Below are 144,179 nucleotides of genomic sequence, written 5' to 3'. Positions count from 1 at the left end.
TGGGGAAACGATTGGGCTCTGTGCAAGGAGAAGGAGAGGCCCACAGGACAACACAGTGAAAGGCTGGCAGAGGGAGCCAGTGGAACCTCTTCCCTAAACAGTTGTGGCTTGGAGGACTGGAGGCCTGCAGTGAGTGCTCCAGTTGGCTAGGGCTCACACAAGGAGTGAAATGACACCAAGATCAATAAAGTCGGCCTGAGGGGGCCCAAATTATGGTAGTTTGAAGCTTTGTAACCTTAGTCCTTCAGAGTGATCCTGGAGCGTGTGAAGTTCTGTGGCCAGATGATTTCTTCCCCCCAGGGTGGGCCAAGGCCCAGCAGTCATGGCAGGATCAATCCATCAATCAGCAATCAGAGACTTATGGAGCGCAGCTGATCACCCATGGGGTCTTAAGGGACTGTTGCAGGCATGCTGCTCACTCGAAGAACCAGGTCTTGAGGTCTTTCCTGAACTGCTTCAATAAGGGGGCCTGTCTGAGGTTGAGAGGGAGCGTGTTCCATATCTGAGCTGCGATGTGAGAGAAGGATCTGCCCTCGGCTGTGCTCTTCCTGATTCTGGGGATGGTGGTGAGGGCAGGTAGGGAGGATTAGAGCTGTCTGGTAGGGATGTAGAAGGTCAGGCGGTGGTTGAGATAGGCAGGTTCTATGTCATGCAGTGCCTTCTAGGTGTGTGTCATTAGCTGGTAAGTGATGTGTTTGTTGACCGTGAGCCAGTGCATCTCTCTGAGGTGGAAGGAGATGTGGCTGTGGTGGGGGATGTCCAGGAGGAGTCTGGATGCTCTGTTCTGGTTTCTGTGAAGTCTTGTTTGAAGGTTCTTTGTCATGCTGGCATAGAGTGCATTGCCGTAGTCCAGTTTGCTTCTGACAAGTGCGATAGTGACCACACTTCTTTTCTCAGTGAGAATACATTTGGAAATCTTTTGAAGGAGGCGCAGAATGTGGAAGCATGACAATGAGAGGGTGATTATTTGAGGTCATAGAAAGCGTTGAGTCCAGGATGATGCCCAGATTGTGTGCATGGTCGGTGGGGGTGTTTCCTAGGGTGGTTGGCCACCAGGAGTCATTCAAGGTAGAGGGGGTGGAGCTGAGTATGAGGATCTCTGTCTTGTCCAAGCTGAGTTTGAGGCAGCTGGTTTCCATTCAGGTGGGGACTGTTCTCATTCCGTTGTTGAAATTTCTCTTGGCTGTTGATGGATCGTCGGTCAAGGAGAGGTTCAGTTGGGTATCATCGGCATATGAGACCATGTTTAGGCCATGTTGTCTGATGATTTTTGTGAGCAGGGCCATGTAGATGTTGAAGAGTGTTGGGCTTAGACACTGGGGTACTCCACAGCATGTTTCTTTGCGGGATGAGGTAAACAGCAGAAATATGACACTCCTGGTGCTTCCGGTGAGGAAGGATCACATCCATTCCAGAGTTTTACAGTACACTTCATTATGTCAGCTGAGAGTTTCTCTAGGAGCAGGTTGATCTCTGTGTGCTTCCAGTCACATGGGAAGGTTGCTGTCTCTGCCGAACAGTTGATAATCCAGGCAGAGTTCTTGGCAGAGTTCTGGTGCGATGGTGGCGCTGGCCAGGTTGAAGATGTGATGTGGGCACTGGTCCGAGGGTGCCCCTGAATGGATGGAGCTCATGAGTTTCCAGGTGTCTTCTGTTGAGATGGTGGCACAATGGTTAAGGGTTTGACACTACATGAGGTCCGTGGTGGTGCTTCTGGGAGGCAGGTGTGGGTTTTGGTTCCTGAATCCTTCGTATATGTCCTGGATTTTCCAGTGAAAGAAGGTGGTGAAGTCATCGCTGGGGTCTTGAGAGGGAGGAATGTCTAAAGTGTCTGTCCCAGAATTTGTGAACTCTTTGATGATGGTGAAGAGCTCCTTGCTGTTGTGTGCTTTGGTGCTGAGGTTTTCTTGAATGGAAGCTTTCTTGGAGAGTCTGCTGCACAAGTGGTGCATGGTGACTTAATTTATGTTGGCTGTGTTGTCTACAGTTGTTTTGCTGTTCCTCCTTTTCCATTCCAGTAGTCTACAGGTGCATTTTGACTCTTGAGGTTCTGTTGTGAACCACCTAGGTTTCTTGCAGTGTTAGTTTTGGTGGATTTTCCAAAGGGAACTGTGCTGTTGGGGCATTCTGTGATCCAGTGGTGCAGGTTGTATGCTGAGATGTCTGCTTTTGTGGCGTCCAATGGGGGAGAGTGGCTGAGTCTGTCAATGAGCCACGCTTTGGTGAATTTGCCCCAGTATCAGTTGGGGAGGGTTTGGGGGGCATAGTGGCGCATGGTGTTCTTTGTGAAGGCAAAATGGATCCACCAGTGGTCGATCCAATGGTGTTTCGAGGTGTGAGAGATGGTGATGTTGTTCCCTGCCAAGAAGATTGGGTCGAGGGTGTGACCTGCTGAGTGAATTGGGAGGTGACTAGTTGTTTGAGACCGAGGGTTGCAAGGTTTTCCAAGAGGGTTGTGGTATTTGGGTTATCATGGATATCAAGGTGGAAGTTGTAGTAGGTGGAGGCGAGCAAACGGGGGGCAATGAGGTCAGCCCTCCACTGGCCATGCGCTGTCAGGAGTGGACTCCCTGAGCTTCCCCGAGAGTGAAGGCAGGCATGCATGGTGCTCAGGTGGGACCAGACACCCCAGGACAAAAGCACACGGCACAAGGCCACTTAAAAAGAAAACTAAACAAGGTGGCCAAAGAATAGGCATCTCTTCCCAGCGCAGTGGGAGAACTGCTGCTAGAGTATTCATCAAAGATCGCAAGGGGCGCACCTTAATGCACTGCTGGGCCTGACTACTTTTCCTAATCAAAATCACTCATTATCGGCTCATAGGGATCTCAGGAGAATGAGGTCACCACCAAAGGGAAGCAGATGTACAGGGGGAGCTGCAGGAGTAGTGCATCCTGTCCCAACTGGAAGTCCCATGTCCCTTCCCTTGTGAATGTTCTATTGAAGCAATGACACTGACAAACAATCATTTCCAAACTAAGCATGTTTCATTGGCAAAGGTAGATGTGTTACTTCAAATTGATATTCCATCATGACATTTTAATGCAAGTGAGGATTTTGACATGTGATGGTTGACCTAGGCCTCCCAAGGAGCATATCCATCCACTTATGTATATTTGTAAATTTTTGCATAGTATAGAGTAGTGTGTGTTTAATAAATGTGCTTTTTCCTTTTCACAAGAAAAGGCACAGACTGGACAGTCATCCATTGAGTGTTAATATTGTGTACCTGTGAATAGCTAATACTAGCCCACACCACCTCTCTTTAGTAGGCCTTGGACTGTTCTGCGTTGCTCACTTGTGACAGTCAAGCGCTACAATGTTTAATTCCCAGTGGAAGACAAATGTGGACCTATTGCTTGTGCACGCCACACAACTAATGGCCCATTTTCTAACAAGAAGTAATAATTGCAAGATTGAAAGTAATAACAAGGTCAAATGGTGTGTGTGAAATGCTTATCGCAATTAGAGATCTGGATATAAGGACAGTCAGGATCAGAGGAAAGCTAAAGTGTGGATGGTGTAAAACAAGATCATAACAAAACCACCTTGAATACCGTTTCAAGCATTATTTCAGAGATGTTGACTAAATTTAATTGATATCACATAAAAGAAGACTGGAATCAGAGTCTCACTACTTCCCAAAGCAGTTTGTGTTTGCGGCTGTGAAAGGATCTTAATGGAACCAGTGTCTTGTAGTAGAAGTGTCAGATTAAAACTTTTGGCTTCCCACTTTCTGAATCTTGCTACTCAGATCATTTTCACGCCCATTATCACTTTCAAAGCCTTGTACATATGTACCTATATAGTGCATGAACTATTTTCTATCAGGTATTTTAGATCTTTGCATATTCTTATTTTTCCACTTTGCGCCTATTCTGTTTCATCATCTACATTTTACATTATGTAATTTTCTTCCTGGATTTACAGGGCTGAAACTCACTGAACTAGTAAATCCATAGGAGCCTTACTTAAGGACTACACCATACAAAGTTTTAAGAGAACAAGTAGTAAGCATGGTTTTCTTATTTTTTCAATGACAAAATTGCATTCAGTTTAGAGAAGAAAGGGCTGAGTTTGAGGACTTGATAGAGTTATGTGAGGTAATTAGCTACGCTCTGCTGGATCTGTTCCTACTTAACTGATAGAACACAAGCTGCCAGCCTTGTACTTTATGCCTCGAAAGCCTGCAAAATCATGAGAGGAGTTCTTTAATGTTCATCATTCAGCCCTACTCTCATTAACACATACATAATCCTTCTGACCAATGTCATCCGTGCACACAACATCAACATACTCTACTACACTGATGACACACAATTCATACTCTTGCTCTAGAACACAAACTCCAGCTTAAGATACAAGTTCACCACCTACATAACCAAGGTTGGAATCTGCCTCAAGCTCAGCACTGAACAAACAGAAGAAATTATCCTTGACAAGAACACCTCACCATGGGACTTCAACTCTTGGCTTGCATCTTGGGCTCCATCTACCAGAACTGCCACATTTCCCTTCACCAACCACCCAGACACTTCTTCAGTGTACAGGATGTCTACTCACACTCATGCTACGCATACACAGAACCAGACCAGAGACAATGGATGTTTTCTTACATAGCTCCTATAACATTGAAGGACCTTGCACTCCATATCATGGGCCTCATCCTCTTTTCTTGACTCAAACAAAATGCTGAAGACTTGACTTTTTAATTAATCAATCTACAATAGGAAGGGATAGTCACACACCCCTGCTCAATACCAGGATATTCTGGTGGGTGATAGTGCACGTCATGAATAGAAATAGCAAAGGTCATCCAAGGTTTACAAAAAGAGACAGAAGAAGCCAGGAGTGAAAATCAGTTGCTAAATCAGCAAGTATTATGAGTGACACATCAGAGAAATCAAAGATGTAGGAAGGGACCTTAACATCAGATCAAAATTCAGAAAATTAAATATGTATGTGGGCTATTTTTTATCATAAATCTCACATACTGGTTATGATACCCCCACAATTACCTCCTCCGGGACAGTATAGTGGCAAGAAGTTTCCTAAATCAATGTGGGTTACATTGTTTCATGTGTAAAAACAGTTAATTTCCCACACAAGAGTCAAATAATGTGTTCATATTATTCTATTTATCAGGTGATTTCGCAGCGTGGCCAATGACATAAAAATAGAATGAAATAGTCCATCAGTATATGGCCTTGAAGCATTTAAGAAAGAATTAAGGAGGATATTTAGAAAGAGGATAATGACCCAAGGGGCTTATCATGAATACTTTAATCAAGGTAAAAGAGATTTGCTACAATATGTGGCACAATTTCAGATATTGATTTGTTGAAACTATTTGGCCTGAAAAAAAACTACTATTTTGAGTAGAGGTTTGAATGATGAATTAAAAGACAACTTATCTCAGAATCCAGACCTTCGGAACATTGATTTAAATATAAGAATTGATAACAGGTTAACAGGCAGAAGATTTGGGAAAAAAATCATTTCTGAATGAAGAACAAAAGTAGTCAGGAAATGTTCTGAGACAGCTAGAACCATCCTTCACCGTCCTCAGCCCATGCACATTACATTTTTTCTTAACCAAAACACAAAAAGAAAAGAATGTAGCAATTGTTGTATTTATACTGTGAGTTTGAAACCTGTGAAAAGGCATCAGGAAAACAAGAATGCTCACTGGAAGTGAGGAGGGATCCATTGGGCAATGTTTTAATAGGCTCCTGTAAGAAAAAGAAATGAACACATTACAGTCAGGTACAGCATGTTTGTTTAAACATATCATTGCAGGAAAATGATACAATATTTTATATCTAACAGCAGTCGTTGATTCAGGACCTACTGGTAGTGTTATAGATTTGAAGTTGCTAAAAAATTGACATTATCAATTGTCAAGAAGAACGGTTCAAAACAAGTGAGAGCAGTACCACTGCTTCTTTACTACGTACAAGTCAGGATAATTGCAAGGAATACTTAGCCTTTGACCAAATTGATACTCAATTCCAGATCATCTTAGGAATGTCATTTTTATTTAAACATAAGCTAGTGAATAACTTAGAACAATGTATGATACAATTCTGGTCATCAAATTGTAGAAATGTATGTTATCAATATTTAAATTTGGAATCAGATAATATTAGTATTAATTTACATTTAGAAATGGCAGCCATGGTAAGTGTGAAAAGACTGAAGAAGAGACTGATTTACAGAAAAAAAAATCATAAAGAATATAATCATTTTAGGAAGTTTTTGATAAACAGTGAGCAGAACAGTTTCCTCCTCACAAAGAGTACAAATGTACAATTTACTTTGAACCCATCAATCAATCACTCAATCAAACAATCAATCAGTCAGTCAGGATATATAAAGAAAGGCTAATCACCCAATAGGGGATCCAGTCCCTTGCAGATCCAGGAGGCTCATTCAAACAGCCAGGTCCTGAGAGCCAGTCGGAATTCCAGAAAGGTGATGATCTAGAGGTGCGTGGGGAGGCTGTTCCAGGTTTTTGCTGCTATGTGAGAGAAGGAGAGTCCTCTAGATACAGGGGTAGGGGTAAGTGAAAGTGGGGCAGAGCGTAGGCTTCTTGATGGTTGGTGGAAGTTCAGGTGGTAGTTAATGTATGCAGGTCCATGGTTTTGTATAACCTTCTTCTGTATGGGGAGCCAGTGGAGTAGTGTGATGTGTGTTTGTCATGGAAGGCCGAGGATGAGTCAGACTATGGTGTTATGTATGGTCTGATGTCTCTGTAAGAGGTGTGTCATGATTCCTACATAGAGGACATTGCCGTAGTCCATTTGGCTGATGATGAGGGCCTGTGTCACCGTGTGTATCATGTATAGGAGTAGAAACTTGATGATATTACTTAGCATGCACAACATAGGAAGCAGACACAGGAGAAGGTGCTGATCTGTGATGTTATTGTGAGCTTGTTGTCAAAGATGATGTGGTCAGAGGGAGTGGGTGCAGGTCCTAGGCCTTATGGCCACCAGAAGTCATTCCATGTGTTGCTGCTGTTGCCAAAGGTCAGTACTTCTGTCTTGTCTGTTTTCAGCTGAAGGCAGTTGTTCTTCATCCAGTCAGCGACATTTGTCATGCATCTGTGGAAGTTGGTTGTTCTGTTGGAGGGGTATTCCGTGAGTGAGAAGATGAGTTGGATGTCATCTGTATAGGAAATTATGTTGAGACCATGGGATCTGACGATGTTGGGCAGAAGGGTCACATATGAGTTAAAGAGTGTGGGGCTGAAGGATGAGCCCTGGAGGACACTTCAGGAGGTCTCCTCAGGTTTGGAGATGAAAGGTGGGAAGTGGATACTCAGGGTTCTTCTGGTCAGGATGAAGGTGATTCATCTGAGTGTGTCCCCTTGGATGCAAATGTGGTGGAGTATTTTGATCAACAACAGTGTTGAAGGCTGCAGAAAGGTTGAAGAAGATCAATGCTACAGTTCGTCCGAGGAGGGTTCAGATGTTGTTGGTGGCTACAATCATGGCAGTTTTGGTTCTATGATTGATGCAGAAGTCGGCTTGGGAGGTGTTGAGTAACTGGTTCTGTTGCAGGCATATCATAAATTGCTTGTTGATGATCTTTTCAAGTACGTTGCAAGGAAATTGGCCCATACTTTTTGAGTTCGCTGGGGTTGGCGAAGGGTTTTTGAGTAGTAGTCTGACTTCAGTGTTTTTCCAAGTGGCTGGAATTAGTGATACAGGTGTTGAGCAGGGTGGGGAGTTCCTGGACTATCCTTTGCTTTGCAAGGTAGAGAATGTGGTGCAGGTACGGGTCTGTCGACGTTCTCGAGTGGATGGATTTCATGGTGGAGGTGATATCCTGAGTGGAGAGGATGTTCCAGGTGGTCAGTGCATGGTTTGCGTTGGTTACAGTGGTGGCGTATCTGTCGAGGAAGTATGTAGGTGTGGGTTGGGTTTTGAGGTTTCTATATATGGTTGCAATCTTGTCATGGAAGAAGTGGGCAAGGTTGTCACACAGCTCCTGTGAAGGTATGATGTTGTTATCATTGGCAGCCAGGTTGGAGAATTCCGTGACAATGTTGAAAAGTTCCTTGGTGTTTTTGGCTCTGGTTTCAATGCATGCAGCAAGGGCTACCTTCTTTGTTGCCCTCAACAGGTGGTGGTGGATGTTGAGGAAGGTCTTAAAGGCTGCTCTGTCATAGGTGTCCTTGCTGGTGCAATCTCCTCTTCAGTCTCATTTTGCTGTTCTGAGATCTTGGGTGTACCAGCTAGCACAATTGGTGATCCAGACCTTGAAGTTTTTCATGCCCTGTTCGAAGTTGGTGGTGGTAGCGGGGTTGGAGGAGTTGAGGGCCAGATGGTCTTTAAGGTTTTGTTCCATCCCTGGTGGGGGTCACAGGTCGTTTTGGGGGTGAAGGTGTGGGGCTGGAGATGCTGAAGTGGAAGATGGAGTGATCAATACATGTGAGTTCTGTGACGTGGCTGTATTTGACGTGGTTGCTGGAGGTGAACATGGGGCTCAGTGTGTGTCCTGCAGTGTGTATGTGAAGAGTTGTGGGCAATCTTGGTCAGTCCGAGGCTGCTCATACTGTTGAGGAGGTGTGCAGTGTTGTAGTTGAGGTCATTGATGTGGAATATTAGGTCGCCAAGGAAGTCATAATCCTTGGAGTCTAAGGCTAGGGGCAAAATGAATCTGTGATGGTGTTGTAGAAGGTGAAGCACTGGCCTGGGGTCAGTGTGTGAGGGTCCCTCTGATGGTTGTTTTGTCATCCATGTGGAGCTTATTGAGAAGTTTCATATGGGTGGTGGTTTTGGTTGTGATGGTGCACTATATGGTCTGTTTGTGAATGATGGCTGTTACGCCTCTTGGCTCGTTGTCAAGGTTCTGGTGAGTGATTTTATATCTGTTGAGGATCGCTGTGGCAATTTCTGGGGAAAATATGGCTTTTGTCCCCTGTTATTTCTATTTCTCTCTTCTTTGATTGACTTGTTGTGTAGCATGACCCATTCAGAAGGAACATTGCATCCCAAAATGCATTGGGTATCACCGTATGTTAGACCTGACACCCTTGGCGTGGTCTCCCCTGTCTTTTTTGCCTCTGCTTCCCTTGTTTTGACTGTGTCCTGGACTTTATTTCTGCTGTATTTGGTACTTTGGGCCCTTTACCCCTGCTGACCAATGCTAAAGTGCAAGTGCTCCCTGTGTAAATTGTGTGTCTAATTGACCTTTCCATGATTGCCATAATTGATTTATTAATAAGTCGCTTGTAAAGTGCACTAGAGGTGCCTAGGGCCTACCACATCTAGCTCACCTCAAACCTCAGTTTACTACCATGATCTCCCAAACAACCTCACTAAATTCTCACTCATTTATCTCATCTTTGACTCATCTAAAATCCCTCCTGCTACCATGATCTCTCTAGCCCCTTTCCACAGACTCTTCCCTCCTCCATCTCTCTTTTCCTCAGCCCAGGCCTCATCCTATTACTATAAATGCCCAATTAACACTCTCAGATTCTTCCCTTTCCTATCCCTCCATTTCTCTAGTCAATCCAACTAATAAACTCACATATCCTCTGCTCAAATTAACTCATTATAATACTAATACTGTACTCATATTTCCCTATACTAATCCACCACTAATTCCTCATGGGTTCTGAAGTAGTGTGCCACTCCCCGAAAAGCGATTCAACTCCTCATCAGGGGTAGTAAGTGCTCTATAAATAAAATTATAATTACAATTACAATTACTAGTGGGCCTGCAGCACGGGTTGTGCCACCCACTTGAGTAACCCTGTAAACATGGCTCAGACCTGCCACTCCAGTGTCTGTGTGTGCAGTTTTAAACTGTCAATTCGACCTGGCAAGTGTACCCACTTGCCAGGCCCAAACCTTTCCTTTTTATATATGTAAGGTACCTCTAAGGTAGTCTCTGGGTAGCCCCATGGGCAGAGTGCAGTGTACCTTAAAGGTGGGACATGTACTGATATGTTTTACGTGTCCTAACAATGAAATACTGCCAAATTGTGTTTTCACTGCTACAAGGCCTAGCTCTCATAGGTTAACATGGGGTTGCCTTCAAATATCTTTTAAGTGTAGTTTCCCTTTGGGAGCAGATGGAGATTTGGAGTTTGGGGGTCCCTGAACTCACAATTTAAATATACATCATTTGGTAAAGTTGGTTTTTAGAGTGTCAGTTTGAAAATGCCACTTTTAGAAAGTGGGCATTTTCTTGCTTAAACCATTCTGTGACTCTGCCTGCGTGTGTATTCCCTATCTGGGTCAGTCTGACAGTTGGGCTGTTTGTGAATCTCCACTAGACAGTGACACAAAGGGAACTGTGGTGTAGCCTGCATATTCTGATGGGCCATCCGGGCTAGAGTGGAGGGAAGAGTGATCACTTACACCTGATTGGGCTGTGCCTGCCCACACACAATGCAGTCTACAATCCCCTGGTATGGGACTGGAACGAGGCCTGGGCAAGGCAGGATCTTGTGAACAACAGAGACGTTCCTTTGAAGTTTGCCTACTTCAAAGACAGAAAGGGGTATAAGTAGTTGTCCCAAAACCCCAGATTTTCAGATTACATCTGGAACCAAGGGAAACCTCTGCCAAGGAGAATAGTTGAATAGCTGGAGGAGAAGTACTGCCCCTTTGCCTGTGACTGTGCTTTGCTGGGTTGGCCTGCAGTTGCTGCTTCTGCCTGAAAGAGGACAAATACGGGACTTTGTGGTATATTTCTGCTTGTGAAGAGACTCCAAAGGCTTGGATTGAGCTTGCCTCCTGTTTTGAAGACTCAGGGCCATCAAAGATCTCCTCTGCCAGCATCTGGACTCTTTGCTGAGACTCCTGCCCTGCTAAGTGGTACCCTGTTCAGTCCTTGGGCCCTTGAAAGGTGAAGTTGGTAGAAAAAGGCTGAAATCCATGCACAAGACGGCATGTAAGGAACATTTCGATGCACCACCTGCATCACAGTGATAAAAAAAAACGTAAACCCTTGCATTCCTTTTTTTTCATCACCATGAGGCTGGATTTCATACGCTTCGTTGCTGGGTGTCAAAATCATTGTGAATCTGCGCGGATCCGAGGTGCCCCATCAGGACATTGACGCATAGCTCATTTGCAGGAGAGAAAAACAATGCATCATCTACCTGACGGGAGAAGAAACAATGCACAGCCTCACTTGTGAGTACGGAATCGACGCATTGCTAACTTTACCAATGCAGACTTGCCTGTGTGGCTTTATTTTTGATGCAAACCAGGTACTTTGTGTAAAAACAAGGCTTCCATTGTTTTCTATTGAGTAAGACTGTTTTCATTTTAAAAATTCATATCCTGACTTTTGTTTGTTAGATTTATGTTGTTCTTGTTTGATTTAGATAAATATTGCATCTTATCCTAAATTATTTTGGTGTCCATTTTGTAGTGTTTTCACTGTTTTACTGTGTATGTCAGTAAATATATTTTACACATTGCCTTTGATATAAGCCTGGCTACTTGTGCCAAGCTACCAAGGCTGTGAGCAGGGGTTGTCTTAGGAGTGTAACTCCCTTACCCTGACTAGTGTAAGGGATACTGCTTGGACAGATTACAAACTGACTGCCAACCAAGGATCCCATTTCTAACACCGGACATCATGAATGCTGCCCTTTTGATGAAACTTTCAATTTTGGACACTCAAGCATTTGTCATGTTGTAATGTTGATGAAACAACTCCTGTATACATTTAAGTGTATTGTGTAAATTCCATAGACAATTTGGTGTTATGAATTGATTTTTCGGACAGCTTGCTGATGTCTTGTTTATACGTTTTGTTAAGATTGAGAATTTGTTTCATTTTTGCTGTGCCCCTTGGGTCCTAACCACATTATTGGTCCGGAACACAGTTTGGATGTGGGGTTGAGCAAGTTCTTGTTGAGGAAGATGATGTCGGGTGTGTGGGTGGCAATGAGGTCCCATAATTCAGTGGAATGTTTGCATAGTGAGCGTGTGTTGAGAAGGGTGTATGCGAGTTGGTGGTTTTGTTCAGGTGGTATCTGTGGTGTGTTTGTGGTGGGGCTGGTCGGTGGGCCGGTGGGCCGGTGTGCGTGTTGTGGCAGGTGTAGTGGCAGTGGGTTTAGGTGAAAGGTCCTTATGTGGAGCGTGGGTCAGCATGGTGGCAGTGTTTGTTACAGCTTCCAGGGTCTAGGGTGTGGAGCTTGGTGATGGGGTATCTTCAGGGGGGAGGGAGGGTCAGGTGTTGTGACACTATGTGGATACCAGGCACAGATGGGACCAGATGGGCTTGCCTTTGGCATGTCTTGGGTGCCCCAGTGGTGCACCGACTGCATGCATCCGCAGCGCGGTAATGCTGCAGCTTCCATTAAGTAGTCCTGGGCTAGGCTAGGCCTCTAATAGTGGGAAGGATGGTGAATGGGAAAACCTAGTTAGGAAAACCTCGGCTGCGGTGTCATTGGATCAGTCTGAAACAAGAAGGAACTGGAAGCCACAGGCAAGTGGCAGGCTAGGTTTCCAGGTGCCTAGGGCCAATATGCCTTGGAGCAGAAAATACACATTACCAGACGTACTGTACATTTGAAACAATTCATGGGTTGCAGAAAAAGTGAATGTTAAAAATTGGGTCTGTAGGTGACAGAAGTATGACCCCTGTCTAAGTAGCGATGACAATTCCCAGTCAGGGTAGGTCAGATACACACAATAAATTAACCTGTCCTCACCCTCTGGTAGCTTGGCACAGACCAGTCAGGCTTAATTTAAGAGGCAATGTGTAACTGTATGGGAGACATGGGCCTTGCAGTAGTGAAAAATGAATTGAATAGTTTTTCACTACCAGGGTATACAAAACTTAAAAGTATATGTCCAACTTTTTAAATACACCGAACCCTGCCCTTTGGGGCTAACCAAAGCCTACCTTAGGGGTGACTTATATGTGCTAAATGGAAAGTTTGGGCTTGATAAGTTGGTACAGTTGCTAGGTAGAAATTACATTTTAAACTGCCTAAGAAGGCTCTGCAGTGGCAGGCCTGAGACATGTTTCTAGGGCTAATGAGTGGGTGGCACAATCAGTGCTGCAGGCCACTAGTAGCATTTAATTTACAGGCCCTGTGCACCTATAGTGCTCTTTACTAGGATTTTACAAGTAAGTTAAATAAGTCTATTCTGGGGAAGCCATTGTTACCATGTTTAGAGTACTGAGCACTTGCATTATAACACTGGTTAGCAGTGGTAAAGTGTCCAGAGATCTAAGGCCAACATCAACAAGGTCAGAAAAGGAGGACGAGGAAATAAAAAAGGTTTGGGGGTAACCCTGCAGAAAGGGCCATTTCCAACTGTGATGTTTTTCCTTCTCAAGCACTCAGTGATCAACTTTTGAACTTTTTGAAAAAACAAATAGGAAAAAGTCACCTTTACATCATAAGTTGAGCATCCCCCTGTAAGAGACCAACTCGTTCCCTCCTCCTCAGGCAACACTTTTACTCACTTTATAGCTGTCATTCACAAGGAGGTGATCAAGCACATTAGAAGGTCTAGGTAAGGATCCGCGTGCAACCACATGTAGCACTGCAGGCATCTAGTAGCAAGGCAGTTCATCTTGCCTGTGAAATCATTAGGGAGAAACTAACAGTACTTAAGAATACCATGCTTAAGTTACTGACATACCTTCTGAATTGAAGACTGTGGTAATTATTCCATTACTGGGTAAGAAAGGAGCTGATTCTATAGTGCTCTGAACCTATGAAGCTATAGTATTCCTGTCCTTTGTCATTGAAGTTACAGAACGCCTGGTTGTTGGAAAATGGGTTATTGGTAAGGACAGGTAGGTACCTACACTTAGCAATAGGCTACTAACCTCCACTTAGGTCCAGTTAGGTCTCAGTATATTAAACCCAGCTCAACCCTTGGTAGCTTGGCAACGAGCGTCAAGGCTTAACTTAGGAGACAGAGGGGGTTATTCTAACTTTGGAGGAGTGTTAATCCGTCCCAAAAGTGACGGTAAAGTGACGGATATACCACCAGCCGTATTACGAGTTCCATAGGATATAATGGACTCGTAATACGGCTGGTGGTAAATCCGTCACTTTTCCGTCACTTTTGGGACGGATTAACACCTCCTCCAAAGTTAGAATAACCCCCAGAGTGTAAAGCATTCAAATACCACAAACCAGTATTTAAATAAAACACAGGAAACAGTTTAAAAATCCAAAACCAATTTATAAAAATAGATTATATTTTTATCTTTAAAATGACACCAAAACGAATAAAATCGGATAAGGGGAACCGGAGATATGAATTTGTAAAGATTTTTTTTTTTTTTTAGCACCTGGAAAAACAAAAAGCGCCAATCGGGTCATCTGGTTGCACCTCGACCGGGGCAAAGTCAAATTTTCAGGCCGACCGCAATGAAGCCCTGCTCGGCTACAGGCCGCGGGAGGCCTCGGTTAAAAGTTTACCTTCACATTTAGTCTCTTTTTCGAAGATTTTCTTCAGCGGGACGAACCTGCCAGTCCAATCTGACCTCCTGGAGCCCTTCTCCGAAGACGCGTTGCTGGAATCCTCGTTGGAGATTTTTACCTTCGGACTTAGTCGTTTTTTCGAGGTGAAAATCCTTCGACCGGGGTAAACCTGGATCTTGATCCGACGTCCATGGAGCCCTCCTCGGATACGCTGGCTAGGAGGTCCCGGTCAACTTTTTACCTTGGGACTTAGGGGGTCATTCTGACCATGGCGGTAATTACCGCCATGGCGGAGGTCGGCGGTAGCACCGCCAACAGGCTGGCGGTGCACCGCTGGGCATTCTGACCGTGGCGGTTCAGCCGCGGCCAGAAACGGAAAGTCGGCGGTGTACCGGCGACTTTCCGCTGCCCGTCTGAATTCTCCATGGCGGCGGAGCGCGCTCCGCCGCCATGGGGATTCTGACACCCCCTACCGCCATCCTGTTCATGGCGGCTCTCCCGCCATGAACAGGATGGCGGTAGGGGGTGCCGCGGGGCCCCTGGGGGCCCCTGCCGTGCCCATGCCAATGGCATGGGCACGGCAGGGGCCCCCGTAAGAGGGCCCCAAAAAGTATTTCAGTGTCTGCCCAGCCGACACTGAAATACGCGACGGGTGCAACTGCACCCGTCGCACCTTCCCACTCCGCCGGCTCAATTCTGAGCCGGCATCCTAGTGGGAAGGTTGATTTGCCCTGTGCTGGCGGGCGGTCTTTTGACGGCCGCCCGCCAGCACAGGGCAAATGTCAGAATCACCGCCGCGGTCTTTCGACCGCGGTGTGGTGTTCTGACGGCGGTACCTTGGCGGACGGCCACCGCCGTCCGCCAAGGTCAGAATGACCCCCTTAGTCTCTTTTTCGGAGATTTTCTTTACTGGGACAAACCAGCAAATCAGGCCGGGTCGCGGTTGAGGCAAGCCGGCTAGAGTTGCTGCGGCGGGTCGGTCCCTCTATGGAGCTTTTTTACAAAAGTTGTCCAAACTTCTCCAAACTTCTGGGGCTTCTCCCAGATGTCCTTTTAAGGTTCTTTTGAGGTCCACAGCTCACCCCAAGGGTCCAGAAGTTCTGAGATGGTCCTTGGGGGATGCAGACTACAACTCCCAGAATGCACCTGGCACAAACTCCTTTTTGGCCACTGGACAGTGGTCAGCTGGTCGCTTTCTTCAGGAGTTGGTGCAGGGGACTCTGGTTAGCAATTTTTCCCTCCTTGAACCAGTTGAAGCCAGGCAAAGTCCTTCTTGTGGTGAAGCCCAAGTGTGCAGCTGGTGCAGTCCTTCTGACTGCAGGTTCCAGGTGCAGGCCAGCGGTCAAGCAGGGCAGTCCTTCTTCTTCTGTTGTTCTTCCTTGTTGGATGTGGTAGGGAACTGAGGTGTGGGTGCAGGTCTGCCAGTTTTATCCTTGCTCCTGGGTGAAAAGCAAGGGGGTCCTGGCTCTCCAATCAGGTGCAGGGTACTTCCCCTTGTGATGACCACTTCCTGGGAAGTGTGGCAAAAATCAATCCCAGGAGGCAACATTCTCTAAAAATCCATCATGGCTGAATCTGATTTTTGGAGGTTACATCTGGCTGAGCCCACCCACTGGTGTGGCTAAAAATCATAAACACTCCCCTGTCCTTCCCTCTCCTAATCTAATCAAGGGGGCACCTAGTTATCTGGGGTTACAGGATGTGGGGGTGTTGCTGGTTGCTCCAAATGTCCTTCTCTGCCTTTGAAGACCAGTTTGGCAGCCCTCCACCTTCCTGCCTCACCATCTGCTGAGGGGAGATTCCTTCCCACAGGCACATTCCTTTGTGTGAAGCCAGGCCACTTCACACCTCATCAAGGCAGCTTGGCCAAGCTGCCAGAGGCTGGCCAATCAGAGCACAGCAGCAAAAACAATGCAGGGCTGAAATTGGCAACTTTTCAGGTAAAGTTTAAAACTCTTTTCCTGAACAAGTTATATTAAATCCAACAATTGGAAGTTGTGGGATTTACTACAATGAGGGAAAAACAAATTTGGCTGTTTTTACCTCACCAGGGCTTATAAAACTATTTTTATAAAGTCCCTGCTTATAGTTACATGGCACCCAGCCCTAGGGGCACATAGGGCACACCTTAGGGGTGACTTATATGTAAAAATAAGGTAGTTTAAGATTTTGGAATTACTTTTAATTCCAAAGTCGAATTTGCATATAACTTTAATTTAAAAGCAGCCAGCAAGGCAGGCCTGGCTTTAAAATGACACTGGGCACCTCAGCAGTGCACCTATGGGTACACTACCTATGCTATGGTCCCTAAACCTACATGCCCTACCATATACTAGGGACTTATAGGTAGGTTAACTTAGCCAATTATAATTAGCCTAATTTGCATATCCTGGTTAGCAGTACCCAGGGCACCGTCAGAGTCAGGAAAACACCAGCAAAAAGTGGAAAATGGCGGCAATCAGCCCTGTTTTCTCACCCTGGTCAACACTCAATTGTCTTGTTTCTTCTTGGAAAATACCAACTTATTCAACCCTGCACTTTCTGGCTTTACTCTAAAGCACTCCAATGACTCTCTCCGAGCTGTTGTCTTGGTTAATCGTGAACATATGGGTGAAAATACAGTGACTTGCCAACATAAGGCAAACACTCACTCCATCAGAAACAGTGAGAAACCTGTGAGCAATTTTCACTGTAAGCTCACACTAGTTACCAAAATCACCAAAATTACAACAGATTGGTTCTGGTATTAAAAACCCTAAAGAAAATTCTTCTTTCCCTGCCATCTATCTACAGAGCTAACTGCAGATTAATCTGCCATTTTTATGTTAAATCTTTGTGTATATATAATATTTACTAGTCAGACTAGGATATGGTTGTGGGACTAATTCTCAGACTTACTAGAATCAGTTAGCCAACATCGTGCCCAATTACACTGTTTGTCTGTAATTGGATGATTTTCAAATGTCTCTACATTAGCACACTGCACCAGCTGTGACTTTGACTCTAGTTATTTACTGAAAACAATTATAAACGTATACTCCTACTAGCCGATGAAGTTTTATAAGAGGAAATTACCAAAATGTAAAAGTCATGACCTGGAACAAAGTCTTTTCCACCCATACTGCTAGACTCTAAGAATCAATTACTGTTCTAGCTAAAAAGAGGAAGTGAATCATTTCAAACTTAGGGACTCCTTAAAAAACGTGGGTCTTTGGTGATTCTCAGTGTAAATCATTTTGTTGTGCGGGGATACTGAAATACCTGGGAACATGATTAGACATGATATCATGTTGCAGGGCTCACAGATGACCTCTCACAGGACATGAAAGTGGAAAGTGAACAGATGAAATGTAGAAGAGGGTAATGAACAGAGAAGATAGACAATTGAAGAGGGGATGAGAGGTGATGGGACAACGACAGGAAGGGGGGAGAGAAATTAGATAATGGGAACCGGACAGAGGGTTATTTCAGTCACAGGAGGAGGACTTCCCACGGTCAGTGGAGAAATGGAAACACAGTCACTGGTGCCAAAAAGTGTAGGGGACAGACAAAAGTTGCTAGGCTTCAGGAGATGAAAATCCAGACAGGAGACGAGGAAAGCAGTGCAGGAAGGAAGGACTGGAGTGCAACCACAGACCCGTGGAGGGGCTTGCCAGTGTGTTTTGGTGGCATCCACCTCCCCACCAGGAGAGGTCCACCACCCCTCTACCATGATCCAAGAGTGGCTCATGGTCAGACAAGTGGTTCATGAAGGGAGAAAATTTGCACTTTAGCAAGGAGCGGAGCACAAAGAATTTTTTTAAAAGTAGTGGGTAGTAACAATGAAGAACTGGGGGAGACAGTGTAACCATAAAACCCAGGCAATAAAGTATGACTTTGAAAAGCATCTATGCAGCAAATGGGTTTAAACCATTTAGTCTACCCTAAGTTTTCTCGTTTGACTCCACTTTTCTTACCTTTTTATTGTGAGTGAATCTCACTATTTGTGTATCATTCACTGTACCTTAACAGTAATTAGATTGAGTGTGTTTGCTTCCAGTGCCCAACTTATAGGATAATGCCACTGCTGCAAGCTAGGGTATGTGGCACTGGGCTGATTATATGTGAAAATGTGTGCACAGGCATGTAGTCACATGTGCAGGTTGTGTGTGTGAAATTACTGTCATGAGCAGGCTGGTATCTGTACACAGGTAATCTGTTTCAAAAGGCACTCTGCAGGATTGGTACTGACCTGTGGTAGGCCCTATATTATGAGTGGACCTTTATAGTCAAACTCCAGGCCTTTGCCTACCTACTGGGGCATGTCAATTACTCTGCTCCCAAGCATAGAGATGAAATGCCTCCCCACACAAAAGGGCATTTAACAGTGATTGACTCCGTTCCTGGCAAAGGAGGGTGTATGGGGGAAATCTGCATCTGATAATTAGCTTGCCACTCTGCTGCACCTGGACTGGGATAGCCCAGGCCCATTGGAACAAAGGAGGAAGTCCAGAACTCTGTAGCTTGCCTTTGACATTTTGGAGGGAACGGATCAGGCAGTGCTGTGAGCTGCGGCAGAGATAATATCCTCCAAGGTGCTGTGCAGGAGAGTAGGGCAGGTGGCATCACAGAATTGGCCTGGGTTGCCTGATCCTCAAAACTTTCCACTCCCACTTTAAAACCTCTGCACAAGGTGAGACAGATAAGAAGCCCTTGGATCTTGAAGGGGTAGATTGAGGCAGAAAGGACATAAAGAGAAACCCCCTGATGCCCTGTAAAGATGGACTAAGGACTTTGACTCATGCTGACCCTTAGGAATAGGATAGGTCTCTCCAGGGCTAGTGGCACATGTCACAGGACTAGTTGGGGAGAAGGACCTGCTGAGGGGGAAACCTGGATGGTTCTTTCATGATTACACAACAAAGTGGCATCAGGAACTTTAGAGGTATAGGAAATAACATGGTTAAATGATGTTTGCTGAATGCTTACGCAACTGGAGAGCTAGGTATAATGATCAGAGATAGAGGAAAGGGGCTGTTTGCAGGAGATTAGAATTAGAGTCTTGTTGCTTTCCAAAGCAGTATGTGGTTGGCAGTCATCGGCGGATCAATATATAGCCAGTATCTTGCAGTAGGAGCATTGCATTGGAACTTTGACTTCCTTTTTTTTTTGCTCAATCTTGACCATTCAGTTCATAATTACTATAGGTTATGATTTTCAAGGCATTGAATATTTGTATATTTTAGGGTGGTCTATTTTTATCCCATTTTCAGTTTTTTGGGCACATTTATATGGATCACAAAGGACAATAGTAATCATTGTTTTTTCCTAATTTCAGTGAGAGAACTGCATCTAAGTTTAGAGAAGAAAGGGGTGAGTTAGAGGACATTTTATTTAAGGTAATTAGGTATAAGGATTATACATTAATCTGATTGTATCAATAAAAAAAAATTAGAGATACAAAACTAGTGAGAATTATGTGGTCCAGTGCATCAATCTCCCTACATGATCCTATAACTGAAATAAAATGCACTGTTCCAATAGAATGAACTCTATTCCACCAATTAGGATAGGGGGGCTTTTCAGTCACCACATGCATTAGTCTTATAGGCACAGTAAGCCTCACTCACCACTGGGTGACATGCTTCATCATTAGACCATGCTCCTTGTCAGGCCGGCACTGCAATGCCTGATGTGCTCTACTACAGGGCTCTTTGACAGAAATCTTTTTTAAAAAGAATGCCAGTAGTGAGTGGATGTGAGAGGGGCTGGGAAAACTGCTAAAATTGGCCAAAGGTGCCCAAGCAAGCTATCTTTAATTCAACCTGGCACCCCTGACAAGGTTAAAAAACAAGAAATGGGGGAAGTACACAAAACAATGATCCGGGTCCCTACCAACAACTAAATTTATGTCTACTACACTAATTAGAAATTTCGATATTATGGAACTGTGTGTGGATATTTCCTACACTACAAAACTGCTAGCCACGGCCAACAAGTTTCTCGCCTAATACAGTCACGCGGTTCAGGTGGCGATTCTTCAGGACCTGTTGTTGTGCCTAACCCTCAATAAGAGAGTGCAAATCTCTACTACTATTTGCCTATGCTAGAAAGAACTGAAATCTTACATTGGAATCATAAACATCTGAATGTGGAGACCCTCCTAGGTGAGGTGCATGGGCTCCTTGGGGATTGCATTGATGCTGGTCACTCGTCTATCAAGACAATTTAACTGAAGAGTGACATGGTCAATCTGACCTACCCCGTAGGGAGCATGGACAATGGGGTTGGTCAGTCTGACCTACCCCGTAGGGAGCTTGGCCGATGGGGTAGGTCAGACTGACCATGGCCACTAACCTAATTGGTTGAATGGAGTTCATTCTATTTGAACAGTGCATATTATGCTGATGACATCAGGTTCTTTCCTTATCTGATATTGCTTTTACAGACTTCAAGGAGGAAGTGTGAAGAGCCTTGCATCAGTGTTTTCTCTCTCTTTCCCTTCCCCTATTCTTCTCTGTAGGGGCTACACTAGTTTCTGTTACAATTAGAAGTCATAGTTTCTCTGAGGAGGAGAATAGGATTAGTTTTGTGACACTCCTGCTGCTAGGTAAATCAAAATCTGCAAACTATGACAGGTTACCCTAAGACCTCTGTGGAAAAGACCTGTAAACCACTGTACACTTGTGCCCTCCAAAATGGCCAGGAGCCTGGGCAGCGCAGGCAGGAGGATGTTCTGTTGGCTGGTCACACAAGATGCCCCAAAAAGCAGGAGAGGAGCACCAGGAACCAGCAAATGAGAATGCTGGTGCAGGGAGCCAGAAAATATAGCTCCTCACATAAAGCACCAATTTAGAGTCCAGGGGGCACGACAAAAATACTCCTGGTGGCTATGCCTTGCCTCGAGATGAAAAAAAGTGGTCCAATGGGGCTAGAATTGTGACATTTTACAGATTTGCTTGTTCAAAATAAAAAATAAAAACAAAGAAAGAAAGCTTCAGTTCCTTCCTTTAACTGCCGGGTAGGCCAGGGCTCAAGGGTTGATGCACAAATTTGCTTTATTTTCTCCAAGGGGATGGAGCATGCAACAGGTCACCTCCCGTGACTCCGGATGCCCCCATTGGCCCCCATTTCTCCAGGGGCCACCACAGTGGATGTGGCATCAGCACCCTGAGGCGGAGGAGGGCTGGTGCACAAAAAAGACCTCAGCGTGAAGTCCCCCAGGACACACATAGAGACAGGAGAAAGGGAGCAAAGCCATGCTCCCACTGAAAGCTGTGCCACCTCTGCTCCTCATTCCTTTGACTAGGAGGAGCAGGGAATGAACAGAATAGCATCAACCTGCCCATGAGGACACAGGCAGGAAATTGCCGGCAGCTCCAACTCCGGCAATGGATGGTTCTGGCTGGGCAGTAAAGCAGCTCTGAAATGCGGCAGTGGGCTTCCCATGCTGCTATTAAAAAAATAGCTCACAAAGGAAACCAAGGCTATAGGTGCCCAGGATGGGACAATGGAAAATGCACCTGGTGTGAAGATGCTGAGTGAGCCGCTCATCTCTTAATCAAGGAATTGGGAAGAGCTCCCATAACACCTTGTGAGAGGACCTAACTTGCATATTTTTAGTGGCTGTGGTGTCCCAAGCAGAGGTAGGAATACTACCAATGTGGCTACAAATGTGTTTGGGGGGGGGCTGGGTGGAGTGCAACATCTCCGCAGGAGAGACCACCAAATATTAACTCTATCTCTCCTGCGGCCATGAGAACATGACCCCAGCAGAGGTCTAGCACTTATTTTAGTAATTATTTGTTCTTGGACTTGGGAGTGTGAGGATCCTTAATTTGTTGGTTTTAGGACTATATTTTATGGCCTGCAGACAGTGAAGAAAGGCTCGGACACTCCAGCTTCATTAACAATATTGGTAGTGGACAAAGAACATTTATCATTATAATAAACAGAAATATTGTGTTTAATCATTTTATAGGTGCTATAAGGCTTAAACATGATACGTAGTTGATTTTTATTAATGCAGTGACCTCTGTACAAGGCTGGTAGGCCTGCCTTGTTTGTAATGGGAGCCCCTTATATTGTGATGTTGCTTCTAGTATAGGTGGGGGTATTGAGATTATGGGATTCAGGAACCACTATGCGTGAAATGAGGTATGAATATGTCATCAAAGATATTTCCATCTGCCTGTTGTGTATGTTTGTAAGTTAATGTGCAGTATTAGTACAGTGTGTGTAATAAAATTACTTTTCTTTTATAAAAACAAAATTGAGTAGACAATAATTTATGGAGTGTTTTGCTGCTTGCCAATGAATTGGCATTACTAGCCCACCACCTGAGTATGCCTTGACTGCTCTGCTGCTATACTCTGGGAGAGTCAAATGCTACAGTAGTGTATTTGGTTCCCATCATTAAGACAATTGCGGGCCTATTACTTGAGAAAGACTCACATCCTTCACAACTAACAACCCAATTTATTAGAATTTAAAACATATACTGTTCCCAAAAAATAAGTGTGAAATGGAGAAGAAGATAGAATGGAGTGAAAGTTTTTGGGGTGACAAAGAAGCACAACTTGCTGATAATCTGATGTATTATTGGGGAACAACTAGAAGGGAGTAGCACATTAAAGAGCAACATAAATAGTGATGGCTAGAGCAGGAAAAATATGCAAGAAGATTGTTTGCCGTTTGTTATTTTTTGGAAGAAACACTCAGGCCAGTATGAAAATTTGGACTATCACTCAAGGACAAGTCCTAAATTATTATAAAGAAAAGGACAAACAGAATAGTGAGAACATGGAAAATAGACAATTTCTTTCTTTTCCTATCTTTGTTTCGCATTACAACTTACTCACTCATACTATGACAATTGTCCTTTAGCTCAGGTTCTGGGGCTCAGTCTTCTGCCCCTCATGGTGAGTCCTACTTCCCTTTGTTTTCTTCTTTCTGAGTTTGCCACACAAATGAGGATGCTCAGTGTGGTCACTGCTGGTATTTATTTTTTTATTTACTCATTCACGTAGTCATCAAAAAACCCTATCTTTGTTCGGTTTAGAGGGCTTTCATTTTCATAACTTAATGGGAATGTTAGACCATCCTCTAAGCACTTTCACACCAAGGCTGCACACATCAAAGGAAAATTACCTTGCAATATCAACAACCAGTCAGTTGAAGACACCAGTCTAGACAGGCTTTTATGTGCCTTAGGCAGACCCTTTTCAGATTGTGATCAGATAGTACCAAAAATAAATTATGATTTGGTTTAGTTCTGCATTAGCCAGGGCCTAGGAATATGGTGTGCATCTGAACATTAGAATCAATCCCAGATGGAAACGTGTCATGAAGACCATCAAGATATTCAAGAGCGTCTGGGAAAAAGACAAGAAATTAGTGTCCAAGGGTCTCCTCATAGAGGAAGCCCAGAAAGATGTCCAGATGACATTAGGGAAGGAACCACATGTCTTGGAGTCTCATGGGAAAAGAGATAATTTGCATGCACTGGGGGTTCAGGAATGAAAGAGGGCTAAGCCCTCTGAGGAAGCAGGATTTATGTTGTAGGTGAGTACAAACGTACAAAGGCAATCTCCAAGCAGAGCCCACCCAATGATAGGCAAGGCCTAAGGACACAAATGAGCCCTACTGGTCTAGGAAGCCTTATCATGGATGTTGCACAGAGGAGGTTGAGAAGTCCATACAAAGACTGCAGGTAGAAAACTAAAACCTTCACTGTAAAGTGTGTCAAACTTGAACTGGATGCAATGCATGCTTATTAACATTTCCTATTCATTTTTATATAGATGACAATAGCCATGCCTCATTAGTTCCCACCTCTATCTTGTCAATAATGTGCGCTTGCTCTATATAAAAAACGTTAATGCAATTTAGCAGGCCTGAGAGAAAATTACTGTTTTTCTTAAAATGCAACTTTAAAAAGTGGTCCAGAAATTAAAAAATAGTCATGTCTGAATATATTTTGTCTATTTAGCAGAATGATAAAAGTATCATACACATAGGCCCTCATTTTTTAACATTAGCTTTAAAAGCCACCTACCGCCCTGGCGACGGCTGCCAAAAAACTGTCACTGCGGCTACCATCCGTTCACCAAATTATGACCACAGCCGGATGTCCGCCACAAGAAGGGTGGAAATCCAGCTGTGGCTATACTGGCGGATGGTGGTAAGTTGGCGCTGCCACCACCAACAGTGCCATGCCATTAGACCACTGCCACCTTTATCATGACACATGGCCTGGTGGTGTTCTGCTGGCGGGCGCTGCAGGCGGTAGCAGCGCCTGTCCCGTTCCCTGCCAGAAGACGCCCTGGATGCAGGTAAGTTGGGCTTCTGAGAGGGAGGGGGATGGGGGTTGTATGTGGGATTGTTGGCATGTATGTGTGAGTGTGTGCGTGAATGTGTTTGTGACTGTGTGTGTAGTGTTGTGTGCGTTGGTGTATGCATGTGTGAGAATGCATGTACAAATGGAAGTGTGAATGCGTATCTGCATGTCAGTGTAAATGTGTGTACGGATGTGTGCGAGTGTCACAGGCTACTCGTCGTTTATGTCTCTGGCCAACTGGAACTGCAGAGTCGTCTTGATCCTTGTAGGTTCTGCCTTGACCAAGGTAAGGGCGGTAAGGGCGGCCCTTTCTGGTAGCCACGGTGCTGCTGACAAAGGAATGCCAAAAGGCAGTCCGTGCCCTCCAGTAGGAATCCCAGAGGAAAAAACCCAAAGGGAAAAACCTCTATACCAGGAACTCACTGGAACAAAAAAGAAGCAAAAGGTAAGTTTTCCACCAAGAAAACAATATTAGAAGAAACTGCAACAAGCAACGGAAAAAAAACTGGAGAAAAAAACAACAGGAGCAAAGATCACCACCAAAGAAAGTGTTGCAGCGCAAGGAGAACAAGAATCACACACCTTATATACCCTAAAACAGGAAATAACCAACAGGAAGAAGAAAGACACCATATTGGATTAGGACAGAAACATAGGAGAATATAGAGAAAGGTGCCATTTTGGAAAAGGGTCCTAAGGGTTGCAGGGAAAAAGAAAGGCATGCTGGGAACCGAAGAACATGGCTGCAAAATGTAAAAATAAGGAAAAGCAGAAACGAGAAAGGAGAGAAAAAGAAGAAAAGAAGAAAGGAACAGGCTGCTAGAGGTAAGTGAGGGGCTGGAGGGAGGGTGCCCATGTCTGATATCGAGGGCGCGCCATGCCTAAAACTCACCCAGGCCCCATGCCCACTCTGGGGCCTCATGCGAGGAAATACAGAACAGAAGGGGCACAACACACCCGGCCGCAAGGAACCGCGGCTGCGCCCCAAGCCGAAAACTCCGATCGCGCCACGGTCCATTAGGGTGTATGCCAGTATGAGGGAGTGTGTGTATGTGTGGTGCGTGTCTGCGAGTGTGTGTGAATGGGGGGTGGGGGATCGGAAGGGGGAGCGTGGATGCAAGGGGGGTGGGGGGCATCTGGGGAGTGTTAGTGGGGTGGGTGAGCCTCCTACCAGTGACAGGGAAAGAATTCCCTGTCACTGGTAGGGCTTACCGCCATGGTTTTTGTGGTGTTGCGAATGCCGCAAAAACCATGGCGGTAGACAGGCTCAAAATGCCACCGCTGGTACAATAGCGCCCACCGGGCTGGAGATTGTTATCTCCGGCCCGGTGGCTGTTACCACCATGGCGGTAGGAACAGTAAATTGGTAGGTTGGCTGCAGTCAACCCGCCAATGTCATAATGTGGTGGTTTGTACCGTCAGCCTGTTGGCGGTACTACCGTCACATTATCACCTACCGCTGGGGTCATAATGACCCCCATAATGTTTAAAGCCTCATGGTCAGATTACATTTATCACTGTTGAACGAGCATGTGGGGAAGCAAAGAAATGGTGTAGACCTGTGCTTCCCAAGCTTTTTAGAACCACAGCCCAATTTTTAGATTGACAAACTTTTGCAACCCAAATAGCTTTGATTGACATGAGGCAGGTGATTTTTTTTATGTAACTACAGCATATAGTCTAGCACACTATCAATTACAGAAAGCACATTTCCCATTTAAATGGTCTCTAAATTTGCACAGACACAGTTTTACTGATAAAACTACATCGCACACAAATGATATGTGGAAATCAGGTTTTGGTGCCTACTTGTCATTTGTACATCACCTAGCAAAGTGTCTTACTTTGTTTTGATCCTCTTAAAATCTTAGGCCCTCATTACGAACCTTGTCTGATCGCCAAGGCTGAACCGCCAGTCGGCCGCACCTGCCGACCGCATTTGGATATCCCGCTGGGCTGTAACATTGCAGCCGGCTCCTAATGGAGCCGGCTTCAATGTGACGGTGCAGTGGGTGCAGCAGCACCGGTCGTGCTTTTCACTGTCCAGATATCCAGTCCTCCTTAATAGAAGTGCATGGGCAGTGTAGGGGCCCCGCGACTCCCCTTACTGCCAGTCTTCCCATGGCGGTGTCTATCGCCATGGACAGGCTGGTGGGAAGGGGAGTCAAAATCCCCAGGGCAGCGCTGAAAACAGCGCTGCCCTGGCGGATTCTGACCGCGAGACAATCATGGCGGTAAACCGCCAGTCCCGACGGTTTGACCACGGCGCAACCGCCGCAGTGAAAATATGGTGATTTGTACCGCCAGCCTGTTGGTGGCACGATCGCTGTAGGAAGTTGGCTCTGTATGTGCTATTTCAAAGTAAGGAATAGCATGCACAGAGTCCAAGGGTTCCCCTTAGAGGTAAAATAGTGGTAAAAATAGATAATACTAATGCTCTATTTTGTGGTAGTGTGGTCGAGCAGTAGGCTTATCCAAGGAGTAGTGTTAAGCATTTGTTGTACATACACATAGACAATAAATGAGGTACACACACTCAGAGACAAATCCAGCCAATAGGTTTTTATATAGAAAAATATCTTTTCTTAGTTTATTTTAAGAACCACAGGTTCAAATTTAACATGTAATATCTTGTTCGAAAGGTATTGCAGGTAAGTACTTTAGGAACTTCAAATCATCAAAATTGCATGTATACTTTTCAAGTTATTGTCAAATAGCTGTTTCAAAAGTGGACACTTAGTGCAATTTTCACAGTTCCTGGGGGAGGTAAGTTTTTGTTAGTTTTACCAGGTAAGTAGGACACTTACAGGGTTCAGTTCTTGGTCCAAGGTAGCCCACCGTTGGGGGTTCAGAGCAACCCCAAAGTCACCACACCAGCAGCTCAGGGCCGGTCAGGTGCAGAGTTCAAAGTGGTGCCCAAAACACATAGGCTAGAATGGAGAGAAGGGGGTGCCCCGGTTCCGATCTGCTTGCAGGTAAGTACCCGCGTCTTCGGAGGGCAGACCAGAGGGGTTTTGTAGGGCACCGGGGGGGACACAAGTTGACACAGAAATTTCACCCTCAGCAGCGCGGGGGCGGCCGGGTGCAGTGTAGAAACAAGCGTCGGGTTTGTAATGGAAGTCAATGGGAGATCTAGGGATCTCTTCAGCGCTGCAGGCAGGCAAGGGGGGGATTCCTCGGGGAAACCTCCACTTGGGCGAGGGAGAGGGACTCCTGGGGGTCACTCCTCCAGTGAAAGTCCGGTCCTTCAGGTCCTGGGGGCTGCGGGTGCAGGGTCTCTCCCAGGCGTCGGGACTTTAGGTTCAAAGAGTCGCGGTCAGGGGAAGCCTCGGGATTCCCTCTGCAGGCGGCGCTGTGGGGGACAGGTTTTGGTACTCACAGTATCAGAGTAGTCCTGGGGTCCCTCCTGAGGTGTTGGATCGCCACCAGCCGAGTCGGGGTCGCCGGGTGCAGTGTGGCAAGTCTCACGCTTCTTGCGGGGAGCTTGCAGGGTTCTTTAAAGCTGCTGGAAACAAAGTTGCAGCTTTTCTTTGGAGCAGGTCCGCTGTCCTCGGGAGTTTCTTGTCTTTTCGAAGCAGGGGCAGTCCTCAGAGGATGTCGAGGTCGCTGGTCCCTTTGGAAGGCGTCGCTGGAGCAGGATCTTTGGAAGGCAGGAGACAGGCCGGTGAGTTTCTGGAGCCAAGGCAGTTGTCGTCTTCTGGTCTTCCGCTGCAGGGGTTTTCAGCTAGGCAGTCCTTCTTCTTGTAGTTGCAGGAATCTAATTTTCTAGGGTTCAGGGTAGCCCTTAAATACTAAATTTAAGGGCGTGTTTAGGTCTGGGGGGTTAGTAGCCAATGGCTACTAGCCCTGAGGGTGGGTACACCCTCTTTGTGCCTCCTCCCAAGGGGAGGGGGTCACAATCCTAACCCTATTGGGGGAATCCTCCATCTGCAAGATGGAGGATTTCTAAAAGTTAGAGTCACCTCAGCTCAGGACACCTTAGGGGCTGTCCTGACTGGCCAGTGACTCCTCCTTGTTATTCTCATTATTTTCTCCGGCCTTGCCGCCAAAAGTGGGGCCTGGCCGGAGGGGGCGGGCAACTCCACTAGCTGGAGTGTCCTGCTGGGTTGGCACAAAGGAGGTGAGCCTTTGAGGCTCACCGCCAGGTGTGACAATTCCTGCCTGGGAGAGGTGTTAGCATCTCCACCCAGTGCAGGCTTTGTTACTGGCCTCAGAGTGACAAAGGCACTCTCCCCATGGGGCCAGCAACATGTCTCGGTTTGTGGCAGGCTGCTAAAACTAGTCAGCCTACACAGATAGTCGGTTAAGTTTCAGGGGGCACCTCTAAGGTGCCCTCTGTGGTGTATTTTACAATAAAATGTACACTGGCATCAGTGTGCATTTATTGTGCTGAGAAGTTTGATACCAAACTTCCCAGTTTTCAGTGTAGCCATTATGGTGCTGTGGAGTTCGTGTTTGACATACTCCCAGACCATATACTCTTATGGCTACCCTGCACTTACAATGTCTAAGGTTTTATTTAGACACTGTAGGGGTACCATGCTCATGCACTGGTACCCTCACCTATGGTATAGTGCACCCTGCCTTAGGGCTGTAAGGCCTGCTAGAGGGGTGTCTTACCTATACTGCATAGGCAGTGAGAGGCTGGCATGGCACCCTGAGGGGAGTGCCATGTCGACTTACTCGTTTTGTCCTCACTAGCACACACAAGCTGGCAAGCAGTGTGTCTGTGCAGAGTGAGAGGTCTCCAGGGTGGCATAAGACATGCTGCAGCCCTTAGAGACCTTCCTTGGCATCAGGGCCCTTGGTACTAGAAGTACCAGTTACAAGGGACTTATCTGGATGCCAGGGTCTGCCAATTGTGGATACAAAAGTACAGGTTAGGGAAAGAACACTGGTGCTGGGGCCTGGTTAGCAGGCCTCAGCACACTTTCAATTGTAAACATAGCATCAGCAAAGGCAAAAAGTCAGGGGGCAACCATGCCAAGGAGGCATTTCCTTACACAACCCCCCCCCAAACGAAAGAGGATGAGACTAACCTTTCCCAAGAGAGTCTTCATTTTCTAAGTGGAAGAACCTGGAAAGGCCATCTGCATTGGCATGGGCAGTCCCAGGTCTGTGTTCCACTATAAAGTCCATTCCCTGTAGGGAGATGGACCACCTCAACAGTTTAGGATTTTCACCTTTCATTTGCATCAGCCATTTGAGAGGTCTGTGGTCAGTTTGAACTAGGAAGTGAGTCCCAAAGAGGTATGGTCTCAGCTTCTTCAGGGACCAAACCACAGCAAAGGCCTCCCTCTCAATGGCACTCCAACGCTGCTCCCTGGGGAGTAACCTCCTGCTAATGAAAGCAACAGGTTGGTCAAGGCCATCATCATTGGTTTGGGACAAAACTGCCCCTATCCCATGTTCAGAGGCATCAGTCTGCACAATGAACTGCTTAGAATAATCTGGAGCTTTGAGAACTGGTGCTGAGCACATTGCCTGTTTCAGGGTGTCAAAGGCCTGTTGGCATTCCACAGTCCAGTTCACTTTCTTGGGCATTTTCTTGGAGGTGAGTTCAGTGAGGGCTGTCACAATGGATCCATATCCCTTCACAAACCTCCTGTAATACCCAGTCAAGCCAAGGAATGCCCTGACTTGAGTCTGGGTTTTTGGAGCTACCCAGTCCAGAATAGTCTGGATCTTGGGTTGGAGTGGCTGAACTTGGCCTCCACCTACAAGGTGTCCCAAGTAAACCACAGTTCCCTGCCCTATCTGGCATTTGGATGCCTTGATAGAGAGGCCTGCAGATTGCAGAGCCTTCAAAACCTTCCTCAGGTGGACCAGGTGATCCTGCCAGATGGAGCTAAAGACAGCAATATCATCAAGATAAGCTGTGCTAAAGGACTCCAAGCCAGCAAGGACTTGATTCACCAACCTTTGGAAGGTGGCAGGGGCATTCTTTAAACCAAAGGGCATAACAGTAAACTGATAATGCCCATCAGGTGTGGAGAATGCTGTCTTTTCTTTTGCTCCAGGTGCCATTTTTATTTGCCAGTACCCTGCTGTCAAGTCAAAGGTACTTAGAAATTTGGCAGCACCTAATTTATCAATGAGCTCATCAGCTCTTGGAATTGGATGAGCATCTGTCTTGGTGACAGAATTGAGCCCTCTGTAGTCCACACAAAACCTCATCTCTTTCTTTCCATCTGTGGTGTGAGGTTTGGGGACTAAGACCACTGGGCTAGCCCAGGGGCTGTCAGAGCGCTCAATGACTCCCAATTCCAGCATCTTGTGGACTTCCACCTTGATGCTTTCCTTAACATGGTCAGACTGTCTAAAGATTTTGTTCTTGACAGGCATGCTGTCTCCTGTGTCCACCTCATGGGTACACAGGTGTGTCTGACCAGGGGTTAAGGAGAAGAGTTCAGGAAACTGTTGTAGGACTCTCCTACAATCAGCTTGCTGTTGGCCAGAGAGGGTGTCTGAGTAGATCACTCCATCTACTGTGCCATCTTTTGGGTCTGATGACAGAAGATCAGGGAGAGGTTCACTCTCTGCCTCCTGATCCTCATCTGTTACCATCAACAGATTGACATCAGCCCTGTCGTGGAAGAGCTTAAGGCGGTTTACATGGATCACCCTCTTGGGGCTCCTGCTTGTGCCCAGGTCCACCAAGTAGGTGACCTGACTCTTCCTCTCTAGTACTGGGTAAGGGCCACTCCATTTGTCCTGGAGTGCCCTGGGAGCCACAGGCTCCAGAACCCAGACTTTCTGCCCTGGTTGGAACTCAACCAGTGCAGCCTTTTGGTCATACCAAAACTTCTGGAGCTGTTGGCTGGCCTCAAGGTTTTTGGTTGCCTTTTCCATGTACTCTGCCATTCTAGAGCGAAGGCCAAGTACATAGTCCACTATGTCCTGTTTAGGCTCATGGAGAGGTCTCTCCCAGCCTTCTTTAACAAGGGCAAGTGGTCCCCTTACAGGATGACCAAACAGAAGTTCAAAGGGTGAGAACCCTACTCCCTTCTGTGGTACCTCCCTGTAAGCGAAAAGCAGACATGGCAGGAGGACATCCCATCTCCTTTTGAGTTTTTCTGGGAGCCCCATGATCATGCCTTTTAATGTCTTGTTGAATCTCTCAACCAAGCCATTAGTTTGTGGATGGTATGGTGTAGTGAATTTATAAGTCACTCCACACTCATTCCACATGTGCTTTAGGTATGCTGACATGAAGTTGGTACCTCTGTCAGACACCACCTCCTTAGGGAAACCCACTCTGGTAAAGATACCAATGAGGGCCTTGGCTACTGCAGGGGCAGTAGTCGACCTAAGGGGAATAGCTTCAGGATACCTGGTAGCATGATCCACTACTACCAGGATATACATATTTCCTGAGGCTGTGGGAGGTTCCAGTGGACCAACTATGTCCACACCCACTCTTTCAAAGGGCACCCCCACCACTGGAAGTGGAATGAGGGGGGCCTTTGGATGCCCACCTGTCTTACCACTGGCTTGACAGGTGGGGCAGGAGAGGCAAAACTCCTTAACCATGTTGGACATATTGGGCCAGTAGAAGTGGTTGACTAACCTCTCCCACGTCTTGGTTTGTCCCAAATGTCCAGCAAGGGGAATGTCATGGGCCAATGTTAGGATGAACTCTCTGAACAGCTGAGGCACTACCACTCTCCTAGTGGCACCAGGTTTGGGGTCTCTGGCCTCAGTGTACAGGAGCCCATCTTCCCAATAGACCCTATGTGTTCCATTTTTCTTGCCTTTGGACTCTTCAGCAGCTTGCTGCCTAAGGCCTTCAAGAGAGGGACAGGTTTCTTGTCCCTTACACAGCTCTTCCCTTGAGGGTCCCCCTGGGCCTAAGAGCTCAACCTGGTAAGGTTCAAGCTCCAAAGGCTCAGTTCCCTCAGAGGGCAGAACATCTTCCTGAGAAGAGAGGTTCCCTTTCTTTTGCTGTGTTGCAGTTGGTTTCCCAACTGACTTTCCTTTCCTCTTGGTAGGCTGGGCCATTCTTCCAGACTCCAGCTCTACTTGTTCACCCTGTGCCTTGCATTGTGCTCTTGTTTTCACACACACCAGTTCAGGGATACCCAGCATTGCTGCATGGGTTTTTAGTTCTACCTCAGCCCATGCTGAGGACTCCAGGTCATTTCCAAGCAGACAGTCCACTGGGATATTTGAGGAGACCACCACCTGTTTCAGGCCATTGACCCCTCCCCATTCTAAAGTAACCATTGCCATGGGATGTACTTTTCTCTGATTGTCAGCGTTGGTGACTGTGTAAGTTTTTCCAGTCAGGTATTGGCCAGGGGAAACCAGTTTCTCTGTCACCATGGTGACACTGGCACCTGTATCCCTCAGGCCCTCTATTCTAGTCCCATTAATTAAGAGTTGCTGTCTGTATTTTTGCATGTTAGGCGGCCAGACAGCTAGTGTGGCTAAATCCACCCCACCCTCAGAAACTAGAGTAGCTTCAGTGTGGACCCTGATTTGCTCTGGGCACACTGTTGATCCCACTTGGAGACTAGCCATACCAGTGTTACCTGGATGGGAGTTTGGAGTGGAACCTTTCTTGGGACAGGCCTTGTCTCCAGTTTGGTGTCCATGCTGTTTACAGCTATGACACCAGGCCTTTTTGGGATCAAAGTTTTTACCCTTGTACCCATTGTTTTGTGAAGAGGCTCTGGGCCCACCCTCCTGTGCAGGTTTTTGGGGGCCTGTAGAAGACTCTTTACTATTTTTAGTTTTGGTTGTCTCATCACCCTTCTGCTGGGGAGTCTTTGTGACCCCTTTCTTTTGGTCACCCCCTGTTGAAGTCTTGGACACCCTTGTCTTGACCCAATGGTCCGCCTTCTTTCCCAATTCTTGGGGAGAAATTGGTCCTAGGTCTACCAGATGCTGATGCAGTTTATCATTGAAACAATTACTTAACAGGTGTTCTTTCACAAATAAATTGTACAGCCCATCATAATTACTTACACCACTGCCTTGAATCCAACCATCTAGTGTTTTCACTGAGTAGTCAACAAAGTCAACCCAGGTCTGGCTCGAGGATTTTTGAGCCCCCCTGAACCTAATCCTGTACTCCTCAGTGGAGAATCCAAAGCCCTCAATCAGGGTACCCTTCATGAGGTCATAAGATTCTGCATCTTGTCCAGAGAGTGTGAGGAGTCTATCCCTACACTTTCCTGTGAACATTTCCCAAAGGAGAGCACCCCAGTGAGATCTGTTCACTTTTCTGGTTACACAAGCCCTCTCAAAAGCTGTGAACCATTTGGTGATGTCATCACCATCTTCATATTTAGTTACAATCCCTTTGGGGATTTTCAACATGTCAGGAGAATCTCTGACCCTATTTATGTTGCTGCCACCATTGATGGGTCCTAGGCCCATCTCTTGTCTTTCCCTCTCTATGGCTAGGATCTGTCTTTCCAAAGCCAATCTTTTGGCCATCCTGGCTAACTGGATGTCCTCTTCACTGGGGCTATCCTCAGTGATTTCAGAGGTGTTGGTCTCTCCTGTGAGGGAACCAGCATCTCTGACTATTATTTTAGGAGTCAGGGTTTGAGGGACCCTGTTCTCCCTAGATAGGACTGGTAGGGGGGAATTGTCCTCCAAGTCACTATCCTCTTCCTCTGAGTTGCCACCCTCAGAGGGGTTGGCCTTTTCAAACTCTGCCAAAAGCTCCTGGAGCTGTATTTTGGTAGGTTTGGGGCCCATTGTTATTTTCTTTAGTTTACAGAGTGACCTTAGCTCTCTCATCTGTAGATGGAGGTAAGGTGTGGTGTCGAGTTCCACCACATTCACATCTGTGCTAGACATTTTGCTTCTAAAAGTTGGGATACTTTTTAAGAATCTACAACTAGTTCTAGGTTCTAATTCAAACTTTTACAAACTTTTAAACTCTAAAAGAAATGCTAAACAGGATCTAACACAAGGCCCTAGCAGGTCTTTTAAGAATTTAGAAAACTTTTCAAATTGCAAAAATCAATTTCTAATGACAATTTTGGAATTTGTCGTGTGATCAGGTATTGGCTGAGTAGTCCAGCAAATGCAAAGTCTTGTACCCCACCGCTGATCCACCAATGTAGGAAGTTGGCTCTGTATGTGCTATTTCAAAGTAAGGAATAGCATGCACAGAGTCCAAGGGTTCCCCTTAGAGGTAAAATAGTGGTAAAAATAGATAATACTAATGCTCTATTTTGTGGTAGTGTGGTCGAGCAGTAGGCTTATCCAAGGAGTAGTGTTAAGCATTTGTTGTACATACACATAGACAATAAATGAGGTACACACACTCAGAGACAAATCCAGCCAATAGGTTTTTATATAGAAAAATATCTTTTCTTAGTTTATTTTAAGAACCACAGGTTCAAATTTAACATGTAATATCTTGTTCGAAAGGTATTGCAGGTAAGTACTTTAGGAACTTCAAATCATCAAAATTGCATGTATACTTTTCAAGTTATTGTCAAATAGCTGTTTCAAAAGTGGACACTTAGTGCAATTTTCACAGTTCCTGGGGGAGGTAAGTTTTTGTTAGTTTTACCAGGTAAGTAGGACACTTACAGGGTTCAGTTCTTGGTCCAAGGTAGCCCACCGTTGGGGGTTCAGAGCAACCCCAAAGTCACCACACCAGCAGCTCAGGGCCGGTCAGGTGCAGAGTTCAAAGTGGTGCCCAAAACACATAGGCTAGAATGGAGAGAAGGGGGTGCCCCGGTTCCGATCTGCTTGCAGGTAAGTACCCGCGTCTTCGGAGGGCAGACCAGAGGGGTTTTGTAGGGCACCGGGGGGGACACAAGTTGACACAGAAATTTCACCCTCAGCAGCGCGGGGGCGGCCGGGTGCAGTGTAGAAACAAGCGTCGGGTTTGTAATGGAAGTCAATGGGAGATCTAGGGATCTCTTCAGCGCTGCAGGCAGGCAAGGGGGGGATTCCTCGGGGAAACCTCCACTTGGGCGAGGGAGAGGGACTCCTGGGGGTCACTCCTCCAGTGAAAGTCCGGTCCTTCAGGTCCTGGGGGCTGCGGGTGCAGGGTCTCTCCCAGGCGTCGGGACTTTAGGTTCAAAGAGTCGCGGTCAGGGGAAGCCTCGGGATTCCCTCTGCAGGCGGCGCTGTGGGGGACAGGTTTTGGTACTCACAGTATCAGAGTAGTCCTGGGGTCCCTCCTGAGGTGTTGGATCGCCACCAGCCGAGTCGGGGTCGCCGGGTGCAGTGTGGCAAGTCTCACGCTTCTTGCGGGGAGCTTGCAGGGTTCTTTAAAGCTGCTGGAAACAAAGTTGCAGCTTTTCTTTGGAGCAGGTCCGCTGTCCTCGGGAGTTTCTTGTCTTTTCGAAGCAGGGGCAGTCCTCAGAGGATGTCGAGGTCGCTGGTCCCTTTGGAAGGCGTCGCTGGAGCAGGATCTTTGGAAGGCAGGAGACAGGCCGGTGAGTTTCTGGAGCCAAGGCAGTTGTCGTCTTCTGGTCTTCCGCTGCAGGGGTTTTCAGCTAGGCAGTCCTTCTTCTTGTAGTTGCAGGAATCTAATTTTCTAGGGTTCAGGGTAGCCCTTAAATACTAAATTTAAGGGCGTGTTTAGGTCTGGGGGGTTAGTAGCCAATGGCTACTAGCCCTGAGGGTGGGTACACCCTCTTTGTGCCTCCTCCCAAGGGGAGGGGGTCACAATCCTAACCCTATTGGGGGAATCCTCCATCTGCAAGATGGAGGATTTCTAAAAGTTAGAGTCACCTCAGCTCAGGACACCTTAGGGGCTGTCCTGACTGGCCAGTGACTCCTCCTTGTTATTCTCATTATTTTCTCCGGCCTTGCCGCCAAAAGTGGGGCCTGGCCGGAGGGGGCGGGCAACTCCACTAGCTGGAGTGTCCTGCTGGGTTGGCACAAAGGAGGTGAGCCTTTGAGGCTCACCGCCAGGTGTGACAATTCCTGCCTGGGAGAGGTGTTAGCATCTCCACCCAGTGCAGGCTTTGTTACTGGCCTCAGAGTGACAAAGGCACTCTCCCCATGGGGCCAGCAACATGTCTCGGTTTGTGGCAGGCTGCTAAAACTAGTCAGCCTACACAGATAGTCGGTTAAGTTTCAGGGGGCACCTCTAAGGTGCCCTCTGTGGTGTATTTTACAATAAAATGTACACTGGCATCAGTGTGCATTTATTGTGCTGAGAAGTTTGATACCAAACTTCCCAGTTTTCAGTGTAGCCATTATGGTGCTGTGGAGTTCGTGTTTGACATACTCCCAGACCATATACTCTTATGGCTACCCTGCACTTACAATGTCTAAGGTTTTATTTAGACACTGTAGGGGTACCATGCTCATGCACTGGTACCCTCACCTATGGTATAGTGCACCCTGCCTTAGGGCTGTAAGGCCTGCTAGAGGGGTGTCTTACCTATACTGCATAGGCAGTGAGAGGCTGGCATGGCACCCTGAGGGGAGTGCCATGTCGACTTACTCGTTTTGTCCTCACTAGCACACACAAGCTGGCAAGCAGTGTGTCTGTGCAGAGTGAGAGGTCTCCAGGGTGGCATAAGACATGCTGCAGCCCTTAGAGACCTTCCTTGGCATCAGGGCCCTTGGTACTAGAAGTACCAGTTACAAGGGACTTATCTGGATGCCAGGGTCTGCCAATTGTGGATACAAAAGTACAGGTTAGGGAAAGAACACTGGTGCTGGGGCCTGGTTAGCAGGCCTCAGCACACTTTCAATTGTAAACATAGCATCAGCAAAGGCAAAAAGTCAGGGGGCAACCATGCCAAGGAGGCATTTCCTTACAATCGCCACTTCAACCCTGGCGGTTGTAATGAGGCCCTCAGTCCCACGTCATATTTGTGCTTGATTTTTGCTTTCCTAATTGCAAAATGTGATGTGTACACATCATTTGCAGGCATTTGCATTTTGTTTTGTTTTAACACTGACAGAAGCTTCCCTTTCACACTCTCTGGACCTCAGAAAGATTGTCACAATCCTCTTTACTTTTATTTCATTGACTACAAAGTGAGAGACGATTGTACACACCATCCCCATGTTAAAAAAATAAGCAGCAATTTGTCAGAATACACAGACCTGATATTTCACTTCTGTCTTTGAAGTACAGCAAATGTGACAAGATTAATGCATAAGTTAAAGGCATCTTTTTTATTTTTGGGACTTTAGCAACCCATCAAAATCAGCTCATAACTCATCAGTGGTTATCAACCCAGAGTTTGAGAAATGCTGGTGTAGACTCTGGTGTGGTCACCTATAGGATAGCAAACGTCCATATGTAGACAACACACAAACAATTTACTAAAATAGCACTGATCACATCCATTACTGATGATGGTATTGAAGTGCCACTGCTGGAACACGAACACAGAAAAAGATCCACATGCAAAATCATAAATAAAGTTGTTTATTATAAAAGGTAAACATGACAAGGGTGTATGAGAAGAATGATACACCTAAAAAATTAACAGCTAATTACAAGGGGAGTAGAGCAGATAACAATATATTACTGCTTCAATGCCAGGAAAACTATAATTGAGGAAAACAAAAGACCCAATAATCTAAAAAATAAAGATGTAATCATGGTTGTTTGGTGTCTAGTGAACTGGCTAATGTAACAGGGATTGATATGCTAACCTGCCTCAATATGTCACTGAGTGTGTTCCCCAGATCACGGTGTCAGAGAGAACTTTACTCTGCCATCCTGACAGACTAACTACCCCTCTGGTAAAGTCTAATTCAGGCCCTTAGTCTTGAAAAAGGAAGATACTTGGTTGATTTAGCAGCCTAAATGGTGCTTTATTTTCAATTGTCTGACTAATTTTTCAATCATGCCACAAAGATTTTATTACAAGGGAAATTAATGAGGTATACCACATTGTTAATGTTGGGATTGGCATGATGTGAGTGTTTCTGAGGGCTTCTCAGAGAAAGACCTAAGGCCTTATTTAGAGTTTAAAGGACAGGTACTCTGTTACAAATGTGACGGATATCCAGTCCTCCTTAATACAAGTGCATTATTATATAATGCACATGTAATGAGGGGGACAGGATATCTTTAACGTTTGTGAAGGAGTACCCATTCAACAAACTCTAAATCAGGTCCCTGGTCACTTTCTGTAACTGGTGATAAAACATACTTTTTACTGCTCAGACAATGGATTTCTTTAAAAGGAGCAGGGTGGGGGAGATACCCCCAAAATTAGCTTTTTTTGAATTCCTTTGTTGTGGTGGACAAATTTGGCATGTATGATGTAAGCCCACAAACTCAAGGCAAAGAGGACCTATAATTCATTGTGTGATTCTGGGAAAATCACTTAGGGACGGATTTTGATCTTTCAGCTAACGGGTCCTCCACCACTTTTTGATAGAAAACTCATCTGCCTGCCAGGTGGTCTACTCGCTCAATTTAGATGTTGGTGATCCCATAGACGAAAGTCCAGCCGACTCCACCCAGAATTCCGATCCCTGTCAATAACATCATTGGAAATAGTGGCTAGTGGCAGGACTTCAGCCACCCCATCCACTGTACAGATTTGGAGGTGCCTTACCACCAAGCCACCTGTTGCGGTCCGACCTTCATATTGAGTTGGCAGATTGGGGGAAATGAGGTGAAATCTTACCTTTTTTCCCAATTCCACTTCCGGTTTTGACCGTACAAAAGTGAACAAGACCTTCCGTCCCTGTGGCTACCTGACCACTAAGAGAACCCAACCCCCCATTGCTGAACTTAGAGGTAGGGAACATGTGTCCATTGTGTGGTCACTGCACATGTACTCAGGACTACAGCAGTCCTGTACATGTCACAGCAGCTTTTAAAAATTAATGTGACATGTTTATATTGGAGAAACAGATAGGGACACACTAGTACAAGACACATATCGCACACATACACAACTGTCATTCTGGTGTCAGTATTCATTGCCAGATGAATGCTGGCACCATAATGACATAACAATCATATTTGTCATATATGTCACTCTGTGCACATTGCAAGGGAACCTGAACTTACAATGATATGCTACCAGCTGTGCATGTGAGTCAGTACGTGTATGTATCTGTGAGATTGGATTGGCTGGTCGAGGTAGATGGAGCTGGAGTGGGTGGTGTGTTTGTCTCTCTGTGTGCCACTTGCATATGAGTCTGATGTTGTGTATTTTGTATTGCTTTGTGTAACATTCAGGTGAGTATTATTGTTGTATGACTGTTGTTGTTGTGATGTGTGTAGTTGTACCTTTGTGTGAGTGTGTTTGTGTAGATGAGTGTGTAGTTCTGTTTGTTGTTGTGGCGTGTCTGGGTGCTATTTCAGTAGTGTGTATATGTTGTGTTATGGATGCATGTCACTGTGAGTTTTCAGCATGTGCATAGTTTGTGGTGTTGGAATGGCAATGGATAAGTTTGTGTGTGTGGTGTATTGTGTTGTATGTTGTGCAGGTGGACACATGCAGCTAAGGTACAGTGTGTGTGGGTGACTTACCTCTATTCCATTGCCACTGTCATTGTACGATGTACATTGGATCCAGGGACAGGCTCCCTCCATCACCAACCCACCGCCAATATGCCACCTGCAGGACTGTAACATCTGTAACATCGAACTGACGGTGTTCTCGGGTCTGCAGCAACAGTAGTTTGGCGGAAATATCAACAAGATCTAAATCAGGCCCTTAATCTGCCTGTGCCTAAATATGTGTAAAATGTATTTGTGGAATCCAAACTTGCGCTCTGCTGCTTCACAGTTATGTTTGTGGTATATAGGTATACAGATATACATATATATATACTAATACATACCTGCATGCAGATATACATCCATCCAAAGGACATCCTAATGGAATCACATCACCATTGACACTGATGACAACCCTCAGGCTTATGTAGGAAAGGCTGCGTTTCACTAGCTGTTACTGATGTAATGACAATAAGGTCCAACTCCATTTGAACAGACCAAGACTCCATTTCTCTTTCATTTTTGCAGAATTATCAACTTTTCTGCTTTGACACAGGAGTCATCTTTCCTTAGCTTTCCAAGAACCATTGAAAGTGTCAAGTCACTCAGACAATGACATTGCTAAGACACTTGATGCAACATCAGTCTGCAACAAGCGCCTTGTTAACTCAATTTCAATGTCAGACAAGAACAAAACCCAAGATGCTGTTGTTTGAATTATCGTGTTTTTACCCTCTTTGTTTATAGGAATGCATCTTAAACTACCATCTTGATGCACATTGACTGTGCTAGACATTTCCAAAGTGATGTAGGAATTTCCCATCATAAATAAGATATGCTATAAAAGGCCTGACGCTTGACCACTTTACAGGAGACTTCACCACAGATTATCGCTCATGATACTGCCAGAGACTGAAAGGTCATGGTGAAACTAAGTCTGCGAGGAGAGAAGCTGATAAGGCGTGTGTGTACCCTTCGCAAGGAACACTGCTTCTTTGAATTTTGACAAATACAGGGCATTGCTTTTAACAGGTTTGCTGTGCTCAGAATCTCCCTAAGAAAATCTAAATGCAAGTTATGCTACTCAATGCTCTCTTTCAGTAGTGCATTGAAGTAGGTCTTAGGGCATTAACTTTATTAAATTACATTTTAGCCATGGTGGAAATGTTCATTTTATTCTTGTTGTTCGTAATATGCATTGGTGCTGTTTTGATGACATTCTGTGAGGTTGTTTTAGATGCGCTAAGCAACAGGGTGAACCTGTGCAATTGGTCATGGCAGCACTGGGTGATAGCCAAGAGTAAAGCTGTTAAATTTCCATTTTGACTTACGCTTGATGACATTCAGCCACGTGGAAAGGGATTGGGGGCAGGGCCTTGCCAAAGGCTGCCACAGCTCTGGCTCCCCAAGTCCTTGGGTTTAGGGACTGATCCATATTGTATAGAAATAACACATTTCCCCATGATACAATGCTTTAATTGATCTTAGCCACTGCTAAATACTCTGAACCACAGACAAACAATCATGTTTTGCTAACTGTTCTGCTATAGACATATATGGATATCAGTTTTGGACCAAAAGTGGGATCCCTATCTGATCTGCCAGCCAGCATGTACTCAGTATGGGAACAAAACTAACCCTAGAGATGTTTTACCATTGTAGTGTTATCAATGTGATGAACAATAACTTTTATGGCACAGAGAGTGACAGGATCCATGTCTCACATTTTTTCTAGCCCAGTTCTACTGCCTAACTTTGTGCCATTTAAGCAGCTGAGGGCTTTTTCATGAATTGTAAATCCAAGGTTTGATCTTTATTGCCATCAAGAATCTGTAGGTAACATTTCGGTTCTTCTGGATCTACAAATCCCTTCTGAATTCTCTGGTCATATGATGGAATCTTGTTTTTTTTTAAGTTGTTTATATTTTTGGGCATGATCTGCCCCTCACCCCGCCATCATTCCCACCCCAGGGGTCCTTACATCAAGGCACACTCAAGTAGTCCTTGTGTATCCCATTCATTTCTTCACAACAGTGAACTTTGGCTAGGTTCTTAAATGCCTCTGACAACAGTGGCAGTGAAATATGTTTTTGTTCAGGGCTGTCAGTGTTGCATGGTCCACTAACCTTACAGAAGGTGAGAGAAGAGAAAACTTCTTTTGACCACTTAAAATTGATGCATTTTAAATTGCTTAGCCTGGGAATGTCTGTAGATATGGACCAATGGAATACTAACATATCAACCATCCCAATATATAGACCATAACTATCATTTTTGATCAATTCACACCAAAATAATGACATAGGGCCTTATTACGACATTTGTGGTCTGAGGGCCGCCAGTGCGGAGATTGTGGCCGGACTGATGCTCCCCAGGCAATCCGACATCCACATTACGGCCCTGGTGGTGGACTGACGGTGTCCTGATTCATGCTCGTTCCCATTGGTGGCTGCCAAAAAAATAGTACTTGATAATGCAGGGTATTTATGGGGATGGGCAGTACTCCTTGTTTGTCCTTCGTCATTATTCACAGATTTAAAGTGAGTGGTCACTGGAAACAGTCCTCACTTTTAATTTTATTTTTGTTTCATCAACGGCCACATAATATTTGCCAGTAAGAGATTTGTTCTGCTCTTTTGCAGTAATTGTAGGTTTCAATACTCAATGCGCCTTAGGACAGCATTTAGAATCGGCTGTTTACAGGTACTGCTTATTATTCATCTGGTTTGGAGTTTCACAAGTGCATGCCTCAGTTTAGCACGAGGTGTCATGCAAAAATAAAAATACAAATTACTTTTTAACAGTAGACCTAGAGACACCAATACAATTGGGGTACTATAAACACCATTCTTTAGTAAGCAGGTTTGGCCCATGGATATAAGTAGTGTGGGTCACAAGGGTGATGTGGTGAGTTTTCACCACTAGAGCACACAGTTGAGCTCTTTTGCAATAATGTTTATTTTAATACATTTTCAGTCAGTCTCCTTGTTTTTAATTTCTCATAGAGGTGACGCTGCCCTTTGATAGTCCTGATGAGGCCCTGATTGAAAAGGCCGAAACGCATTTACAGACACATTGGCGAGATTGCGTTCCTGAAATTGGAACCAGGTTGACAAAAAAAATCACTCAATATGCACTACAAAATACCTTAAGAAGACAGAGAGGTATTTGTCAGTTGTTTGTGTAAGAACCTCCAATCATTGCAATAGAGTGGATTACAATTAGAATAATGAAATTGCAACCACCATTCTGAATACTAAGAAAGGTTATTGGGCATAATCCTCTATTTTCAATATGGTCAGCTACAAGACTTTGAAAAAAACAGATGTTGACCAGAGTTAAATGCAAATGTATATTTAAGTTCATGAGTTGGATTTGATGTGTGTAATGTTTTTTTGTTGTGAGAAATTGTCGTACTTTGCTGATATTCACCAATGAGTTGTTGTCTACCTTACATATAATTAATTATAATACATTTTTGGAAAATAATGGTTCCATAAAGACAGTATTGATCACTGTGTTTGAAATCTTGTTGTAATTGATCCCTACCTTCAGACCATTGTTTTTGTAACTTTGCTGGAGGGGGGGCGCACAGTGCCCAAGAGACCCCAACAAGGGGACTCTTTGCCAGAAATCTGTTTCCTTTGTCTAAACAGCCTAGAAAAAGCAGTTGAGTAAAGGATAAGAAATAAAATGGTAGATTGGGAATACGTGAAGTTAAAATTGGCTATGAGTAATAAAGAAGAAATTCCTTATTTGTGCTGAGAACTCATGCCAACATTTAAAAAAAATGTAGAACCAAGAAGGGCATAAATTTATCCCTAGTTTGAGGAAGGTCAACATGTTTGTTGCTTTAATATGCTCATGGGGAGTCAATTATCAATGTTCTATTCTACCTAGTTGGCACGGCTGTTCCTACAACAAAAAAGTACATGTGTAACATAATGTTTAGTGGAAGAGAATCTCACATTACAGATTTGCTCTATATAGTACTAGAGATTTACTCTGTATGACCTGTAAAGAAAAAATAAACAGTGGACAAAAACATAAACATATGATTGAGATATACATGCAGTAAGGCAGATTTGTGAAATCTCAGTCATGTGGGAAAGTGAGAGCAGCTCACAGTAAACGAAAAGTGGTCTTGCAATGGTGGTGATATTGACCTTACCCATTATCACAGGTGAACAGTCCCCCTAGAATGCCAGTGATTAGCTTCTGGAGCTCTTAACTGAGAAAGGCACATATTCTGATCAAAGCACACAGTCTCAGCATCATAAACTAGTTGCACAAAACAATAATATCCTACTTACTCATCTTCTTCAGAAAGAGTGATGTAGAACCTACCCTCTCGCAGTTATTCTGAATCTGGTTGCAGTTACCCATGTGGGGTGTGGCAGCCAAACTTTAATAGACGTCATCATGCAATAGCTGACACTCCCTGTGCATGGCACACTTTGTACTGGAAAACAGGAAGAGCCTGCGCCATGTGGCCAAGTGGATAGTACAGGCTTGAATGTCGCCACAATTATACTAAGAAAACTGTTGTAATGCCCAGACAGGGTTTGAACTATTTTTAGTTTAAAAATGAAGTTGGTGCTCCAAAAGAGGGGTGTTTATACAAATATGCTGATTTTTTTAAAGAAAAAATAATATATCAAATAGACAAGATATACTGATCCTGTGAGCAATAAGAAAGTTGTCGCTCTAAACTGTCAGTAGATGGTATTCTAGGGGAATTTTGTATTCCTTTCTAAAAACAGGAACTCAAAGTGCCACATCAAAACACTCAGGTTGTTAACTTTATTGTGCTTGTATCCCAATGATGTGTCAGCTGTCTAATATCGTTAAGACCAGAGGTCTCAAGGACGTAAAAGAGCCCACTGGTATATTACGTGAAAATACTTGCAAAAGAATTATAACAGGTGATATGGACTGTGTATATTATTTGGCTCATAGAGCCAAATAATCATATCATGATTACCTACCTAAATGTGTTTTCTCTATGATCCTCTGCTTAACAAAGGGTCATCTAAGGTATTACATCATTAAGCATGCACATTTCTTTTCGGGGTTTAAAAATCCATTGTTGTTCTGTGTTGAAGAGTTTCTTTTGTATGTCTGGACCATTGCTTAATTTCTTCAGGATGATACGCTCAAAATCACTTGGAGTATGATTTTTCAAAATGTAATGATTTTCAATTTTGTTGATGTCTGTCTGCATCTGATTGTCCTGTGGTGTTCATTTATCTTGTCCATCATTCCAAAGGAGGTCCAAACCTATGGCTATGGTGGACTTTGAGTAGGGAGCGTTTACTGGGCTGAAGAAGGTGGCTGTTTCCTGCTATCCCAGTGGAGTGTCTGTGGGGAAATAACATGGACACTTCTGCCTGGGCAAGTGTGGAAAGGGAACCAGCAATGCTGGGCTTCTGTGACTGTGTATGTGTGACAACTAGGGCATAAGCAGCCTTATAAGGAATTCAAGGGTCTATGAAGTCTAGAAGACTGACCCAAGTCCCTAGCAACAAGCGAAAGGGCAGGAAGTCTGGTCTGTCAGCTTCCCAGAGACCTCAGGCCTGAAGGGAGCCTACCCCGGAGGGGAAAGGCCTAGTGCCTAAAGAGGAGACTTTCCCTTTGAGAGACCTGCCTGAGTTGGCAGAACTTCAGGAGACAGGAGATCTCTCCAGAGATCACTTCTGCCAGGGACAAAGTAACTGTCTGACTATTAAAGGCCTCAGGCAATTGGCTGAAAGGTAAGAAAAGAGGGTTGACAGGGGTACCCATAAGAAATACTGTAAGGAGGATGTTCTGTATAAGGAGGCAAGGGACCTCAAACCAGGGGCAACTGGGCGAGTTCCTCAACAATACAGGGAATACCCCTTCAACCTAGCCCATTACATGCCTCTAGCTGGCCATCTGGGTAGATCAAAACCTGTGAGACGTGTGTCAGTCACTTTTATTGGCTACAGATGTTAAAGAAAATGAAGGAGTTCTTTCACTCCTGTGTTGCCTGTCAGAACAGTGGCAAGACAGGGGGTGAGCGAAAGGCTTCCCTAGCACCACTACTTGTGCGGGGACAACATTTCCCCTTGTGAGGGGAATAGACATTGTTGGCCATCAGACAAATTCAAGGAACAATTGTATCCCATTGATAGTGGACCAGAATGGCAGAATACATGAAAATGGCAACCAGGAATTTGGAGGGCAGCCAGGAGCTTGTTAAACACTGGTATGGCCAGAAATCCTCCTTAGTAGACCACCAACCAGGAAAGTTGGTGTGGGTTTTGGAACGTTTAGCTCCCATGGCCGTCCATGACAAGTGGACTAGGCCCTATCCTATTTTGGAAAAGAAAGGAGAAGCCACCTATCTTGTGGACCTAGGTACCCCTAGGACACCTCATAAGGTAATCCATATCAACTGGCTAAAACCACACTGTGACAGAGCAGACATTACCCTGCTCATTGTAACTTACTGTTAGGCAATGTCAAAGATTGGTCAGTGGATGGAGTATTCTTCTCCTTTACTTTGACAAAACAACAGCAAAGGGACTGTTACAATTTATTGAAACAGTTTGCTGGTATGTTTTCCTTGACCACAAGTCTGAAAGCTTGGTGTGTCCATGATGTGGACACAGGTAACAAGTTACCTGTCAAGAATAATATTTACAGGCTACAACGCCAGATAAAAGCTAGTGTCAAAGATGGGGTTATCAAGATGCCTGAGTTTGGGGGGATTGAGTCAGTCCAGTGGTGTTGTACCTAAGTCAAAGCCAAAAGATGGGGAACTTGAGATGAGATTCCTAGTGGACTACAGTGGCCTAAATGTAGCCACTGAGGCTGATGCTCACCTTATACCTAAAGGTAAAATAAGCAGGGGCTGCCAAGTACATAAGTATATTTGACGTGACTTCAGGGTACTAGCAGATAGCCCTCACTTAATAAACTAAGGAGTGGCATGCACTTTCCACTACTGTAGACTACATAAAATTTAAAGTGATGCCCTTTGGGTTGGAGATTCATTTTAAAGTGATGACCTTAGAGTTGGAGAAATCACCTCACATCGTTCAGAGATTGGTAAATAGAATACTTTCAACCTAGAAAATTTCAGAGTAGCCTATCTTGATAATTTTGCTGTATTCAGATCCACCTGGAGGATCATCAAGTCCACCTTAAAGAGGTGCTTCAGGTTCTGCAAAAGGCAGACTTGCCTATCAAGGTAAGCAAGTGCCAAACAGAGCAAGAGTCAGTGATATATGTGGCCCACCAAGTGAGTGGAGGCCATGTACAACCTCACCACACCATCTTGGCTCTGGAGACTCCTAAGACTCTGCCCCAGGTCATAGCTTGTCTTAGCTAACAGGAAATTACAGAATGTTTGTGAAGGGACATGCTACCATTGTGATACCAGTAACAGAACTAATTTCAAAGAAACAGTCCAAAAAAGCTATCTGGGCTTTGACACCCTAAAGGAGGCATTATGCTCAGCTCCTGTCCTAAAGGCATCTGATTTCAGTAAAGAGTTTATTTTCTATAAAGATGGTTCTGAACATGGACAGTTGTTTATTGTCAGTAAAGATGTTTCTGAACAGTGATGATAAATGATGGAGGCTGGGATCAATCAGATGCCTTCTTCAGTGGGCAGCTACTCCCAAGAGGTAGTGTTGCAGTAAAATTGAGAGAGAAGCCTTTGTTGTGGTTTGGTCCTTTAAGAAGCTGAGACCCTACTTATTTGATACTCACTTCAGAGTTTAAACTGACCACAGACCTCACAGGTGGTGTATGCAGATGAAAGGAGAGAACCCCAAACTGTTGAGGTGGCCCATTTACCAACAGGGTATAGACTTTACAGTTAAACACAACTGGAAGTGACCATGCCAATGCACATGGCCTTTCTTCCCTAACATTTCAAGAATTATCAGTGAATTGCTTATTACCTCTTGTCTGGAGGGAGGTCATGCAAGGAAATGCCTCTTTGTGCATGATCACCCCTAGTTTTTCGACCAACACTGCAAATTTTTCGACTCTGAATGTGCACAGAGGTCTGATAAAGAGAACTAAGTGTCAGTGCTCTGACTCTTTAAAGGTGTACATCTGATTGGTTCACCCACAATCAGCATAAGTTAATTTACATATAATTCCCTGATATATATAATCACGGGTACGCAGGGCCTGTAAGGGAAAGTGTTTCTTGTGGACTGCAGCACTTATTAAGCTTCCAGGAATGTGACAAAGCAAAGTGTGACTCCCAGTCTGCCATTGTTGGCTGGGAAAGCAGCTTTAAATGTAAACTCAACTCTCCCTTAAAATAAATGGCAAAGCCCAAATCTTCATTTTGAATATTTGTAAGTCATCCCTAGGGCAGGACTACTGAGACCAAAGCCAGAGTGCCTTATATTAAAAGTTGAACATGTGGGCCCATATTTATACTTTTGGTGCAAAACTGCGCTATTACAGTTTTGCATCACAAAATTTGCCACTGGCTTGCGTCATTCTAAAGCTTCTGTCAGGCACCAAATTTCTGGAATGGCGCACGCTGGGCTTAGCTTTGGCTAGCATCAAATATAAAAACGCTAGCTGGGTGGGGGTGGCGGTAGGGGCGAAGGGGGTTTTGTGTCACAAAATGCTGCTAGGCAGGATAAAGGCAAAAAAGAATGCAGCTAACCTGCCTTGCGTCATTTCCAGATGCACAACCATCCAAATTCATGACTCCTGTCTTAGATAGGAGTCATGCCGGTCAACCAAATGGCCAGCACAGGGGACCAGTGTTCAGTGCCATGCTGGGGGTCCCATGTTAGGGCCCCCAATGACACTTTTAAAACAAATTCCATAATACTTACCCATACTTACCCTACCTACCTAGGATGGGTCACCTGTCCTCTGGTATCCCTCTGGTGTGGATGGGGGTGTTCCTGGGGCTTGGAGTGGGCACCTGCGGGCCCATTCCTTGGTCTTTGACCATGGAAATGGGTCCACAGCTCCCGTACCTCCTGGTCTGACCCAGGCCTTAAATAATGGAGGTAAGCCAGGTTTGCACCATTATTTGGGTCCGCCTCCCACCCATGCGTCATTTTAGCACGGGGAATAAATATGGCCCTCCGGGGACAAGGTCATTTTTTGGATGGGAACGCCTACCTTGCATCTCATTGATGCAAGGTGGGTTGGCGCATGATAATGGCGATAACTCCAATATTTTGACACTAGACATGTTTAGCATCAAAATATAAATATGGAGTTAAGATTGCGCCGTATTTGCATCATAAAAATAATGCAAATTTGGCACAAGTAAAGTGTAAATATGCCCCGTAGCTCTTAACATACAAGTCCTGAGAGAAAAAAACATGCATTGTCATTTTTACCACAGAAAGGCTAGTAGCCCCATTGGCGAGTAGAGTTACATGCTGACAACTCAATGGGACTACTAAATAGGATGCTTCAAGGTATCAAAAGGATTGTTCTGTTAAACCAGACTTGATGCTCATGTCAAATTTAGTGTTATTTTTGCTGCCCCAAGTTTTCCAGTGATGAGTTACAGTTGCTGCCCACCAGACAGCCTTCAGCCCCACTGAGGGGAGGTATGCATTACTCTCAGGAAGGAACATTAAAGGACTGGCATTGGGAGGGGTGTGACTTTCCCCTTTCAGGAATGCCAAAAGATGAGCTTCAAAGAGGGAGCCACCTTTACAGGGCAAAGGGCGGACACACACAAGAGGGGCTACTCTTTTGTTCTTGCAGGCAGGTTGGCATCAAGGACAGAAAGTGTATGTAGCTCCCAAGCAGCCACATATCTGAGTTGGGCTAAGGAGCCCCACACACCAATAGAAAGGTTCTGCCATGCTGGGAGTGGGTAGAATGTGTATTGCACGATAGCTAGATGCCACACTTCACAAGAAGGCATCACTAGATGGGAAAGGACCTGGTAGCCCATTAGTTAGTTGGTTTCCACCACAAACGTCCTCCCCCCAAGGGCACTAACTGGTCACAAAAAGTGCCCCTCTGGTGCCTGGACCTCAGCTCATGGTAGTTCTGCAGGGTAGATCAAAGAAGGACTGCCCCACCATTCCTTGAGCCAAGCAAAGAGAGGTTGCACCAAGAATGGACTGCTCTTGCTTCTTCTTGGGCCAGCAGGGGAAGGACTGTTCCTGTAGTGCCCTGCTCATGAGAAAGTTGTCCCAAAGCCTCAGACAGAAGATGTAACTCCAAGAGTCTTATTTCTTTCCTATTCGGCTGTTTTGGCACTTCTCAATGCTTTACAAAAGTTACTTTTAATAAAGCTTGACTGATCAGAGCCACAGCTACCCAGGGTTATGCTAAGGTTTTTCAAACAAACCTGACTGGACCCAATAAATGTGGTGAGTTTATCACACTGTGAGGTCTCAGAAGCAGGCCATATAATAAATTGTTTTCCTCACACATCACACATGAATGGGTTCAGAATCTCAGTAAAGTATATGTCGGCAGTTTAGCAGACCATATATTTCCCCCTAACATATGGTCAATGAAGGATCTGTCACAGAGGATACACCCACTGTCTGACTACACACCCTCTGCATTTCAGATTGCAAAAATATCAACTTTCTGCTTCTTGGACCTGACCCTTTGTGTATGGCCATTCCCAAACCTTTTGCCTTCCTGCTCCTATTTTTCTGACCCTCTTTTGTTGGTTTTTGGACTCTGGGCACTTCATCACTGCTGATCAGTGTTAAAGTGCACGTGCTCTCTCCTTTAAACTTGGTATGAGTGGCTTACACCTGATTGGCACATTTAATTTACCTTTAAGTCTCTTATACAGTGGTAGCCCATATACCCAGGTCTTGTAAAATAAATGCCCTAGGTAGCCCTATGGGAAGGTAATTGTGTAGGGAAAAGGTAGGACATGTCCCTTCGTGTGTGACATGTCCTGGTAGAGACAAACAACCTATTTGGTTTTTCACTGCTGTGAGTGCTGCCTCTCTCATAGGTGTGCATTAGGAATTTCCTTATAAATGTCTGAATGGTAATTTCTGATCTATAAGGAGTAGCATGGGCATGTTTAGTATGTTTTGAATGGTAATGAGAAATTTTGCTTATTGGTGTAGGAGGATTTTTTATTACTGTTATAGACATGCCAGTTGTAGAATGTGGGCATTTCACTGTGCTTTGTAGCCTGACTTCCTTCCACATTGGGGTATAGTGACAGTTGGGCTTTGTACATACTTTTTAGACACCTATCACACAGGGAGAATAGAGGTGTAACAAGATTACATCTGCATACTGAATAATGTTCCTGGGCTGTGTTTTCGGGAGGTGAGGCACACATTTGTGTAGGCTGTGTTCTGCCATCACACAAAGGGCTTGTCTACCCCCTACTGATGTCAGGTGCCAGGTCTAGGATTCAAAGGGGGTGTTGTGCACTTCTGAATGTCTTTTGAAGTGCCCCCTTAGATCAAAAACTTTTTGAGTATTAGTACAGGTGTTGTACCCCATGTTTATAGACACTGCGTGTCACCCCCTGCCAGATGCTTCTGGCTCTACATGTTGCACCAGAGGACCGCTATGCTACCACAGGAAACCACCACTTGAACTTGCTTTGCTGTGCTGACATGCTTGGCTGCCAGTAAGACTGCCACTTTGCTGAGGGTACCAGTGCCTGATCTGCCTGCTGGAGCTTGGCTTTTGGTGCCCCCAGTGTTTTCCAGGGGCTCATGGGACTTCCCCCGTTCCTGTGAGGGGTGTTTTGGGTGTTTGCCAGGACCCTCTCCCCATTTCCAGTGTGTGTGTGTGTGAGGTCGGTGCTGCTCAGCCCTGCCAGAAGCGCAAGGTGAGCACCTCTATTCATCCCTGTGTCTGCCTGCACCTGTTGGCCCTGAAATTGAGGGTGCAGTGTGGTTCTCCACAATCCAGGAGGGCCGGGGAGAAAGAGAAGTCTGGCAGGGACCACCAACAATGTACAACAATGCGCAGCTGAACTGTGCTTCCCCTAGTGCCCAAGGGCACTAACAGGCACTCACTCCTGTAGTGGGAGTCTGGAGTGAGGCTGCTCCCGTGCATCTGTGTGGAGCTCACACCTCTGGGCCCATGATCAAAGAAGACACTTGGCTGACCTTCAGATGGTGGAGGCTGAGCTGCACGCCACCATCTCCCAGGATTGAGGAGCCCCAATGGTGACTAGGAGAGAGGGGGTTCTTCCCAACAGGTACCGCTAAGCTCCCCGTAAAGAGCCCTGAGGTTCACATCCATGCCGCGGCCCATTGTTTTGTGTATTTGCATACGCGGGGGACCAAGAGAGATTGCCCTACCATTGTAGGTGCCGTGTGTGTCTCCCTCCCTTCCCTTGAGGCCTGCCTCGTTGCATGGGCATTCCCTACACTGATAGCAGAACGTGGTGGCGACCCTCGATTGTGGTCCTGGATCCTCCTAGAATTATTTGAAATATAGTCACAAACAGTTAGGAGCACACCTGCCTAACATCCCAGCAAATGATCAGCCCCATTGCATCATGATAAATATAGTTTCCTCAAAAAACGAACTCCGTTAATTTTAAATATTTCACCTCTAAATAGGTGCAGCCTTTGCTGTGCATCTCTGGACACATATATGTGTTTCTGGGTTAATCCCTTCTTCAGCAGAGAACAAATAAAGAACATTTGCGGGGTGCTGGAAATGCTGCCATTAATCATCCGGTTTCAATACCTCTTCACTGGCATGCCGGTGCCTGCTCCAGAGCTCGTCAGCCCAGTGGCTCAAGGGAGCCTTTTTAAAGTCACAAACAGTTAGGAGCACACCTGCCTAACATCCCAGCAAATGATCAGCCCCATTGCATCATGATAAATGTAGTTTCCTCAAAAAACGAACTCCGTTAATTTTAAATATTTCACCTCTAAATAGGTGCAGCCTTTGCTGTGCATCTCTGGACACATATATGTGTTTCTGGGTTAATCCCTTCTTCAGCAGAGAACAAATAAAGAACATTTGCGGGGTGGTGGAAATGCTGCCATTAATCATCCGGTTTCAATACCTCTTCACTGGCATGCCGGTGCCTGCTCCAGAGCTCGTCAGCCCAGTGGCTCAAGGGAGCCTTTTTAAAGTCACAAACAGTTAGTTAGTTCCAGCACCCCGCAAATGTTCTTTATTTGTTCTCTGCTGAAGAAGGGATTAAGTAGGTTTGGGTTTTAGATAGAAATCAATGGAGGGACCATGGGGGTCACTCAGGCGATGCAGGCAGGGCACAGGGGGGATTCTCAGACCAGCCACTGACTGGGCAATGATGAGGGCCGTCTGCTGGTCACTCCTGCACCGGTAGTCAGTTTCTCTCAGGCCTGGGGGCTGCGGATGTAGTGCTTCTTCCAGATGTCGGGTTCTTTGTTACTGGGAAGTGGCGATCAGGGAGAGCCTTTAGATTCTCTGTGCAAGCGTCTCTGTGGGTGTGCAGGGAGGTCGTCTCAGGGTGTCCACATCGTGGGAGTCGCCTGGGGTTACTCACTGCAGTGTTGGTTCTTCTGGACATGGGCCGGGGGCGATGGGTGCAGAGTGTTGGGGACTCACACTTCCGGAGTGAGGCTGGAGTCCCTTTAAAGATGGTTTCTTCTTTGTAGATTAGACAGAGAAACTATCCATGGGAGTTTCTTGGTCCTTTGGGTTGCAGGGCAGTCCTCTGAGTCTGCAGAGGTCACTGGTCCCGCTGGATGCGTTGCTGTTGCAGGTTCTTTGAGTCTGGCGCCAGGCCGGTAGGGCTGGGGCCAAGTCAGTTCTGGTCTCTGTCGTTTCTGCAGGGCTTTCAGGTCAGCAGTCCTTCTTCTTGTTTCAGGTCATCAGGAATCTGGTTTCCTCGGTTCAGGGTCACCCCTAAATACTCAATGTAGGGGTGTGTTTAGGGCTGGAAGGCAGTAGCCAATGGGTACTGTCCCTTAGAGTGGCTACACCCTCCTTTTGCCTCCTCCCTGTGGGGAGGGGTGCACAACCTTAATCCTATTGGGGGGAATCCTCCAAAGCAAGGTGGAGGATTTCGCAAGGCATGGGGTCACCTCAGCTCAGGACACCTTAGGGGCTGTCCTGGCTGGAGGGTGACTCCCCCTTGTTTTTCTCAGTATCTCCTACTGACTTGCTGCTAAAAGTGGGGACTGTGTCCAGGGGGGCGGGCTTCCCCACTAGCTGGAGTGCCCTGGGGTGCTGTAACACCAGGCTTGAGCCTTTGAGGCTCACCGCCAGGTGTTACAGTTCCTGCAGGGGGAGGTGTGAAGCACCTCCACCCAGTACAGGCTTTTTTCCTGGCTGCAGAGTGCATAAAGGCACTCCCTCCATGTGGGTAGAAACCCATCTTGATGTGGCAGGCTGGCAGAAACTGGTCAGCCTAGCACTAGTAGTTGGGCTGGTATACAGGGGGCATCTCTAAGATGCCCTCTATGTGCATTTCTCAATAAATCTACACTGGCATCAGTGTGGATTTATTGTCCTGAAAAGTTTGATACCAACCGTCCCAGTATTCAGTGTAGCCATTATGGAACTGTGGAGTTCGTGTTTGACAAACTCCCAGACCATATACTCTTTATGGCTACCCTGCACTTACAATGTCTAGGAATTGACTTAGACACTGTAGGGGCATAGTACTCATGCAGCTATGCCCTCACCTGTGGTATAGTGCACCCTGCCTTAGGGATGTAAGGCCTGCCAGAGGGGTGACTTACCTATGCCACAAGCAGTGGGTTGTAGGCATGGCACCCTGAGGGAAGTGCCATGTCGACTTAGGTGGTCATTACAACCCTGGTGGACGGTGTTAAAGCGGCGGTAAGACCGCCAACAGGCCGGCGGTAAAAGAATAGCAGTTACGACTGTGGCGGAAACCGCCAACAAAGACAGCTACTTTAACACTCCGACCGCCACGGCGGTAAAAACAAACAGCGCAGCGGTCACCGCCAACAGACAGGCGGGAGACAATGTACCGCCCACACTATTATGACAGGCCAATCCGCCACCGTTTCCGGGGCGGATTCACCGCGGATAAAAACACTGCAGAAACAGGAATTTAGAAGGCAAAACGCTCACCTCTACACACTCCACGAGGAACGAGGACACCATGGAACCGGAACTCCAAATCCTACCTACGATAGTCTTCCTGCTCCTCTACCAGGAGCACGAACGCGGGCGGCGAAGACTACGGTGAGTACTGCAACTACGACACAGGGGAGGGGGGAGGCAAAAAACAGGGACACACACACGCAACACCCCCACCCTCACCCACTACAACACACACACTAATGCATATCAATACATCACAGTTACACTCCTCAAAACACCCCAGGAAGAATGCAAAGACCAAAGAAAATGAGTGTATTACAAACAAGTAGGCAGAAATATATATATATATATATATATATATATATATATATATATATATACACCATGTACAAAATATATACCAGGCATAGTAGTCCCGGTACTGCACAAAGAAAGTCGGTGGAACACTGGGACCACACGGTATTGGCGAGGCCCACACAAGATCCCCGATCATGACGGAGAGAACACTGCAGGGGCATCATACAGCAACAAAACAGGCACCTCAGGGGGAGGGAAAGGGGGGCACCTCAGCCGCTTGAGTGCATGACGCCAAATCCAAGAGGGGGCCACATGCCCACTGTTCCGTCCTGGGGAGTGCAAAACCACAGTCTCTCAAGTCTCAGAAGTGGGTGGGTTGCCCACTGTTCAGTCCTGGGGAGTGCAAAGCCACAGTCTCTCAAGTCTCTACAGTGGGTAGTTAGCCCACTGTTCAATCCTGGGGAGTGCAAAGCCACAGTCTCTCAAGTCTCTACAGTGGGTGGCTTGACCACTGTTCAATCCTGGGGAGTGCAAAGCCACAGTCTCTCAAGTCTCGACAGTGGGTGGTTTGCCCACTGTTCAATCCTGGGGAGTGCAAAGCCACAGTCTCTCAAGTCTCTACAGTGGGTGGTTTGCCCACTGTTCAATCCTGGGGAGTGCAAAGCCACAGTCTCTCAAGTGGGTAACAGTCTCCACTGGTTCTGGAGGGGCATGGTGCCCAGAGTGCTTCATCCTGTGAAGGACAGAGGTAGTGGATGGATGTCTCCACTGGTTCTGGAGGGGGACTGGTGCCCAGAGTGCTTTATCCTGTGAAGGTCAGAGGTAGTGGATGGATCTCTCCACTGGTTCTGGAGGGGGACTGGTGCCCAGAGTGCTTTATCCTGTGAAGGACAGAGGTAGTGGATGGATCTCTCCACTGGTTCTGGAGGGGGACTGGTGCCCAGAGTGCATCACTCACCCCGTGACAGACCCAGTTGCGTCAGTGCCCCTGCCGCTCATGGGCTAGCAGTGCTTGAGTTGGCGGTGCCCTGTTCAGCGGTGCTTGAGTTGGCAGTGCCTTGTTCAGTGGGGCTTGAGTTGGCGGTGCCCTGATCAGCGGTGCTTGAGTTGCCAGTACCCTGTTCAGCGGTGCTTGAGTTGGCGGTGTCCTGTTCAGCGGGGCTTGAGTTGGGGGTGCCCTGTTCAGCGGAGCTTGAGTTGGCAGCGCCCTGTTCAGCGGGGCTTGAGTTGCCGGTGCCCTGTTCAGAGGGGCTTGAGTTGGCGGTGCCCTGTTCAGCGGTGCTGGGCTTGAATTGGCGGTGCCCTGTTCAGCAGTGCTTGAGTTGGCGGTGCCCTGTTCAGCGGGGCTTGAATTGGCGGTGCCCTGTTCAGCGTGGCTTGAATTGGCGGTGCCCTGTTCAGCGGTGCTTGAGTTGACGGTGCCCTGTTCAGCGGGACTTGAGATGGCGGTGCCCTGTTCAGCGGTGCTTGAGTTGGCGGTGCCCTGTTCAGCGGGGCTTGTGCTGGTGGTCCTTCATGGCCCAGCGGGGCTTTTGCTGGCAGTCATTCATGGCCCAGCGGGGCTGGTGCTGCCTGTCCTTCATGGCTGCGGGGCTGGTGCTGCCGGTCCTTCATGGCCCAGCGGGGCTTTTGCTGGCGGTCCTTCATGGCCCAGCGGGGCTGGTGCTGGCGGTAGCCTCCTGGGCAGCTGGGCTGGGGCTGGCGGTGGCCTCCTGGGCAGCTGGGCTGGGGCTGGCAGTGGCATCCTGGGCAGCTGGGCTAGTGCTGGCGATGGCCTCCTGGGCAGCTGGGCTGGGGCTGGGGCTGGCGGTGGACACCTGGGCAGCTGGACTGGGGCTGGCGGTGGCCTCCTTGGCAGCTGGGCTGGGGCTGGCCTCCTGGGCAGCTGTGCTGGGACTGGCGGTGGCCTCCTGGGCAGCTGGGCTGGTGCTGGCAGTAGCCTCCTGGCCAGCGGGGATGATGGCGGTCTTCTCCGCTGTGCAGCTTTTCCCAGACTTGCCGGGTTTCTTGTGGCCCTTCCCCACCTTGGAAGGTATCACAGCTGACTCCACACTCCCACCGGGACCCCTGGGAGCGGCTTTGGTGGCTGGAGTCTTCCCCCTCTCCCTCCGGGCACTGGCCAACTTCTGATGCTTCACAGGTGGGGGACTGTCTGTGCTGTGGCTCCGTGCCACTCTGACTGTCCTGGTGGCCGGTGCACTCCACATACCGGTGACTACAGGCACCACTGGTGTCGGAGATGTTTTGGCTGAGGTGCTACTTCGGGACCTATGAGATGGTCGGGGTGGGGGAGGTGTGGGAAAAAGGTCAAGGGTGGACAGGAAACGTTTTTTGGACACACTGGGATGGGTAGCTGGAGGGGGTTTGGGAGTGGAGGAAGAGGTGGTGGTAGTAGGAGGTGTTCGTTTGGTGACTTTGGGTGAAGGTGTATGCGGTGGAGGCTGTCGTGAGGTGGATGGCTGTTGGGTGGGGGTGTGCTTGCGTTTGTGTATCTTGAGAAGGGGCGTCACAGACACACTGGGAGAGGACACAGGGGACGTGTGAATGGTAGTGATGGGTGGTGACTGAACGTGAGCGGGGTGTGCTGGTGGGTGTGCTGGTGAGGGACGTAGTGGCTGTAGAGGTAGTGCATGCAGGTGTGAATGTAGACGAGACTGGGAGGGAGGAGGGAGATGACGAGTAGGGGGACACAGTGGAGTCGGTGGATGTTGGTGTGTCTGCATGTGTGTGTTGCTTGCATGAGTGCCTGTGGGATGTGTGGTGCTTATGTTTGCCTGAGTTCCCCTTGTGTGTTGACGTGTGTGCAGGCTGGTCTGATGGTGTGCTTGGGATAGGCAGAAGTACAGGGGATTGGGTCTGGGTGGAGGAAGTTGGAGGGGGGAGGCTATAGACCGGGACAATGGCAGCCATCAGTGCTGAGGCCAGAGTTTGAAAAGCTCGGTGAAGAGCCGCCTGACCAGAATGAATGCCCTCCAGGAATGCATTAGTTTGTTGCAAATGCCTTTCTACACCCTGGATGGCATTCAAAATGGTAGACTGCCCAACAGTGAGGGACCTGAGGAGGTCAATGGCCTCCTCACTGAGGGCAGCAGGGGTGACTGGGGCAGAGCCTGAGGTGCCTGAGGCGAAGGTGATGCCCACCCTCCCTGGTGAGTGGGCACGGGGCGAAGGCTGAGGGGCTGCTGGGAGGGTGGTGCTGGTAGTGGGGGTGGCGGCTGTACCTGTAGATGAGGGGGCACAGATGTTGACGCCACCACAAGGGAGCTCCCATCAGAGGACGAGTCTGTGTCGCTGGTGTCAGCTCCTGTCCCCGCCATGGAGTTCCCCTCGCCTTCCGTCCCACTGGTGAATTCCGAGTCCGTAGTCTCGCCCTCCAGGGCCATGTGGGATGCAGCTCCCTCGTGCTCCGGTGCCACTGCTCCTCCACCTGATGATGCTAATGCACACAAGAACAGGGAGACCACAAAAAGGGGAGGGGGACAACAGAAGAAAGACATGTTGAGTGCATGGAATACCGATACCGTTGGCGGACACGACAGGCACAGAAGCCCCCTGCACGACGCCGCGCTCTTGGGCTCAATTCCTGGGAAATAGCGTACAAGGCTATGGACGACATCTGCACACATAGATGACACAGGGGCATGAATAGCTGTACTTGGCACTCTACAGAGGTGGGCTAGGGTACCACATGGCCTGCCTTATGGAGGGGCCTTGTCTACGGAACTCGCCCTGGCCTAGGGAAACCCACGGCCCTCCTCTCCCACCCAGACAACTCCACTGCACACAAAGTCAGCAGAATGAGAGTGTACTCACCCCCTTGTATCTGCTGTGATGCCCTCAAGCGCCCATCCAACTCCGGGTAGGCCACCGCCATGATCCTGAACATCAGGGGGGGTCATTGTGTGACGGGCACCCCTCCCACGTTGGGAGGTCATCCCCAGCTGAGCCTCCGCCGTCTTCTTGCTCCAGCGGCAAATGTCCTCCCATCTTTTACGGCAGTGGGTGCTCTGTCTGTGGTAGACCACCAGGGTCCGGAAGTCCTTGGCGATGGCACGCCAAATATCTTTTGTCTGATGGGCGCTGACCTACATGAAATGTACAGGGGAAGGAGAGAAGTCATTACCAACTGCACCGTCAAAGTGATTGGCCCCCATCCCTACCCTTGCCATGTGGCACATGCATTCACCGTCTTTCATGCACGCAGCACTCTGCCCCCTTCTTTCTTACATCCAGCCCTCTCCACACAGGCATGGCCCATACAACATGCTCCCTGTGTACTTACCTGTTTGTCTGGAGGACCGTAGGGTAGCGTGTACTGAGGGAGGACCCCATCCACGAGCTTCTCCAACTCCTCCGATGTGAAGGCAGGGGACCTTTCCTCAGACGCATGAGCCATTGTCTCTTCCAGACCGAGGTCACAGCAGCACTTGCAGTGTAGGTCCTCTCCTGTCGAAGGTCAGGTATCGAGTGATTGAACAGATAGAAAATGGTGGTCACGTCCGCGGCGGTGCGTACCGTCACCGCCGGCTTACATCGTCATTGGCTCCTGGGACCTATAGGGTCCAATGTTAACCAATACAGCATTGTGCCGCGGTCTTCTGGATCAAAATAGTGTATTAGCAATTACAGTGACAAAATGTTTTTTAAATAGTAATGTCAACATACCTATGTCACACAGCTCTAGTCCATGAGGAATCTAAGCAGATGTCACACAGTGGGACCCACATCTGTGAAATCGTAAGGGAAAGTGACAACTCAGTGACCATACACTGGGTGAAAACGAAAGACAGGAGAGAGGTAGTAGTGGCAAAGTACATGTAGTAGGCAGGTTTGTCTTCCTACCTGTGTCTCACTGGAAATATTGCAGGATCACTGAGTCCCTGTTCTGCATGTCTTCTTCCTCTGCCTCATCACTGTCCACAGGCTCCACAGCTGCAACAACACTGCCATCTGGACCATCCTCCTGCAGAAAAGGCACCTGGCATCACAAAGCCAAGTTGTGAAGCATACAGCAGGCCACAATGATCTGGCACACCTTCTTTGGTGAGTAGAATAGGGATCCACCTGTCATATGGAGGCACCTGAACCTGGCCTTCAGGAGGCCGAAGGTCCGCTCCATCACCCTCCTAGTTCGCCCATGGGCCTCATTGTAGCGTACCTCTGCCCTTGTCCTGGGATTCCTCACTGGGGTCAGTAGCCATGACAGGTTGGGGTAACCAGAGTCACCTGCAAATGGCGAGGGGCAACTGTTAGACATGCACTAACCTGGAGGGATAACCCCAGACCCAGACAACCATTCCCACTGACTAGCTTCCAGGTGCTCACCTAATAGCCATACACAGTGCCTCTGGAGTTGACCCATCACATAAGGGATGCTGCTATTCCGCAGGATGCAGGCGTCATGCAGAGAGCCAGGGAACATGGCATTCACATGGGAGATGTACTGGTCTGCCAAACATACCATCTGTAAATTCATAGAATTATAACTCTTCCGGTTTCTGTAAACTAGCTCCATCTTCCTAGCTATGGAGGTGTGCTGCACCTGTGCTCCGAATAGCTGTGGCTCTACCCGGACGATTTCCTCCACCATGACCCTGAGCTCCTCCTCCGAGAACCTGGGGTGTCTTTGCCGTGCAATGGGGTGGTGTAGGTGATGTGTGGGGTGGAGTGTGTGGTGATAAGTGGGGTGATATGTAGTAGTGTTTTGTGTGAGGTGCGTGGAAGTTGGGTGGGTGATGGTGTTGTGTGCCTGTGTATGCTGTTGTTCTTACTGGTGGTCTCTCTCTGACCTTCTTTCTGTATTTTTTGTTGTAGGGGTTTGTGGGTGATGTGGGTGTGTGTTTTATATTGTATTGGGTGTGTGGGAGTGGTGTGTGTATGTGTATCAGGTGTGTGTATTTTGAATTGTCCAATGTGGCTGTGTTTTGTAAATATGTGTGTATTTTGAGCGTGGCGGTGTCTACCGCCAATCGAATACCGCGGTTGAAAGACCGCCACGTGGATTCGTGGGTCATGATAGTGTGGGCGTATTTCTGTTTGCGTGACGGTGAAGGTTTTGTTTTCGCCAGTTTATCACTGACCTTTGGTGTGGCGGACTTGTGTGGGTGTCTGACTTTTGGCGGATTCCGAGATGTGGGTCATAATAGCTGTGGCGGAATTCCGCGGCCGCGGCGGTGTGTTGGCGGTCTTCTGCACGGCGGTAAGCACCTTTTACCGCCAATGTTGTAATGACCGCCTTAGTCTTTTTCTCCCCACCAGCACACACAAGCTGTGAGGCAGTGTGCATGTGCTGAATGAGGGGTCCCCAGGGTGGCATAATACATGCTGCAGCCCTTAGAGACCTTCCCTGGCTACAAGGCCCGTAGTAACGGGGTACCATTAACAAGGGACCTGTCTGTGTGCCAGGGCTGTGCCAATTGTAGAGACAAAGGTACCGTTTTAGGGAAAGCACCTGTGCTGGGGCCTGGTTAGCAGGGTCCCAGCACACTTTCAAACATAACTAGCATCAACAAAAGGCAAAACATTAGGGGGTAACCAAGCCAACAGTGGCATTTTCCTACAATGTTGCTTCTAATAAACCAGCCCAAGCACTACAGTCATACCTTGGGATAATAGGGGGCATATTTAATAGCCCCTACATAACCTTAGCGCAGCCATAGCATCATAGCATAATTTTTTTCTTGCTAAGGTGGTGCTAAAGTAGCTTTTTCCCTGTGCCATATTTACAAAGTGGCACAATACTTGCATTGCGCCACTTTATAAACTCTTGCGCCACTTTATGCATGCGCCAAGCATAATGTATGCAAGGGAGGCATTCTGGCGCTAGGAGGCCTGCAAAAATGGCGCAGTGAAACTTAGACGTTTTCACTGTGCCCTTTTCGGCATATTTGTTACTGTCTGCTCAGAGCAGGTGCTAAAACAACACACCCATAGAAACATATGGGCCTCCTTGCACTTTGCTACACTAGCAACAACATTTTCAATGCTAGTGTAGCAAAGCGCCACAATAGCGTCAAAAATGTTGACGCTATTATACTAACTACCACCATGACTCACCCTTTGATAGATACTACGCACTCATGATGTCACTAGGTGCTGGCAGGGGGGGTAGAAAAAGTGGCACATCATAGCTGATGCGCCACTTTTTCTTAAATATGGGCCTAAGGGTTTAAGTCATGTTCTGTGCTGCGGTAGCATGGTGGAGTTTAATGTTTTTCACTCTAGAGAAGATTCTTTCAAATGGATTTTAAAGAACGAATTGACTGTTGATGGAAATAACTTAAGTCTTTTTAAGTCAACTTCATTGGAGCACTAGCCACTTTGGAAATTCCATTTGAATATATAATGACCTTGCAATATAATTACTTGAATCTTGCTTTGAAAAGATCATTTCTCAAGAATAGTTTTGTTGATATTGGTAAAAACAATGTACACCATGATATGTATTCTCATGACAACAAACTTGCATCACAGTTGTTGATTGGACCCGATGTGACCTTCTCATCAACCCAGAGTCAGAAATATGTGCTCAGACAAGCCCTGGTACCTAGGCCTTTAGCAACTGATTGTCAGTGCTGTGACAGATCAAGGTGGAGTGACACGTAGCCTGTAGATAAATGTATGAACAGCAAAAACCCAGATCGATCCCCCTGATAGGCAGCAACATCACAATAGTTACAGGAGATTGGCCCCCAATTACACACATTTGGCTAGAGTGGTGCACGTTCCTAAAAACACCATAAAAGTTTCATGCCACATGAATTTAGGACCACTTAGCCAATCAGAACAGAACACACACAACATACAGTGATCACGCACTGCTCATGCCGGACATCTGGGCATGTTTCCTACTGGCTCACAATATGTGCATGCAAGTTTGAGATCCACCTGTCCACTTTATTAGATGGCCAGATTCATGACTCCATGACTAGGCCCGGATTCCTTTCTCCAAAGAATGCATAGAATTGTTTTATGACCTTTCAAGAATTGTATATAATGTTGCTCACTCTGTAACTTTGGGAGACAGTCATCAGACACCGATTCTGTGCTTCTATCCTGGCAGCTGCATTTAATTAAACCAGCTGTTCCTGTTTTGCTAAACACCGCTTGTCTTTCATTTTTTTAGGGTAAATCCACATTCGACCAACAGTCTTAAAATGGACAAGATATATTGCATCCGTCTTAAAAGGTGTAGCATCATTTTAACTACACTCCTGTCAAGAATGGCACAATTATTATACTTATTGTTATCTTCTGAAAATTGTATTAAAAGAATTATGTTTTAACTGAGAGAAGAGAGACTGCAGCAGCTTTCCTAGAGGTCCATGTATGTGTACGCTCTGCAGTACTGGAATACAGGAGTTAAATCATATTCTTTTTATATACACATATGTTGGGCAGCTCTGTGCTAAATATTTAGGCTCCTGCTTTCGGCTCTTTAACTCCTTCGCTGCCAGGCCTTTTCCCTCTCTTGTGCCAAGCTTTTTTTTTTGCTATTTGGGGTAGTTCGCCCTTAGTCTCTCAAAGTTTTGTCCCCATAAGCTATCCATGCTAAATTTGTATCCTTTTTTTCCAACATTCTGGGGATTCTAAAGGTACCCAGAATTTGTGGGGTCTGCTGGAGGAGACCAAGAAATTAGACAAAATACAGCTAAAATTAGATTTTGGGTGGGGAAAATGGGAAAAAAGTGCTGCAGAAAAACATGTGTTTTTTCCCCTGCAAATGGCATCAACAAAAGGTTTACAGCACTAAAATCACCATCTTCCCAGCTTTCAGGAACAGGCAGACTTGAGCTGAAAACCACATTTTTCAACACATTTTATGCATTTTACTGAGACATAATCCATTTTTACTATTTGTTGTGCTTTCGGCCTCCTTCCAGTTAGTGAGAGAAATTGATATGAAACCAATGGTGGATCCTGGACAGCTAAACATTTCGGAAAAGTAGACAAAATTCTAATTTCAGCAAGAGATCATCTGTGTAGATTCTTCAAATTTTTTCCATGTAAAGTAACAGTTGAAATAAAAAATATTGAAATGGAGTTGAAAAAGACAGCCATTTCTATCCATGTTTTCTTCTATAACTTTTCCAGCTCTGACAGATTTTTAAAAGAAATATCCCGTTACATCTGCTGGACCCTTCTAGTTGCGAAGACATATAGGGCTTGTAGGTTCATCAAGAGACCAAGATATCCAAAGCTAATAAATGAGATGCACCTTGCAATGGGTTTTCATCCAAAACATAACATGGACACGTCATTTTTCTAATGAAAACAGACATGTTTTTTGCAAAGTGCCTTGCTGTGGAGTTTGGCCTCTAGCTCAGTCAGCACTTAGGGAAACCTACAAAACTCACACATTTTTCAAAAGTAGACACCTGGGGGAATCCAGAATGAGGTGACATGTGGGGCTCCACCAGGTTCTGTCATCCATAATCCTTTGCAGACCTCAAAGTTTCTCTAAAAAAACACTTTTTCCTCATATTTCAATGATGCAAAGTTCTGGAATCGGAGGGGAGCCACAGACTTCCTTCCATCCAGCATCCCCCAATTCTCCTGGTAAAAATGGTACCTCACTTGTGTGAGTAGGCTGAGTGCCCGCAACAGGAAATGCCCCAAAATAGATCATAGACACATCAAAAAGATCTATTGCTAAAGTACATGTTTTTGCAAGGGAGCACCTACGTTTTTGGAACCGGGCTCGGTGGTCATCTAGGGAAACCTACCAAACCCAGACACTTTTGAAAACTAGACACCCAGTGAAGTCTATGGAGTTGTGGTTTGTGTGGATCCCCCAATTTTTTCTTACTCGGAATCCCCTGCTAACCTCTAATTTAGCTAAAAACTGACATTTTCCATACATTTCTGTGAAAGATCAACACGCCGGCACAAATTTACAACCACCCATCATTGCAGAAAATATAGCCGTTGCCATCAAAGGACTAGTAGACCAATATGAAGACAATGACAGCTTCCTCATCAGCCCCATCAAAAGAGTTAAACCTATGAACTTCTTCAACTCTTCCTGATTTGTGGGATTCCACAGGGTAGCTCTAGAGTGTGGCCTAACTCTGGCACTGTTCCCTCAAATACGGTTCAGCATACAAATTAGTCTGTTGAACAATCTCTTCCAAAAATACATTGGGCCTGATTCTAACTTTGGAGGACGGTGTTAAACCGTCCCAAAAGTGGCGGATATACCACCTACCGTATTACGAGTTCCATAGAATATAATGGACTCGTAATACGGTAGGTGGTATATCCGCCACTTTTGGGACGGTTTAACACCGTCCTCCAAAGTTAGAATCAGGCCCTTTGTCCTTAAACAACTGAAAGAAATTGATACACAAAAATTTTTCTGTAATCACTACACCCTGAGAGACCAATAAAGGCAGGCAATGCTGGCTGCTCCATGCTTGGGGCAACCCAGAGTTCAGGTCTTCCAATGGGAAGCCTTTCAGCCCCAGGCTGCTGCACTATTGGCACATCAGTGTCCTCTTCTAAAACAGGCACTTCATCTGCACTGAGAGTGGCTTCCTCATCAGATGATTTCTCTCGGACCGAAAATTCACCCCGGATGTTATAGTTGTTCTGTTGTTGTCTTCTAAGGGTACTAAGAGCCTGGTTTAGGTTTTGGCAGATGGTATACTCCGTCACAACTGTGACGGATATCCCATGTGCCATATTATGATCCTCAAAGTATATAATGGGATCGTAGTATGATGGATGGGATAGCTGTTATGTTTGTGATGGAGTATTCCCCTCCACTAACACCTAAATCAGGGCCTAAATCACTAAAGTCTTTGACTGACCAATGTAAAGGACACTTTATCCACATACTGAGCTAAAATTGTGCAGATTAGGGGGGTGATTCTGATATTGGCGGGCGGCGGGAGCCGCCCGCCAAGCGGGAACCGCCAGAAGACCGTACCGCGGTCGAAAGACCACAGCGGTCATTCTGGGTTTCCCACTGGGCTGGCGGGCGACCGCCAAAAGGCCGCCTGCCAGCCCAGTGGGAAACAGCCTTCCCACGAGGACGCCGGCTCAGAATTGAGCCGGCGGAGTGGGAAGGTTTGACGGGTGCAGTGGCACCCGTCGCGTATTTCAGTGTTTGCATAGCAGACACTGAAATACTTTGTGGGGCCCTCTTACGGGGGCCCCTGCAGTGCCCATGCCATGGGCACTGCAGGGGCCCCCAGGGGCCCCGCGGCACCCCCTACCGCCATCCTGTTCCTGGCGGGTCTCAGATGGCGGTAGGGGGTGTCAGAATCCCCACCAAGCCGCCATGGAGGATTCTCAAGGGCAGCGGAAAGTCAGCGGTACACCGCCGACTTTCCGTTTCTGGCCGCGGCTGAACCGCTGCGGTCAGAATGCCCAGCGGTGCACCACCAGCCTGTTGGCGGTGCTACCGCGGTCATTCGCCCTGGCGGTTTTTACCGCCAGGGTTAGAATGACCCCCTAGGTCTTTTGCCTGAAAGAAGAGTTATTTTTCTTTTGAAGACATTGAAACGTGCTTTTTGTGAGACCCAAATAGTGACTTCTCTTCTCACTTACACTCCATAATGGATATAAGGTGGAATTTGCACTATGAAAAACAAGTGAATTAGTATTATTAACAAACTTGACCCAAAGGTATACTTTGCATACATTTCAAAATTTTCACTCAAAACAGAAGAGAGGCACAGGTCACTATCTATCTATCTATCTATCTATCTATCTATCTATCTATCTATCTATCTATCTATCTATCTATCTATCTATCTATCTATCTATTTATCTATGGTTTTGGACAGTGGACTCTGAGCTGCACCAAAGTTCCTTGTAATAACCGTCTGTAGGTCTCTAGGTACTTTGACTCCTGAGGTAATGAACTGGACCCAATGTCCATTTCTGTGGACTCTCTTTTTGGCAGGGTATGGTAGTTCAGTCAGTAAGAATAGTAAGGATTTTGCCCAGTTTATTTTTAAGCCCAAACTGTTGCTAAAGTGAACGATTTCCTGTAGAACTGGAGAAAGGTTTGTAGCTGGTTCTCTGACTTACAAAAGTAGATTATTCACATGCACAGATATAATCAACCAGTTTCTTGGAAACCTTAAATCTCTATGGCCATGTCTCTCTCTCACCACACACACAGCAAGGGCTCTGCCAACAAGGTATGTACTAGCGGGGAGACTGGGCATTCCTGCCGGTACCTCTTCTATTCACCATGGGCTGAGACTCCTGATTGTTTATGCAAATATAAAAGTTTAGTTAATCAAAGACATTTTTCACTGACTCCTTGGCCCATATTGATGCTTTTTAGCGCTGCATTTGCATAATTTTTTGACACAGAAGCAGTACAAACTTACAAAATACAATTATATTTTGTACGTTTTCACTGCTTTTGCATCAAAAAATGGCGTAAATGCAGTGCTGAAAAAGTACAAATATGGGCCCTAGTTTGCAAACATAAATTCCCAATCAAGCAAATCAAAGTCCTTTTCAGCATCTAGAAGGGGAGAAACAACCTGGACATCAAGCTGCGCAACTGCACCAAAAAAATCCTGAGATAAATCCCAATTGTTCAGGTAGTACTAGGAATGGCAGGAACACACTGAGGGCCTCATTATGACCCTGGCGGGCGGCGGAGGCCGCCCGCCAGGATCCCGCCCTCCAAATTACCGCGCCGCGGTAAAAAGACCGCGGCGGGTATTACGAGTTTTCCCCTGGGCTGGCGGGCGGTTCCAGTAAAACCGCCCGCCAGCCCAGGGGAAAACGACCTTCCCACGAGGATGCCGGCTCGTAATCGAGCCGGCGGAGTGGGAAGGTGCGACGGGTGCAGTGGCACCCGTCGCGTATTTCAGTGTCTGCAAGGCAGACACTGAAATACTTTTCGGGGCCCTCTTACGGGGGCCCCTGCCGTGCCCATGCCATTGGCATGGGCACGGCAGGGGCCCCCAGGGGCCCCGCGACCCCCCCTACCGCCATCCTGTTCATGGCGGCTTTCCCGCCATGAACTGGATGGCGGTAGGGGGGGTCAGAATCCTCATGGCTGCGGAGCGCGCTCCGCAGCCATGGAGGATTCCAAAGAGCAGCGGAAAGTCAGCGGGAGACCGCTGACTTTCCGCTTCTGACCGCGGCTGAACCGCCGCGGTCAGAATGCTCATTGGAGCACCGCCAGCCTGTTGGCGGTGCTCCCGTGGTCGGTGGCCCTGGCGGCCACCGGCCGCCAGGGTCAGAATGACCCTCTGAGTCAGTTAGCTAATATTTTGACTAAGTGCACAGTGTTGTTTAATGGCACCATAAAAGAGATTTTTGTGTAATGTCTAGCCTATCGGACCACAAAGTGAGAAAGTGGTTTTGATGTCGACCACGAGTGATATTGGCACTATCTTGTTAGATTCAGTTAAAGGTTTCAGTAATGTAAATCAGAGCTCAACCCCTGGTAGCTATGGCACAGAGCAGACAGGGTTTGCTTCGAGAAAATGTGTAAATCATTTAGGAATACCGGAACAGTTAAAATATCAAAAACACACCACTCCAGTTTATTAATATAGAGGAAAATGTAATCAACAAAATTACATTAAGTTCCAATAGGGGATCTGGAGATATGAATTTTTTAATATTGCTGAAAAACACATGGCGCCAACGGTAGTCAATGGTCGTGGTAGACTGGCACCGAGGTGCAATTTCAGACCTACTGCAATGCAGTGCGGACAAGATACAACAACCAACTTCCACCTGATTAGACGTTTTACCTTGGGACTTAGGGCCTGATTTAGATCCTGGTGGAGAAAATAAACTGTCACAAATGTGATGGATATCCCATCCACCCTTGTATGATCCTCATAGGCTATATCGGGATAGTAATATGGTGGATGGGATATCCGTCAAATTTGTGACAGAGTAACCCCCTCCACCAAGATCTAAATTAGGACCATAGTCTTTTTTTCTGGAAGTCTATCTATAGGACAAAGCAAGGCAGTGCCCAATATGTCGGTCTGATAGGTCACTGTGTGCATGTTTTTTGTTTAGCTGTGTGCCAGTTTTATGGTCTTCTGGGACGGTTTTTAATGTTGAGGTCCATGATATTAAAACAGGCATTGCTACAGCAAGTGCAAATACATATAGGGGGTTATTCCAACTTTGGAGGAGGTGTTAATCTGTCCCAAAAGTGACGGTAAAGTGACGGATATACCACCAGCCGTATTACGACTTTCATAGGATATAATGGACTCGTAATACGGCTGGTGGTAAATCCGTCACTTTTCCGTCACTTTTGGGACGGATTAACACCTCCTCCAAAGTTGGAATAACCCCCATAGTCTTTGTAACGGTGCAAGACACTTAAAAGGTGTATCATTACAAGCTCACAACCCCACCAGTGTGCAAACATGGACCACTTTTTAGCTATCTAATTCACTAATGGGAGCCACATTTGTTTTAGTGCCTATTTTCTGTCACGGTCTGACCCTGGGCAGGGCAGCAGGGGGAGATTCCAATTGATCTGTTGGTTTTGGCAGGAAAAGCTCTGAGCGAGAGAAATTCAAAAGTCCTCTCGCCAATTGAATAATTCTGGCACCTTCATCCAATCAAAGTTTTTAACTTCAGACTTAGGGTCTGATTTAAATTTTGGAGGAGGGGCTACTCCAACAAAAGTTTCATAGGCTATAATAGAATTGTAATATGATGTACAGGATATCTGTTATGTTTGTGATGTAGTAACCCCACTGCTAAACTCTAAATCAGGCCCTTATTTTTTTTTTGGGGGCTCCGAATCCTTAGCTGTGGGTGAGAAAAATCTGATTTCATATTTTCTAATATCTGACGTTGCGTGCCCTAGTCAAATAGCCTGGTGTGGTTTGTCCTATTTCTCCCAATTTCTGGAAGTCTGAAATCTTTCTAAGTCTCAGGTTTATAGAGGAGTGGTAGGAGAAGTCCAGTTAGGCACAGCCAAGGGTCCAGGACTTCAAGAACAACACTTGGGGGGGTCAAGCCTCTCTTTAGCTGAGGCCACCAGAGGGTCCTGGTACTGCTCAGCTGGGAATTTTCAGAGGCAGGCCTCTTGCAGCTTTTGATAGCTCTGTAGTAAATCACTAGGCCTTTGAGTCTACTTCTTCATGGGTACAAGTGGAGGCAATCCAGTTCACCAGGGCTCCTGTCAGGCAATAGACAGCAGGTCCGGTCCTCTTCTGTCCAAGAAGTGTTCTGAGGACGGTGCGTGGGAATGACACATTTATGCCTGGCACTAGTAAATGGGTGGAGGTGAGTCTGCCACACTCTAAAGAATTAGGTTAACAGTCCTAGGGGTAACTACATTATAAGCAGTTCCTGACTTCCTTATTGCAAACAATCCCACAGTGACCCTCACTCTCAAAATGTGAGGTGGGGAAACCCTTCGCATCATATGCACAGCCTATGCACTCACCTAGAGGCGTGGCCAGAGTACTGAGCAGTGCACTCTTTGGTCACTGAAAACTATTCCCCTCACCCTATTTTAGTGCCTATCATACTGGAAGAAAAAAGGCTGGAAAGCATTTTTTTAGGTGTCACCTAACATTTGCTTGTGACAGGGAAGGCACATTTGAAATAAATTATTTACTGGGTATACCCCAGTTGGTCTTGCTGAAGAGAAAACCCCCTCCCAACACAAGCAAGCCATTGTCTTAGCTCTGAGAGCATTTTTCACACTTCACGAGAGCCAAGTAATCAAGGGGATTACTATTGGAGAGCAATTGCAAATTAGCATCCAGGAGCTTCAGGTGGGGAAAAGATAACTTTTATTTAATATTTTAATAATTATTAAGTGCATGTTATATTCATATTTCCTGTTGGTCTCTATCCACATATAGCAGAATTAACATGTAATCCTACTTCCCATTGTTTTTCTTTGGGCCAACCAACCTTGCTACAGTGCAAGTAGCTTTTGGATGCTAGTCATTGCAAGGGCATGTTACCTTTAAATTTCTACATTCCCAACTTTTAAATACCATGCACCTTGTCTTGTGGGCTGTAAGGCCTACATATGGGCGACATTCATATTTAAATGGAAGGTTTTCTCCTGCCATAAAGAGGATAGTTTGACAGGTCGAACTTCAAATGTAAAACTGAGGCAGTGAGGCCACAATGGTGAGCCTGAATCTATGTTTTCCTTTGTCACATTAATGCATGGCTCAATAAGTTATTCAGTTCACAGGTAATCTTTACTTTTTCATACCATGGATGTATTTCCATACATATACTATGGCCTTATAGAAAAGCTAATAAATAGGCCAATCCGAGATTAGCCAGTTTCTATCTGTTTCAGGGGCACAGCACACACAGGCCAGTGGGAAGCAGTGTAATGTCTAAAAGCAAGCAATAAAATTCAGCAATGCACTACAATCTTGTCTAACAAAATCTAGAGTGGCCAAAATATCAGATTGTAACAATTTTGAGGACTTTTTAACGTATTCTCAAATTGACACCATTTGCAGTACTTAGCATGAAGCAAAAGTTAAGGCTATCGAGAGAAGCTGTTATTTAAAAGCAAGTAAAAGCCAGATGATCTCGCCTTCGAGAACTAGTGGCTCTGCCAATGTCTTTTGTTTGGCAAAAATGGAGATGCTGTACAACATGACAAAAAAACTAAAATAGTGCGGGATGAGACATTTTGTAGGCGCAGCTGCATCATTTCGTAGGTACTGTCTACATGCCTCATAACGGATGACCATGATGCTTGATTTTTATTTACCGATTCGAGATGGATAGCTAAACAAAAAAAATATAAAAGTAAAGTACCACAACAGCACTTTCATTTCTAAATCAGAAGAGCTTGGACCTGCCTTAGGTCTAGAGCTCGCCCCCAATGTCCGCAGCACCAACCTGCTGTCTCCTGCCCCTGACCCCCGCCCACGCTGCTGCTAGCGTGTTCGAGGCCCTCCTCCACCCGCAGGCATCCTCCTGCGCCTCATCCCTGGTGCCTAGTGGACTCTAGTAAGCTTCACTTGACCCGTGTGCCGCTTTTCGCCGTCCTGTAAGTGTTTTTCAAATTTTCTGCGCCTTGCCTCCTTGCGCTTCTGCCCCTGTTGTGACCCTTCTGATTGTGCCGCTTTTCGCTGTCCTGTAAGTGCATTTCTATTTTTTTCAAGCGCCTTGCCTCCTTGCGCTTCTGCCCCCGTTGTGCCCCTCTGATTGCTGTACCCCGATTGTAACTTGTGCCATAATTGTATTTTGTGCCTGTTTTTACTGTTTTGTGCCTTGCTTTTTTCCCTGGTTTTCGCCCCTTGGGAGCTCCCCCTGGCTGATCTCCCCTTGCCGCTGCCTCCCTGCGCCCCGCCCCCCTCGCACCCCCATTCGCCGCTCCCTCCCGAATCCCACCTCCCAGCTGCTCCTCCCTCCCCCCTCCCTTCTTAATGGCTGGCGCTGCGCGTCGCGAGTGAGCGACCTCTGACCTGCCTTAGGTCTAGAGCTCGCCCCCCACGTCCGCAGCACCAACCTGCTGTCTCCTGCCCCTGACCCCCGCCCACGCTGCTGCTAGCGTGTTCGAGGCCCTCCTTCACCCGCAGGCATCCTCCTGCTCCTCATCCCTGGTGCCTAGTGGGCTCTAGTAAGCTTCACTTGACCCGTGTGCCGCTTTTCGCCGTCCTGTAAGTGTTTTTCAAATTTTCAGCGCCTTGCCTCCTTGCGCTTCTGCCCCCGTTGTGACCCTTCTGATTGTGCCGCTTTTCGCCGTCCTGTAAGTGCATTTCTATTTTTTTCAAGCCCCTTGCCTCCTTGCGCTTCTGCCCCCGTTGTGCCCCTCTGATTGCTGTACCCCGATTTTAACTTGTGCCATAATTGTATTTTGTGCCCGTTTTTACTGTTTTGTGCCTTGCTTTTTTCCCTGGTTTTCGCCCCTTGGGCGCCCCCCTCACGCCCCCATTTGCCGCTCCCTCCGCCTCCCAGCTGCTCCTCCCTCCCCCCTCCCTTCTTAATGGCTGGCGCTGCGCGTCGCGAGTGAGCGACCTCTGACCTGCCTTAGGTCTAGAGCTCGCCCCCCACGTCCGCAGCACCAACCTGCTGTCTCCTGCCCCTGACCCCCGCCCATGCTGCTGCTAGCGTGTTCGAGGCCCTCCTCCACACGCAGGCATCCTCCTGCGCCTCATCCCTGGTGCCTAGTGGGCTCTAGTAAGCTTCACTTGACCCGTGTGCCGCTTTTCGCCGTCCTGTAAGTGTTTTTCAAATTTTCAGCGCCTTGCCTCCTTGCGCTTCTGCCCCCGTTGTGCCCCTTCTGATTGTGCCGCTTTTCGCCGTCCTGTAAGTGCATTTCTATTTTTTTCAAGCGCCTTGCCTCCTTGCGCTTCTGCCCCCGTTGTGCCCCTCTGATTGCTGTACCCCGATTGTAACTTGTGCCATAATTGTATTTTGTGCCTGTTTTTACTGTTTTGTGCTTTGCTTTTTTCCCTGGTTTTCGCCCCTTGGGCGCTCCCCCTTGCCGATCTCCCCTTGCCACTGCCTCCCTGCGGCCCCGCCCCCCTCGCACCCCCATTCGCCGCTCCCTCCCACCTCCCGCCTCCCAGCTGCTCCTCCCTCCCCCCTCCCTTCTTAATGGGTGGCGCTGCGCATCCGCGCAGCGGGCGCACCGCTGGCGCGCCAGAGGCAAGCCCGTCCGCGCCTGGACCGCGCCCAGCGCCACCCCCAGCCTTCGCTACTCGGCCAGCGAACTCCACGCCCTCAACCCTGGCTCCTCCATAAAATGCTTCCAGGCCACCCCGAAGCACACCAAAGGACCTTTTTCCTGCCGCACCTGCAACTTCACCTGCAACAGAACAACGAAGCCAGCAACAACCAACACAAACCACCTGCACTGCATCCTCCTCAACACACGCTCCACACAAAAGCACGCCATTGAGCTCTGGGACCTGCTCGACACCGCCGCCCCAGACGTAGCCTTCCTAACCGAAAGCTGGTGGAACGACTCCTCGGCCCCAGACATCGCCATCGCCATCCCTGACGGCTACAAGATCACCAGAACAGATCACACCAACGGAATCGGAGGAGGAATAGCCATCGCCCACAAATCTACCCTCAAGATCCACACCCACACGGACGACACCCTCAAGTCAGCCGAACACCTCCACTTTCAGATTCACACGGACCCCAACACTACCCTCAGAGTAACCCTCATATACCGTCCTCCAGGACCAAGAGCCCCCTTCAGCGACACCATCTCCGACCTCGCAAGCACCCACGCCCTCGCCTCTTCAGACTACATCCTCCTGGGAGACCTTAACTTCCACCTGGAGAACAACAATGACGCCAACACCGCATCACTGACCACCAACCTCTCCAACCTCGGACTCCGTCAACTGGTCAACACACCCACCCACATCGCCGGCCACACCCTTGGCCCACTCTTCACTGCAAGCAACCACATCTCATTCAGCCACACCTCCGAACTCCACTGGACCGACCACCACTGCGTCCACTTCACGTTCAAGAAAAACACCAAACACCACTGCACCCCTCTACCGCCTCACCGCCGCTGGGGAAAAGTCACCGAAGATCAACTAGCCAGCACCCTCGCCAAAAACCCACCACCCGACCCCACCGACCCGGACTCCGCCGCTATCAACCTCCAACAATGGATCCTCAACTGCGCCAACATCCTAGCACCACTCAAGAGACCCACCGTCAACCAAAAAAAGAAAAAAACAGCCTAGTTCACAGATGAACTGACCACCTCCAAACGCACCTGTCAGAAACTCAAGAAGAAATGGATCCTCGAGCGCACACCCGACAACCTTGCTACCCTCAAGGAAGCCAACCGCGAACACCACCAACTGATCCGACTCGCCAAACGCTCCCACTTCACAGAACGCCTTAACAACAACGCTCACGACTGCAGGGAACTCTTCTGCATCGTGAAGGAACTCTCCAACCCCAACGCCAACGTCAACGACGTCCCTCCATCCCAGAAACTCTGCGACGACCTCTCCACCTTCTTCTACCAGAAAATCGCAGCCATCCATGAAAGCTTCAACACCACACCTCCGCCAGACCCCACCCCCAACAACTCCTCCCACGCCGACCGCATCACCACCTGGACCCAAGTAGACGACGTCAAAACCCTAAAGACCATGAACTCCATCCACTCAGGATCTCCCTCTGACCCCTGCCCACATCACGTTTTCAACAAAGCCGACGTCACCATCGCCCCCAAACTCCGCAAGATCATCAACCTTTCCTTCAACACCGCTACCTTCCCGGACAGCTGGAAGCACGCAGAAATCCAACCCCTCCTCAAGAAACCTAAGGCTGACCTCAACGACCTCAAAAACTTCCGACCGATCTCTCTCCTCCCTTTCCCAGCGAAAGTCATCGAGAAGATCGTCAACGCACAGCTCTCCCACTACCTCGAAGACAACTCCATCCTAGACCCTTCCCAATCCGGTTTCAGACGCAACCACAGCACAGAGACTGCACTCCTCGCCGCCACAGATGACATCAGACAACAAATGGACAACGGCGAAACCTCAGCCCTCATCCTCCTAGACCTCTCCGCTGCCTTCGACACGGTTTGCCACCGCACCCTACTAAATCGCCTCCACGAAGCCGGTATCCAAGACAAAGCCCTCAACTGGATCTCCTCTTTTCTCTCCGGCAGAACCCAGAGAGTCCGACTCTCACCCTTCCGCTCCGAAGCCACCAACCTCATCTGCGGCGTCCCCCAAGGCTCCTCACTAAGCCCAACGCTGTTCAACGTCTACATGGCCCCCCTCGCACAACTGGCCCGCCAGCACAACCTCAGCATCCTCTCCTACGCCGACGACACCCAACTCATCCTCTCCCTGACCAAAGATCCTCTCACCGCCAAAGCCAACCTCCACGAGGGACTGAAATCCATTGACGAATGGATGAGCAACAGCCGCCTGAAACTTAACTCCGACAAGACGGAAGTCCTCATTCTTGGTCGCACCCCCTCGGCCTGGAACGACTCTTGGTGGCCCACCGCCCTGGGCCCCCCACCCACCCCAGCCAGCCACGCACGAAACCTCGGCTTCATCCTCGACTCTGCTCTCACCATGTCCAAACAGGTCAACGCTGTCTCCTCTTCCAGTTTTAACACCCTCTGCATGCTCCGCAGGATCTTCAAGTGGATTCCAACAGGAACCAGAAAGATGGTGACCCAAGCCCTCGTCAGTAGCAGACTCGACTACGGCAACGCACTCTACACAGGCATCCCAACAAAAGACATTAAACAACTCCAACGCATCCAGAACGCATCCGCCCGCCTGATCCTCGACATACCCCGCCGATGTTACATCTCCCACCACCTGAAGGACCTCCACTGGCTCCCCGTGGACAAAAGGATCACCTTTAAACTCCTCACCCACACACACAAGGCACTACATCACACCGGACCCACCTACCTGAACACCAGACTCAACTTCTACGTTCCCTCACGCCAACTACACTCTGCCAACCTTGCCCTCGCCATCATTCCCCGAATCCAGCGAAAGACCTCTGGCGGCAGATCCTTCTCCCACCTCGCCGCCAAGACCTGGAACTCACTCCCGACCTCACTACGCCAGACAGAGGGCCTCCTCACCTTCAGGAGACTCCTCAAGACATGGCTCTTCGAACGATAGCAGCGACCCCCTCCTCCCCCCCCGCAAGCGCCTCAAACCCTAACGGGTACATAGCGCGCTTTATAAATTTAATGATTGATTGATTGATTTGACCAATTGGTGACATGAGCGTCTAAAAAGAAAATTCAGGCCCTGGTGAGTTTTAGGGGCCAACGGAGGAGCAGGTGGGGGGTTAGCGGATGGGGGAGAGTAAGAGAAAAGCTACAAAAAAATTCAGACCCTGATAAGTTTGAGGGGGCAACGGAGACGAAGGGAAGGTTCAGTTGGGGAGGGAAAAGAGGCGTTTGATGGATGGGAAAAACAAAAACAAAAGCGCTGATGGAGACGCACACGTGGGAGAGAACAACATGGATCAAATAGAGAAGCTCATGGGCGAGAGAGAGCGATAATGAGAATAGGAAAAAAGTCCCTCAGTCCTGAATGTTTGCAGATTTTGTTCTGCGCCAGAAAACACTTTCCCCTTGACGAGACTATTTTAAACTGCATTCTTTCTTATATTGGACAAACGAATCTATTTATAATTACGCATTATACATCAGTAATTTTCCTTAAAGAATAGCAGCATAGCTAATATACATTTATTACCTCTAAACAACTATTTTAGCAGAATGGAGTGTAGCTGTTGACCTGTTTAAATAAAACACGTGACCTTAAAACTGTAACCGATGCCGCTTTTCCATCTTGCTGAAGTAGAGGATGTTGTAGAAGCACAGGAAAAAAAAACCTGATGAAACAGTAAATTATTGTTTTGCTGATTCAACACAGCTTGACAGTAATGGTTAAATTCTGAACCAGGACATCAATAACATTGAGTTGCAGGCTGAGCTGTAGCCTTAGATTTCACCATCACTGGTTTAGATGCAATTTTTTAACAGAGGATAAAGTGCCTGTACTCAGCAGGAACTATAATGCAGAGCGGTTTTCAACTGCCCATTACAATTCCCTCAAACATCTAATGTGCTTTAAGACAGGCTAAATGACAATAGAGTCGTCAATGACTAATGCTGCAGAAAGTGTTACTTTGTTTAAGGGGCCCTTTTTGCGTTATCTTGTTCTTTTTCATTTTACTTAAAATTTTGGGTGGCAAAATGTTGATTATGTTCCCTGTTTATTTAATTTGCATTTGTGATCCTATAATGGATTCTTTCTTGCATGTGTAATTTAAACTCACATCATTTCATTAATTATATTAGTTCCAGCTTCTGATCAATGATGTCACTATCCCTGGGTTGCAAGATGATGCAATACCCGAGGGAGAAAATGACAATCTAGAAGGAAAGCAATTCAAGTCAAAGGAAGAGTTAAATATTAAATAGGCTAAATAATAGATGAGAGAAGAAAGCACACTGAAATTGAAAGAAATCAAAACATTTATGGTAACAATTTTGGAAAAAGCGTATTACATCATACAGTTACTGGATTAAAAGATAGAGACGTTCGCTGTACCCTTCAAAATATTTATGTGTATATTCTATTCGTTTTTCCGAGTATTATGCACACTCATTCTCCAAGAGTCTCTTTGAATTTCCACGGTAGCTCGGTTCCTATTTTCTTTAACACAGAAGAACTCATGCACACTGTGTCGGGTCCCTTCGTCTGCTGTTTGTTTGTCTGATATCTACTTGCAGTTGTTTGTACATTTACCTTGTAACTGCTGGATTACAATTTTTTTTTAAATTAAACAATTGTTAATTCTACAATTGTATTAATTCAATGATGTTAAAAGGCGTTAGGGTTAGGGTAAAGGGCTATGGGTAAACTCCATAACTCCTTATCGCCTACAGATAGCCCTACTCTTACCTTATCTTTAATCATTTGTCCTTAATTAATTATCATTACTCTAACCACTCTATCCTTAATCCCTTACCCATTATTCCTTTGCCCCTCAACCTCGCCCTTACCATGATCCTATTTCCCATATTATCTTATTACTTCTACATACCCTTAAACCCTCACTCCCCTTATGTTATTCTTCCTCCACACTTATGCCCTAACCACTATAGCACTTTACAACTACCTTAGACCCTTATTCCTAATACCTTTCCTTTAACATCTTGCTCATTTAGCTCTTACTTCCTAACCCTATTCTAAAAATGCTATCCACATATGACAGATATATTTTATAATTGTATGATTTACAATGAAATGACAACTATGAAATGGTCTTCATTGAAATTGTGGTCCACAAAGAAATGGCATGACGGTCAAATGGATAACAACAAATGGTGTTTTCCCCCATAACCATATAACTCATCTCTCTCTGCACACAGCTAAACTCCATGAATTACTGTTTACTTCTATTTGGCTACCATCGCTAAGACCTAATAGGGCAGTAGACTGACAGTTAAAGGTGTTCTAACAGCAATTGCCCTTGAGGCTCCAAGGAGTGAAGCCCTGCAGTGTGTCAGGATGGGAGCACCACATATCTGTAGCAGTACATCCATTCCATCAAACTCTAAGGGGCATATTTATACTCCGTTTGCGCCAAATTTGCGTCGTTTTTTTGACGCAAATTCGACGCAAAACTAACTCCATATTTATACTTTGGCGTTAGACGCGTCTAGCGCCAAAGTTCATGGAGTTAGCGTCATTTTTTTGCGTGAACACCTTCCTTGCGTTAATGATATGCAAGGTAGGCGTTCCCGTCTTAAAAAATGACTCCGATGCTATTGCGTCGGATTTATACTCCCGGGCAAAAATGACGCCCGGGAGTGGGCGGGACTAAAAAACCCGCATTTGCGCCGGATTTTAGCACCTGGGTCAGGGCAGGCGTTAAGGGACCTGTGGGCTCAGAATGAGCCCAGAGGTGCCCTCCCAAGCCCCCAGGGACACCCCCTGCCACCCTTGCCCACCCCAGGAGGACACCCAAGGCTGGAGGGACCCATCCCAGGGAAGAAAAGGTAAGTTGTGGTAAGTTTTTTAAAATTTTTATTTTTGTGGCATAGGGGGTCCTGATTTGTGCCCCCCTACATGCCACTATGCCCAATGACCATGCCCAGGGGACAGAAGTCCCCTGGGCATGGCCATTGGGCAAGGGGGCATGACTCCTGTCTTTGCTAAGACAGGAGTCATGTTAATGGCGTCTGGGCGCCCAAAAAAAATGGCGCAAATCGAGTTAAGACGATTTTTTGGCCTCAGCCTGACTTGCCCCATTTTTGGACGCCCAAACGCCATTTTTCCCTACGCCGGCGCTGCCTGGTGTACGTGTTTTTTTTTCACGCACACCAGGCAGCGCCGGTTGACTAACGCCGGCTAACGCCATTCAATAAATACGGCGCCCGCATGGCGCTTCAGAATGGCGTTAGCCAGCTCTAATTTTTTTGGCGCAAAACTGCGTTAGCGCAGTTTTGCGTCAAAAAGTATAAATATGGCCCTAAATGTGCAACTTACACTTTTGGGCTATGAACTTTCAAAGAACAATGTGAACAAAATACAATAAAATAGACCTTTGTTTTTTTCATTAAGGATTTTCCTGACAGCATGGTCGAAACAAGTTCACATTAGATGTTCTTGACTTATTTTCTGCATCTTCCGGGTTGTTTTCAAACACACATTGAACTCGTCCTGATTTACACTGAAATCCCAAATGTTTGTAGAAATAGAAGTTTCTGCTCCTTTCGGCAATCCAACGCACTGCGATGATTCCCCAAGCAGCAGTGTAACTGCATACCATTGTTCTCATGATGTGGTTCGCCAGAGAAAATATTGAAATTCGACTTGCAAAATAGCTTGGAAACCATAGGTTATCTGATGAAACAGTTCAGTAAAACTCAATTTCTTAGGTGAAAATTCAGAATACTGCAGTTATTTTGCACCCCTTGAATACTGCAGACTAGGGAGTTTCGGGTGCAAACGTAGCACTTTGGAAGATTTGCAGACATCAGAATAATGTCTATAGTAGGTCAGGATAGTAAAATCTGCTCAGCTTGTGGAGTTTTCAGAATTCAGGCACTCCGCACTGCGAGGAGTAACAAGGTGTTTCCAAATTCTGCCATCCAGCGTAAAGTGGAATTCTTTTTCCATTGGTTTGCATAAATTTTGTCTTTGGTGCTCACAAAGCACCACAATAGTCTCAGGCTGCATGTGAGTCCATGAGAGATTTTGCGCCAGCTTGTGCAGATTCCGGCTGTGACGGTGCCATTACAGTGCCACTCGTAAGTGCAGATGACAGCGGGTACACCTCCTAGAACAGATTCTCTACTCAAGAAGCAGCTATATCTACTTGAAAGACGTTTCTGAATGTATTTTCTACTACCACAGACCATGCAAGCTGTTTTTTAAAAACTTTTTTTCAACAAAAAGGAAGTAGCCCAGAGACTCTAACTTCTTGTTTCTGTCCAGCACGCTCCTCCCAAGGACTTGTGCATCTCCTGGTCACTTTTCACTTGTATCTCAAGGTGGAAGGATCACTTTCTTAGTCTGCTGGCAATATACCTTTAGATTTAAAGACTTTAGGCCTTATTACAAAGCTGGCAGCCTTAAGACTGCCAGTTTTGCTGTGGCTGTCGGACCGCTGCAACTGTGGTGGTCCAACTGCCACATTACAACCCTGGCAGGCGGCCCTGCCAGGAGACCGCTGTTCCCACCAGGAACATTGTTCCTGGTGGGGTGACAGTAGTCCAAGATGTAACCAGCCAAAGTGGTGGTGAACACAGAGCCGCCCAGCTGATTACAAACCTTCTTTCCACCAGCCTTTTCATAGTGTGGACCCCTCCATGAAAAGGCTGGTGGAAAGCCAGTGCTTGGGCCCCCCAGCCCAGCACTGTAAAATGCGCGCTGTATGCTTTGCAGACAATGCGCATTCCGAGGGTGCTGCAGTGCTAGGATATTGGCCTTAGGAGCCAGAGGCAACATCCTTGCACTGTTCCCACTGGTCAGCCCAGCGGAACCGCATATTACAATGTTTCCGCCGGTCAGCCCAGCGCAATTGGTTGGACAAGCTTTGCAGCAAAGAGCTGTTCACCCTATCCACCTGACGACAGACATGTGGACCATTTATCAGATTACTGATTACATATGTATCACTGCACACTGGATCTCCTTTGCGGGGTTAGGGCAACAACTATCTACAGTTCTTAGTCATGAAGAACATTTAAATTTTAAGAGCGTTTTGCAGCGTGTAACAGTAGCCATGTTTGCCATGGAGAAATCACATACAGCTGCAAACAACTTGGAAAGATTTAACAACGAGGTGTCTGAATGTCTTGACCCAGCGGTCTCAGAATTGGATTTGTTACCATAGTCAATGGCAGCAATACAGTCAAGGCCAGTTTCTCAACAAAGAAGACATAGGGGGTCATTCCGACCGCCGGGAATGCGGGAGCACCGCCAACAGGCTGGCGGTGCCCCGCAGGGCATTCTGACCGCGGCGGTTTGGCCACGGTCAGAACAGGAAAACCGGCGGTCTCCCGCCGGTTTTCCGATGCCCTCAGGAATCCTCCATGGCGGCGCAGCTTGCTGCGCTGCCATGGGGATTCGGACACCCCATACCGCCATCCTGTTCCTGGCGGTTCGCCCGCCAGGAACAGGATGGCGGTATGGGGTGTCGTGGGGCCCCTGGGGGCCCCTGCAGTGCCCATGCCAGTGGCATGGGCACTGCAGGGGCCCCCGTAAGAGGGCCCCACAAAGAATTTCAGTGTCTGCTCAGCAGACACTGAAATTCGCGATGGGTGCAACTGCACCCGTCGCACCTTCCCACTCCGCCGGCTCCATTCGGAGCCGGCTTCCTCGTGGGAAGGGGTTTCCCGCTGGGCTGGCGGGCGGCCTTCTGGCGGTCGCCCGCCAGCCCAGCGGGAAATCCAGAATGGCCTCCGCGGTCTTTCGACCGCGGAGCGGCCATATGGCGGTTCCCTCCAGGCGGGCGGCTCCCGCCGCCCGCCGGGGTCTGAATGACCCCCATAGTGAGCAACATACTGACCACCTGCAGAAAAAGCTGCACTAATTTCAACCATTCTTTTAAGACTGGAATAAGTAGTGGATTTGTAATTTTGCTAATAGCGTACCAGTTAAAGCCCTCATACAGGAGGTGCCAACACATTGGAAACTCAAGCTATTACATGTTGCAATGTCTGTTTGAGCAGTACAGACAGATTAATGACCATGGCCCTGATTTAGATTTTGGCAGTAATTGTCCCACTGTTGTTTTTTTTCATGGAAAACCCGTCTGCTTGCTAGGTGGTCCACCCGCCCAACTTAGATGTTGGCTTGACCATGGGTTTAAAAGTGCTGAGTCCCGTCAAATCCACCAAGAATCTTGAGCTGCCTTGACACGGGTATTGGGAATTGGGGCTAATGGCAGGAGGTTAGCCACCTTTACCACTAAGCAGATTTGAATGTGCCTTACCGCAAAGCTGACTGTGGCTGTCGAACCTCCACACATGAGTTGGTGGTTTGAAAGGAAAGGGGCACAAAACTTACCTTTTTCTGTTTCCATTTCTGTTTTGGACTGGACCCAAGTGTACATCAGCTGCCTTTGCTGCTGCCACTGGACTACAGAGGACACACAATCCCGCTGTCACCGAACTAGAAGGTATGTACGTTGTGCGCACAGCTCATGAGCTCTGGACCACTGCAAACATATACAAACCACAGGTATTCTCTCAAAATACAAACGACATGCATCTGTGGGGAACAACTTTGTGTCAGTGATTGATGGGTGATAGAGCTTTGCCCTCCACTGCATGATCCAGAGTATATGAGGATGTCATAGAGTGGGTGTTAAAAGCAGGAGTGTATTGCCTTTTTTAACTCCAGTCTGCGCTCACAGAGTACTTCAGTCTCGTGACAAAGGTCAAAAAGGCATGATCGGAGCTCTCCGGTGTCATTAGAGTGAGGGAAATGGTCCTGCAGTGGGCTTGGGTGTGGCTCCTAGGACATGGAAATGAGGTGCCAACATTGAACAGAGCTAGGTTCTAGTCTCTCCTGCAGGATAAAGATTGATAAACTCCAGAACTTACTGAGCCATCCATTAGTGTGATAAAGAAAAACATGGAGTCAGAACTACTATTTTGGCCTGTCGTCTGCAGTATAAAAGCTACAGTATGATCTGTTAAAAAAATAACCCTGTGTGACAGGTAAATGCCTTTGGTTTAAAGATTAAGGGGGTGATTCTGACCCCGGCGGCCAGGGTCGGCGGGAGCACCGCCGACAGGCCGGCGGTGCCCCGCAGGGCATTCTGACCGCGGCGGTAAAGCCGCGGTCAGACCGGCAACACTGGCGGTCTCCCGCCAGTGTACCGCCGCCCGTTTGAATCCTCCAAGGCGGCGCAGCTAGCTGCGCCGCCGAGGGGATTCCGACCCCCCCTACCGCCATCCAGTTCCCGGCGGTCCACCCGCCGGGAACCGGATGGCGGTAGGGGGGGTCGCGGGGCCCCTGGGGGCCCCTGCAGTGCCCATGCCACTGGCATGGGCACTGCAGGGGCCCCCGTAAGAGGGCCCCTACAAGTATTTCACTGTCTGCTTGGCAGACAGTGAAATACGCGACGGGTGCAACAGCACCTGTCGCACCTTCCCACTCCGCCGGCTCGATTACGAGCCGGCATCCTTGTGGGAAGGGAGTTTTTCCCTGGGCTGGCGGGCGGTCTTTTGGCGACCGCCCGCCAGCCCAGGGAAAAACTTAGAATACCCTCCGCGGTCTTTCGACCGCGGAGCGGTATTTCGGAGGGGGAAGTCTGGCGGGCGGCCTCCGCCGCCCGCCAGACTTAGAATGACCCCCATAGTCACCCTTATAGAGACTTATGGTCCCACAAGGTAGGCTGCACTATATTTAAAAGTGGGACATGTAGAAAATTATTACAGTGTCCCTGCAATGACAAGACCCTCAAAGCTGTTTTCAAAATGGCAGGCCTAACTGTCCTATGTAAAAGTACTAATACTGTAGCTTGGACATGAGGCCAGCTAGAAAAATAATTAAACAGAGTCAGTGGCGAAGTTGGATTGTGAATAAATATTAAGAAAAAGTAACTTTCAGAAAGTTACCTTTTCCATGGCTGACGTTGCTGGAACCTAATTTGTATTAACTCTCCTGCTTGTCCCAGCTTGTGCTCAGGCTAGGAAAAGGTGAGAAAGTAGTATGAAATGCTTTATAGGCGTATAAAATAGGCTGACCTAAATGTACATAGATGATTCCTCTGAACTCCACAGAATATGCAGAGTGGGAGGGGCATCCTGTGACAACAGTATCTAATCCTGCTTGACAGCTCAGTTCAGCCACATCTAAAACTTGTGGTGCACTTGAAATGGAGAGAACAGGATGCTAAGACAATTCTTGTGTATTCTTTGAGCACGGATTATTCCCACTATTCTGCAACTTACAATACATGTGCCATGATAGATTGTTTGCTGATAGAGAGGAGACTAGTAGGGACATTGGAATAGGTGAACCAAGTTCCCTCCCTCATATACTCTTAGATAATTTTTAGTGGGATATCCTAAATTTGCCTGTTCTAGAGGAGAGGAAGTAAGGGGGGAGATGGAGACTAAGGCGGTCATTCCAACCCTGGCGGTCCGAGACCGCCAGGGTTGGGGACCGCGGGAGCACCGCCAACAGGCTGGCGGTGCTCCCAAGGGCATTCTGACCGCATCGGTATGGCCGCGGTCAGAAACGGAAAACCGTCGGTCTCCCGCCGGTTTTCCGCTGCCCTGTGGAATCCTCCATGGCGGCGCAACTTGCTGCGCCGCCATGGGGATTCCGACCCCCTCACCGCCATCCTGTTCCTGGCGGTTGTGACCGCCAGGAACAGGATGGCGGTGAGGGGTGTCGTGGGGCCCCTGGGATGGGCACTGCAGGGGCCCCCGTAAGAGGGCCCCTAAAAGATTTTCAGTGTCTGCCATGCAGACACTGAAAATCGCGACGGGTGCTACTGCACCCGTCGCACCCTTCCCACTCCGCCGGCTCCATTCGGAGACGGCTTCCTCGTGGGAAGGGGTTTCCCGCTGGGCTGGCGGGCGGCCTTCTGGCGGTCGCCCGCCACCCCAGCGGGAAACACAGAATAACCGCGGCGGTCTTCTGACCGCGTACCGGTATTCTGTTGGGGGAACTTTGGTGGGCGGCCTCCGCCGCCCGCCAAAGTTAGAATCACCCCCTAAATGATGACTTGTTGAGCGACCCAGTATATGTTGACTTACCAAGGCAGCAAATTAAGGAATATTGGTACAAGACACGTGTGTTTTGTGTGGATGGGTCTGCCATTGTGTTGTTTGTGATTGTGTATGTGTGTAGTATAAATGGTGTGTGTATGCTGTGTCATGGATGTATGGTAATGTGTGTTTTCTGGGTGTAAATGTTGTGTTGTGGTGGAATGGCAATGGATAATAGTGTGTATGTTTTGTTGTGTGTTGTGCATGTTGACACATACGGCAAAGATACAGTGTGTGTGTGTGTGTCACTTACCTCTATGCAATACCCAATGCCTAATGGCTCCCGCTATGGCCCCCACCATCAGAATTCCACCACCAGTGCACTGCCTGTTGGACTTTAACATCTAAATAAGGTCAACTGGAACCGACCAGCCTGTTGGCTATGTAGAGCACTCTGTTGTGGCGGTCTACTGGATCAGCTGCAATACATCTAAATAAGTTTGGACAAAGCACATATGTTTGACATTGTTTTGGAGTCTACTGCTGCAGCGGATTGGCAGTAATACAGTCAAGATCTAATTCAGCCCCTATGTCATTCAAAGAGTAGAGGGTACAATTGGGAAAGCTATGACCCTGGATGTGGACAAATAGGGTCTAATCAAATGCCTGACACAGATGCTTCACCTTTTTGAGGTTTTCAGATGGGAAGTTAGCAAGGACAGTACAATGAGCCAAGCTATTCCATTGTTGCATTTGCTACAGTACCAGCCAAAGAAGATGTCTGAAAGGTTTGCAGCTACAGGTGTGAACGAAAATACAGAAAAGCATGCTCTGGTTGAGAGCGTAATCCTTCACTTGGCTTATATTGCAAGGCTACAAAATGACATTATGTTGTCCAAAGAGTACATCTGTACCACACTACTTGATCCACGCCACAAAAAATTCTGGACACTTTCATTAATTTTTCTACATGGGATGTTTCAAAATATAAGAGGTGTATTGTTATGCAATCTGGAGACCTGGAAGGAGAATGACTGGAAATTATATTCTCACTCAGAAGCTCTAAGTGCCACCTTCAACTTCCATACAAGGCAGATTAGTCCCACAGCAGCCAACACCAGCAAAAAGAACAGCCTCAACAACCAGAACAGAAGAATTGGCCCCAAACCCCACATTGGCTTGGTTTCAAGTAGTCAAGTCCAGTGCAAAGGCAAAAGAGGTCGCCCAAGTGGTAGCACTAGTGACTAATTAGAGGATGTTCCAGGAGTATCTGAATGACCCAAAAGAGGTCTAGGTAGATCAGAACCCATTGGTGTATTAGTATGGGAAGATGCGCCAATGGCCAGAGCTCAGCAAGCTGGCAATAAAGTATCTGACCTGTCTTGTAGCCAGTGTGTCTGCTGAGCATGCATTCAGTGCAGCTGGCACAGTTGTCACAGTGAGAAGGACCAGTCTGTTGCCTCAAAACATAGAGAGATTGACTGTGATCAAAAGGAACCAACATTTTATACAACATGATTACACCATTCCTGAAACAGCACAGGAGGAGGACGATATGTCCGTGTTAAAAATGGGGTCTCTGGTTGGCAGTCAGTTTGTCTAAGCGGGGACCCTCAGTCTAGTCAGGGCAATGGAGAAACAAACTTAGATAACCCCTTCTCTCCCCCTTGGTAGCTTGGCACAAGCAGTCAGGCTCATCCCAAATGCAATATGTAAAGTATTTGCACCAACACACACAGTATTACAGTGAAAACACTACAAAATGGACACCACACCTCTTTTGAAAAATAGGCAATACTTATCTAAAGCACACAAGACCAAAATGACAAACATCCAACATACACACGGAAAGTTATGAATTTTTAAAATATTAGATTCTTACTCTATAGAAAACAATGGAATGTTTGTTGTTATACAAAGTACCTGGTTTGCATAAAAAATAAAGCTGCCCAGACGAGCATGCATGGAAAAAGTCTGCAAACTGTTGTTTTCTCACTCGCAAGTGAGGCCTTGTGTCATTTTCCAGATGGAGCACCTCGGGTCCGAGCAGGTTTACGTTGATTTTGATGCCCAACGATGATGCGTGATGGAAAGCTGCGCTGCCTGGGGTTTGCGTCATTCACAGCAGCCTCAAGCGGGTGTTGTGTTGTTTCTGCAGGCAGGTCGCTTCCCGCTCCGCCATCCGTGCCACCTCCACTTCTTTTTTCCACCTTCCCCCCCCTCTGCATCCCCTACGGCCCCTCCCGCCTCCCCCTCCCGCCTCCTGATCACCAATCCAGTTAGCCTCTTTTCCCGCCGCTGCGTCCCTTGCGGCCCCTCCCGCCTCCCCCTCCTCCTCACCATTCTAGTAAGCCTCTTTTCCCGTCCCCTGCGGCCCCTCCCACCTCCCCCCTCCTCCTCACCATTCCAGTTAGCCTCTTTTCCCCGCCACTGCGTCCCCTGCGGCCCCTCCCGCCTCCTCCCTCCTGATCACCGTTCCAGTTAGCCTCTTTTCCCCGCCGCTGTGTCCCCTGCGGCCCCTCACACCTCCCCCCTCCTCCTCACCGTTCCAGTTAGCCTCTTCTCCCGCCGCTGCATCCCCTGCAGCCCCTCCGACCTCCCCCCTCCTGACCACTGTTCTAGTTAGCCTCTTCTCCCCGTCGCTGCATCCCCTGCGGCCCCTCCTGCCTCCCCCCTCCTCCTCACCGTTCCAGTTAGCCTCTTCTCCCGCCGCTGCATCCCCTGCGGCCCCACCCCCCCAGCCCTCTCATTCGTCAAGCCCTCCCTCCTCCCAGCTGCCACTCCCACCCTCCCCTCCTTTTATGGCAGCTGGATTGGTATCCCCAGCCCGTTGGCTGTTACTGCTGTGGCAGTCATGTGGTACATTGCCGGTTTGGCTTCATCCAAACCACCACTGTCATATTATGGTGGAAAGTACTTGCCGCCATATTACTGACAACTGCCAGGGTCATAATGAGGGACATAGTAAGGGAATATATGTGCAAGGAATATAATAATGGGTTTAATAATATGAGAAGAAAAGTAGTATTGTATGAACACAGACTTGCAATATTTGATGTTAATTAATAAGTGTACTTTTCTAACATTCATTTATCTTTCCTCAATTTTTCAATAGTGAAATGCTTACTGTTTAATAGATTAGATAACATTTGCTCATTGTGATATAAAAAAGAAAGCAGGGATTCATAAGTATCTAATATAACAACTTATCTAGGAGCTATGCAATGACGAATGAACATGTTGAGCATAGAATAATATACACATATATATGTATATACACACATATATATAAACACATGCACACATACACACACATATATATATATAATTATTTATATATATATATATATATATATTTATATATATATATAAAACCATAAGTAAATATACATTTGGTGTACAGTCTTAAAGAGTATGTGTAGAATTTATTATCATGAGATAGTAACCATACATATTTCTTAAAGAACTATACATATCTAGAATATACACATAGTCAGATTATAATTATGTATCAACACAGGCATATGCAGTCCATTGCTCTTTTAATATGGTGGTTATGAAGGAAAGATCTAACTCTCGAGTAGTCTTCTGAAGGCAAGATAATTATCCGTGGATCTTATATTTGGGGGTAATGAATTCCAAATTTTGGCTGCTTGAACAGAGAAAGATGTACCACCTATTGTCTTTTTCTTGTATAGTGGTGTTTTAAGGCGGGGTGCCAATCTTGAGCAGAGGTTTCTTTGTTTAATGTATTTGGTTATTGTGTTTCTGATGAAAAGCAGTCCTGTTCCATGTATAGCTTTGTGGCTGATACAAAGAAGCTTTAAGGAGGATCATCTGGCAATGGGTAGCCAGTGTAGTGCTCTCAAGGCAGGGGGGTCATGGGCGTGTGGCTTTACATGTAATAGTAGCCTGGCATCTGAGTTCATACGTTGTAGTTTTTTTCATTATAGATAGAAATGATCCATGGTAGAAGCCATTGGCATAATCCAGTTTGGATAGTACAAGAGAGATAGTAGCCTGCACCTTGTGTGGATTCTTAGGTGGGGAAAATGTGTTGCAGAGTCAGAGTGCAAGGAGATGAAGCTTGATCTTGCTAATTTGGGCATTCATTGTTATTTGGAGTCCATGGTAATTCCAAGGATTTTAACTTCCTTGGATATTTGAGGAGGTGGTCCCAGATCGTAAGGCAAGGCATTCAGTGGGTCATCATTTTTCCATTCACCACATGAGTATTTCTGTTTTGGAAGCATTCAGTTTGAGATGGCTCCAAGTCATCCACTGATGAACAGCTCTGAGGTAGCTGAGAGTTTTCAATGCCTTTGGGGCATTCCAATGCAAGTAGTGTTTGTGTGTCATCTGCATAGTTGCAGCATGTGAGTTGAAAATTGTTGATCAATACAGCATGTAGATGTTGAAAAGAATAGGTGAGATGGTCGATCCTTGCGGGACCCCTGCTTTTGTGAGATAGGGTTTGGTGCGAGAAGAGCAGTCCCTTCTATGCCAGCTTTGTGGAGTCTTTGAATTGGGGTGTCATAGTCAACAGTATCAAAGGCAGCTGAGAGGTCCACAAGAAGTAGTGCAGCAACTCCATTGTGGTTGACTGTGTTTTTAAGATCATCCTAGATTGCTATGACTTCTGATTCAGTGCCTCTTCCTGGACAGAATCCAGTTTGGTAGTCTGAAAGTATGGAATTGTCTTCAGTGAATTGAGTCATTTAGGCAAATGCTGCTCTTTCTATCAGTTTGCTGGGGAAAGGTCAATTTGTGATTGGTCTGTAGTTGTTGGGGTCCTGTGGGTCTAGTTTTCTTTTCTTCAATAACGGACGTATGCCCTTTTCAGGTCTTCAGTAAAGGGTTCTGTAGAGTTATGATGATTCTTCTTACAGGCGAGGCAGCAGAAGTAGATGAAAGAATGTTCTTGAAGATTTGTGGTGGACAAGGTTCAGAAGGGCAATCAGAAGGCCTGCTTCTTTTGACCAAATTCACAAATTCATCTTGAGATATTTGTTTGAAGGACTGCAGAGGCTGGGTAGGTTTACTCTTAGAGGGGGTTTTAGGAAACAGGCTGGTGCTGCTGGTTTTCATCTGTTCTAAACAGGAGTCTAATGTGTCTGCCTTGGTTGTGCAATGAGTTGTCAATTTGTTTGTGAGATCTTGAGTAGTGGGTTGATTTCCTTCCATGCATTTAGGTTTTCAAAATTAATTGATAATTTTATCAAATTCATTTGTTGCAGATTTAGCATTTAGAATTCTGTTTGAGTAGTACCTTTTTTTAGTTTTTTTGATTGATGATTTGTACATTCTGTTAAGTTTGTGTAGCTGAAGTTTGTCTTGAATACTGTTTGTTTTGAGCCAGGTCCATTGCAGCCTTCAGATTTGTTTCTTTATCATTTTAAGTTCTGTGTTTCTCCAAAGTGTTGGTTTTCTTATGTCCTGTTTAGTTTTTCTGAGTGGTATTAGGATATCGAAAACTACCTGTAGGCACTCATAAAGTTTTAGAACAGAATTATTTGGGTCTAGTTCTGTGTTGGCTGTTAGTTGTGTTTCTAAGTCTTCAAAGGTGAGTTTGCTCTATGTTAGATAGATGTATGTATGTAAGGTGTTATGGGGTGTGTTGATTTGTGGTGTTTTATGTTGCAAAGTTATAAAATGCTGGTCTGAACATATGATTGGTGTGATGCTTTGAACAATAACTAGTTCAGGTGTTGCAAAAATGGCATCTAGGATGTATCCAGCGATGCGCGTGTGATTGTGTACAATCTGATATAGGTTAAATATGACTAGGCCAGTGGTGATAGCTTTTGGATAGGGCATATTGGGTTTGTCAAACTTAATGTTTAGGTCCCCAAGAATGCATAGTTTTGAGTATAATGTCATAAGGTTTGAGTCTGTATCTAGAAAATTGTCTGGGAATGTTGAATTGTTAAATGAAGGTCTATAAAGGAGGGAAAAGTTACAGAAGGAAGTTGGTTTAGGGTTGCATCTGATGAGGAGGGTCTAACAACCCTGTATGACAATGTTGTCTGTCTTGCTGAGATTTATTGCTTGCTTAAATATAATAGCTAGTCCACCTTCTCTCCTGGCTATAGGGTTTTGTGTGATGATTTGATACCCTGGAGGAATGGCTTCAAGCAACACTGGGGCCATGTCATCTCCCATCCATGATTCTGTTATGAATAGTAAGTCAGGTTGTGTGTCAGTGAGTAGGTCCTATATGTGGTGCCTGTTTTAGAGTTATCGAGCATTTATGAGCGAGCAGTTTAGAAAATGTGTGTTTGTGGTGGTATTATTTTGTTTTGGAGAAGGATGCCCAGTATATTTTGAGCTTGAAGCATATGTGTTGTTAGTTGTGATAACTGTGTGAGGGTCACAATAGTCCTGTTTTTCAATGATGTGTTCCTCTTCCAGCAGGCTTAGGAGGCATTTTGTTGGGTCTGTGTGTGTTGGTCGTGGACTTGGTGGGTGAGAGTGACATGATGAGTGTAGTTTTTTTTTGTAGAGTATCCCTATTGTGTAATAGACAAGAGGATGCCATGTTGTTAAGAGAGGCATGTTGTTTATTTTGTTTGTGTCTGTTTAGTGTGGAAGGAGCAAGGGTTGGGGTGGTGGAGGAGCATGTGGATCACAATGTGAGGCTCTAAATTTTGTAACGGATGAGAGGCAGGTGAATGAATGTTGCTGTGTTGGGGTGCTTGTGGTAGATGTTTGTGAAGAGTCAGAATTTAGGAGTAAAGATTGGGCAAGACTTGTATTATTTGTGTAGTCATGAAGGGGGAGTGGCAGTGACGGAAACTATTATGAAGTTTTGTGTTATTTTGATGTTCTGATGTGTGTGGTCTGTTTTGTATTTGTGGAATAGGTAGAGGAGATATTGATGTAGTGGTTTTCTGTGAAGGGTTTATATTTGAGTTAATGTTGGTGAGTGGTATTAGAATATTACAAGGGGTGTTAATGTGTTCTGGGGAAGAGTGTATGAAGTGTGTACGAGGGGATGGATTAGGGGTGTTTGTGTTAGCTTTGATCAATGGAAGAGGTAATATGTCTGGTGGAATGGAGTGTAAGTATTGTATGGTTGTTTGCAATTGGTGAAGAGAGGGGGAGGGTGTTTGTGGATGGTATGTTGCAGAGCTGAGTTTAGGTTTTGTCATGATAAAAGGGGGTCTTGCAGGAGCAAATAAAGGATAGTGATGTTGGTTTGTATGAACAGGGAGTGTGTATCTGGATGACTGAAAGTAATGTATAATGTGGTTTTGTGTTGTGTGGGCAATGGCAGGTTGTGTTAGTGGGAATGGACAAAGTAGTGTTTGGTGTGAGAATAAAGGTATCTTACTGTTGTAGTGATGCATATGTGTCTAGGTTTGGAATGTGGGGTTTTGTTTTGGTTGATGAGACATTGTAATCTGTATGAGGTTAGTTTGTGGTGCAAGAGTTAGATGTTTTGCTGATATTGTGTTTGCATGTTGAAGGATGTGTAGGGAGTAAGATCCTTACTGGTAAATGGTAATTTGGGAAGCAGCTCTGGCCCTAGGCCTGACAGGTCCCGAACAGGCCCAAACAGGCAACTGTCCTTGTCCTCTCTGCCATTAGCCTTGATGCCTGGGCTGAGACGCCCTGAGCCTTAGGCTTAAATAGTCCTATTGGCCAATTGAAACCTAGTCCTAACCCTAATCAATCAGATTTGTAAGCCTAAACCCCACATCCAATGAGAGACCTAGCCCTATTAACCAATCACACCCCTAGTCCTGACAACCAATCACAATACTCACCCTAAAACCATGAACTAACAGGAATCCCAACCCTACTACCTATCACAACACCAACCCTAAAATCATGAACCAATAGGAATCTCAACCCTAGTACCAATCACAACACAACCCTAAAATCATGAATCAATAGGAATAGGAATCTCAACCCTAGTACCAATTTCAACACCAACCCCACAATCATGAACCTTTAGGAATCTAAACCCCAGTACCAATCACAACACCAACCCTAAAACCATGATCCAATAGGAATCTCAACCCTAGTATCAATCACAACATCAACCCTATTCCTTAAGCCAAAAGAAATACTGGTCTCAGCAACCAATCACAATAACATATGCACCAACCAATAGAAACTTATATAAGGGGCAAGTTAACCAAAGCCCAAGCCCCTTTCGAAGGGAGGAGGGAGCTGCTGCTCTATTCAGAATCTCCTTGGATACAGACAGGTAGAATCCATACTTCCAAGCTAGCAGAGTCTACTTTCCAGGTACCTGAGACATTGAAAAGTATTGAAATACTGCTTGTCACACACTCAGATATTTGGCTTTTTCAAGTAGCATTTGATTTACAGGCTTTAGACACCTCTAGTGCATTTTACTAGTGACTTACTAGTGAATCTAATATGCCGATCATGGAAAAGCCAATTACACATACAATTTACACAGTGAGCACTTGCACTTTAGCACTGGTCAGTAGTGGTAAAGTGCCCAGAGTACCACAACCAGCAAAAACAAAGTCCATCACACAGTCAAAACATAGGAAGCAGAGGCAAAAAAGACAATGGAGACCACGCCAAGGATGCCAGGTCTAACAGAATCACATGTGTTAGCTGACCAACGTCTGGGTAAACCACCTGAGTTTGAAGGCAAACTCTACTTCCCCTACTGAGTATGCCACCATAGAACATTTTTATTATTTCTCATGGAACTTTTCTTGTCCCCAGAAACAACAATAGCTAGTGGAACATTATGTTTGTGTCTGATTTATTGCGCCCCATCATTCTCTTGGCACATTTATGGCTGGATTGGTGTTGGACTAGTTTTCAGCGAAAAAGACTCCACAATTCCTTCAGGACATTGGAGAGAATGCCTGCCTCTCTTACGTGCCTATCCTTTTTGCATCACCTAGCTGGGCTGCACTAGAAGTTCATTGACTTACAAAACTGCCAATGCTAAATTCCAGTGTATTGCTTGGATCAAAGAGCAAATATAATTGTGTACTATGCTTAGATTTGAAGACGTAACTACAAATATTGCACCAATGAGTGAGGATATATTATTGAGTGAATATGAGTGATGATTGATGACTTATGTGGTAGCAGACAGTTAGGGAGGGTGTTTAACTAATTAGTAAACTTGATTTTGATGAATAGCAATGTTTGGTGCCTGATAGGTGATCATTTTTTATGAAGGTGAATTGCTCTTTCTAACGTAGTAAAAATGTACTTACTGGGTACACTCCTTTTTTGTGTTTCTTCAAAGACCAGACCAGTAACTTTAGTTAGCAAACACACATCTATACAAAATGCTGCAATTCTTTTTCTCTATGTGTTCTTTCACAGCAGTGCACTACAGGTCTATCTCACTCATGTCGGGACAGAGTCGGAGTCAGGAGGAGGATCAAAGGACTCAGGACAGGACTACCTCAACAGCTAGAAGAAGGAGGTTATGGACTTCAAAGGGAAACCATGATGATGTAGACTGAGGCCTAGTACTCTGCTATGTGGAATAGAGAGAGGAACATTGATTTGGGAAGTACTGCTGAGTATGTGTGCTGCACTGTTATCTAACATGAAATTCCTCTTGTTTTTGCTCTGCCCCTGAGTCTTCTAGGTTCACTCCTCAGGAAGCTTATCTTTCTTCTGTCCTTCTCCTTGACTCAAAAATATACTTTCTGTTTTACAATGTGCAGGCCTTTTCCTCTCCTGCATGAATGAAAAGTGTAAGCTGAGTTCAACACTCTTACTTACCTATCGGACTGGTTTCGCCAGACACCCAGGTGTGATAGACATTCCAGAGGAGAAAGCAGACACACCACCGATTTGGCAGTTCAGTATCATTTTTCTTTTAACAATCATATTTTTTAGAAATTGGTGGGTCGAATTTACTCCTCCATAATTTTATTTTTTTCAGACCTAGATGACAGAAAATTTAGCTATCTCATAAATTGGGTATTTGAGGCAAAAGGACTATTTGTAATGCATTGAACTTAACTGTGTCATACTCATTGCTTCATTTCCTTCTACAACAGATTGATGATGATATGCTGCTCATCGCCCAGATGAATATTGTTCTTGTGTTATGGTTATCTTTGTCACATTTTTCCCTAAATCCCCTATCCAATCCACTCATCAAACCCGTATCACTCGTCCCCGAGCTGTGTGATTTACTGAGGTGTGACTTAATTTACACCAAATGGATCACACACTAGGTGGGGCTGATATGGTCAAATGTGACACCAACCGACTGCAGGATCTTTTATTAACTGAGGAATAGCCCACAACAGCCACACTTACCAACCACGCATAAATTAATGTAATTTGTCAATGTCAACAGAAAAACAAAACCCCCAAAAAAGATATGATGGACAGAATGCTGAGCAATGCAAACATTCATGCCCCTCATCAAGATCTAGGTATAATTCATTGCTTTTTAGTCCACCATGCCAGTTTGGACCTAGCCATTTGTAAATCAGTTTTGACCCTGTTCCCATGGGAACAGTACAACCTGAAATGCCAAGCCAGGTCCTACCTGGACTGGAAACAAGTATCCTAGGAACAGTTTCAGGGTATCACCATTCATCACCCAGCTTGAGTCCAGTGATGCAGTGAGCATGGTACCACTTCTGGGCAAACCCTTCCCAATTAGGATGCCAAAAGAGAAAAAACAAAACTCATTGCACACTGGTTTCCAGCTAGCCTAGCTGATGAGGGATGATCACCTAAGTGGGAGTGGGACCTCGCTTTTGATGCCTTCCCTGTTAGGGCACTACCATTAAGAAGGCACTTTGGGAATCCCTCCAAGAAGATGTTGGAAGATTGACAGAGAGAGCAGCCATCACTTCATCCTTTTAAGTTAGAGAACTATGGGGTGAGGTGAACTAGTTTTGTTAGTACATAATTAACTTCTACTGCAGGTGAGATAAGTAATTGTTTATCTAGGTGCACCAGCTCACACAGCAGTTGGCAATGGACTAGCCGGTCTGAATGGGGTGGCAATGGTAGTATGGGTATGATAGCTCCAAACTGCCGGCAGCGCTGGTGTGACTTGGAGGCTACAGGTACAGATGGTTGGTTGGCAGAACTGGGGCCATGTACCTCACCCTCATCCTCTATCAGACATTGGTATTGTGCCTGGATGGCCTCCAACCACTGCTGCCAGAACCGGGATGCTATCTCCGACCAGGTTGGTAATGATAGTGGATCAGCAGGAGTGGTTATATCAAGAGAGCCAAAAAAAGACAAATTGTAAAGCATGCTCTGTGCAATCACTTGTTTAAAATTATATAGTGGCACAGTAACAGTGCATTGCTGGTCCCCTAGGGCATTTAGCATTTCTGTTGTGACTAGGAGAGTCACAAGGACATGATTTTACCATTACATGCCTCAGATAAAAGCACTGATTGGCTGAAAGGCGGCAGCATACCCCGGATTAAAAAAATATTTTTTTGTTATTGCAAAGGACTTCCTAAAAAAAAGTAAACCACACAGACGCTTTGACCCTCATTACAACCCTTGCGGTTGGTGTTAAAGTGGCGGTAATACCGCCAACAGGCTGGCGGTAAAAAAAATGGGATCACAACCACACAGCGGAAACCGCCAACACAGACAGCCACTTTAACACTCAGACCGCCACGGCGGCAGCAACAAACACCACGGCGGTCACCGCCAACAGACAGGCGGTAGACAATGTACCACCCACCCTATTACAACCCGCTAATCCGCCAGCTTTTCCGTGGTGGTGCCAATGCCATCAAAAGCATGACGGAAATAGTCCTTGGAAGGGAAACCACTCATCTTCCGACAATCAACTAAGAACCAGGATGCCATGGAGCCCGAGCTGTCCTGCTGATGCTGGTCTACCTCCTACACGAGGAATATCAAAGGAGGCGGCGGTGATGACCACAGTAAGTACTGCACCTAGCACACCGGGGAGGGGGGAGGAAAAAGAGAGTGACAGACACACGCAACACCCCACACCCACCCACAACACCATACACACAAATACATGCCTCAACATTACATTTACACCTTGTTACCTCCGAAAGAACAGAAGGACAAAAGGAATTGAGTTAAATCAGTGATATATTAGAAACAGGCAGGTATACTTAAAGAATAGAAAAACACTATTTACAAATATTTACAATATGTACAGAAGGCCGTACACTGTCCTTTGCAAATGTCCGTGGCCCACTGGGCCAAAAATCATGGGCCAAGCCCACACTTGACTTCTGCCTCAATACGGAGAGAATACAGCAGGGGCATCAAGTAAATAAATACAGGCACCTCAAGGGAACGGGTAAGTGGGGGCACCTCCGCCGGAAGATGGTACTAAGGCATTTCTCCTGCAGGAGGCTCCATGCCCACAGCGATGTCCAAAGCCACAGTCTCTCTAGTGGGTGGTTTGCCCACTGCTTGGTCCTGGGGAGTGCAAAGCCACAGTCTCTCTAGTGGGTGGTTTACCCACTGCTTGGTCCTGCGGAGTGCAAAGCCACAGTCTCTCAAGTGGGAGGGTTGCCCACTGCTTGGTCCTGTGGAGTGCAAGCCACAGTCTCTCAAGTGGGTGGGTTGCCCACAGCGATGTCCTGGTGAGTGCAAAGCCACAGTCTCTCTAGTGGGAGGGTTGTCCACTGCTTGGTCCTGGGGAGTGCAAAACCACAGTCTCTATAGTGGGTGGGTTGCCCACTGCTTGGTCCTGGGGAGTGCAAAGCCACAGTCTCTCTAGTGGGTGGTTTGCCCACTGCTTGTCCTGGGGAGTGCAAAGCCACAGTCTCTCAAGTGGGTGGGTTACCCACAGTGATGTCCTGGGGAGTACAAAGCCACAGTCTCTCTAGTGGGAGGGTTGTCCACTGCTTGGTCCTGGGGAGTGCAAAACCACAGTCTCTATAGTGGGTGGGTTGCCCACTGCTTGGTCCTGGGGAGTGCAAAGCCACAGTCTCTCAAGTGGGTGGGTTACCCACAGCGATGTCCTGGGGAGTACAAAGCCACAGTCTCTCTAGTGGATGGGTTGTCCACTGCTTGGTCCTGGGGAGTGCAAAATCACAGTCTCTCTAGTGGGTGGTTTGCCCACTGCTTGGTCCTGGGGAGTGCAAGGCCACAGTCTCCCAAGGGGGTGACATCTCCACTGGTTCTGGAGGGAGCCTTGTGCCCAGTCTGCTTCACCCTGCCAAGGATGGAGGGAGTGGATGCCTTTCTCCACTTGTTCTGGAGGGGTTTTGTTCCCAGTCTGCTTCATCCTGCCAAGGAAAGGGGGAGTGGATTCCTTTCTCCACTGGTTCTTGATGGGGCTTTGTGCCCAGTCTGCTTCATCCTGCCAAGGATAGAGGGAGTGGATGCCTTTCTCCACTGGTTCTGGAGGGGTTTTGTTCCCAGTCTGCTTCATCCTGCCAAGGAAAGGGGGAGTGGATGCCTTTCTCCACTGGTTCTGGAGGGGGCTTTGTACCCAGTGATGCAGGACTTGGGGTGTGGCAGTTCAAATTCCCTCATCTGGGTGTCTGAGGCACGAGATTTGCAGGGAACATGTAGCATGATACTGCATGGAGGCAGGGCCAAACTCCATCCTGCGGCAACTAAGGCTGCAAATTGGCGGTAGTGCTGGTGCTGGTGGGGGTGCTTCCAGTGGTGATGGGAGGCTCCAGGCCGTCTCCTGCAGCCTCAGATGGCTGCCCACTGGGGTTGCAGCTAATGACAGTTGTTGTGGCAGCGGCGGGGCAGGTGGCGGTGCAGGTGGCGGTGCTTGTAGCAGTGCCTGCGGTGGGGATGCTGGCTGTGGTGCAGGTGCTGGTAGTGGTGGAGGGAGGCACCAGCCCATCTCCTGCAGCCTCAGATGGCTGCCCACATGGTATGCTGCTGCTGACAGTTGTTGTGGCAGCGGCGGGCCAGGTGGCGGTGCAGGTGGCGGTGCTTGCAGCAGTGCCTGTGGCGGGGATGCTGGCAGTGCTGGCCATGGTGCAGGTGCTGGTAGTGGTGGAGGGAGGGACCAGCCCATCTGCTGCACTGGGAATGCTGCTGCTGACAGTTGTTGTGGCAGCGGCAGGGCATGTGGCGGTGCAGGTGGCGGTGCTTTTCGCGGTACAGGTGGCGGGGCTGTCGGTTTCTGATGGTAGGCATCAGGCCCTCACCTGGAGCCTCCGAAGCCTGAAGTGCCTTGCCTTGGCTTTTCTGTCCCTTCCACACCTTGGCAGATGCTGCTGGGACCTTGGCACTAGCAGATGGAGTTTTGGAGGAGGCCTTGCTGGGTGGGTCGTGCTCCCTCGCCTTGCTGCATGTTGGTCCCTTCTTCAGCTTGGCAGGTGGCGGAATGGTTTGGTCCTTTGCAGGGGTCGGTGCACACTGCCTGGCCTGACGGGTGCCCCCTTTGATCCTCTGGGAGTTGCAGGTACCACAGCGGACACCAACTTGGTGGCTGAGGTGCTGGCATGGGTTCTGGGCACCCTGGCCCGAGGGGAAGGATGGGGGGGAGGGAAGAGGTCAATCTTTGCCAGGAAAAGATTTTAGACACACTGGGATGGGAAAATGGAGAGAGTTTGGGAGTGAAGGAAGAGAGAGTGGTTGTAGGAGGTGTCTGTCTGCTGAGTTTGAGTGAAGGTGCATGGGCTGGATGCTGTTGTGAGGTGGATGCCTGTTGGGTGGGTGCTTGCGTTTGTGTACTTTGGGAGGAGGGGGTCATAGACACACTGGGAGAAGACACAAGATGCGTACATGGTTGTGGGGCTGGTGACTGCTTGTGAGGGCTGTGTTGTGATGGTTGTGCCGGTGATGGATATAGTGGATGAAGATGTAGTGCATGCAGGTGTGAGTTTGCTATGCAGAAATGCATTTTGCGAGTCGGAACCGACTCGCAAAATGCATTTCTGAGTCGCAAATAGGAAGGGGTGTTCCCTTCCTATTTGCGAGTCGCAGTGGTATGCAATTCCATTTGCGACGGCGTACTTGAAGTGGTTGGTAACCCACTCGCAAACGGGAAGGGGTCCCCATGGGACCCCTTCCCCTTTGTGACTGGACCCAAAATTATTTTTTCAGAGCAGGCAGTGGTCCAAGGGACCACTACCTGCCCTGAAAAAATCCGAAACTAAAGGTTTCATTTATTTTTTCTAAGTGCAGCTCGTTTTCCTTTAAGGAAAACGGGCTACACTTGGAAAAAAAAAACTGCTTTATTTAAAAGCAGTCACGGACATGGAGGTCTGCTATTCCCAGCAGGCCTCCATCCCCGTGAGTGCCCAGAGTCGCTATGGGGGTGCAAATTGCGACCCACCTCATTAATATTAATGAGGTGGGTCTTTGCGGCCCCATAGCGACTCGCAGAAGGTGTCTGAGACACCTTTCTGAATAGCAGATTGCGACTTGCAATTTGAGAGTCGCACGGACTCGCAAATTGCAAGTCGCAATTTGCTAGTTTCCTACATCTGGCCCGAAGTGTGGTGCCTATGTTTGCCTGAGCCACTTTAGTGTGGTGATTTGGGTGAATGCTGATCTGAAGGTGTGCTTGGGATAGGTTGAGGCTGGGGGGATTGGGTCTGGGTCGAGGAAGTTGGAGGGAGGAGGCTAGTCACAGGGACAATGGCTGCCATCAGTGCTGAGGCCAGAGCCTGAAATTCTCTCTGTGTAGGCTGCCATGCCAGAGTGAATGCCCTCCAGGTATGCATTTGTTTGTTGCAAATCCCTCTCAACACCCTGGATGGCATTCGGAATGGTTGACTGCCCAACAGTGAAGGATCTCAGGAGGTCAATAGCCTCCTTACTGAAGGCAGCAGGGCTGACTGGGGCAGGGTCTGAGGTGCCTGTGGTGAAGGAGATGCCCACCTTCCTGGGTGAGCCGGCACAGGAAACACGCTGAGGGGCTTCTGGGAGGGCAGTGCTGGTAGGGGGAGTGGCGGCTGTACCTGTTGTTGGGGTGGGCACAGAGGTGTCCGCCACCGCCAGGGAGCTGCCATCGGAGGAGGAGTCACTGTCTGTGGTCTCCCGTCCTGTCCCCATCGTGGTGCTCCCCTCCGACTCCGTCCCACTGGTGCCTTCACCATCGGTGGATCCGGCCTCCAGGCCCATGTGGGATACAGCGCACTCCGTTGCCGGTGCCTCTGCTCCTCTGCCAGATGATGCTAATGCACACAAGGACAGGGTGACAAAACAAAAAGGGGGGAAGACAGAGGATACACTTGGTCAATGCCAGCCACAACACCACCTTTGGTGTACACTTAACACAGGGATCAGCCCTATGAACTAGGCCATGCCCAATCATTTACTGAGACAGTCACCAGCCCATGGGGTACAATGCCTGACGCCAGCATCTGCACACCAGAAACCCACAGGACCCTGCCTAGTAGTAGATGGCCACTTACACCATTGGGTTAGGAGTGCTCCAGAGCATGCCCAACAAGGGACCTACCCTGCCATGATCGCCTTGGCCTAGGGGCACCCACAGCCCACAACCCCCACACAGGTACCTCCTAATGGGCACAAACTCAGCTTTCAGAATCTGTACTCACCCCTTTGTGGCTGCTGTGATGCCCTCAAGCTCCCATCTAACTCCGGATAGGCCACCGCCAGGATGCAGAACATCAGGGGGGTCATGGTGCGACGGGCACCCCTTCCACATTGGGAGGCCAGCCCCAGCTAGGCCTCCGCTGTCCTCTGTGACCAGCGGCGCAGGCCCTCCCATCTCTTGCGGCAGTGGGTGCTGGTCTTTTGAAAGACCCCTAGGATCCGCACCTCCTTGGCGATGGCATTCCAAATACGCTTTTTCTTGTGGGCACTGACCTGGAGGGAAAAGACAGCAGAAAAGGAAATTACTCACCCGTCTGGACCGTCATACTCATTGCCCACCAGTTCCCACCCATGCCCTGACGCACATACACTGACCACTGTACATGCTGCACTCTGGCCAGGACGCCTCAGCACACCAACATGTGTCTTACATCCACATCACTGCATACATTAATGGCCCATGCATCATGCTCACAGTGTACTCACCTGTTTGTCTGGAGGACCGTAGAGTAATGTGTACTGGAGTAGGACACCATCCACCAGTTTCTCCAACTCCTCCGCAGTGAAGGCAGGGGTTCCTTCCCCAGACACATGAGCCATTGTCCCTTCCAGACACAGGTCACAGCAGCACTTGCAGTGTAGGTCCCCTCCTGTTGAAGGTCAGGTAGCAAGTGAGTGAATAGTTAGAAAATGGCAGTTACCTCCGCGGGGGTGCATACCGTCACCGCCGGCGTACATTGCCATTGTCTCCTGGAACCTATAGGGCCCAATAATAACCAATGCAAAGTTGGGTGGTGGTCATCGACTGCCTACCGCGATGGCACACAATGCCACCAAAATTACCTAATTTCCACTTGTCCCTCCTCACAGGTCAGGCAGCCGCCATTTCAGGGGGGCATAGGGCATGGCACCTAACTGCGTCACAGCAGACATTGCCATATCAACTGACTCTCGAGTTCACATACTGCTTCTCTAAAGTAAATTATTCAACATTAGTGCAATAGATGTGGAAATATGACCCTCTGCTGACCGTTCTCTTCCATAGGCTTCAACCGTTGAGGCAGAATATGAGATGGCGGCATCCTCCGGTGTACAGACTCCTGGTGGACCTTGCGACAATGGAGGACAGACCCATTATCATCACATACAGACTTGATCATGCCACAATCTAAGAACTGTGTGCCTAATTGAAGCCAGACCTGATGTCAGCTGTTTGCCAGCCCATAGGACTCCCCCCTCCAGTGCATGCCCTGTCAGTGCTCCATTTCCTGGCAAGTGGTTCCTTCCAAACAACAGTGGCCATGGCATCAGGGATGTCTCAGCCAATGTTCTCCAACGTATTGACCTGATTGTTGTCTGCCCTGCTGAAACACATGCACAACTACATCGTGTTCCCCCAGTGGAGGATTTGGCCACAGTGAAGGCTGACATTTATGCACTGGGACATATCCCCAACATCATTGGTGCCATTGATTGTACACATGTAGCATTTGTCCCCCCCAGAGAAATGAACAGATTTACAGGAATAGAAAAAGCTTTCACTCGATGAATGTGCAGATGGTGTGTTTGACGGACCAGTACATCTCCCATGTAAATGCCAAATATCCTGGCTCTGTGCATGATGCCTTTATATTTAGGAATAGCAGCCTCCCATATGTGATGGGCCAACTCCAGAGCCACCGGGTGTGGCTAATAGGTGAGACAAAGGTCACCACCCAGTATATGTTGATGTCTGGGTATGGGATTGCCCCTAAGGGTTAGCGTGTGTCTCACAGTTGTCATCCTATATTTACAGGTGACTCTGGTTATCCCAACCACTCATGGCTACTGACCCCAATGAGGAATGCCAGGACAAGGGCAGGGGAACATTACAATGAGGCACATGGGTTTACAAGGAGGATTATAGAAATAAGCTTTGGCCTCCTGAAGGCCAGGTTCCGGTGCCTCCATCTGACACCTGTACTACTCACCCAAGAAGGTATGCCAGATCATCATTGCATGCTGCATGTTGCAAAACCTGGCCTTGAGACACCAGGGGCCGTATTTATACTCTGGTTGCACCGAATTTGCGTCGTTTTTTTCGACGCAAATTCGACGCTAAACTAACGCCAACTAACGCCATATTTATACTATGGCGTTAGACGCTTCGGGCGCCAAAGTGCCCGGAGTGAGCGTCATTTTTTAGCGTGAACCCCTTCCTTGCGTTAATGAGATGCAAGGGAGGCGTTCCCGTCTTAAAAAATGACTCCCAGGCCTTTACGTGGTATTTATACTCCCGGGCAAAAATGACGCCCGGGAGTGGGCGTGGCCAAAAACGGCGCATTTGCGCCGCTTTTTAACGCCTGGGTCAGGGATGGCGTTAAGGGACAAGTGGGCTCAAAATGAGCCCACAGTGCCCTCCCCTGCCCCCAGGGACCCCCCCTGCCACCCCTGCCCACCCCAGGAGGACACCCAAGGATGGAGGGACCCATCCCAGTGAAGTACAGGTAAGTTCAGGTAAGTATAATTTTTGTTATTTTTCAATTTTTTTTGGGTGGCATAGGGGGGCCTTATTTGTCCCCCCCTACATGCCACTATGCCCAATGACCATGCCCAGGGGACATAAGTCCCCTGGGCATGGCCATTGGGCAAGGGGGCATGACTCCTATCTTTACAATGATAGGAGTCATGTTGATGGGGGATGGGCGTCGGAAAAAAATGGCGCAAGTCGAGTTACGACGATTTTTTCGACGTAACCTGACTTGCCCCATTTTAAGACGCCCATACGCCATTTTCCCCCTACGCCGGCGCTGTCTGGTGTACGTGGTTTTTTTCCACGCAAACCAGGCAGCGCCGGTCTGCTTGCGCCGGCTAACGCCATTCCATAAATACGGCGCCCGCATGGCGCTTCAGAATGGCGTTAGACGGCGCAAAAATTTTTGACGCTAAACTGCGTTAGCGCAGTTTAGCGTCAAAAAGTATAAATATGGGCCCAGGTGCCTTTTCTGCAGGAGAATGTGCCTGGAAATGGTCTTGTTGCAGCGGTGGAGCCTGTGGACAGTGAGGAAGAGGAGGCAGAGGAAAAAGATGCTGACAACAGAACCAATATAATACAGCAGTACTTCCAGTGACATTCAGGTAAGAGACTGTAACTCCACTTAACATTTCAGTAATTCGTTGGACATTGTACAAGGCAGCCTCTTACCCTATGTCTATGGCCACTGACTGTTCCCTTTGGAATCTCTATTTTCAGATCTGTGTGCCCCATTCTGGCTCCTGCTATATGTACTGCTGCCCACCAAAGGTCATCCTGTAGTATATTTCACTGTACATATACGTTGCAATGCTTTGATAATGTTGTACTAATACATTTGTGAATCATTAGACTGACTCCAGATTGGTATTTGTTTCAAGGGTATTTATTTAGGTGCTAATAAGTTTAGGGGTATGTGCAAGGGGCTGGGGTGATGGTGGAGGAAAGTCCAGGGTAGAGTCCAGTCTCTTGGTATCACAGGTGCATTGTCCAAGGGGGCATGGGAAGGGGAGCAATGGCAGTTCAAGGTGGACAGGGTAACAGAGTGGGACAGAAGGGTTATTATCAGGAGAGTCCTATTTCCTGGCGGGGGTCTTGGCAATGTTCTTTGTCTTCTGCATGGATTGCAGGGACCGTTTGGGAGGTGGTTCCCTTCTGCAGGGGGTGGGGTGCTGGTGGCCTGTTGGTCCTGTGGCGGGGCCTCCTGTCTACTAGTGCCAGCGGAGGTGGAAGGCTGTTCCTCAATTTGGCTAGTGTCAGGTGCACTTTGTTGTGCCACTGCCTCCCTCATGGTCTTGCCCATGTCAGGCAGCACCCCTGCAATGGTGACCAGGATGGTGTAAATTTTTGTTAGGTCATCCCTGATCCCCAGGTACTGTCCCTCCTGCAGCTACTGGATCCCCAGCAATTTGGCCAGTATCTGGCCCATGGTCTCCTGGGAATGGTGGTATGCTCCCAGGATGTTTGAGAGAGCCTCATGGAGAGTGGGTTCCCTGGGCCTGTCCTCCCCTGTTGCACAGCAGTCCTCCCAGCTTCCCTGTTGTCCTGTGCCTCTGTCCCCTAAACTGTGTGCCCACTGCCACTGACCCCAGGTCCCTGATCGTCCTGGGTTTGTGGGGTTGCCTAGGGGTTTCTTTAGTGGTGGACACACTGCTGATTGACGTGTCCTGGGGACAGTGGCATGGGCCCGCTGGGTGGGTGCTGTGCAGGTGTTTCCTGAGGGGGGAGGCTCTGTGGTGGGTTGAGACTGTGGCAGGGGAACAGACTGTCCAGAGGCCCATGATGGGCCAGGTTGGTCATCCTGATCCAGGCGTGCAGAGCTGCTGTCATCACTGTGGGCCTCCTTAGGGGAGGGACTAGATGTAGCTGGCACCTCCTCTCCGGTGACATTGAGTAGGGGTCCTGTTGGGATGCAAATGCATTGTTAATGTATCTGCATGGGCCATATTGTGCATGGGGTGTTTCCATCTTTGATTGTGATTTCCCTGTCAGCTTTCCCTTGTGTGAGTGGTGATTTTGTGGGCTGGGTGAATCTTTCTACTGCGCATGCTGGGGTGATGGGTGTCCATGCAGGTCTGTGATGGAGGTCCATGCATTGGTGTGGCATGCAGGGCTTGAAATTGGGATGGGTGGGTTGTGGTGTATAAGTGAGGTGTTGGAGTGATGGGGTGAGGGTAGGGGCAGGAGTTTGTGATGGCATGCAGGTAGGGTGGGGGAGATGAAGTTCAGATTTGACTTACCAGAGTCCAGTCCTCCTGCTACTCCTGCAAGGCCCTCAGGAGGCAAGATCACCAAGACTTGCTCCTCCCATGTTGTTAGTTGTGGGGGGCCGCCGCTAGTCCTCTGTACAGCAATCTGGTGTATTTCTACCTTGAACGCACCTTCCCCAACGTTCCACTGCTTCCTGATGTCATCCCTGGTTCTTGGGTGCTGTCCCACGGTGTTGACCCTGTCCACGATTCTCCACCATAGCTCCATCTTCCTTGCATTGGATGTCTGCTGTACCTGTGATCCGAATAGCTGTGGCTTTACCCAGATGATTTCCTCCACCATGACCCTTAGCTCCTCCTCAGAAAACCTGGGGTGTCTTTGGGGTTCCATGGATGTGGTGCGAGTAATATGTGTGAGGATGTGTGGGGTGATGTCTAGGGTAATGTGTTGTGGTGTATGCTGTGATGTGCGTGAATGGTGTATGGGTGATGGTGTTCTGTGCCTCTGATTGAGTGGGTGTTCCTTGCTTGTCTCTCTCTGCTTGCTATCTTTTTTCGCTGTAAGGGGTTGTGGGTGATGTGGGTGTGTGTTTTATATTGGATTGGGTGTGTGGTTGTTGTGTGTTTATTTGTGTTAGGTGTGTGTAGTTTGAATTTTCCAATGTGGTGTAGTTTGGTAAGTGTGTGTGTATTTTGAGCGCAGCGGAATTTACCACCAATGGTTTACCGCGATTGAGAGACCGCTGCAGTGATTCGTGGGTCGTGATACCATGGACGTATTCCTGTTGGCATAACGGTGTGGGTTTTGCTATCGCCAGTTTATCGCTGACCTTTGGCCTGGCAGACTTGTTTGGGTGTCTGTATAGTGGCTGATTTCTATGTGTTTGTCATAACGGTGTGTGTTTTGCTATCGCCAGTTTATCACTGACCTTTGGTCTGGCAGACTTGTTTGGGTGTCTGTATATTGGCAGATTTCTAAGTGTAGGTCATAATACCTGTGGCGGATTACCACCGCGGTCATGGTATGTTGGCGGGCGTCAGTACGGCGGTAGGTGCCATTTACCACCAGGGTTGTAATAAGGGCCTTTGTGTGGAAAAAAGAAAAGTATTTTTGAGGCATCATCCACTATGGAGTACAAGAATCCTATTCTTAGTGCTGGGGCAGATGCAATGAACAATTAATTATATTTAATTCCAGTACTGCGGTAAAGGGAAAGGAACTGTATATATAGATGTTATTGGATACGTTCATCAAAGAGTATCCCTTTCTGCAAAACACAACATTCCAGACCCTTAATCCCACTTTACTTCCTGGCCTCACCCTCATATTCAAATTGTTTAAATTAAACACATTTGCTTGGCAGTAAGTCAGGGAAACTTGTATGAGGGCCTGATTTAGACTTTTGCCAACTGGTTACTCCATCACAAACATGACGACTATCCTGTTTGCAGTATTGTAATTCCCATAGGATATAATAAGATCGTAATACGGCAAATGGAATGTCCGTCACATATGTAATGGAATAAACTTGTCAGCCACACTCTAAATCAGTCCCTTTGTCTGTTGCAGGATAAGGTGAAGAGGAAAGGCCAGGTAGGTACGGTAGAGGTTTTTCTATAGAATAGTGGAGGGTCACTGATCATAGTGTAACTAAGCTTAGGCTTAGTTAGTCACTGAAGTTGAAACTGAAAGTTGGTGAATGTCAAAAGGAAAAAAAAATCAACAGGTGTAAATCCATAATGAAGCCATATGAAGCACTTGACAACATTTTTCTTCAATGTTTTTTGGAAAGCTCGGACAGAACTTAGAAATAAATAAAGGAGTGTGGTACTAGGAGGTGACTGAGTTGCCTTGGTTTGTAATCCATTGAAAGCTTTGTAGATGCTGTATTAACAGAAGCAGGTCAACAATGCACAGCCAACACTGCAGTTCCAAATTGAAGCATGCTGCATTTAACTGGGATCATGACCCTTGGGTCACGAAGTGCCATGGGTAGGGAGGTCATGGATTATGATAGGTGGGATCTCTTAAAAAATAGAGTGGGTATGCTAGTAATTGTCAATAACCAAGCAATGTGACTTACGACTGCCCATCCTGGATGCCACAGTGACACCCCCTACAACTGCTGCATTATCTCACACACTGGAGCTGGCCCCAACACTAGTGGTCTGTAGAGCTAGAAAAAACATTACACATTTTAGATTGCAGGTACACCTGCCCTTTTTTTTAATTTCTTTGAACAAAAGACAATGCCAATACATAACTACAATTTGGTTTTCAGTATCTTCTCTCCCATCTCATAATTTCACTTTGAGAATTTTGTTGGTTGACAATGTTAGAAAAGCCAGTAGTCAAGCCTACTGAAAACTTTTTGTTTGGGAGGGGAAGAGATATGATGATTACTGTGAGTCATTTGAAGTGCAATGAAGAGGTAGAATAAATTGTTCAATGAAGGGCATATGATTTTTGTTGGCAAATGCAATAAGACCGTCCTCATACTACTTTTCTGCAATGCTGCACTGTCATTGAAAATGCTAGGACACTGAATAATACATACAACAGAACACTGGGGAGGTCACGATAACCATGACCACTCTCTTGTCATTTGTGCATGAGCCAGGAATAGAAAGACTTCATAGCAAACAAGTGTAAAATAGCTTGCTAGGGTCTGCAAACTCTGTAATCTTTACAGTAGAGTACCTAATATATTATCTTAGTCTTATAGTACTAGTTCATTGGGTATAGAGCTTACGGGAGAAGGAAAGATTAATAACCACGAAGAAGAAAACTACAGATGGGTACAGATAGGCAGACATCAGTTACAGAAACAAGAAATATAGCAAAAAGGATAAAACAGGTTGGAATAACAAGAAGTAACAAAAATTAAATAGAACAATAAAAAAAAAAAAATCACAGTACAAGAGAAATAAGGAAAGATTATTCTAATTGGGAGACATAAAAGTTAGAGAAATAAATAATATTAACAAGAACTTACTGGGGCCAGCAGAGCAATCAGCTGCGGTGCTGGTGGTTTTACTTCCACCCGCCATGGCACTGGTTGTGGCAGCCTCGGATAGACCCTCCAATGCACTCTTCTTGCCCTTGAGTGCAGATGTGCGATTTAAAGAAGATAACAAAAATAGATTAGTGGTTTACATAATCTCCTAAAAAAAATGTTGACAGGCAAACACAGTAACATATTAACATTGTCATTTCTAAATCAGATCACCTATCTTATTGAGTTGACCTATTCCTAATCCTGAAACTTTATCTAAATCCTCTTCCAAATTATCTGAACTACATTTGGAATAAATATTGCATTGCACCGAATTATCTTCGCTTTGCAACCTCCTTTGAGTCAACTCAGTCAGCTTCCGTTTACAATGCATAGATGCATACTACACATCACTGGGAGATAGCTTGGGGCTGTATGAGCTACATGGAAACACTAACTCACTGATATTACTGCTACTGCCAGAGTACCACTATCTTGGTTACATGACGGAGGAGCCTTCATGACTTCTTAAATAATCAGTCCAAACAAGCACCTACAGCGACAAGCAGAAATAGGTAGCACTGGGCACCTGGCTCATTCAAATTGGATCACATAAAATGTTTAAAATTACGTGAACTTAACTTACCTCTGAGTGTGAGCAGCATGTTATTTGAAAAAGAAAAAAAATAGAATTATAGGACACAACAAATAATTAGTAATTAGTACTCACTAAGCCCTGCGACCTGGACGCCCAGCAAGTCCTGATCCCAGTTGAGGATGTCAGCCCATTGGTGCATCAGCTGGTCCTGGGTGCGCCAAACTCCAGTACGCCTGCTCATGGACCTATGCAGCCTCCTCCACAGCAGGGGATGCTCCCGCAGGCCATCTCGATTCTTGGGCCTGCTGCCAGCATTGAGGGGAGATGGTGCGGCACAAACTCAACTAGTGTGGTCACCTCTTCCTCAGTAAAAATGGCCTGGGGCTGCACCCCTTAGCAGCGCCAGTGTCTGCAAGATGTGTGGTTAGATGCACCCCCTCCACTGGTGCCACCTCACCCAGGTTCTGCCATGGCACTGGGTGGGAAGAAAAAAGGTGGCAGGAAAGATAAGGAATGGAAAGGAAGAAACAAGAAAGTTGAGAGAAAAAAGATAAAGGGACACAAAGTTACAGAAAATAAAAAGAGACAAAAACGTAAAATACACAAACACAAATACACACTCTGATTTAAGAAATGTAAAATGGGAGTGGATAAGTGGGATAAGGGAAGGACTACAAAGATAAAGACTCGATTAAAAAGTAGGCCTAGCACCAGGCGGAGAAAAGAAAAAACAAAATGGTTGTGTGTGCATGGGACCGGTTGGTGCTGCTCACACTCGCACTTGCAATGTGTAACACTCTACTCACAACAATCAATGTGAATGGGTGACCAAACACAACTCCACCCATTCACGGACTGAGAGGGAGATCTTTCTGAATTTTTTGGGAACTTGGTGGAATTATGCATAGCAGAACACTGCGTGCTCCACCCAGGCCATAGTAATGTTAGTGGAGACTTGAATAAGAAGGCTGAGCATGTAACCTGATGTTTCAGAATTCATAAGCTGTTCAATTCCTGATTGCATTGTAACTCTAAAAATATTCAGGACTATGTTGAGGAATATTAATGTGATAACACATGTTAGAAATGTGAATAACTTAGGTAATAGCTCTATTTATGAGTGAGTGACCGTCACTGCTTTCATCAAACATCAGAAAAAATCTAAAGTGTAGTGATCAGCATAACAGTGATATACCGAGCTATGGTGCTAACTATTTACAGATATCACATATGTCCTTATAATGTGCTTATAATTAGGAGTGAGCAGAACTCGCGGAGTCCTATTATGCAGAACTCCGCAAAGCATTCAAAAAACCCTGTAGCGCTATGCAGAGTTCCACGGGTGGGCGGAGTTTCCTCGTCATCCCAGTATGCGTTGCTTTTTATGTCAAACACAATGCAAGTTATGTTCTTGCGTTCAAAATCACATGCAAACTGCACCACATGGTTCTCATGGGCGCGGCCATCTTGTTTTCTTACTCTTTTCATGATGCTGGGCCTGTTTTTTAATTCTTCTGTATCTTTTCAATCCTCTGCCTTACTAATCAATCTACCCCTCATTTTTATTTATTGTTTTAGTGTGTTTCTGTGTATTTTTTTATTTAAATGTGTTTTTGTGAATTTTGTATTTTTTTTTTTCCCTTTACTTCCTTATCTCTTCTTTCCTTTGCACCTTCCACCCTTCCTTTCTTTCTTCCTTCCTTCCTTCCTTCCATCCTTCCTTCCTTCCTTTCTTCTTTCTCCTGTTTCTTTTCAGTTTCTTTACCCTACCCAGCACCATGGCAGAGCAGGGTGGCACCGGCAAGCAGGGAAGAAGTGGTGCAAAGACCCCCCAGCAGCCAGCAGCCAGCAGTAGCATCCCCCATGAAGGGGTCCAACAAAGGCCCATCTTTTGTGAGGTGGAGGTGGCACCACTGTGTTTTTCCATGCAGCACCACCTCTGCTCCATGCTGGCAGCAGACTGTAGGCCTGGCAGCGGGTACCCCGTGCAGGAGCATCAGCTGTGTTGGGGTAGGGTGAGCAGGTGTGTTCAGCACACCAGCCAGGTCTTCACACCAACCACCAGCTGAAGCACCACTGGGTGGACATCCTCGACCATGAGCAGGACCTGCTCAACCTGCTGGGTGTCAAGATTCCATGGCTCGTGAGCATTAATTATATTATTTGTAGTGTTTGTGTTCTGCAATGCTAACTTTTTTTCTGAATAGCATGCCTTTCACACTCAGAGGTAAGTTACACATAGTTTACATTAAGAATATTATTATGTGATTCAGTTTGAGCTAGGGCGGTGCTTGGTACTACCTAATCGTACTCATCAGCGCTCACTTTGGCTGATTATTTAAGAAGTCATTGTAATGCAGACTCTTCTGTCCTCCTGTCACCATAGTGAATTAGTGATATCAGTGAATTAGTGTTCTCTGCGACTTTTATCCATGTAGCTTGTATAGTCCCAAGCAAATTCACACTGTTGTTGTACTAGTATCCATCTATGCATTGAACAAAAAGAGAGACTGAGGTGGTTTATCATGGGGGTTGAAAAATGAGAATAGAATCAAAGATCATTCACTGCAATGCATTAGTTCCAAATGTAGTTTTTGTTAAGAAAATTTGAAATAGGGATTTTAGGATTAGTATAGATAACTCAACAATAGTCAATACTAGTACCATAGACAATCTGATTTAGATAAGTGCAATGTTACTGCGTTTGTCTGGTATGATAATTTAGTGAAGATTACTAATCTATTTTTTTTAATCTTCTTTATTTCTTACATCAGCACCCAAGGGCAGGAAGAGGGGCAGTGCTGAGATGGGTCCAGGAAGAGCTGGGGAGGAGGAGGTGACAACAACTAGTGCCACTGCGAGGGCTCTGCTCATCCCAGTAAGTCTTAATATTCATTATTATTTCCCTAACTTTTACCTCTGCCCACTATTATACTACTTTCAATTGTCATTGTTTTTTTTTTATACCGTCTCCTTTTTTCCGAACTCCCCTATCCCATTTTTGTTTATTTCCTGTTGTCCCAGCATTATCTTTTTTTTGGTCCTTTATTGACCATTATTATTCCACCCCTTCATTGCGCTTTAATGATTCCAAGTCATCATCATCACAGGCTATAGGTCTATACCATTACTAAGAAATGTTTTTGGTTGAAAACCTGGCTTTTCTAACATTATGAACCAACAAAAGCCAAGAGTGATATTTTTGATAGGCCATACTGCAGTGCTAACTGAACTGTAGTGATGTATTGCAGTTGCATTTTTTTATTAATAAAATTAAGGGAAGGGGTATCTGGCATCTAAAGAATGTACATATTTTTTTCTAGGCACATCGACCACCATTGGCACAGGCTCATGTGCTGCTATAGGACGAGAGTCAGTTGGAGAGGGAGAAGCAGCGGCAGGGACAGCGCAGTGGTAAACAGCATTGCTTGTTTATTGACAATTACTATTATGCTCACTAGCTACAAGGGCATCATTGTGACCCCCGGTGTTACCAGCTACAGTGGTGGTTGGATTATGGCCTCTTCTATCTGCAACTCAGCAAAAAAGCTCACATAATGTAAGCTACAAATGATGGCCTGATGGCAATGGAAAAGAACAGAAGGATAAAAGAAAGGATGGGTGAAATGGGTGAAAGGAAAGTGCTTGGGTGGGTAGTGGGTAAATGGATGGATGGGTGAAAGGATGATTGAAAGAAAGAGTGGAGACTGAATAGATGGATAATGGATTAGGAATTTTGGTGAAAGACTGGTTGAGAGAAAGTAAAGTATAATCATGGTGGCTATGGGTGAAAAGGTAGGGCGAATGAAAGACTAATTGAATAATTGCTTGTTTGAGTAAACAATGGAGCTCTTCTGGAGAAGGGCGTGCTGCTCACCTACTTCGCTTACATTGTTTTATGGTTATCAAAGCTATGGTTCAAATTAGGGAGTTTTTCAATTTGTGTTCTAATCCCTTGACTCACTGTATTTGTTAAGCGAGGAAGATATGTATTCCACCCATCATCATTCATCAACCACCTCCCCGCTCATGGCATTTTACCACCTATGACCGAAGAAGTGCAGTATGGTTCAGTTTGTGACTACAGTGCTGTGCAATGTCCGTCTGCTTCAGTCAGTGTGGCCTTTACAAAGTTTTCAATGCATTGCAAACCAAACACAGAAGGTGTGTTTCCCTTCCACACTCAGTCACCTCTTAGTATCTCACTCCTTTATTCTTTCTGAAGCTCTTCCATCCCAGCCTACCAAAGAAGTTGAAAAATCCATTCGTGCCATGTGCCACATTTGGTTTGGCAATGTGAAGTGTTTCCAAAATATATTTCATGGTTTCCCATAACAAATGTATTTTACACCTTTTCAGATTTTTCCATTTTTACTTTAATTTATACAGTGACTAAATAAGCCAAAGTTTAGGCATGTGATGAATCGATGATTAGTGACACCCCTCTATACTACAGGAAAAGTTCCACCTACCTACCTAATCCCTCTGCCTTACCGTGCAGTAGAGTAAGTCGTTTCCTTTTCTTACTGCCCAGCAATTGAATTAGTTGTAAATAATTTGTAGCGGTGAGTGACACTGTGAATAAAGTGGGACTAGTGATGAAAGTGCCATATACAATCTATATAGGCCATTCCTTTCTTATTAGTGCAGGGCATCATTTTCCCCACCATCTACATATGGCAGACATGATAATATATCTGCATTTTGTACCTGACATGTGTGATGTATCTTATTTATTATTCATCTGCCTCTTTGCAGTCAGGGTAGGAACTAAGTGAAAAAACATTTGGAGAAGAGCAAGGTCTTTGGAATTAAAGATAGATCATTGTCAACTACAGCTACCCCAGATGCAAACAGTAGCAATGTACCTGAAGTGCTGGATAGCATCAGTAGCGTGCCTCCATTAATTTGACACAACAGCTTGTACTCCATAGTGCATAATGACTTACTCATAAATGATTTTTTTTTCCACTTCAAGTGTCTGTTCAGTTACTGGAAAAGCCTTTAAAAGAAAAATAAATACTGTTTTTTTTTAATCTGGTGTTATCCTGTCTTAATATTTGTCTACCAGAAAGTCAGTGCTTTTTATGTGAAGCATGTGTGGGTAAACAAATAAAATTGGCCCTGTGGGACCAGCAATGTACTGCTACTGTGCTATCCACTACTTACTTTGAAAGAAGTGTTTGCTCAGAGTGTTGTTTACAATGTGTCTTTTTTATTTTTGTTTTCCTCTATATAGCTACTCCTGCTGGTCGACCAGCACACCCATAAGGCTGAAGATAGTGGCCCGTCTGTGGCGGCTGAATACTGGTGGCTGGTAGTACTGAAGGATGAAGTGGCGGAAATAGCTAACTTTAACCCAGGACCCAGTTCAGCAGCATGGGATCCCCAGTCTCCCTGCCCATTATATTCCAGGAGCCTCACAGGGTCCTACACCAGCGCATCCTACAGCAGATGGACCATATGGAGAGCTGGCTCAAAGGGCCAAGCAGAGCCTGAACCAGCTCCAGACCAAAATAGACAATGCCCTCTTCTAAGTCATTTTTTTAATTTTTTGTTTTAGTGGGACGGGCTTGTGTGGGAGGAGATGGTGGGCAGAGATTTTGGACCAGATTTCACTTTGGACTTTTGTTGTACTTTTTGGGGATTGGGCTAAGGAGAGGGGTGGGCCTGTTGTGGGTGGGTTTTATATAAGTTAAAAAATAAAATGTCTCAAACGTTTATTTTTGAGTTTTAGTTTGCACTGCTATCTTTTAATGTAGCCTATTTTTTTAATTCTGGGAAAGAAGTGTTTGTCATTTACTCATACCCTTGTTCTACTGCCCTCTGTAACTGCATTGGCCACTACAGGATGATTGTCATTACCTATTTTACATACAAAAACATAGATACACACAAACAACATCTTCTTCAGTAGATGTTAATCACTAACTAAACAAGTTCACTTCAATCCATTATTCTTCTCTTCCCTGAATAGATGATGTGAGTGCTAATAACTCAGTATTCTTTTTAAAGGGTTTTCCCAAGGTGACATCTTAAAGGGGCGGTAGTAGTAGTAGTAGCAGGCTAGAGCAGTAAAATGGAAGGTACAAAGGTGCCACTCCACCTATGCAAACTCCCCTGCAGGATTAATTAAAGTGTTACCCATCACTGTCAACTAGATTGAAAGAAACCAGAGAATTAGTGGGTCATATATTCATAACTGTAGGACCAGACTATCACAATGACAGTATTTGACAAACACCAAAGAAGGCCTGATATTATAATAAAAACTAGCAAGTTCAACTTCTTCTGAGCAATGGGGAGCTAGTATTTAAAATCTAAACTTAGGAAATGAAATCCTTGAGTCAGGAGAAGTGGCTCACAGTCAGGAGTGCTTGTACAAAAGTAAGCATTTATGCAACACACAACACAATGCCTTAATGATGATGTTGATAGGGCTGGTGTGGAATATTGTGCAGGTAAGGTAATAGAAGGTAATGCACTGAGTTAGTTTCGCTTTCATCTCATCCGCCCCAGCAAGTGTGTGATAAATTTATGGTGTAAAATTAAGCCACACCAAAATAAATTCACACAGCGTGGGGGAAGAAAGTTAGGGGCTCAATGAGTGGAAGGCAAAGGGGATCTGGGGAATGGTATGACAAAGACGAAAACTACACAAAATAAATCATAACAATTTTCATTGGGGCACTGAGCAGCACACCAGCATCATCTGTTGTGGAAGGAAAAGATGAAGGGATAAATATGACACAGTTCAGTTAAATGCATCGCAAACAGTCCTTCTACCTTAGAGAGACCCAAGAGAGTATACATCTAAATGTTATGTCCTCTAGGTTTGAAAAATAAAAATTATGGAGGATTGAAGTTAACTCACACAGTTCTAAAAATTATGATTGATAGAAGGGAAATTATACTGTATTGTCAAATTGGGCAGTGCATCACCATTCTTCTTGGAATGTCCATCACTATTGGGTGCCTGGCTGTAACTGTCCATTAGGTAAGCTGCAGTGTTGAGCTTTGGCAATGTTAAGTTAGTGCAGGAGGGGGATAGAAGAAAAACAGTAACTGTATTATAGAGTAAAGGAGAAGGACAAAAGGAAATAAGGTCAGTTTCACGAGTGCACCAAGAACATAAAGAGGATTTTCACATTTGAATCAGCAATGCAGCAAGCACACACTTAGCAGCATTTCCCACAGTAATGTACCTCTCTTCATTACACAGAGATGAGTGAGTACTAGGCCTCAGAAACTTCACCATCATCATGGTTTCTCATTGAAGACAATACCTTTATCCTTCTAGCTGTTAAGGCAGTCCCACCCTGAGTCCTTCCATCCTCCTTCTCCTCATTCTGAGTAACTCTGTCCCAGTCCCAAACCAAGCGAAGAAGGCCTATGTAGTGCACCGCTGTTGAAGAACAAATAGAGAAACAGAATTGGAGTATTTTGTGTAGATTTGTCTTTGGTAACTAAAGTGACTGGTCTGGTCGCTGAGGAATCAGGAAGAAAGAGTGGACCCTGCAGGTAAATCTTTCTAAGTTTTAAAGAGCAATCACTTTCAGGAAAAAATGATCAACCATCAGCCCCAAACACTGCAAATCATCAAAATCAAGTTTATAAACTTGTTGAAGTCCCTCCCTCACTGTGAGCCATCACATACATCATCAATCATCACTCACAATCACTCAATATATCACCACTCATTGGTGCAAATGTTTGTAGATATCTCTTCCAATCCAAGCATGGTGGTTGATTTCAAATATTACTGCCTCTTTATTGGTAGGAATACATTGGAATGTTGGCATTGGCACTGGCAGTGTTTTAATCAATGTTCTTGTGGGACAGCCCAGGTAGATGATGTAAAAAAAGGATAGGCATTGTCATGTGAGGGAGGCAGGCATTGTCTCCAAAGTCCTGAAGAGAATGTGGGGGCTTCTCAACTGCACACTGGTCCAACTCTAATCCAGCTATATATGAGACAAAAAAATATAGGAGAAGGTCAAATCTAACACATTAATTATGTTCCATTAGCTTTTTTTCTGCAAAGAAAGAAAGAAGTTCAACGAGAAATTATTAAAAAATTCTATGTTGACACTGGCATACTCAGTCTGGGAAATAGAGTTTGTCCTCAAACTCAGGTGCTTCACCCAGAAGGTGGTCAGCAAGCACACTTGATTCTGGCCAATCATCCTCTTCCTCCTCCTGTAGTGTTTTGGGAACTGTGTAATCTAGTGGTATAAAATGCTGGTTAATTTTCATCAAGTTTAATCTCTTCACGTTTTGAGGTGAGAGACTGGTACTTCTCACTGCAACAACTGTGCCAGCTGCACTGAACACACGTTCAGCAGACACACTGGCTACAGGACAAGCCAGATACTTTACTGTCAGCCTGCTGAGCTGTGGCCATGGGTGTATTTTCCCAGACCAATTCACCAATGGATTTTGATTAAGATACACCTTTTTTGGGTTGTCCAGGTACTCCTGGAACCTCCTCTGAAGTATCATTGGTGTTGCCACTTGCTCAACCTCTTTCACCTTCATCTCTGCACTAGACTTAGGACTAGGACCTGCTACTTGAAACTGAGCCAATGCAGAGGATGGGCCCTATTCTTTTGATGCTGTTGATGCAAGTGTTCTTGTTGCTGGTATTAGCTGCTGTGAGACAAGACTGCACTCTCTGGAAGTTGAAGGCAGCACCCCAGAACTGCAGAGTAGGACTTAAAGTTCCAGCTGTTCTCTGGCTTTCTCAACAATCCACTGCTTTTATTTTCAAACATTCCCTTCAGAAAAAGGAATGAAAGTTGGAAGAACTGTTTGGTAGTGTGGATCAAGTAGGGTGGCACAGATGTACTCTTTGGACGAGATAATGTCACTTTGCAGCCTTTCATTACAAGTCAAGACTATATGAAGATTGACAGCTATAACGTATTAATGAGCAACATGAGAGGCATTGCCAATTCCACTAACCGCAGCAGGATATATGCATACCTAAAATGACACAGAACCCACATAACGATATTACAGGAAATGCACCTCACAGATACAGAACTGCTCACCCTCAAAACCAAATGGCGGGGACTAGTATATGGTACAATGACATCAGCATTGAAAGTTGGAAGAACTTTTTAGTAGCGTGGATCAAGTATGGTGGCACAGATGTACTCTTTGGACGAGATAATGTCATTTTGCAACCTTTCATTACAAGTCAAGCAGTAGCTTAAGCTCTGAACCAAGTCATGGTGTTCTGAGTTTTCATTCACCTCTCGGAATGCAAACCTTTCAGACACCTTCTTTAGCTGCTCCAGTAGCAGATGCAACAACAGAATAGCTTGGCCAATTGCACTGTCCTCCTTGCTAATTTCCCACATTAAAACATCAAAAGGGAGCAGCATCTGTATCAGGCATTTGACTAAGCCTCATTTGTCTGCATTCATGGTCATAGCTTTCTTTATTGTATCCCTTACTCTTATAATGACATAGTTATCAATCTATCTGTACTGCTCAAACAGACGGAGCAACATATGATAGATGGATTGCCAACGTGTTGGCATTTCCTGTATCAGGTCTTTAGCTGGTACCCATTTACCACACTGAATAATCCGCAACTGCTTCCGGGCTTTAAAAGAATTGCAGAAATGAGTGCAGATGCATCTGCAGGTGGTCAGTATGTTGCTGACTATGTCTTCTTTTTTTAGAAAGTCTTGCTTTGCCAGGTTGATGGAGTGCACCAAACACAGGACCCTGAAATGGCTTCCGTCTGCCATGGCCTTGACTATGTTACTGGGCAACAAATCCAATTGTGAGACTTCTGGGTCGCACCCATTCAGACACCTGGCTACTAAATTTGTCCAAGATGTTTGCAGCGGTATGTGATTTCTCCATGGCAAACATGGCTATTGCTGTATGCCGCCAAATGCTCCTAAAATTTTCTTCAGGGCTGAGACCTGTAGAAAGCTGTTGCTTTATCCCCACAAAAGAGATCCAGTGTGCAGTGATGCACATGTAATCAGTAGCCTGACCACTGGTCCACATGTCTGTCGTCAGGTGGTTAGTGTGGACAACACTTTGCTGCAAACTTGTCCAACCAATTGCAGCACATCATGATGCAGTGTTGGAACAGCAACTCTTGCCCAATAGGTCCAACGTGGAAGCTTCCATTTTGGCCAGAAGGCTGCCACAAACTCTCAGAATCCCACTCCATCAACAAAAGAAAAAGGGAGGTGTTCCAGAGAGAACATTTTTGCCAGCTTCCCATTGTACAAACTTGCCATTCGGTGGTTGCGGTTTGAGGGCTGTTACTGCCTAAAGATGTCCGTAATAGTGGACTGGATTTTCTACTTTTTCTCTGTCACTGACACAGGCACCTTTTGAGATTTATGTGTTGGTAGACTCATTGTGCATCACTGTGCAGTCACCCTATGCCGTGGTGTCTCCATCTGACTCTGAGTCTTCCTGTGCCATTGTGAGGTCACTGAGGCATATGATTCTGACACACTGCTGGGGACAGGGCTGCTTTGCATGAGGATGTCACCCTCATCTTCCTCACCTTCAACCGTGATTTGACAAGTTGTAGCTGATGTTTTCTGGCTCTCCTCACCTTCACCACTGCAACCACATTCAGACATTTTTTGAAGGTTCGCCTTCCACCGTGTGATGTTTTCTCATCTGGGTTGTCTGGCCTCCAGTACCATAATGTGAACCTGTCTTGCCTCAACGATCACTTGTGTGGCACATGGAGCATATTACAATGTTGTTTGCTAATTATAGAAAAATGTCCCAAAATGGGGAAGAGTACTTTCTTACTGGGCCACTGCCAATACCTGAAGAAGAACTGGAGGTAGGTGGGTGTGTTGATTGCCTCTCTGCAGATTATAGTTCTACTGAGGTATGGTTTGGTTCAGGTCTCTCTGGGCCTTATAAATATGAGTGCTGGTGGTGCTGCCTGTGCCACTTCCCATGGAGGAGGTTAGATAGTAATGTCGGACTCCTCTGTGCCAGCTTCCACAAAGACTAGCTTGTTGTCAACATCCTGTTTACTGTCATCCGCTTCCATGATTCTGAGACTTTTTGGTACTTTTGTTTTCCCTCGGCTTTCCTGGTGTCTCCTGGACTCTGCCAGGGTCTACTCCATGTCCCTATCATCGTCATCAGAAGTGGTACTTGGAGAAGATGGTGGAGTAGTACCCTTCCTTTTTCTTGTTGGAGATCTGGGAGCAAATTATTCCAAAAGAGGAGGTGCTTCCTCAGCAAGAAGCTTGACCTCCTGTTCTGCTCCAACTTCAGGAAGATCTACTTTTGCTTGCTGCAGCTACTGTCCACTTTGCTCTGTTTCCTGAAACAATTGGGTACTACTTTGCAAAAGAGATTATTCCAATTCAACATCACTGCTTCTTGGCATTGCCATGATTGCAGTAGCTGCCTCTGTGTCAACCATGTTATTGGGCTTCGTTGGGGTGGTGCTGTAGATGCTGGAGTGCTGTACCCAAATTCCTCCAGAAAGGCTGGTGTGGCAGACACACATCTCCCAAAGAAGGTTGCGGTCAGCACAACACTCATGGAAAGCTGCTTCTTCTCACTGACCACTTTCTTGGGAGCAACTTTCTTTGGGGCCATCTTAAGGCTCTCAGATGGCAGTGGCACTAAGTTGCACAAGTGCAAGGGATTAGAGGATTTAACTGAACAGTGCTGTGGGTGATGTGATGTATCTTCTCTTGTGCACCTAAAAGATATCAAGCAAGAAAAACATGCATTTAGGGAAATGTGGCATTATTGCAGATTGAAATAGTATAGGCAAATGCAATATTATTGCAGATGGTCACTTATTTAATAAATACCATTTTAATCAAACATTGTAAAGTCAAACCACACCACCACACCATAAAATGTCATTTCAAATCAGGCAGCACAACATGCAGATATAGCTATTTGCTTTATCTTCATCTGTTTTAAAGGAGAAGAATGAGTAAATGGAATAATCCTTAAAAAACCTGTGGCGGCAAGATGGTCCAGGGAAAATGGAAAAATCTGTAAAAAATGAATTATGCTGCTGATTTGCCTGAAGTGCGCCACAGCCAGGCTGTCCAGGAGGAAATGGATTTATTATACACCTAAAGTAACTGAATGCTGCAAGACTATGACAAAGGCACACTGGCTGGATGGACAAAATGGCCACCAGCCAAATGGTCAAACAACAAGGAGCAAGGAGGGATGAGTGACAAAGTAGAACCCATGCAAGCCTATGGCAAAGACATCCTGGCTTGATGCACAAAATGGCTGCAAGCCACATGGTAGCACAACAATAGGCAAGGAGGCCTAGCAATCAAAGAACACATGCAAGCCTAAGGCAAAGGGACACTGGCTGGATGGACAAAATGGCTGTCAACCAAATGGTCAAACAACAACAACAACAAGCAAGGAGTCACGGGTAACAAAGTAGAACCCATACAAGCCTAAGGCAAAGCCTGTCTGGATGCACAACATGACTGCCATCCACATGGTAAGACAACAGGGAGCAAGGAGGCATGGAAAAAAAGAACACATGTATGCCTATGGCAAAGAGACACTGGCTGGATGGACAAAATGGCAGCCAGACATATGGTCAAACAACAATAACAAGGAGCAAGGAGGCATGAGGAAGAAGAACCCATCCAATCCTATGGCAGAAAAACACTGACTGGGTGCACACAATGCCTGCCAGACATATGTTAAAATGACAACAAGGAGAAAGGAGGCATGGCAAGCAAAGAATACATGCAAGCATATGCAAAGGGACACTGGCTGGATCGACAAAATGGCTGCCAGCCGCATGGTCAGTCAACAACAACAAAAAGGAGTAAGGACTAAGTCATGGGGAATAAATAATAACCCATGAAAGCCTATGTCAAAGACAGACTGGCTGGATGTGCAAAATGTCTGTCAACAACATGGTAAAACAACAACAAGGCACCAGGAGATATAGCCAGGAGCAAGGAGGCAAGGCAAACAAAGAACATGTGCAAGCCTATGGCAAAGGGACACTGGCTTGATGCAGAAAATGGCTGCCAGCTACATGGTCAAACAGCAACTGTGAACAAGGAGGCAATTAGAACAAAGAGCACATGCAAGCCTATGGACATAGACTATATAAAATGGCCCCTAACCACACGGCATGGAGAACAAAGACAAATGGTAAATGATGACAAACATACACACACAGAATGGCCATAAGGAGGCATGGTGGTAACACTAAAGAAAACACTAACATTAATTCAGCAATGCAAAACACGAGCTATAAACATTTTACAATAACAGTACACATCCTCCTAAGCCATCAAATATTGCCCCACAACATATACGCTTTTTCCTCCAAAAATGAAATGCAAACAATAGCCAACATTTTAAATTTAATCCAATGCCCTCCCTGGACTAAATGAAGTTTTAAAAACATATACCACTGAAATATTTATTTCATGCACTGATGCTTATTGGTACTGGGCTTACTGGCTAGATAGTCCTTTGGAAATCTAGCCCACCTAGTAAAATAATACTGACTATGTTCCAAAAATTTAGAAAAGGACAGATACTGAGCTGAGCAACAATTTTCCTTTACAAAGGATGAAAACCAATGAAATGCAAAATAAATAACTAGGCCCATATATAAACTCCAGACCACCACCGCTATAAATGTTCTAAATCAAATTAAAGTACAAATAAATACTTGTGCATGCCCAAGTAAACAAAAAATACCCTTATTCAATAGTTTTGGAACTTGTGTGTTTTCACAAAAACAAAGACCTTAAATCCAAAGGTATATCCAGAAGACAAAGAGAGTGATTCTTCCTCCTCAAAATCAAAGTGAAAAGTGACCAGGAGATGGACAAAGCACTGAGAGAAGCCTGCTGGACAGGGGTAGTAAGTTGGAGCCTCTGGGACACTTCCTTCCTGTTTGTAAAAATGAACATAGGGTTCTCAATCTAAAAATCAACTTGAAGGGTCCATTGGAGAAGATAATTCACTCAAAAAACAATTTTGGACTAGATTTAGATGTATCTCATGTAGGAAATCTACTCCAGGTGCGCTCACACTTGTGAGCGGGACTGTTTTGGCCGCCGTCACAGCCAGAAGCAGTGTGGGTAAATGTAAAGTTTTATGTGAGTGGCCGGAAACAGCACAAGTGAACACGATGTCTCTCGCACACTCACTAGCGGCACTAGAATATTGTGACACTCATGACCGAGCACCAAAAACAATCTTCATATGCGGGAATGAACTCCCCTTTGCACAGGTTGCTGATTGTGGGAACTCCGCACTACTCTGCGTAGTGCGCAGTGCCAGAATTCTGCAAACTCCACCGGCAGAGCGGAGTTCTACCCCCAGGCCTAGCTCTAATATATGTTATCACTATAAGCCCTGTTTACAGTGGTGTGTGGACCACTATCACACTGCCTTCACCCCAGATGTAGTTATGGGGCATACTGATGAGCTGTGAGCACACCTTTATCAGCCATTCTGCGCTGAGGAAGGTGTGTAGAGTAGGAAGCCAATGAGAGCTTTGATTCTTTCTCTCAGAAGCTGACTCACATGCTAATATACAGATTATGGATTCATAAAGAAGTCATGGGAACGCAGACCTATGATCAAGACAGGAAGGGCATTAGCTTTAGTATTTGCCTGTTTCTGTTTTTTCAATTAAATGGTTTTGCTGAAATGCATTTTATGTGGAAAACGTTGTTGAAAAGTTATTGTAACTATATAAATTGATTGATGTATATACCATGGGCTTCACTCTGATGGCATTTTCACCTAAATTTGTTAGAGTAAAACCACAACATTCCTACATTTGCACCTTGGAGGGGAGATCAAATGTAGTACTACTATGGTAACCCTATTTTGAAGTGCAGAACTTCCAATTATGAGCAGGCGATAAAAGTGCCAAAAAATGACGTCTCTTAGATTTCCCTGTGCCATTTTTTGCCCCCACCCATGGCAAAGGCATAATGTAGGGCAAAGGGTTACAAAGTGCCTCAATGCACGCATTGCACCACTTTGTAAATGTGGTGTCGGGATTTTGGCCATCTAACGAAAAATTAGTGTAAAACAAATCACACTAATGTGTCCGTAGATGGTGTTGGGAGCTCTTAAATATACCCCTAATTCTTTTAGTATTTAAGTCATCTTTAAACTTTTCCTTTGTGTTCTATATTTATAAAAGGTTATGCCATTTTTAACAGCTCAATGCCATTGCAGGCATCCTTCTTTCATTCTTAGGCTTTATTCTCAGATTATCAAAATAAAACATAGATATACACCTCGTTAGTCATCATGCCTAGAGTAATCCAAAATGTAACGTTAATCTCATATTTTATCTAAAGTTTAGGTATCTTGCATACTTCTTGTATGTCTATGTTTTCGTCTTCTTCGGCACGAAACGCTAGACTGCAGTTTACCTTATCCTCTTTCAGTGCTATTCCCATGCCGGGCCTTCCTCCCTCCTAATACTTGGTCCTACACAGGAGCCACTCAGTATTTAATATTCCATAAAATACCAAAAAAGAAGAGTGGCCACACAGACAATAATCAATCATTGCGGTAGACTGTTAAAAGTTTTCCATGTGCCACTGCTTCTATATCAACGTACTGTATCAGCTATTCACATTTCAAGTTCATGAACTTCTCTACCACTAAACACTTGCGCAATCAGAGGGAATATTACCATTTATCTCACAGGGAAAAATGATTATGCCCAGGCTCTGCTCAAGCAATGCTCTGACAACATAAGTCAGCTGGCAATATACTTTAATATGTTAAGGCATTCTGTTCATTATAAGAAGAAAACGATAAACAATGGGACAGCACAGCAACATTTCACACACCCCACCGGACACCATACAGGCCCTGATTGGGCGCAGGCTGGTGGCGAGAGCTCAGATTATTTTGAGTGTGATAATTATGCTCTATTCCAAGTGTTGCCTTTCAAAATGGGTGTTTGCAACACCAACAAATGCATGTCCAGATATCTAACGAACAATTTTCTCTTTAAATCCCACAACGTTCGACTGGCCAAAATGTAACCGGTGTTGGGACTTTATTGGATCAGGAAGTTACTGATCATGACAAAAATCCTCGTCATAATTTCGACCCCTTTGCTAACAGGTGTTTTCCTAGCTCGCTCATACTCATATCTAACTGAAGGTGGGCAACGATGTTCATTCACACTCTGGCTTCAGTTATCCTGTGAGGCCAGCAGGGGCGTAACTTGGTCAGTAATATTGGGGGTTGGGGGGGGGGAGCTTCATATTTCCCAACAATGATCCCGGCATATAATGTTAAAGAACATTATACTACTATCAAAGTGCATAAGAGGGGCTTAAAAAGTAGTGGAAAGGGAGGGGAACGTAGATTGGTAGGAGTACTAAGAAAGAGAAATACAGAATTTTGTAAAATAATCAGTATTTTTAGAGATTTCAAAACAGAGATGAGAGTGTGTGTGTTTGTGTTTTTTGTCAGTTGGTGCATGCCAAACAACCCAGTTGAAATACAATAGCCAGCTCACCATAACTGACTGAAAGTACCAGTAATCATCTGCTTGCCAGAAAAAAAAAAACATTTATTAGGGGGTGTAACACCCCAAACGGCCCCCTGAAGCTACACCCCTGGAGGACAGACCAGTCAGCATCATATTGGACTCAATTAAAATCATTTTCTCCCTTTAATTATCTCTTTTATCAGGTCACCGGAATCTTGCTAACATATTTATTCCTGCCTTGATAATACTCTGGGAAGAAGAGACTATCAATTACAGGAGCTTTTGAGAAGACTTTCAGAAAACGCGGAGATATGTTCAGCTCAACAAATGACACAATCTTGGGCTGGTTTTCCAATCTCTGCTCTAGAACGTGAGAGGCATACTTCTGAATACGCTCTAGTTACATGGCCCACAGCTGCAAGATTACAATTTAGAGTTCGATCATACACCTTTTCAGACGCCTGATATATTTGGACCGCTCTAGGATTTTAAGCAGAGCCCATTGAAATTCCCGAAATTATGTGTTTTTAATTTAACACGAGGTAAGGTTTCAAGTACGTGTTATTTAAATTCTGGAGGTTTAACATTCTCTTTAATTTCACATCAGCCAGTGGAGTGTTATTCATTTGCAATATACAGCTTGTTCAGGCATTAGGAATTGTTGTAATCAGATCTTTATCTACATTCCTCTAGCTCAAAGACACCATGTTACCCCATATCTGCAATTGCATCAACTCTTTTATGTAGCTATAACAATAGACACCAAAACTGGCTTAAGAGATCAGCTTCTTATAAAAGGCTTAGCAGGAGGTGGTGCCTTGCATGCCTAAGTACACTTCGACAGCAAAGCAATGCTCACCATCTGCATCACACCTCCTGCCGGAGCCATTCAACAGAGAGGAATAACATGACATATGCCGCACATATGCAGGCCTTAAATTAAACAATTCTCGTTTTTAACACCCAGAAATAAACACAGATTATTGAGTTAATTTGGAACAAAAGAATTATTACACGTGAAATGTTTTATCTACTCGATGATGAATACCTTTCCATATGTGTGTCTGGGCCCATGTTGTGTTAAGAATTGTTAGCTCTCTCTACGACACAAATATATTACATTTAAATGCAGAACAGACTGTACAGGGGCATGTGGACGGCAACCAAGCTACCATCAAAGCATCGCACTTACTACAACGTTTGAATATTGAAACCTTTTAATGTCCTTGTATTTTCATCACGTTTAGGGGTGCGTGCAGTTCATTTTATTTGCTTTTGCGGGAAATTTACACAAAAGTATGCATAACTGCGAGAAATTCAAAACTGCATTTAACCCTACTTATTGGTGCCAAATATGTCCTAACATCCGTTTGATATGCAAAGATGCATTTTTGCACAAACAAACGCAAAAAACACGTGTCACAAACGGCAGGTAAAGTTCTGATCCTTCGCGTTGTTCTAATGTGCTCTCTCAAACTTATTAACATGAACGGCACATAATTACATGACATGGTATAATAGAGTAATTTCCGGGTTCTGACGTCACACGTATATTGGGAAATTACCAAAATTACAAAAGATTATGCAAGTGGAAACGAAATTTCATCCTGGCCTAATATGACTGTCATTCAAATATCCTAAGGTAAACTTTAAAAAAAATCAATGTAATTGAATATAGTTCAATCAATCAATCAATCAATCACTGCATTTGTAAAGCGCGCTACATACCCGCAAGGGTCTCAAGGCGCTGGGGAGGGGGGTGCTACTGGTCGAAGAGCCAGGTCTTGAGGAGTCTTCTGAAGGCCAGCAGGTCCTGGGTCTGTCGTAGGATGGTGGGGAGAGTGTTCCAGGTCTTGGCGGCGAGGTAGGAGAAGGATCTGCCGCCGGCTGTGGTTTTTCGGATGCGGGGGACTGTGGCGAGGGCGAGGTTGGCTGAGCGGAGGCTTCGGGTGGGGGTGTGGAAGCTGAGTCGGTTGTTGAGGTAGGTGGGTCCGGTGTTGTGCAGTGCTTTGTGTGCGTGGATCAGGAGTTTGAAGGTGATCCTTTTGTTGATGGGGAGCCAGTGCAGGCCTCTTAGGTGGAGTGTGATGTGGCTGCGGCGGGGGACATCGAGGATGAGTCGGGCCGAGGCGTTCTGGATGCGTTGGAGTCGTCTCAGGAGCTTGTTTGTAGTTCCTGAGTAGAGGGCGTTCCCGTAGTCGAGTCTGTTGGTGATGAGGGCCTGGGTAACGGTTTTTCTCATGTCAAGGGGGATCCATTTAAAGATCCTGCGGAGCATACGGAGGGTGTTGAAGCAGGACACGGAGATGGCGTTGACTTGCCTGGTCATGGAGAGAGTGGAGTCGAGGATGACCCCCAGGTTGCGTGCGTGGTCCGTGGGTTCAGGGGCTGTGCCTAGTGACGTCGGCCACCAAGAGTCGTCCCAGGCTGATGGGGTGGGTCCGAGAATGAGGACCTCCGTCTTGTCTGAGTTCAGCTTCAGTCTGCTGTCCTTCATCCAGTCGGCTATGGCCTTCATTCCTCGGTGGAGGTTAGCTTTGGCGGTGTCGGGATCTTCGGTGAGGGATATGATCAGCTGGGTGTCGTCGGCGTAGGAGATGATGTTGAGGTTGTGTTGTCGTGCGACGTGGGCGAGGGGGGCCATGTAGATATTGAACAGTGTCGGGCTGAGGGAGGATCCCTGTGGGACGCCGCAGATGATCTCAGTGGTTTTGGAGCGTAAGGGTGGGAGGCGGACGCTCTGGGTTCTGTCGGAGAGGAAGGATGTGGTCCAGGCTAGGGCCTTCTCTTGGATACTGGCGTCATGGAGGCGTGCTGATAGGGTGCGGTGGCAGACCGTGTCAAAGGCTGCTGATAGGTCCAGGAGGATGAGGGCAGCTGTTTCTCCTTTGTCCATCAGGGTCCGGATGTCGTCAGTGGCGGCGATGAGGGCGGTCTCGGTGCTGTGGTTACTGCGAAAACCAGATTGGGACGGGTCCAGGATGTTGTTGACTTCGAGGTAGCGGGTCAGCTGTTTGTTGACAATCTTCTCGGTCACTTTTGCCGGGAAAGGGAGCAGGGAGATGGGACGGAAGTTCTTGAGGTCCTTGGGGTCCGCCTTGGGCTTCTTCAGAAGGGCGTTGATCTCGGCGTGCTTCCAGCTTTCTGGGAAGGTTGCTGTCTCGAAGGAACAGTTGATTGTTTTCCGGAGGTGGGGCGCGATGGCTGCGCTGGCTTTGTTGAAGACGTGGTGAGGGCAGGGGTCCGATGGGGATCAGGAGTGGATGGAGTTCATGGTTTTGATGGTGTCTTCGTCGCTGACGCTGGACCAGGTGGTCAGGCGACTGGTGCGAGTGGTAGTCGCAGGGGTGGTGGACTCGGTGGTGGGTGAGGGGGGGTCGGGGTTGAAGCTGTCGTGGATGTCGGTGATCTTGCGGTGGAAGAAGGTGGCCAGGGAGTCGCACAGGTCTTGAGATGGCGGGATGTCGTTGGTGATGGAGCTGGGGTTGGAGAGTTCTTTCACGATGCTGAAGAGCTCTTTGGTGTTGTGTGCGTTGTTGTCTAGGCGGTCCTTGAAGGCGGTCTTCTTGGCGGTCCTGATGAGTTGGTGATGTCTGCGGGTGGCACTCTTGAGGGCTGTGTGTTCGGTCGTGAAGCCATTTCTTCTCCAGCTTCCGACAGGTGTGCTTGGAGATACGGAGGTCCTCGGTGAACCAGGCGGCTTTCTTGTTGGTGTGGTTGGTTGTAAAGGTCTTGAGAGGGGCGAGGGTGTTGGCGCAGTCGTTGATCCACTGTGTGAGGTTGGTCGTGGCAGTGTCTGGGTCGGTGGGGTTGGTGGGTGGTCTCAGGGCGAGGGCGGTAGTCAGTTGGTCCCCGGTGACCTTGCCCCAGCAGCGGCGTGGTAGCTGTTGGGTGCGGTGGTGTGTGGTGTGGTGGGTTTTCTGAAGGTGAAGTGGACGCATCTGTGGTCGGTCCAGTGTGGTTCGGTGGTGTGGTTGAAGGAGACGTGGGGGCTTGCGGAGAAGATGGGGTCAAGCGTGTGTCCAGCGGCATGAGTGGGTGTCGTTACTAGCTGTTTGAGTCCGAGGTTGTCGAGGTTGTCGATCAGGGCGGTGGAGTTGGCGTCGTTGTTGTTCTCGAGGTGGAAGTTCAGGTCCCCGAGGAGGATGTAGTCCATGGAAGCGAGGGCGTGGGTGCTGATGAGGTCAGCGATGGTGTCACTGAACTGTGGGCGGGGTCCGGGAGGTCTGTAGATGAGAGTTCCTCTGAGGGTGGTGTTGGGGTCGGTGTGGATCTGGAAGTGCATGTGCTCGGCGGTGGTGAGGGTGTCATCGGTGTTCGTTGAGATTTTGATGGAGTCTTTGTGGATGATGGCGATTCCTCCTCCCACTCCGTTGGTGCGGTCTCTGCGGGAGATCTTGTAGCCCTGTGGGATGGCTATGGCAATGTCTGGTGCTGAGGTGGCGTTCAGCCAGGTCTCCGTCAGGAAGGCAACATCAGGGGCAGTGGAGTCTAGGAGGTCCCAAAGTTCGATGGCGTGCTTGCGAGCAGAGCGGGTGTTGAGGAGGATGCAGCGGAGGTGGTTGTGTTCTCTGGCTGGTGGTGTGGAGGGTTGGATGCTGGAGAATCTGCAGTTCCGGCAGGTGAAAGGCCCCTGGGTGCGTTTCGGGGTGGCCCGGTAGCAGGGCTGGTCTCGTCTGGTGTTGAGTGTGTGGAGGGTGCTTGCGTCGTAGTGCAGTCTGGCGTTGCGGGGGTGCGGGTTCCAGGGGATCTGGTGCTGGGTGCGGTCCAGGCGCGGACGGGCACAGACGGGCTTGCCTTAGGCGCGCCTTCGGCGCGCCAGCGGCTCGTCCGCTGCGCGCGCCCGCTTCGCGCCCTCCATATGAGGGCAGAGGGAGGGAGGAGCAGCTGGGAGGTGGGAGCGGGACGGCCAATGGGAGTGAAGGGGGCGGGGCAGCAGGGGCTCAGCAGCAAGGGAAAAACCCGGGGAAAAACCCATGGGAAAACCCGGGGAAAAAACGGCGGGAAAAGACGGCGGGAGAGGGACAACAGAGCACAGGGGTACAGAAGCAAAACACAGGGGCACAGAATGGAAAAAACAAGTGGCACAGAAGCACAAGCTCAGGGGAATAGAAAAAAGGGAGCGAGTAGTCAGGCGGCAAAAGTGGCAACGGAGGTTCAACCCACAGGGGGCTGCGTGGCAGATGGGGGGAGCAACCTGCCTAGTTCAATCACGTTGTTAATAATGGGCTCTTTGGTTGGCAGTCAGGCTGCTCTCTGTCCAAGTAAGGACCCTCACTCTGGTCCGGGCAAAGGAGAAACACACCTGGTTAATTCCCGCTCATCGCCTTGGTAGGTTGGCACGAGCAGAAAGGCTTAACCCAGAGACAACGTGTGAAGGATTTGTACCACCACACAGAGGAATACAGTGAAAACACTACAAGAAGACTCAGCACCAGGCTAGAACAAGCATTTGCAATGCACTAGGGTCTCGCATTTCTCTGAGTTACAGCTATTAGCAGTTGTAAACTCCCAACCGGATTTTTCTTTTAACATTGAAACAGCGCGATCGCGCTGCTATTAGCAGTTGTAAACTCCCAACCGGATTTCTCTTTCCACATTGAAATAAAAACACAGCGCGATCTCGCTCCTACAGTTCACTCGTAATGAAACCGGCAAAAGTGCAATTATCTATGTAACCGGCAAAAGTGCAATTAACTATGTAACATCGTTGATGTTATGCAAAGCGCTCGACTTCTGCCAAGCGAGATCACGCTGCGAACAAAATATAAAAAGTAGTCCACAAACCGGACGGGAAACAGCGAGCCTCGCATGTTTTCAGAACTTGGTCGCTGTGCTCGATGAGGGCTAACCACTGGAAAAGGCATGATGTATGTGTGCCTTCCACTAATGAAAGCAAGCAGACTTTAAGAGGCAAGCCCATGAACCAATGAAAGACAACTGACGTCATGTGAAAGGGTCTCCGAGCCCATTACTGACTCCTAAAGCGTCTCGCAAGTGAAACGCATGCTCAAGCTCAACCCTAAAAAAAGCCAATATTTATCTAAACAAAACAGGTCCAAACCGACAAAAATTCTACATACACAAGAATAGTTATGAATTTTTAAAAGATTAAACTTGACTATAGTACTTAGAAACACATATGCTTAGATTAGGTAATATCACAGGTTCGTGACGGAGTGGTTCCCAACAATCTGGCGCTAATGGCGCCAGCCACTGAGTCACACTGACTCCCAGGTACAGTACTTTGTGAAAATGAGGAAACAAGCCAGTGCACAGAGTCAGGGATAACAGTGTAGCTGGGTTAGATGCAGCATCAGTTTGGGTGCTGCGGAGAAGAGGAGTGGAAGCGCCACGAAGAGGTGCCAGGTCCTTGCTGTGGAGAGGTGGAGGTTAGGCAGTGTTGGTGCTAAGCACTGGATCTGCACACTTTCGTCAGGGTCAATATCCAGTGCTCACTGCGTGGTGCGGTGAAGTCGGGCATCACGGACATCAGTGACATTGCACTTCGGGACTCAGGAGAGGCTCCTCCATTAGGGCAGAGGAGCATTGCCCCCCGACAGCAGCGGCCACTGCAAAACATTTTCCAGAAAATAATCATAAACTGTGTTTATTATCGTTTTCTTGAAAAGAGGTGTGGCATTGGGAGTGACAAGCACTTGAGTGGAGTGCACAGAGCACTCCCCTCAGAGCGCATATCTGTTTGGCCGTCTGTCTTGGGTTGGCCAAACATACAAGCGCAATAGGCAACATAGTTGCCCGGCTGAATAGAGCTTGCGCAGGGCAGGGTGGGAGCTTGTGTCTGCAGCGAGGAGATGAAGTAGTGGAGTGGTGTGCAGCAGAGGTTGTAAGTGTTTTTTTATTTTTTTATTTTATTATTATTTGTCCATTCCCTTCTGGTTGTCACGAGCCACGACTGTCGCGACTCACGGAGTCGCGGACTTCAGCAGGGCTACTGCGGGGTCGGGTCTGTGGGGTCGTCACACTCCAGCGAGGACAACAGCTTCAGATGCAGGCTGCGTCATAAAATCCAGCAGCAGTGTCAGTCCATGGTCATCCAAAGTTGGTACACTTGTTTTATCTTGATTTTCCACCAGCTTCTCCTTTCAAGGGCACAGGGACTGTAATAGGCATCACTTGACAGAGCAGGAGTCTCAGCAGAGAGTCCAGGTGCTGGTAGAGGAAGTGTTTGATGTCCCTGATACTTCAGAACAGGGGGCACTACTGTCAGTCTGACCCAGACAGGGAATCCACAAACAGGCAGAGTCACAGAATGGTTAAAGCAAGAAAATGACTACTTTCTAAAAGTGACATTTTCAAACTAACAATCTATAAACCACATTCACTAAAATATGTATTTTTATTTTGTGAGTTTAGTGACCCCCAAACCGTATATCTCTATTTGCTCTCAAATGGAAACTGTACTTTAAGAATATTTAAAGGCAGCCCCATGTTAACCTATGAGAGAGATAGGCCTTGCAACAGTGCAAAACAAATTTGGCAGTATTTCACTGTTAGGATATGTAAAACACATTAGTACATGTCCCACCTTTAATGCACCTTGCCCATGGTGCTACCTAAGGCCCACCTTAGGGATGCCTTAAATGTAAATGAATGGAAGGGTTCGGCCTGTCAAGTGGGTACACTTGCCAAGTCGAATTAGCAGTTTGAAACTGTACACACAGACACAACAGTGGCAGGTCTGAGCGATGCTTACAGGGCTACTTATGCGGGTGGCGCAATCAGTGCTGCAGGCCCTCTAGTAGCATTTGATTTACAGGCCCCAGGCACCTCTAGCACACTTTACTAGGGACTTACTGGTAAATCAAATATGATTCCAGCACATAACAACAACCTGCGAAGCAGAGGCAAAAGGTTAGGGGAGACCACGCCAAGCATGCTAGGTCTAACACGTGTCCCCCCAGCTGAATGTGGGGAGAACTACCAGCCTCATGGGAGTTCTCATCACTAAGATGGAGGAATCTGGACAGACCAACAGCACTGATGTGTTCTGTTCCTGGGCAGTGTCCCACTGTAAAGTACATTCCCGGTAGGGAGATGGATCACCTCAACAGGTTTGAATTCTCACTCCTCATCTGCATTAACAAGCTGAGGGGCCTATGGTTGGTCTGTACCCGAACCTAAGTCTCAAACAAGCAGGGTCTTAGCTTTTTCAGTACCCAGACCACAGCTAAAGCTTCACGATCAATTGCACTCCACCTACGTTCCTGGGAAAGTAACCTCCTACTGAAGAAGGCTACAGGTTGATCTAGGACCTCTTTGTTTAGCTGTGATAACACTGCTCCTACACCATGCTGTGAGGCATCAGTCTGCATGACAAATTCTTGAGAGATGTCAGGTGCCTTCAGCACAGGTGCTGTGCTCATGGCTGCCTTCAGGGCATAAAAAGCTGTCTGGCAAGACTCAGTCCAAATCGCTTTCTAAGGGTTGCTTCTTAGAACTTACCTCTGGTAATGGAGCTACAATTGTGCCATGCCCCTTAACAATCCCCCTAAAGTAACCTGTGAGGCCTAAAAAGGTTCTTACCTCAGTCTGGGTCTTGGGAGGCTCCCAAGCCAATCTTAGGTTCTAGGGGTGCCACCTAGCCACTCCCTACCTGGTGCCCCAAGTACACTACAGAGCCCTGCAATATTTGGCACTTACTAACTTACATAGTGAGCCTGTCTCCTGCAGGGCTTCCAACACTTTACAGAGGTGCTGCAAGTGTCCCTCCCACATGGAGCTGAACACAGCAATGTAATCTTTGTAGGCTGCACTAAAATCATCCATTCCAGCGAACACCTGGTTAACCAGCCTCTGAAAGGCGGCAGGGGCATTTTTCATTCCAAGGGGCATCACTCTAAACTGGTAGTTCCCATTTAGGGTAGAAAATGCAGACCTCTACGCAGTCCCCTCAGTCAGAGCAGTCTGCCAATACTCAGACATTAAGTCAAACGAGCTGAGATATTTGGCAGCCCCTAACCAACTAATTAGCTCATCAGCTCAGGGGGTGGGGTGCACGTCAGTCTTAATGACTGTATTGAGTCCCAGGTAATCCACACAGAATCTGAGTTCTGTAGTATCACCAGGAGCAGCAGCTTTTAGGTCCAAGACCAAAGGACTGGCCCAAGGGCTACTGGAGAACTCAATAACCCCAAGAGCTAACATTTTGGATACCTCATCCTTAAAGTTGGCCCTAACCTTGTCAGTCACCCTGCAAACTTTATGTTTCACAGGTGGACTGTCCCCAGTGTCTGTGTACACAAATGAGTGATCCCTGGAATCAAGGAAAACAATGAGGCAAACTGTCCCAACACCTGGCAACAGTCTCTCTGCTACTATGGGGGCAGTGAGGGGGAGAGGTTCATACCCTCCACAGACCCATCTTTCTCCTTAGCAGACAGGAGGTCAGGAAGATGCTCATTCTCTTCCTCCACCCCATCATCTGTTGCCAGGAGCATTGTCACTTCAGACCTCTCAAAGTGAGGTTTGAGGCGGTTCACATGTAGGACCCTCAAAGGGTTTCTAGGAGTCAAAAGGTTCACCAGATAGGTGACATCAGTCTTGCGCTCCACCACCTCAAAAGGACCAATCCACTAATCCTGGAGAGCGCAAGGCTCCAATGGGGCCATCATTCACACTTTCTGCCCAGGATAAAACTCCACCAGAGTGACATTCTGGTCATACCATTTCATATCTTCCTGGCTTGCTTCCAGGTTCTCTTGGGCAAGATTCCTGAAGTGGGATGCTGGCTCCTAAAAACCAGCATATAACAGGATATATATCCTGGGGGGGGCTCACTGGAGGCTTTCCCCAAGCCTTCCCTAACTAGACTCAAATGTCTCCCGACAAGGTGGCCATACAGAAACCCAAAAGGGCTTAATCCAAGACCCTTTTGTGGCACCTCCCCGTAGGCGAATAGAAGGCATCGCAAGAGGATGCCCAACTGATCATGCCCATCAAGGTGCGGTTGAATTTCTCAACTAGACCATTCCCTTGGGGGTGGTAAGGAGTGGTAAACTTGCAGGTTACCTCACACTCCTTCCACAGAGACTTATATATGTAGATATGAAGTTGGAACACTATCAGATACCATCTCCTTGGGAAACCCCATGCGAGTAAAAACCCCCATCAATGTATGTCCCACCACTGGCACAGTGATTGATCTTAAGGGAATGGCTTCTGAGTACATGGTGGCATGATCCACCAAGACCAGGACACACCTGTTGCCTATGGTTGTCTTGGGAGCCAGAGGCCTCACAATGTCAATACCAACCCTTTCAAAGGGGGTGCTGACTACAGGAAAAGGTTGGAGGGGAGCCTTAGATTTTCCCCCACTCTTGCCAGTTCCCTGACAAGTTTGGCAAGACCTACAGTGTGCATCTGAGTGCCTGCGCATTTGGGGAAGTAAAAGTGGGTGACAAGCCGTATCAAAGGTTTTGTCCTGCCCCAAATGTCCAGCTAAAGGCACATCCTGAGCCTTACCCAGTAGGAAGGCTCTGAAGCACTTGGGTACCACCAGCACAGGGACTGACCCAGGATCAGCAACATTAGGCTCGCTATATAGGAGACCATCCTCCCAATAAATCAGATGTGAACCAGACTCCTTGCCAGACACCTGCCCGAAGCCTGCTGCCACAAACCTTCCAGAGTAGGGCATGTCTTCTGTGCCTCACAGAATGCCTCCCTGGTGGGTCACCCTTCCTACTGCCACTGAGTCAGCTCAGGGACATCCCCCAGTTTAGCCACCTGTTCCCCTGTAGGATCCAGGGCATTCCCCTAAGGTTCAGCCTCCTCCTGAACCTTAGGAATTTCTTAAGCAGGTTTCCTGCATCCCTTGTTGTTCCTCCTTCTGGCAGACACCTTGACCACTCTTTCAGGCTCCAGGGTCTTATTATCACCCTGACAGACTGCCATTGACTGGGTGGACACACACACCCACCTAGTCAGGTCCAACATCTCCAAGTGAGACCTGTGTTCCACCTCCTTCCAAGGGTAATCCTCCAGGTCATTGACAAGCAGTCAATCTACAGGCATGGCTGGACTCACAGCTACTCTCAAGGCACCTGAGACCCTCCCCCATTCACAGGGAACCTGCGCCACTCTGCCCAAGTGCTCGGAGTTGTCTACGGCAACTACTTGATGAAGTACATGAGGATCTATCTGCTCTTCAGATACCAGGTGACTTCTCACAGTACTAACAATGGCTCCTGTGTCTCTCAGAGCCTCCACTCTCTGTCCATTGATGGCCACCCACTGCCCGTACTTCTTAGTGTTTTCAGGCACAAGGTTTCTCTGGTGAGACAAGGGTCATCTCAGCTGGCTCCCACCCACTTGGATCCAACTCCTCCCCAAGTGCTACACTGGCCAAACCATGTGACTGAGCACCAGTGGGTGCCGGTGTCCACTTGGGACATTTGGGATCCCCCTCACATGACCCACCTGGCCACATGCATTACACTTGCAGAGACCCCCTTCTGCAGGTTTCCCTTTAGAAAATCATGGCTTCTTTTCATCTAGGGGCTGGGAATCCTTGGCCTGGGAACTAAGTTCGGGCCCCTTAGAGCACTCCCCCTGTTTACCCTTACCCCCCGTAGGAGGCTGGCCTGGCTTATAGTGGGTACCTTGGGGTACTTACACCTTGTGCCAGGTCCAGTTATCACTTATTAGTAGATTAGAGGTGTTCTAGCAGTTTAGGCTGATAGAGGTAGCTATAGCAGAGCAGCTTAGGCTGAACTAGGAGACATGCAAAGCTCCTACTATACCACTTATATCATATAGCACTATATCATGAGAAAACACAATACTCAGAGTTACTAAAATAAAGGTAGTTTATTTTATTGACAATATGCCAAAAGTATCTCAGAGGATATACTCCCTTAGGAGGTAAGTAATATACACAAAATATATGCACACAAACCAAAATCAGGTAAGTAACACAGGTAGACAAGTAGTGCAAACACGGTAGAACACCATAGAATGCAATAGGGAGAAATAGGCCTAGGGGAAACACAAACCATATACTCCAAAAGTGGAATGGGAACCATGAATGGACCCCAGGACTAGTGTAGTCTGTAGAGGGTCGCTGGGAGTGTAAGAAAACACTAAGGGTGTCCAAGATACCCCATCCCAAGACCTTGAAACGTGGGAGTAAAGTTACCCTACTACTTCAGAAAGACAGTAAAGTCGAGATAGGGGATTCTGCAAGGACAACAACTGACTGCAAAGCACTGAAGATGGATTCCTGGACCTGAGGACCTGTAAAGGAAGGAGACCAAGTCCAAGAGTCATGCAAGTGTCCAGGGGGGACAGGAGCCCACTAAACCCCAGATGAAGGTGCAAAAGGGCTGCCTCTGGGTGGAAGAAGCTGAAGATTCTGCAACAACAGAAGGTTCCAGGAACTTCTCCTTTTGTCAGAAGATGTCTTACGGCGTGCTGGAGGAAGGAAAGTTGTTTCCATGCAGAAAGAATACAAACAAGCCTTGCTAGCTGCAAGAGTTGTGTTTGAGGATTTTTGGTGCTGCTAGGGCCCAGGAAGGACCAGGAGGTCGCCCCTTGGAGGAGAAGACAGAGGGGGTGCTCAGCAACCCAGAGAGCCCACCCAGAAGCAGGCAGCACCCACAGAAGCACCTGAACAGGCACTTAGAAATCTGAGGACAACGGTTGACTCAGAGCCACAAAAGAGGGTCCCACGACATCGGAGTCCAACTCGGCGAGTTGGGCAATGCAGGACGGAGTGCTGGGGACGTAGACTAGGCTGTGCATGAAGGAAGCCTTGCAAAAGTGCACAGAAGCCCGAGCAGCTGCAGTTGACACAGTACACCGGATTACTGTCTGGCGTGGGGAGGCAAAGACTTACCTCCACCAAATTTGGACAGAAGGGCCACTGGACTGTTGAAGACACTTGGACCCAGCTCCTGTGTTCCAGGGACCACGCTCGTCAGGATGAGAGGGGACCCAGAGGACCGGTGATGCAGAAGTTTGGTGCCTGCACTAGCAGGGGGAAGATTCCGCCAACCCACTGGAGATTTCTTCTTGGCTTCCAGTGCAGGGTGAAGGCAGACAGCCCTCAGAGCATGCTCCACCAGGAAACAGTCGACAAAGCTGGCAGTATGAGGCACTACAATGTTGCTGGTAGTCTTCTTGCTACTTTGTTGCTCTTATGCAGGTGTCCTGGAGCAGTCAGAGGTCGATCCTTGGCAGAAGTCGAAGAGGGAAGTGCAGAGGAACTCTGGTGAGCTCTTGCATTCATTATCTGGTGAGATGCCCAAACGAGAGACCCTAAATAGCCCACAGAGGAGGATTGGCTACAGAGAAAGGTAAGCACCTATCAGGAGGGGTCTCTGACATCACCTGCTGGCACTGGCCACTCAGAGCTGTCCATTGTGCCCTCACACCTCTGCATCCAAGATGGCAGAGGTCTGGGACACACTGGAGGAGCTCTGGGTACCTCCCCTGGGAGGTGCTGGTCAGGGGAGTGGTCACTCCCCTTTCCTTTGTCCAGTTTCGTGCCAGATCAGGGCTGGGGGGTTCCCTGAACCGGTGTAGACTGGCTTATGCAGAGAGGGCACCATCTGTGCCCGTCAAAGCATTTCCAGAGGCCAGGAGAGGCTACACCTCCCAGGCCCTTCACACCTATTTCCAAAGGGAGAGGGTGTCACACCCTCTCTCAGAGGAAATCCTTTGTTCTGCCTTCCTGGGACCAGGCTGCCCAGGCCCAAGGGGGCGGAAACCTGTCTGAGGGTTGGCAGCAGCAGTAGCTGCAGTGAAGACCCCGTAAAGTTAGTTTGGCAGGACCCGGGCTCTGTGCTGGAGACCCGGGGATGCATGGAATTGTCCCCCCCAATACCAGAACGGTATTGGGGTGACAATTCCATGATCCTAGACATGTTAAATGGCCATGTTCAGAGTTAGCATTGTGACGCTACATATAGTCATTGACCTATATGTAGTGCACACATGTAATGGTGTCCCCGCACTCACAAAGTCCGGGGAATTTGACCTGAACAATGTGGGGGCACCTTGTCTAGTGCCAGGGTGCCCACACACTAAGTAAGTGTGCACCTAACCTTCCCCAAGTGAGGGTTAGACATATAGGTGACTTATAAGTTACTTATGTGCAGTGTAAAATGGCTGTGAAATAACGTGGACGTTATTTCACTCAGGCTGCAGTGGCAGTCCTGTGTAAGAATTGTCTGAGCTCCCTATGGGTGGCAAAAGAAATGCTGCAGCCCATAGGGATCTCCTGGAACCCCAATACCCTGGGTACCTAGGTACCATATGCAAGGGAATTATAAGGGTGTTCCAGTGTGCCAATGAGAATTGGTAAAATTAGTCACTTGCCTTCAGTGACAATCTAAAAAGCAGAGAGAGCATAAACACTGAGGTTCTGGTTAGCAGAGCCTTAGTGATACTGTTAAGCACCACACAGGGAACACATATAGGCCACAAACTTATGAGCACTGGAGTTCTGGCTAGCAGGATCCCAGTGACACATATGAAACACACTGACAACATAGGGTCTTCACTATGAGCACTGGGCCCTGGCTAGCAGGATCCCAGTGAAACAGTAAAAACACCCTGACATATATTCACAAACAGGCCAAAAGTGGTGGTAACAAGGCTAGAAAGAGGCTACCTTCCTACACAACCCCACCAAATGAAGAACAATAAGGCTAACCTTGGCCAGTTGAGTCTTTATTGTCTAAGTGGTGATAATTGGAGAGTAGCTCTGCAATAGATTGGTTACTCCTTTTATCATCCACTATATGGTTACTTCCCATGGGGATGTAAACCACCCTGTTTGAAGTTGTTTAGCTAGCCAACATGTGAAGTTATATTCTCAGAGTTCCTATTAGTATGTTTAAGTTTAGAGCAGTGGGAATTGTCCACTGGGCCTATATCAAGTGATGACAGTGCCAAACAGGGATGCTGTCTCAATAAAGCCATAGTTGGGCAAAAACGTTGTCCATATGGCCGTAAGAGAGAACAGGGTTGCTGTTTCTCTTGAGTTGGAGCAGGGCAGGGGTGCTGTCCTATGCGCTCCACACTAGGGCAGGGCTGCTGTCCTAAGTGTTGTGAGGCAGTGCAGGGTTGCTGCACTAAAGTTTCTCTGGGAGGGTTGGAGGGATGCTCCATGTTAACTAAAATTGTGCACTTTTTCTCACCAATATTAGTTATCCCACAGAGAGGCACTTCTACCTCAGGGAGTACAGCTGTGTTAGCTGATGGTTCCCTTGGTACAGGTGCCACCCCAGGAGATGTTTCTCCCACCACAGGAATGGTATCCTGAATGGCAGGGTGGGTAGGGAATACTTTGATGCCCTCTTTACCTGTTGTTGGAGAAGGATCCTGAGTTTACAGACCTTTTTCTCTCCTTTGCTTTTTCATTTCAGCTGAAATGAGAGGAAGGAATTCCTCAGGGATACCCAACATGGCTGCATGGGTATTAAACTCTACCTCAGCCCAACCTGAGGCCTCTAGGTCATTACCTGAGACAGTCTACAGGTAAGCTAGGTGATACTACCACCTGCTTAGGGCCAGTAACTCCACCCCAACTAAACTGAATTATAGCTAAGGGCAGGAACTTAGTGGAGTTATGGACATCAATACTCTTGTACTGTTGTCCAATGATGTGTTGTGCAGGAGACACTAGGTTTTCAGTCACCAAAGTGATACTGGCACCTGTGTCCCTGTAGGCCTGACCCTCAACACCATTTAATGAAACTGTCTGCCTGTACTTATCCATTGTAAGGGAACAAGCAGCCAGTGTGGCAAGGCCAATGCCACTAGGTATGACAGAAACTGTTTTGGGACTGTCTACCCCTGTTTCTATGATGGACCCATAAGTGAACCCAGCTACACCCTTATTTTGACTGTTGCCAGCAGTCCCACCACTATTACCGCTACTGCTAGGGGCACTAGAGTTTGATGTATTAGTGGTGGTAGGCTCAGGGGGATTACCTGGGCAGGTCTTATCCCCTGGCCTATGGCCTTTATTTTTACACACATAGCACCAAGGCTTTTTAATGTGTGTGGGTTGTGAAGAAGAGGAAGAAGATGATTTATCCCCACCCCCGGAAGAGTGTTTAGAATTTGAAGAAGAATCCTTAGTTTTACCTTTATCCCCATGCTTATCCTGAGATTTCTCACCATCTTTCTTCTTGCCATCCTTGTCACCTCCTGTATGAACGTTTCTGTTCACTCCTGTTCTGACCCATTTGTCTGCCTTCTTTCCCAATTCTTGGGGAGAGGTCAGATCTGAGTCTACCAAGTACTGGTGCAACAAATCAGACACACAATTATTAAGAATATGCTCTCTCAGGATCAGATTATACAGGCTTTCAGAGTCAGTCACCTTACTGCCATGCAACCAACCCTCCAAGGCCTTCACTGAACAGTGTACAAAGTCTGTCCAATCTTGAGAGGACTCTTTTCTGGTGTCTCTGAACTTAATCCTGTCTTGTTCAGTGGTTAAGCCAAATCCAGCCAAGAGTGCATCCTTCAAAACTTTGTAGTTATTAGCATCACTTTCTCTGACAGTAAGGAGCCTATCCCTACCCTTACCAGTGAAAGATAGCCACAAGATAGCAGCCCACTGCCTTTGAGGGACCAACTGTACCATACTGGCCCGCTCAGGTGCAGCAAATCACTTGATAATGTCACCCCCTCCTTGTAAGTGGGGACTATCTTATGCAGGTTTCTGGAATCTTGCTCTCTAACAGGATTGCTATCAAAAACATCTGCTGCTGCCACCATGGGGAACTAACCCCAATCTCT

This window comes from Pleurodeles waltl, chromosome 3_1 (assembly GCF_031143425.1).
Source record: "Pleurodeles waltl isolate 20211129_DDA chromosome 3_1, aPleWal1.hap1.20221129, whole genome shotgun sequence".
Taxonomy (NCBI): Eukaryota; Metazoa; Chordata; class Amphibia; order Caudata; family Salamandridae; genus Pleurodeles; species Pleurodeles waltl.
The sequence above is the reverse complement of the archived record's forward strand: the minus strand, read 5'-3'. Positions refer to the sequence as shown.